Source organism: Pelophylax lessonae (assembly GCF_965119305.1).
Source record: "Pelophylax lessonae genome assembly, chromosome: 12".
NCBI lineage: Eukaryota > Metazoa > Chordata > Amphibia > Anura > Ranidae > Pelophylax > Pelophylax lessonae.
The window spans coordinates 192,753,340-192,897,518 of NC_138779.1; the positions used below are offsets into that span (position 1 = coordinate 192,753,340).

The following is a 144,179-nucleotide window of genomic DNA, read 5'->3' on the forward strand; positions in this document are numbered from 1 at the left end:
TAAATCGAATCCTGGTGACCTATCCTGATTCAGATTTCTATTTTTTTTTTTTTTTAAATCTAATAAATAATGGGGGATTCTTCTTTTTTTTTTTTTTAATAATTAAAAAATAATGGGGGATTTTATGTACTGCCTTTTAGGAGAGAAAAAAAAAAATATGTATGCATTATAATATACAGGTCTTTTCAACGGCTTCTTGTGCAGAATGTCGGCCATTTATGAATTGGGCCTCCAACAAAGTTTTAATCCAGTCCTCGCCTTGTTCCTTTTTTTTTTTTTAACCAAGCCTCACTTGTATATTGTCACCACCTCATACAATCTTTTATTTTTTCTCTGTCCTTCCTTTTTTTTTTTTCCACAGGGGGCTGCAGGTTTTTTTTTTTTTTTTTATTAAACTGAGGGGCTATCTTAGCTCTGTAGTGTTTGTACGCCTTGAAATTACAATCAGACTTACACAAATGTGCCTTATCAATATAACCTTTAGGCTGCATCACTAAAAGTCTTAAACACACGTTTGCCCCAAAACGACAGCCCTATGCAGTAGTAAGACTTTACCCCCCCCCCAAAAAAAAAAAAAAAAAATTAACCCTATGATAAATGGGAGTCCAAAGAATTGTTCCTTTTGAGTTATTAAAGTGGCACCACTTAAAAAGTCAGCCATTTTGTGCGGAAGGCTTACATTCCGCCGGCTGTTCTGTGAGAGTGTGACACCCTCTGAAGCACGAACCTGTAAGTTGAATATGGCTTTACTGCACAAAATAGCTGCTTTTGTTGCTGGTGACCGGGTTTGAGGATGTCGGACGCTCCTGGCAGTAAATGGTTTAACCAGTGTCCTATTTGCTGCTGCTCTTTGGCCTAGTTTTATATATCCCCCCCCCCAAGGTATTGCATAATGCTTTTATTTTAAAATTTGGCCTAATATTGGGGTAAAGAATGGGAAGTGGGCGCACCTGTGTAATCTATAGCAACCAATTAGCGCTGTTATTTAAATTTTTTTTCAAAATTCCTTGGAGAAAAAAAGAATTGAAAGCTTACTGGTTGTTTTGGACAAAATGTGAGCTTGCGCTGGAATTTGGTTCCAGATATTCGGAACCTGCACACAATTGTGTCCCCCTTCTTGAAGTTCAGGCAAGCTTATGGAGGCAGTGGAGCATTTTACAGCACTGCTGCCAAAGTAAGATGAATTTAGGAGGTGTCAGACTCCGAGGGCTTGATGTCCAGTTACACCGATCAATATATCAAAGTCAAAAGCCGAGGAAAATATATGAAAAGTATGCTTTTCTCCAATGCAGAGACTGTATATATTAGAAATAATATAAAAATATTCACACCTTAACCAATTGCACACCTTTTAGGTTGCAAGGAGTATGTACCCCAATTGCTTGTTATAAAGGGGTAAAGAATAAAATATGTTCTATTTTTAAAAATAACAATTTGTTAAACATTCCGTTTATGTTAACGTTTAAGAATTCACGTTTTCAATCATTTTTTTTTTTTTTTTTTGGGTTAAAAGGCTTGATTAACTCCTTTCCTGCCAAGTGCCTCCTACACTATTTCCTCTAATCCTCAGGTCTTTGGTCCACTCCTTGTAGGTTTTAACCTTTTTGCTGCCAGTGGAGTGTTTGGGAAGCTCCCGGGGTTATTTTGCAGTAAAAGAGCGTGCAGTGCTTTGTAACAAACCAGCAACCTGGGTGGGCACAAGGGCAGGTGGGTGGTCTTGCTCTGGGACGGGTAGAATTGTCAGGTTTAACCTCAGTATGTATATTGAAAATACAAAAAATGTTCCCCTGTATACACACAGATTGTAAATATATTTAGCAAAAGTCTGTTCACATTTAAGAATGTATATCTTAAAACAATAAAAAAAAAATAAAAAAAAAAGTTGAAGTTTAATTTTTGTTTTCGGTTTTCTTTTAGAGTAATGACTCGCAAACAACCACTTGATACATAGTTGCAAAGTTTGGATATTGTCACATATATTTGTGCTCATAAGTTTACATACCCTGGCAGAATTTGATTTCTTGGCCGTTTTTTTCGAGAATATGAATGATAACAAAAACTTCTCTTTCACTCATTGTAAGTCCCCGTTCACATTAGGTCGGATCCGACTTAGGGGGCGACCTGTGAAGTCGCGTGCACCGCGACTTCGGCGCGACTTGCATGTACTTCATCTAATGAATGTCTATGCAAGTCGCCTCCAGGTCGCCCCGAAGTAGTACAGGACCCTTTTTCTAAGTCGGAGCGACTTGAGTCGCTCCTATTAGAACCGGTCCTGTACTACTCAATGGACCCGACGGTGCGTGACTTGCCAGGCTGACCAAGTCATCTGGCAAGTCGTAATAGTGTGAACCGGCTCTTAGTGTTTGGCTGAAGCCATTTATTATCAATCAATGGTTTACTCTTTTTAAATCCTAATGACAACAGAAATTACCTAAATTAACCTGATCAAAAGTTTACATACCCTGGTGATTTTGGCCTGATAACATGCACACAAGTTGACACAAAGGGGTATGATTGGCTATTAAAGGTAACCATCCTCACCTGTGATCTGTTTGCTTGTAATTAGTGTGTGTGTGTATAAAAGGTCAATGAGTTTCTGGACTCCTCACAGACCCTTGCATCTTTCATCCAGTGCTGCACTGACGTTTCTGGATTATGGGGAAAGCAAAAGAATTGTCAAAGGATCTGCGGGAAAAGGCAGTTGACCTGTATAAAACAGGAAAGGGATATAAAAAGATATCCAAGGAATTGAGAATGGCAATCAGCGGTGTTCAAACTCTAATCAAGAAGTGGAAAATGAGGGGTTCTGTTGAAACCAAACCACGGTCAGGTAGACCAACTAAGATTTCAGCCACAACTGCCAGGAAAATTGGTCGGGATGCAAATAAAAACCCACAAATAACTTCAGGTGAATTACAGGACTCTCTGAAAACACGTGGTGTGGCTGTTTCAAGATGCACAATAAGGAGGCACTTGAAGAAAGATGGGCTGCATGGTCGAGTTGCCAGAAGAAAGCCTTTACTGCGCACGTGCCACAAAGTGTCCAGCTTACAATATGCCAAACAGCATAGAGACAAGCCTTAAACCTTCTGGCACAAAGTCATTTGGAGTAATGAGACCAAAATTGAGCTTTTTGGCCACAACCATAAAGGCTACATTTGGAGAGGAGTCAACAAGGCCTATGATGAAAGGTACACCACTCCTACTGTGAAACACGGAGGTGGATTGCTGATGTTTCGGGGATGTGTGAGCTACAAAGGCACAGGAAATTTGGTCAGAATTGATGGCAAGATGAATGCAGGATGTTATCAAAAAATACTGGAGGAAAATTAGCATTCATCAGCCCGGAAGCTGCTCATGGGACGTACTTGGACATTCCAACATGACAATGATCCTTAAAACAAGGCCAGGTCGACCTGTCATTGGCTACAGCAGAATAAAGTGAAGGTTCTGGAGTTGCCATCTCCTGACCTCAATATCATTAAGCCACTCTGGGGAGATCTCAAATATGCAGTTCATGCAAGACAGCCCAAGAATTTCCAGGAACTGGAGGCTTTTTGCCAGGAAGAATGGGCAGCTTTACCATCTGAGAAGATAAAGAGCCTCATCCACAAATACCACAAAAGACTTCAAGCTGTCATTGATGTTAAAGGGGGCAATACACGGTATTAAGAACTGGGGTATGTAAACTTTTGATCAGGGTCATTTAGGTCGTTTTAGTTTCTGTTTTTGGTAATATTTAAAAAGAGTAAACACAGTTTATTGATAATAAATGGCTTCAGCCAAACACTAACCATGAGTGAAAACAGTTTGTGTTAGTCATATTTTCGGAAAAATGGCCAAGAAATCATAAATTATTTTTTTTTTATCAATCTTGAGAAATTGGTATGTCCAGCAGCACATACCTCTCCTTTGCTCCCCTGCAGTTTCATTCAGGAGCAGCAGAAACTCCCTGGTGTAAACTGTGACTCAAGTGACTCCTAGTATACGCACGGATATAGATCCTGATACTTGGAGATTGGCCCAGCCCTGTCACATGGAGTGAGTCGCATATTTTTTTTTTTATACGCAGATGTACCCTGTATTTCCTGAAATGTTGAGTGGAGCAGTTGGGAATTGAAGGAAAAGGGATTGTGCTGCTGGAAAGGGTCGTTTCATTTGTCCTACAGAAGCAAAGCAGAGGTTTTCTTTAAAATAAACTAGGCCAATTTATTGTTCCGCATCAGTCCTTTGCATGCATTTAACAGGCCCTCGGGGGTTCCTATTCTCTCCATTGAAAATTATGGGGCACATATTCTCCTGCTGACACCATTTATGGGACATATAATTCCTCCCTCTGGCACCATCGATGGGTCACTATTCCTCCCTCTGGCACCATCGATGGGTCACTATTCCTCCCTCTGGCACCATCGATGGGTCACTATTCCTCCCTCTGGCACCATCGATGGGTCACTATTCCTCCCTCTGGCACCATCGATGGGTCACTATTCCTCCCTCTGGCACCATCGATGGGTCACTATTCCTCCCTCTGGCACCATCGATGGGTCACTATTCATCCCTCTGGCAGCATTGATGGGTCACTATTCCTCCCTCTGGCACCATTGATGGGTCACTATTCCTCCCTCTGGCACCATCGATGGGTCACTATTCCTCCCTATGGCACCATCGATGGGTCACTATTCCTCCCTCTGGCACCATCGATGGGTCACTATTCCTCCCTCTGGCACCATTGATGGGTCACTATTCCTCCCTCTGGCACCATCGATGGGTCACTATTCCTCCCTCTGGCACCATCGATGGGTCACTATTCCTCCCTATGGCACCATCGATGGGTCACTATTCCTCCCTCTGGCACCATCGATGGGTCACTATTCCTCCCACATTGGCTACAGGCACTAGGTAATTTTTACTCCCACTGGCAACCAAGCCTGGATGTTGCTGCATTTTGTTCTTCCACTATACACAGTCTGGCCTCCCTAAAAGTCTTAAAGGAGAAGTACTGCCAAAGCTTGTTTGGCTGTACTTCTGTAGATCACAGGATCCACTCTGGTTCTGCACTCCTGTGACCCAGTTTTAGCTGACAGCAGGCTGTGACGTCACAGAGGCAGTCCAGGCTGGGGCAAGATCGCAACAAAGTCTGCATTTGCCCACAACCCTGGATAGGCAAGCTGGCTCAGTCTCTGAGAGCCTGAGCAAGCTGCTCCCGCCCCTCCACAGCCCAGTTCTTCAGTGGGCCTGGGGGGTACAGAGCAGAGAGACGGTGAATGACAGTCACCAGCTCACTGAGCTCTCAGAACCCAGCGATGAGCGGTCTTTGATCGCTGGGTTCTCAGTCTTAGAGCCAGCGGAGGACAGATGCAGCATCGGACTTGGGCAAGTAAGAAAAAAAAAAAAAAACTTGGGACAGTGAACTGGCCCTTTTTTGTGTACACGGTTTGGGGACCTCTGGCCTATAGAAAAAAGCCTCTCTGACAATCCCTGTATACAGTAAAATAAACAAACTATTCTTCCTGTAGATTGTTGAGGACTTTAAATGTCTGTCATTGGTCTAGAGCAGGTTATAAAATTAGGAATCTACTGCAATGAGTAGCCCACAAGTTTCTTTGTATGTATTGATATATGTGCACAGTTCTGATTCTCCTAATTAACAGGCACATTATCATGCTTGGGGGGGTGGTGGTTGTATAATGTACATTAAGTAGTAAATATAACCAATACCTCTGCTTTCAAGTCTTCTTTTTTCACACATTGTGATAAACTGTAAACCAGTACTTCTCAAATATTGTACATTGGAATAAGTCCTCCTATTAAAAATAGATGTATTATTTCCTGAATCAATCCGTTCATAAAATCACACATTTGGTTTTGTTATAAGGAAGTTGCAACCTAATGTGAAAATGCAAATAGTACGCCATACAAGGGATTTGGTAATATGGCAGCTCTGTCATGTGATAAGGAGGTGCCCAGCTGGAGAAGACTCCCTATGTACAATAAACCAAGTTTTAAGGCAATATCACCTATAAGCTGCATCACTGCAACACTGTCGTGTGATGCAGCACTCTCTGCTAGTGAAATGTTCTTTCTCAATAAGCTTTTGGTAATATACAGTATATACTCGAGTATAAGCCGACCCGAATATAAGCCGAGGCCCCTTATTTTACCACATAAAAGTGGGAAAAATTATTGACTCGAATATAAGCCTAGGGTGGGAAATGCAGCAGCTACTGGACCACCATGAGACCCAAAACAGGGTCTGCGGGCATGGTACAGGAGATGATACAGGCATGGCCCAGGTCATGGTGCAGGCATGGCACAGGTCATGGTACGGAGATGGTACAGGCATGGCACAGGAGATGCAGTGCTGCAGGCATGGTACAGGAGAATGTCCTGTACCATGCCCGCAGCACTGCATGAGGAAATGCAGGGGGCTGCGGAGGAGTCTCGCTTAGCTGTCGGTGAGGCGCCTTCGATTTAAAAATGGTGCCAACACGTCACTGCGCATGCGCCATCAATGCTCGGGAAAGCCCGTACACGTTCGGCTATTCCCGGGCAGACGGCGCATGCGCGGTGACATGTTGGCGCCAGGCGGCACCATTTTTGGAAAGTAAGTGAGCCAGTGATTCGAGTATAAGCTGAGGGGGGCTTTTTCAGCATAAAAAAACATGCTGAAAAATGTGGCTTATACTCGATATACGGTACATGACTAAATATCAAGCTACACTATCTTGTTTAAAGCCATACTCCATGGGAAAAGGGCTGATCACTACAAATGCAGTTCATGCCTTGTTAAAAGTTTTACATTTACATATTCATTAATTGATAGGGGGCTAATTCACACTTGTGTGCCTGATAATGCATGCATTAATTCACTTTTTTTTTTTTTCTTTTTTTTTTTTTTTTAATTCATTTTGGTGTCCACACACAATATTGTCAAAAGTATTGGGACACCTTCCCTTATACACACATGAACTTGATTGGCATCCCAGTCTTATGCTGGCCATACACGCACAGAATTTTGGCCGAAAATGGTCGTTTTAGGAAAGATCGTTCGACAAAAAGTTTACCAACGATTTCAATCGTGTGCCCGGCTAATGTCGATGGATCCATAGCGAAAGCTTTTATCGTTTCTACAAAAGTTGTTACGTGTATGGTAAAATTGAAACGAAAATAATAATCTGACTCGTATTGTGCATGTTATGGAACGATCATTAAAACAATTATGTAAAGAGTTTATTCTGTAAGTTAGTGGCCAATTCGCTTTCGACTGACGAATAATCGTTCAGTCTGCAAACGGCCGAAATTCTGTGTGTGCATGGCCAGCATAAATCTGTAGGGTTCAATATTGAGTTGGCCCACCCTTTGCAGCTTTAACAGCTTCAACTCTTCTGGGAAGGCTGTCCTCAAGGTTTAGGAGTGTGTCTATGGGAATGTTTGACCATTCTTCTAGAAGCACAATTGTGAGGTCAGGCACTGATGGATGAGAGAGCCTGGCTCGCCGTCTGCGCTCTAAGGGTGCGCCAACTCAATATTGAACCCTACGGACTAAGACTGGGATGCCAATAAAGTTCATGTGCGTGTAAAGGCAGGTCTCCCAATACTTTTGGTAATATAGTATAAACATATGTCTATCTCATCCAAAATGCATCACTATCTAAACTCCATTTCTAGACATTTTATTATCTTAAAGCAGGAGTAAAATTACAGGGGAAAAAAAAAAAAAAGTTTCCCATGCCAGTACTGTTTGTTGCTGACAGATGTCCTCAGTCTGATGAACAGCATTATTCAACCTACTTCCTCTGAGCCTAGGCTGTCCTGGACCCCTTGCCAGCCTGTGACTGAACTATGATGATGACATTTCCCTGTCACTCTGCTCTCTCCTCCTATCAGCATTTTTCTTTCTAGCACATGAACGGATTGGCTGCTTCTTCCCTTGACATTCCATCCCTGCTGTACAGGAACTGCAATAGGTTGACGTCAGGTCACATTCAGGAACATTGCTTGCATTTAAAACTACATTTAATTATGCATTACAGCATTCTTTTAAATCTATCTTAAGTTCAGTGTTAACTACACTTTTCATCTATATTAATATATTTATTTGTTGCATATACTTGTATAGCGCTGTCAATTTACTCAGCACTTTACATATATATTGTACATTTACATTACTCCCTGCCCTCAAGAATCTTATAATCTAAGGTATACAGTATATATTTTTTAATCTATTAAAATGTAATTTCTCTTTCGTTCATTGACAGACACAGCTCCTGATATTCTTATCCATTGGATTATACTGCCCCCTACAGGAGTAGGACACTAGGCAGAAAAAAAGGTCTGGCTACGCCTATGGGCAGGCCCAGGGGGTATACTTCTCTCTGCTATAGGTACTCAGTTTTTTTTTTTTTTCTGCCTAGTCAGGAGTAAGGACCACCTAGTTCCTTGCTGGGATCTCTGATCCTGGCACTTTTTTTCCTTTTTAGATGGGTATTTTTTCTCCTGTTATTTTCCTGTGAGATCTAGAGTTAACTACCGGAGTGGGTGACGGGCTGGATAATCTAGATCCAGTGGTCACCCCAGTCTGGCCAGTGAGTGCACGCAGACCTCAGCTCTAAGGTAGGTCAACCACGACATAGCCCCACCGGACGGGGGGTTTCCTGCGAGTTAAACGCCTCTTGAGGTTGCAATTGACCGCGTCTCGGCCTGAGTCACAACGTTCCTCCTGGCCGACAGCCCCCTATCTTCGATGGAGAGGGGTTCTGTCTGCAGCGGTGCCTGCCTGGTTCCTGGTATGGTGAGTAGCTGTCCCCCCCTCTCCCTCTGGAGGGTTTTGGGGTGGACGTGGGCTCCTCCTTGGGGCGATCGGACCCCCTCCCTTCATCTGTCTCCCTATCCTACCTCTCCCCTCTACTTGTGCTGGGGCTGTGTGTGTGTGTGTGTGTGGTCTGGTCCACCTCCTGGGGTGGGGGTAGGGTGCTATAGGGGCAGGGGGATGCGCCGCCGGTGCCCGAACGATCGGTTGTGCGGGGGGTGATGTACCTGGTGGAGAGCTCCTATCAGGGTCCCCAGTCCTACCTGGGCCTGTCCTTGAGGCCTGGGAGCCTCGTGGTGCCGCAATTTTCTTGTAGCCTGTGTGCTCAATGCATGGCTGCCATGTTTGTGTAGTCCAGTGTCCATTTTGCGGTTATTTGCCATTGAAAATAGCGGCAGACATGACAAAAAAGCCCAATGGGCAGCGATTTGAGCCCCACCTCATCCCCTGGTGCTGACCCCTGGATCCTTTCATTTCCTGATCGCCGCTTGTACAGTGCATATTCTCCCGCTGGCATGCGGGGTGGTATTTTCACTCCAGAAATAAAGAGATTATTCTCCCACTCTACAAGACTCTGGTCCGACCACATCTGGAGTATGCTGTCCAGTTCTGGGCACCGGTCCTCAGGAAGGATGTGCTGGAATTGGAGAAAGTCCAGAGAAGGGCAACAAAAATAATTAGGGGAATGGAGGACATCAGCTATGAGGAAAGACTACAAGCACTGAACCTATTCTCTCTGGAGAAAAGACGATTGAGGGGGGATATGATATCAATGTACAAATACTGTACTGGTGACCCGAGCATAAGGAACAAACTATTCAGAGAAAGGGAATACAATAAGACACGTGGCCACTCACTAAAACTAGAGGAAAGGCGGTTTAACCTTAAAGTGCGTAAGGGGTTCTTCACTGTAAGAGCAGTAAGGATGTGGAATTCTCTTCCACAAGCAGTCGTATCAGCAGGGAGCATCGATAATTTCAAAAAACTATTAGATGGACACCTTAAAGACCACAACATACAGGGGTATACAATGTACGGTTAAAAGCAAACACACACACACACACACATCATAGGTTGAACTGGATGGACTGATGTCTTTTTTCAACCTTACTAACTATGTAACTATGTAAGTCTGGTGGGGTCCTCTCTCTCTCTGCTGATTTGACTTGGTGCTCTGTGACTGGCAATTGGGTGGTGCTGCCAGAGCGGTGGGGGGTTGTCCCTTAGCAGTGTGTTACCGTTTTTTAATGGGGTCATCCTGGTGACTCATGGGAGTCTTTGGAGTACATCTCCCCACCTGACCCCTCTGTATATATCACCCCCCCATATCTTATAGAACCTAATATTTAAAAAAAAAAAAAAAGCAAAACTTTATAGCCCATGTAGATGGATGTTCTTGAAAAACAGCCTTCTTAATTTCGAACTCACAGCTGCTCACTTGCATGCATTTATAATGCAAAATTCAGTGTTTCACAAGAAACGTGTATTTGACCTTTGTCGTTCATTAAAACGCATACCTATAGGTTATGCTGCATCAAAAGAAACTGACAGTGGTGGCATGCTGGGATTTGTAGTTCATCTGCTGTCACAGCTTGCCTTTGGTTTACAGAGTCCTGATGGAGTGCAGCAAGGACAGTTTGATCTCAGTGTCTGAGCCTGTCTGGATTTGTGTCACCCCGTATTAAGTAAAGGTCACCTAGCCTATAAAAAAAATATATATCATGGCTGTCCTTAAGAATTACCTCTGGCCCCTCTGAGTCCCAAGCAGTCTGTGTCTACGGTCCTGATCCATGCTGACCTCTCATAACCCAGGCCTCTCCCCGCAGACCAGGCTGCAAATCCCACGACTGCCTGACACAGGAGACATCAGGCTTATGCAACAATTACAGCATGAGCTGCTTTTTCCGGGGATCACAGGGGACTCTGTTCTACTATCACAACAATCCGGTGCCATGCCGGCATATGGTAACGTTTAGCAGTTCAGCTTATAGTTTGCATGGGTAATGCACATAATTCTGCTGGAGTTTTTGCTTGAAATCATCAATTTTCTAGAGCTGACATGAGCTAGGCTCTATTCACACCAATACGTAAACGCAGGACATTATTTTTAACCACTTAAGCCCCGGAAGATTTTACCCCCTTCCTGACCATGGCCTATTTTGCGATTCGGCACTGCGTGATTTTAACGGACAATTGCGCGGTCGTGCGACGCTGTACCTAAACGAATTTGACGTCCTTTTTTTCCCACAAACAGAGCTTTCTTTTGGTGCAATTTTTTGATGATGCGCTATAAACAAAAAAAGAGCCTCAATTTTGTAAAAATAACAATATTTTTCACATTTTTTTTTATATGAAATTTCCCAAAAAAATGTAAAAATCTAAATTTTTTAACATTTTAGGCCAATTTGTTTGATGCTAGATATGTTTGGTAAAAAAAAATTGCAAAAAGCGTATTTTGATTGGTTTGCGCAAAAGTTATTGCGTTTACTAAGTAAGGGAAAGATTTTTGTTTTTTTTGTTTTTTACGAGTAATGGCGGCGATATGCGATTTTTTTATTTATTTTTTTTTTTTTTGCAGGACTGCGACATTGCGGCGGACAGATCGGACCCTTGACTGACATTTTTGACACTTTTGGGGTTACCAGTGATATTACTACAGTAATCAGTGCTATACATATACACTGTTACTGTAAAAATGACACTGGCAGTGAAGGGGTTAACTTTTTTTTGAGAGGGAGGGGTTAAGGGTGTCCATAGGGGTGTGATTCTAACTGTGATTGGATGTGGCTACTGGTGTAAGAACAGAGATCAACGGTCCTACATAGCAGAACCGTATGATCTCCATTCTTACACAGGGAAGAATGACAGGCGGCTTTGTTTACATTAGCCGCCTGCCTTTCTCCTGGTGTAACGGACAATCGCGAGTGCCCGGCGGGGTCCGTGACCGAGCGGGAGCGCGCTCGCTCCCTAGAGCCTCATAGGCTAGCGACGTAGTCCTACGTCGCTTTGCCTGTGAGGGGCTGACCACCGCAGTAAATAGTCGTGCGGTGGTCGGCAAGTGGTTAACATGGGTTCCTATGGACACAAATTCACATCAATGCATTTTTGTGCCTCTTTTGTGGGCTGGACTCTTATGCTGGCCATACACTACACAAAAAATCATTCAAACTTATTTTAGAAAAACAAACACTCGGCCGTGAGAGAAGACGATCGTGTCATGTAATGAGCGAATTTTGATTGATAAATCGTTCAATGGACATAAATGAATCTGTTTTTAGTTCATTTTGTCACATATGCCGAGTGCAAACAGTTCGGGTGAGAAACCCATTAACCTTTCAATTTATCGTTCATTCGGCAGAATTTTCCAAACTGTTCCTTCGATTTTTTTCAGCTCTGAAAAGTTAAAACCGGTTTCTATTTGTGCCCATTAACTGGACGAAAAACGAATGGACCAAATTATATATTTTTTGAACTATTTTTTGGCTAGTGTATGGCCAGCATTAACTATTTTAGCCCTGGAAGGTTTAACCCCCCCCCTTCAAGACCAGGCTATATTTTTGCTTGTGAAATGACCATAGAGACATGTGATCCTATATAGAAGGATCACAAGAGCTCTGTGATCATTCCAGGGAGAAAAACTGTTGGCTGTGTTTAAAACAGCCGACTGCCCTTCTCTTTCAGCGGGGAACGATCGCGGGTGTCAGACAGCGTGCATCGGAGTCCCCGCTAATGAGCAGGGGTGGGAGCGTGCCACATGCGGCCGACTTATATCTACGCCGGTTTGGTCAGGAGCGGCTGCCTGCCGCAGTATAACTGCGACGGGCGGTCGGCAACCGGTTAAAGTGATTGTAAAGTCTTTTTTTTCTTTTAAAAATTAACAAACATGTTATACTTACCTCTGAGCAGTTGATTTTGCACAGAGCAGTCTGGATCCTCCTCTTCTCAGGTCCCTCTTTGGCTCTCCTGGCCCCTCCCTCTTGTTGAGTGCCTCCACAGCAAGCAGCTTGCTATGGGGACACCCAAGCCATTCAGGACACCGAGCCATGGCATGAGCCCTGCCCCACCCCCCCTTTCTCTCCTCATTGGCTGACTGACTTAGATTGACAGCAGTGGGAGCCAATGCTGGTCATACACTAGTCGAAAACTCATTCAAAAATCTGTCATTTGGTCCATCCGTTTGTTTTTCATCCAGTAAATAGGTGCAAATAGAAAATCGGTTTAAAGTTTTTAACCTTGAAAATGCGCGGGGCTGCTATTTATTCTGAATGGTACGCCCATGCAACTAAAAATGCAGCACTTTGCAGGTGCGGGAATTGTAGAGAAATCGCATGGTGCAAAGGCACCATGCAACTTCCCTGTGGCCGCATTATAAAGAGGCATGCACCTTTTTTTTACATAGGTTGAAAAAGACACAAGTCTATCCACTTCAACCTATAAAAAAGAAAAAGAATGAATGAGTGGCCGTGCCCATGCAAAAGCGCATGGATGTGAACTGAACCTTAACCTTTCGCCGACCACACGCCGTGTATTTAATGCGGCAGTGTGGCTCCCTCAGGCAAACCCACATATGGCTACGTCGGTCGCGAGCAGGGTGCTAGGGAGCGAGCATGCGCTCCTGCCCCCAGTCGGCAGCGGGGAAGCCAATGCGTTAGTCAGGCGGCTCTCATTGCTGCCTAACACCCGTAATCGCTCCCTGCTGAGAGAGAACGGTCAGCTGATGTAAACCCTGGAATGATCATAGAGCCCCTGTGATCCTTCTATATAGGATCACAGATCTCTATGATTATTTCAGAAGCCACACCCCCCACAGTTAGAATCACTCCCTTAGGCTCACATTTATCCCCTTGATCAGTCAGTGTTAAACCCTTCCCTGCCAGTGTCATTATTACAGTAACAGTGCATATTTTTTAGCACTGATTACTGTAGTAATGTCACTGGTCCCCCCCCCAAAAGTGTCAAAAATGTCAGTCAGGGGTCTGATCTGTCCACCGCAATGTCGCAGTCCCGCTAAAAATCACAGATCGCCGCCATTACTACTAAAAAAAAAAAAAAAACGATAAAATTGACATAAATCCTTCCCGTAGTTAGTAGACGCGATAACTTTTGCGCAAACCAATCAAAATTCGCTTATTGAGTTTTTGTTTTTTTTTTTACCAAAAATATGTAGCAGAAAACAAATTGTCCTACAATGTTAAATTTAGATTTTTAGTTTTTTTTTTTTTTTTTCTTGAGAACGTCATATAGCAGAATGTGAAAAAAATATATATTTTTTTTTTTTTCAGAATTTCCGCTCTTTTTTTGTTCATAGTGCAAAAAATAAAAATTGCAGAGGGGATCAAATACCACCAAAAGAAAGCTCTATTAGTGGGGAAAAAAGGACATAAATTTTACTTAAGTACAGCATCGCACGACCGAGCAATTGTCCATTAAAGTAACGCAGTGACAAATCGCAAAATATGGCCTGGTCAATAAAGAGGAAAATCTTCTGGTCCAGAAGTGGTTAAAGTATACCTCCATTTTCTTTTTGGTCTCAGATAATGACTGTTGCCAGCAGGTAAAAGATGATGGGAAATATATATTTTTTGTGTATACATAGGCTTTTATAAAAAAAATATAACATTTTTTAGATCTTGTTGCTATTTTAATGCAATTGCATAGATTTCACTTCCTATCCGGCAGACACAACAGGAAGTGAGAGAAAATCTCTCCAGTTGAGGGGAATCCCCTTCTGGGACAGCTGTCACTAGAACAAGTGTCCCCGTTGCAAGATTTCCCCTCAACTCCCATTCTGATGACGTCTGTAAAATGTTATATTCCTAAGGCCCTGCTCATCCTGAGCGTATTTTAGCTCGTAAAACGCTCATCTCTGAAGTCTCAAAACGCCCAACAAGCAAAATCCCATTAATTTCAAAGGCCCCTGTTCACATATGAGTGTTTTTTTTTTCACCTGAAGCAAAATGCATGAAGCTCAAAGAAGTATACAAGCTTTTTTTTTTGGTAGATTATAAGCGTTTTTGTTTGGAGGCAGGCATTGACATCTAACGCCTAAAAAAAAAAAAGAAAGAAAAAAAGTCTAAAAAACAAAAAAACGCCTGAAAACTATATGCTCAGGTGTGAATGGAGCCTAAAATGCGAAGAGGAAGAAGTTTTACCTTTCCAGCAGGTGCAAGGGAAATTGGGGGCGCCACTGCCATCCGTCATATCCCATTGTGTTGGCAAGTGTCTCTTCTAATGGGTGCTGTGATTCCTTCTGCCAACCCCTACATCACTACCTTCAAAAAATGCAAGTGACAGTACACAAGAAAAAGGAAAGAGACACAAGCACAAAGTACATTTGGGGGTCTATCTTCAAAACATTCTTTGAATGAATATCAGAAGAATTCAAATAAGATGTCACTGTAATTTTTCTAAGAGATGAATGCCTGTACTGTCAGCTCCATCTAGTGGCCATAACGCAAAGTAATTTTCTCATTGATGTATTACAAAAAAAAAACGATACCGCATTTGGACCATTAGATGGCGCTGATAATACAGGTGTTAATCTCTGAGAAACATTCCGGTGACATTTCGTTCAGCTTGCACTGAATGCTTCTGGCTTTCAAACAGCAAGTGTTTAATAAACAGACCCCTAATGTATAGGCAGCATATTGGCTTAGTGAATAGCACTTCGGCAGCACTTGGGTCTTTGGTTCAAATCCCAGTGAGGACACTATCTGCATGGAGTTTGCGTATTCTCCCTGTGCTTGTGTGAACCCAGGAGGTCGCTTGGTTGGCATAGGAACCATTCAGAGATCTTCCATGTATGACCTGTCTTAGCTGAAGACTCTCCTGGCTCTCGAACCTGCATTTACAGACAACCCTGCATCAGCAGACGACCCGCTTCTGGACTCGACCCTGGCTTGGACAACTACCCGCTGCTAGACTTGATCCCGGCTTGTTCCTGCTCTTACTTCCTCAATCTTGCTGTGCATTATTGTTTGCTCCAATACACTGCTTTATTTTACCTGCATCCCTGTATGGTCTGGTTTCCTGGTACCCTGACAGTGTCAAGCCAAGGTGACACCACCCAACCTCCTAACTGGCATTGGGGGCTTTTCAGCTATTATGACCTGAATAAGTATAATAAGATGTCTCTTTTATTTTTAATATAATTAAAATCATATTTAAAAGGCTTTTCTGAGGGTCCATATCAATACATAGAGTAACTGTATATATAAACTGCACAAATAACCCCATACACCCCTACAGAGACCTCCAACCACCCAATGATCAGAAAACCTTTATATCGTTACAATCTTCAACAACAGGATTTAATAAATTTAGCTGAATACAAGGTTACAGGACAATTGTCAGTTATGGGAAAATTGAGGGTTCCGATTCCATTGGAGTTTATAGTACAATAGGCTATTAAGGGATCATTGCAGGTTATAGGACAATAGGAAGCTATAGAACCATTGGACGTTATAGGACAATAGTAGATAATTGGACCATTGCAGGTTTGGGGACAGTCACATTTGCAGATTATGGAACATATAGGGGTTATGGAATAATTCGGTTATGGGGTCATTGTAGGTAATAGGACAATAGGGGGTTCTGGGACCATTGGAAGTTATGAGACATGTGCAGGTTATGGAAGCACTGAGGTTATGGGGCCATTGAAGGTTAAAGAACAATTGGAGGTTATGGGACAGTGGGTGTTTTGGGACATTTACAGACTATTAAACATACAGTAGGGAGATTATGGGATAGTCGGAGGTTATGGAAAATATGGAGGTTATGGGACAATAGGAAGCTATGGAGCCATTGGAGATTATAGGACATTAGAAGGTTATGGGACAATAAAAGGCTGTAGAGCCATTGGAGGTTATGGGACAATAGGAGGTTATTGGACCATTGGAGGTTATGGGACAATGGGTACTATGGGACATTTCCAGACTATTGGACATATTAGGATTATGGGACAATAGGAGGATATTGGGAACATTAGTGCGTATAGAAAATCTGGAGGTTATGGAACAATAAAAGGCTATAGAGCCATTGGAGGTTATGGGACAATAGGAGGTTATTGGACCATTGGAGGTTATGGGACAATGGGTGCTATGGGACATTTGCAGACTATTGAACATATTAGGATTATGGGACAATAGGAGGTTATTGGGAACATTAGTGCGTATAGAAAATATGGGGGTTATGGGACAATAGGAGGCTTTAGAGCCATTGGAGGTTATAGGACAATAGGAAGCTATAGAACCATTGGGCTTTATGGGACAATAGTAGATTATTGGACCATTGCAGGTTTGGGACATATAGGGGTTATGGAACAATTTGGTTATGGGGTCATTGTAGGTATTAGGACAATAGGGGGTTCTGGGACCATTTGAAATTATGGGACATATGCAGGTTATGGAAACATTGAGGTTATGGGGGCTATTGAAGATTAAGGGACAACTGGAAGCTATGGGACCATTAGAAGGTATGGGACAGTGGGTGTTTTGGGACATTTACAGACTACTGAACGTAGGGAGATTATGAGACAATAGAGGATTAGGGAACAGTTGGAAGTTATGTGGCAATAGGAGGTTAGGGGACAGTTGGAAGTTGTGGGACAATAGGAGGTTATGAAAAATATGGAGGTAATGGGACAATATGAAGCTATAGAGCCATTGGAGGTTATAGGACTTTAGTAGGTTATGGGATCATTGGAGGTTATGGGACAATAGGAGACTATAGCGCCATTGGAGGCTATAGGACAGTAGGAGGCTATTGGACCATTAGAGGGAATGGGATAATAGGTGTTATGGGACATTTTCAGAGTATTGAACATATGACAGTTATGGGACCATTAGTGGGGTTGGGACAATAGGAGGTTATGGGACCATTAGTGGGGTTGGGACAATAGGAGGTTATGGAACCATTAGTGGGGTTGGTACAATAGAAGGTTATGGGAGAAAGAGAGGTTTTGTAAAATTTGGAGTTAATGGAACAATAGGAGGCTTTAGAACAATTGGAGGTTATAAGACAATAGGAGGTTATTGGACCTTTGGCCATTGGGGGTTATGGAACCACTGCATTTTATAGGACAAGTGGCGGTTTTGGATCATTAAAGATTAGGCTATTTATTTCTACAGCCATGGCCAAAAGTTTTAAGAAAGTCACAAATTTTAATTTGCACAAAGTCTGCTGCCTCAGTTTTTATGATGGCAATTTGCATATACTTCAGAATGTTATGAAGAGTGATCACATTAATTGCAATTAATTGCAAAGTCCCTCTTTGCCATGAAAATTAACTTTATCCCAAAAAACAAAATATTTCCACTGCATTTGTGAAGAAGGCTTCAGGGCACCAATGAACGTCCAGCAAGTGCCAGTGGGATCACCAGTGGAGAGCTTGCTCAGGAATGGCAGCAAGCAGGTGTGAGTGCATCGGCACGCAGAGTGAGGCGAAGACTTTTGGAGGTTGGCCTGGTGTCAAGAAGGGCAGCAAAGAAACCAATTCTCTGCAGGAAAAACATAAGTCACAGACCGATATTTTGCAAAAGGTACAGGGATTGGACTGCCGAGGACTGGGGTAAAGTCATTTTCTCTGATGAATCCCCTTTCCAATTTTTTTGGGGCATCAGAAAAAACTTTGTCCGGAGAAGAAAAGGTGAGCGCTACCATCAGTCCTGTGTCATGCCAACAGTAAAGCATCCTGAGACCATTCATGAGCGGGGTTGCTTCTCAGCCAAGGGACTGGGCTCACTCACAATTTTGAACACAGTCAAGAATAAAGAATGGTACAAAATCTTCTTCCCCACCATCCAAGAACAGTTTGGTGAGGAACAATGCTATTTCCAGCATGATGGAGAACCTTGCCTTAAGAAAAAAAAGTGATAACTAAGTGGCTTGGGGGAACAAAACATCAAAATTTTGGATCCATGGCCAGGAAACCCCCCAGACCTTAATCCCATTGAGAACTTGTGGTCAATCCTCAAGAGGCGGGTGAACAAACCCCCCCCCCACAAATCCTGACAAACTCCACGCATTGATTATGCAAGAATGGGCTGCCATCAGTTGGGATGTTCCAAAATAGGTGATGCCACCCTTCTCCTGCGCTTAGAATCCAAGCTCCCCAACCACACTCCCCACGGGACTTACAGCTGGCGTCTTGGATAGCTAGGTCTTGCAGCCCAAAAAGGACTGGGGTAGTCCAACGGTACTAAAAGCAAAAAGAAACAAAGAAAGGGCGCACCGACCTAGCGCATTATCCTCAATAATAGGCTTTATTTATACAACATATAAAAAATGGCTACTCACAAACACAGGTGTAAAAATGATCATAGCAAGCTCAGTAGCTCCGGTGTCAGGAATAGTCCATATGAAAGTCCATAATCCAGGTGGCTCTGAGGAAGAGTCTGAGCCTCGAAACGCGTCAGCCGTCATCTCATTGGATTATGGACTTTCATATGGACTATTCCTGACACTGGAGCTACTGAGCTTGCTATGATCATTTTTACACCTGTGTTTGTGAGTAGCCATTTTTTATATGTTGCATAAATAAAGCCTATTATTGAGGATAATGCGCTAGGTCGGTGCGCCCTTTCTTTGTTTCTTTTTTGCCATCAGTTGGGATGTGGCCCAGAAGTTGATTGACAGCATGCCAGGGCGAATTGCAGAGGTCTTCAAAAAGAAGAGTCAACACTGCAAATATTGACTCTTTGCATAAACTTAAAGCGGTGTTCCAGCTTCAGCCCCTCCCCCTCGAAAAATTAAGTCTGCAGCTACACACACAGTAGCTGCTGACTTTTAATATTAGGACACTTACCTGTCCTGAAGTCCAGTGATGCCGGCACCGCAGCGGATGTTTCCATCAGCTGTCCGGTGCTGCCGCCGCCATTGCCGGTGAGGGACCCCGGCAGTGAAGCCTTGCGGCTTCACGGGCGGGTCCCTAATACGTATGCGCGAAGCGCACTACGCATTTGGATTGGCTCGGCGGCGGGAGGAGGAGTAGGGGGCCAAACTTCAGAGGGTCTCCCGGAAGTGGAGGAAGGGTACCCGTTCCCCCCTCCGCCCTGAAAGGTGCCAAATGTGGGTGGCACAGTGGTGTAGTGGTTAGCACTTTCACCTTAGCAGCAAGAGGGTCGCTGGTTCAAATCCCAACCACGACACTACCTGCCTGGAGTTTGCATGTTCTCCCTGGGCTTGAGGAAACCGGGTTTCCTCCGGGTACTCCGGTTTCCTCCCACACTCCAAAGACATGCTGGTAGGTTAATTGGATCCTGTATAAAATTGGCCCTACTATGTATGTATGTATGTGGGTTAGGGACCTTAGATTGGAAGCTCCTTGAAGGCAGGGACTGATGTGAATGTACAATGTATATGTAAAGCGCTGCGTAAATTGACAGCGATAAGTACCTGAAATAAATAAAAAAAATAATAAATGTGGCACCGGAGGCGGGGAGGAAGCAAATGAGCGGAAGTTCCACTTTTGGGTGGAACTCGGCTTTAATGTAATTGTCAATAAGGCCCCGTTCACACTGGGGTGACGCTACTTTGCTGGGCGACCTCGGAGCGGCCGGCATAGACTTCATATCATTGAAGTCTATGCAGGTCGCTCCGAGTCGCCCCAAAGAAGCTCCGGACACTTTTTCTAAGTCGGAGCGACTTGTGTCGCTCCTATTAGAACGGGTCTGCAGCTTCTCTATGGAAGGCGACCTATGGCGACGTGTCAGGCGACCAGGTCGCCTGACAGGTCGCCCAAGTGTGAACGGGGGCTAAAAGCCTTTGACATTTATGACATTAATATATATTATATAAATATTTATTTAATTATACTTCAGTATACCATAGTAACATCTGACAAAAAGATCTAAAAACACTGAAGCAGCAGACTTTGTGAAAATTAATATTTGTGTCATTCTCAAAACTTTTGGCCACAGCCGTACAATATGTAAAAACCACAAATAAGTGTGTAATGACACGCACCTTTACAAATTATAATTTTTATGAACAATTATTGTGAACGGAAATAAAATTCTGGTCTTTTTTAAAAAAAACATAGGTATTTTGGTGCCTTTAAGTGCCCATGTTTTGTACATTATGGTTATTCTAGATTATAATTAGGAATGTGATTCCAGGATTCCTGGGCAAAGCCTCAGCATGACAGCCAGGCAGCTAGCATTTCCAGCAGCAGATGGCAGCAGTATCAGCTTATAGGTGACATTCAATATCATCCTCTACACAAATCCTCAACAAAATGTCTCCTAGTACTGAAGACACAATATTACCCATTACCTGACCTCTAGTGACAGACAACGACGTGACGCCTGTGCGCTCAGCGGTCCTGTTTAGAAGCAGAGGCTGTCGGGAAATGTAGTCGTGACACTCTATATAAAACCCTGCCCAGTGCTCCCGGAAAGAGGAACAGCGACCATGTATATGCCGCAGAAGTACCGGGGAAAGCGGACGCTCCGTAAGTGGTTTCAGTGTCCCGTCCCCATCCTGGTGCAGTGTCCGTGTATGTGTGTCAGTCCGCCGTTCCCGCTCCTAGTATTGCCCGGTCAGCGTACCTGTTCGCTCTGCTCTGTGAGTGTAGTAAGATGGCGGCTGCTAGCTTCCGGGAGCACCCTGACACGTGTAACTTTGGGTGTAGCAACATGGCCGAGTTAATCCTTTTGTTTGGCTCCATCTACTAACAATCACCATTAAAATAATATGGATGGGAGTATATATGTGGGGTGAACTATGGCTGGTCAGGGTGATTGTGTGTCCATTTTATTTATATTTTACATCATAAACTTACATTTTCTAAATGTTTTTTTTTTTGTGTGTGTCTTAATGGCATGTGTGTCTCCCTCATTATATTCCTATATTGACTTAGTAATATTTGTTCTTGGGGTTTCCAACAGGACTGTCCTGCTGGGCTTTAAAGTAATAAACCTTTACTTTTTTTATTATTTTTTTCCTTTTTTTTTTATAAAGTAGGAATTACTTTTTTTTGGGGGGGCGCGTTAAGTAAGGGAGGGTTGTAACCCCTGTCATTGTTTTGCATCTGTCCCCATTGGAGGGGGGATTATCCGTCTCTTCCTTCCGCCCTTTCCGCCTCTTCCTTCCGCCCTTTCCGCCTCTCTTCCTTCCGCCCTTTCCGCCTCTCTTCCTTCCGCCCTTTCCGCCTCTCTTCCTTCCGCCCTTTCCGCCTCTCTTCCTTCCGCCCTTTCCGCCTCTCTTCCTTCCGCCCTTTCCGCCTCTCTTCCTTCCGCCCTTTCCGCCTCTCTTCCTTCCGCCCTTTCCGCCTCTCTTCCTTGCCTTTCTGTCCCATAGTCAAACCAGGAAGTGAGGGAATCCCTGGTTGTCACCAGAACGAGTGTCCCCATTGGAAGATTTCTTCTGTTTTGGGAATAGCCAAAATTTGGGATTTGCTTTTGATTTTCATTTTTCAGTGATCTTGGTAACAAGTGGAGAGGCCACCATTACTCCCAGTGAATGCCAGTGACCATGGGGTTTTTGTCTGTGGCTTAGGGTGCAATGCTGAGTCCCATCAATCCAGTGAAAATCTCCCATACCAAAATCAGTTGTCAGCCCTGTTCAATGGCTGAGCTGGAGTTTGGCAAGAAATTGGTTTGGAACGGCCTTCACCAGGGGCTTTCTCCCCACTCCCCTTTGCCTGTTTAAAAAGTTTTTTTTTTTTTTTTTTCTCTTTGATTTTAGAATCCTACTTCCCAAGGTGAATGCAGGAGTGGTCGCCCACTGCCTCCAAGGGTGAGAAACCCTACCCGGTAAACTGGAGCACTGGGCTGTGGAGTGGGTGGGGGCTGCTGGCTCAGGCTCCTAGTCCACTCCTGTCCGGCTGCGCTTTGCAGTCCGGAGCATTTCTGCTCACTAGTTTAGGTGTGAATTTTTGCCTGAATTGCGCCTGAACCGAACCCAAAAATGCACAGGACCCTTTTTAAAATGCCCCAGACATGTGAACGGGCTCAATTGAGAGCCGAACGCCATGACCTGTTATGCATTAATGGCATCCAATTCGCAAATATTAGAACCCAGCCTTAGCAGCTCGCTGAGAGGCTGAGCCAGGTGCCGATCCTGGTTCAGCCTCTCAGTGAGATAACTGCCATAACCCCGGTATTTTTTTAAACTGCCGGCGGTCCTCTTTAACATAAGGGTGGTCGGTCCCAGTGGCGGCGTCGGCAACCCCCCCGGCCGCTTCCCGGTCGTTTTCCCCGCTTACCAGACCCATTGGTAGCGGGGAAAACAATCCGGTTCGCACTCCTCACAGGCAGGAAGTTGAGTGAGGGCAAGATGGCCCCCACTCGACTCTATGGCCTTGGAGGACCGGAGTGACGTCAGTCGTCTCCTAGCCCATTTTTTCATCACAAAAAAAAAGTTTTTTTAAGTGTAGACGTGAGATGTGAGGTCTTTTTGACCCCAGATCTCACATTAAAGAGATCATGTCATGCATATTTCTATTACAGGGGATGTTTAAATTCCTTGTAATGGCAATAAAAATAATCAAAGCCCTTTTTTTTTTTTAACTGTAAAAATAAAAAATTATAGATAAAATAAATCAGAAAAACAATTAAAGTGCCCTGTCCGCGTTAGCTTGCGCGCAGAAGCAAACGCATATGCAAGTCCCGCCCACATATGTAAACGGTGTTCAAATCACACATGAGGTATCGCCGCGATCGTTGGAACAAGAGCAATAATAGGAGCCCTAGACCTTCTCTGTAACTCTAAGCTGGTAACCTTTAGAAATTTTTAAAATGTCACCTATGGGGTTTAAGTACCAATGTTTGTTGCCATTCCACTAGCGTGCGCAATTTTGAAGCATGACATGTTGGGTATCTATTTACTCGGCGAAACATTATCTTTCACATTATAGAAAAAAATTGGGCTAACTTTACTGTTTTTCTTAGTTTTTTTTTTTAATTATAAAAAGTGAATTTTTTCCAAAAATATTCTTTGAAAGACTGCTGCGCAAATACGGTGTGAGAAAAAATATTGCAACGGTCTCCATTTTATTATTTAAGGTCTCTGCTAAAAAAAAAAATCTGGGGGTTCGAAGTAATTTTTCTAGCAAAAAAACAGATTTTAACTTCTAAACAAGTGTCAGAAATAGGCCCGGTCCATAAGTGGTTAATGTATTCCTTGCATAAAGCAGAGTTTCGGGTAAAACATTTTTGGGGATAAAAATACCCCTAGGACAGACGGTGCTAGTGCATTTAGGCAAAGATAGACTCTGAACTGTCCCCTGCTTAGTGAACCTGTAAGAAGAAAAACTTGCATTTCTTGTCCAGCGCTGCCATCTGCGGTGTGGGCAGCTGAAGCCAGAGAGCCCCTCCTCATTGCATCCCTCTTCCTGGATGTCGTAGTCCCAGAATGCCCTGCTCATCACTTCCGGGGCAGGCACATCATCCCGCAGCTGATTCTGCGCATGCCCAGAAGCTGTTCTAATGCGTTCAGCAGGGAATGACGCGCCTGAACCGGAAGTGACGAGGGACACCGGTGCAGGCGCGTTGACTCCTGGGATTGACGCTCGTCTCCCAGGAGTCACTGCAAAGGAGGAAGTGATGTCGGGGGCCGCAGGAGGAGGAAATGGAAGGACTGTGGGGCATGATGTCCCCCTGTCAGAAGACGAGCACCAGTGTGTGTACGATTTAGTTTACAGTAGAGCATGGAAGAGCCAACACGTTTTGGGAGCAAAACTCTCCTCCAAGGCTTGGGCACTTTAAAGCGGTAGTATACTCAGTTTTTTAACTTTCACCTACAGGTAAGCCTATAATAAGGATTACCTGTAGATAAAATAATTTTCTCCTAAACCAGCACAGTTTAGAAGATATTCACCCTGCATGCAGCCGCTGACACCAGCGGCGCATGCGCTCTGAAGGTCCAGCGTATCTTGCCGGATCTTCACAGTGGCTTGCTGAAAAGTGAATTCCCATGCGCGTGGGCGGGAGTGACTTTATCGTGGCTCCGACTACTCACAGCGCCGGAGCCACTGAACCCGGAAGAGACACAGAGGGAGCATGTTGGCTGCCTCAGCGGTGTCCGGCGACCGTGTCAGGGCTTCGTTCTAAGGAAAGTATTAAATTATGTGCTAGTATGCGATACAAATGGCCATTTAAAAACACATTTAGGAAGGTTAGACTGTCAGCTGGTGACAGAAAGAAAAGGAGTACATTCAACGTTTTTGAGTGTCCCTAGAACAAGAAGTGAGGGGAAATCCTCTGTCTTAAATCTCATATAAACTACTAGTTTTTTAACTGACCGCTCAGATTGAAGCCGCTGTACTAACAATCTGATGTTAGTACAGAAAACTCCCCTGCCGAGACAAGCCAGAACACTTCAGTCAGCCATTGAGCAGACATTGAGTCAGCACTGATTGGGAGCCGGTCGGCAGACTTGTTTGTTTTTTTTTTCGGTCAGGAGCCTTTGACAGAAGATAGACCAGCTGCCATACACACAGGCTGAATGTCGACTGGTTTCTATTGAACCTGCCAATGCCGCCTGGCATTTGGCCCGTGTGTACTAGGCTTAAAGTTGGGCATGTAGTTTAAATCTCCTGCGCTCTAGTGCAATAATGGGAAGGAAGAGGTAAGTTTCCAACAAATATGAATGGGTAGGACTGAAGGTCTTGCTGCCACCTCAGGACCAAGGGTAGCCAATACTAACGGAAGAAAAAGATGGAAAAAAAAAAGAGGGGCGCATTGACCTAGTGCATTACCACTAAAAACATTTATTAAAATGGAAAAAAGCTTAAAATATACTCAGTGTGATAATATACACATCAACAATTCAATGTATAAATTAAAACGTCTCCAAGGAGGCCAGGCACTGAGTGGTGCTGGACGGCGTGCGGCAGAGCCGCACAGAGCTGCTGTAGCTTAGGCTGGCTTAGTCTTAAAGTTGGGCATGGACAGATTAAACAAGCAAAAAATTGGGGGAGCAAACCCTGAACATGTATATCTAAAGCCGGTGCAGCTATGGACCAAGCAACATGTATATTAAAAAAGAATAGCGCAACCATGCAAAAGAAATGACTATTAAATATGGAGACAATCCATAAATAAAGATGGGGATTTTGTTCCTCCATATGGCCATATCGTGCTCAAGCCCACCACTGCGTCAAAGTACCGAATACATAATAAACAAGCAAAAAATTGGGGGAGCAAACCCTGAACATGTATATCTTGGTCCATAGCTGCACCGGCTTTAGATATATATGTTCAGGGTTTGCTCCCCCAATTTTTTGCTTGTTTATTATGTATTCGGTCTGACCAGACTTCTGAGGTTGAGCATCCCCCCACACACACCTGTACTCTATCAGAGTCCACCATCAAGTAGAGATAGGAGGAGTCTTTTGTAGTGCATTAGCACATACATCCCAGCAAGGGGTGTTGTCTCCAAGGGTTAGAGAGGTTGGATTCACCCCTTTTCTATGGATAGTGTAGGACCCACTGATAAAGGGGTACTTTGACGCAGTGGTGGGCTTGAGCACGATATGGCCATATGGTGGGACTAAATCCCCATCTTTATTTATGGACAGATTAGTCCAAAAAAAAATTAAGATTCTTCCATCCACCCAATCGAGGATGGAGAAATCCTTTTCCTGCTGAGATATTGTATTCCAACAGCGGCTCCCACTGCTTTCAGATTACACTAATCAGTGGCTGCAGCCAAAAGTTTTCCATTATGTCTGACTGTCAAACAGGGAGGACCTCAGGATCAAAAATTCATCCAGTCCCTGCTAAACCAGACAAATTTCGAATCCATCTATGCCCAGCCTAAGAGGGGAATTCTCCTGACCATAAGAGTTCATTTAAAGCGTTTAACCCAAAAAAACTAAGATCCTGTTCCTTTACAACATGAATAACTGTACAGTGCTTGAGCTGTGCAATTCTTCTCTTCTAAATGGTAATAAACCTGGTGGATCCTATCAGTTCTTGTGTCCCTCTGCTGACCATGATAATCAGGGCTGCGGAGCCCTGATTACTGTGGTCAGAATACGTGCCTCGTCATAAGCAACGCTCGTCTGTCCCCTCTTCCTCCCTGTCGGCATGAGAGCATTTTCTCTCCGCCACTATTCAGCTACACATATATTATTGTACCCTATTAATGTATCCTATGTAGATGTGCTGCCATTACGAAAGTGTTTTTTAGAAATTAAAAGGCTAAAAACTGTTTCTGACACCGCAGCTGTTCGGTCCCATGATCCACCCGCTCCATGCTGGCCGACCCCAATCTTTGGAGAGAAGCGGGAGGGGCGGAGATTCCCTCTGCTGGCCAACTGACGTCACTGAAATCTTGGCCCCTCCCGCTTCTCTATAGATCGAGGCCGACCAGCACAGGGGGATCACATGACCGCCCAGCTGCGGTGTATTTAGCCTTTTAATTTCTAACAAACACACTTTCTTTAATGACAGCAAATCTGCTTGGAATACATGTTAAGTCACATAGTGAGTTTACCAACACTTTAACTTCTGTTCAGTGTTACAGGAAGTGTAGGGAAATTTACTCAATATTAGATGACCAAAATAACCTGCCATGGGTTTTAATCCTTAGTCTAGGCCAGTGATGGCGAACCTTGGCACCCCAGATGTTTTGGAACTACATTTCCCATGATGCTCAACTACACTGCAGAATGCATGAGCATCATGGGAAATGTAGTTCCAAAACATCTGGGGTACCAAGGTTCCCCATCACTGCTCTAGGCGATGCTAAAAACAAGTTGTCTAATCACATTCACCTTCCTCTTTCTTAGCCTTTCTCAACCTACTCGACACAGAGGAACCGTTGAGATTACTTTCTGGTCTCAGGGAACCCCTACCAAAAATGACTATAAAGTATCTAAAACTCATGATATATTAGTGTGGTGGTCAGTTGGAAGAATGTTTCTTATACTTGTGTCATTGGGAAGAATTACCCTCGTACAGATAGTCAAATCAATGGTGTCATTGGGAGCTTATCCGAGAGTCAGAAATTGCTCATTGCTCAAAGAACCCCTAACAACCTCTGGAGGAACCCTGAGATTCCTTGGAATCCTGGCTGAGAAACCCCCCAATAAAAAGTTTAGTGTACCCTGCGGCCCTCCAGATGTTAGAGGACTACATCTCCCATACTCCCTTGCCAGCCTCTTAGCTAACAGAGTAGTATGGGAGATGTAGTCCTGCAACATCTGGAGGGCTGCAGGTTGGACACCTATGGTGTAGACCAGGGGTATTGAATTAAAATTTTACAAAGGTCCAGTCAGTAAAATATTCTTCCAGCAGAGGTCCGAATCGCATGTTTGTGCAATGACCTCCCTGCATCCTTGCAACCAATCACCTGCTTGTTAACTTGAGTATCCCCCGCCCTCTGTCTATATCTGTCCTGCCTCCAGCTGTTGGCTCTGTGAGAATGGCTGTGGGGTGGGACCGCAGGGGTCCGAATGAGACATTAACTGGGTCCGGATCCGGACCACGGTCCGCCCTTTAGTGATGCCTGGTGTAGACCATGTGTAGTTAATTGCAGTGGATAGCTCTGCTGAAAGTTGATAAGATTCTATATAATCAGCTGTCCTATTTACTGTTCTGTCCATTGGCCTGAATTGAATACCATTACTTTTGTCATAGTGGACATTGGAATGGGTGGATTCTATTGACAAAGGCTGGGCACTATTTTATCTTTCCTCCAAGGTGTTTTTCTATCTGACACTTCCTTGAAGCTGCGATAATCGCACTAATGACTCAGTCCCAGCTGGCTGTATTTTTCAGTCACCTAAGAAGACTTCTAGACCAGGCGTCTGTAAGAGCAAAAACCTTGTCCTGTTACCAAGGCTGTATACTAGTTTCGGAGCCGTAAAACTGGCCTAACACATGGGTAGTCTTTAAAGCGGAGTTCCACCCAAAAGTGGAAGCTCTGCTTATCTGGCTCCCCTAAACCCCCCCCCCCCCCCCCCCGTGCCACATTTGTCATCTTTTAGGGGACTGGGTATTCTAACAGGTACCTGTCCCAACTTCCAAGAGATCACTCGGAAGTTCGGCCTCCTTCCTCTGCCGCTGGGCCACTCAAAGAGCTTCACACATGCGCAGTAGGGAACCAGCTGCCAGCCTACCTTACAGGCAATGGGGGTGGCAGCACCCGAGAGTGGAAACATAGGCTGGGTTGGCGACATCGCTGGATTCCAGGACAGGTAAATGTCCTAATATTAAAAGTCAGCAGCTACAGTATGATGTGCCCCCGTAGGAGTCTCCAAAACTGTTGTCGATTTGTCAGGCCATTTGGATTTTGCATCATTAATTTGCAAGCTGTGATGAGCTTTTTTTTTTTTTTTTCTGAAATTGAAAGTACCTGATCTAACATGCTGGATTTTTTTTTTTTTTTTTTTTTTTAAAAAGGAAACCAATGATGGCACGATTGTGAGCCCAATTTTTTTTTTTTTTGACGGACAGAACGTTTATGGCTGGCCTTAGGGCTCTTTCACACACTGTCCATCAAACGGACTCTGCTTTTCTCAGCGGGGGATCGATACGCCCAGGGGAGGACTGGGCCAGGGGGCGATTGCCCCCTGGGCTGCTCTGATGCCCTCTAAAAAAGACTGCACCGCTTCTGCCACAGACATGCATAAAGGATTCCCGGTGAAGAGAAGTAAAACATTCCTGACGCTGACCTACTGGGTGTGGGTTGAAGACAAGGACAGAGAGCAGCCTTGACTGCCCCCCCCCCCCCCCCCCCGCTTGAATGGTGTAAACTGTGTCTGAGCAGAGGCTGGTTCCATGCCTCACTGGAGACTTTCCACCCCCGACCAGCCCCGATCGAGCTCTCCCAGCTCCCTCAAACCAATCCCTGGCCAGATTCAGCCAGTGAGTAGAGAGTATCTGGGATTCAGCCTATAATGAGGGTCAAGGGGAGGACAGGAAGAGGTAGAGTGAGAGGGGGGCCAAGTCGCTGCACCATGGGCCTGTGGTTTGTACTTGCCCCCTGGGCCAAGAGTCGCCAGTCTGCCCCTGGATCCGCCGATTCCCCTGCTGAGCAGAAGGATGACTGCTGTCTCCGCGCTGTGTGCGGAGACACAGCTGTCAGTTCCCCATGCATCTCTATGGGGGAATCGGATGGGAACGGACCATTCTCATCCAATCAGCTGGACAGATGGAAAATAGGGTGTCCGTCCGTCCAGATTTGACGGATCAGATGTCAGCGGACATGTTTCCGCTGACATCCGATGCCCCATAGGAATGCATGGGGGGACCGTTGGTCCGCCTGTGTGAAAGGGGCCTTTAGGCTGCTTTCACACGGATGAGTTTTTTTTTTTTTCCATTTTTGCGTTAAAATAAAAAAAAAAGAAAGCAGAAGAAAAACGCATGACCAATAAATTCAATCAAACTGCTAACCCTGGTCAGTTGTGAGTCTGTTGCATTTTTCAAAGTCCGGCTTGCTTTGCTGCATTTTTGGTGTGGTTTAAAAAAAAAAAAAAAAAAAACACACCTCCCTATTAAAATTAATGAAAACCTGCAGTTTTTTTAGTGTTTTTTTTGCACAGGTACAAAATGCACTTAAAACACAGGAAAAATTCATATGTTTTTGCAATTGAGCATTGTGAAAGTGGTGTTAGGGGCCACACTTTTGCAAGGCTGCATTGGTGTGGTAGTGGGGTTTGCAAAAAAAACTGTTAATTCTCATTTTGGGAGAAGTTTGACTTTTTCCTGTATAGGATAGCTAGCTTTGAGTGTGGGTGAGATTCGGAATTTCCCCCCTTGCATCCTCTCACTTGAGAGAGAGATAGATATATAGATATACTGTATTTTCTGGCATATAAGACTACTTTTGAACCTCAAAAAAATCCCCCAAAAATGGGGGGTCATCTTATACGCCGAGTATAATATCTCCAAGGTAACCGAAGTATAAGTATTACCGGTAGATGAAAATTAGGGGGGTCGTCTTGTACGCCCAGTCATCTTATACTCCGGAAGATACCATATATATACATATATATATATATATATATATATATATATATATATATATATATATATATATATATATTTTTTTTTTTTTTTATTTTTTTTTGGAGCTTCTAGTAAACGTGGCGTGGAGGTAGTATTGACTCACTTTTGAATTCTGCATGACACGCCAGGAACGTACTTTGTAATTTTATAATGGTATCTCTGTCCCATGTCCTTATGCTTGTATGGTCTTGAAATGAACTGGCTGAAAATTGCACTGCAGGGGAACACGCAGGAATCGGACAGGAGCACGCTCCGCGTTCCTGTGCCACTCTGGTTTAAATCAGCCTTGAAGCTATAGAACACTGATCTTGCGTGTGATGGATACAGGCACACTAAACTATCTGAGCACCACAAACTGAAAACACAATTTGCTTTCAATATTAAAAATGAAATAAACTCCCCCATCCATCCATGTCTCCATGCTTTTTTTGTTGAGAAATCCTTTTGAAAACACCCCTTATTTTCTAGCTGCGCCAATCTTGAGTAAAGGCAGATGATTCGTGTAGCATTTACTTCCTGGAATCTGTCTGCCCTTAGCTCAGGCATGCAGGCAGGGGAGAGGGCTTGGCTAAGAGCCCTTTCTGAAGACTCCTGGGATGTATGATACCAATTTGCCTAGTCCAGAAACATGGAAGCAACTAAAGAAATGTTTAAGACCCGGTCCACACTAGCGCGACTTGTCAGGCGACTTGTCAGCCTGACAAGTCTTGCTCCCTCGTGGTTTATTGACCGCTACAGGACCCGTTCTAATAGGAGTGACATAAGTCGCTCTGACTTAGAAAGAGTCCTGTACTACTTTGGGGCGACCTCTGAGCGACTTGCATAGACTTCCATTATGTGAAGTCCATGCAAGTCGCTCCGAAGTCGTGGTGCATGGCAATGCACAAGCCGCCCCCGAAGTAGTACAGAGTCGTGTCGCCTCAGTGTGAACCGACTCTTAAATGTGTTTTTTTTTTTTTTTACAAGTAAATATAATACACCTTCCTATCTATTTACCAATGCTAGCTGCATAAGGATCTAAAATAGTTAATGGCGGCTAAACGTGGGACATGTTTGATGCAGTTACTACTTAATTGCACTCCAATTGCGGTGCGATCTTGTCGCAGCAAAATCGCACCGCATGAAGCTGGTCACTCAAAGAGGAGCAGGAGCTTCTTTGGGTAACATTGTTGCCATTTGCCGTGATTGCGTCAGAATTTTGCAGCAACAATCATGACAAAATCGCACGCGATTGAAGTGCCATTAAGAAGTAATGGCATTTTCAATCCGAATCGTGGTGACTCCGATCACGATTCCTATTTCCTAGGTGTGAATGGAGCCTTAAGGTTTTTTCACCTTAATGCATTAAAGCGGTAGTATCCCGCTTTTTTCACTTTTACCTACAGATAAGCCTATAATAAGGCTTACCTGTAGGTACAAATAATATCTCCTAAACCGGCACGGTTTAGGAGATATTAACAGTGCATGCAGCCGCTCACGCGAGCGGCGCATGCGCTCTGAAGGTCTGGGGGGACCTTCAATTAACTTGCCGGGAGCTTGCCGGAAAAATCGGCATGCGCGGGAGTGACGTCATCGCGGCTCCGGCCAATCAGCGCGCCGGAGCCGTCTCTTCCGGCCAATCAGCGCGCCGGAGCCGCCGAACCCGGAAGAGACGACGAGGGATCATGGCAGCGCCCGCATCGATGTCCGGGGGTCCGTGTCGGGGCTTCGTTTTAAGGTAAGTTACACATAATGGGCTAGTATGCGATGCATACTAGCTCATTTTGCCTTTGTCTTGCAGGATTTTTTTTTTATTTTTTTTTTTATAGGGTTTACAACCGCTTTAAGGCGAAAAACCTTCTGTGCTGCAGCCCCCCCCCCCCCCCCAGACCTCCCAGTGTAGCTGCATATTGACACCCTAAATATAATATTTTTTTTTTTTTTTTTTATTTCTGTGCAGTGTTTTTATATCCATTACTAAACTGAAATAACTTTTTTCTTTTTGTGGTTTTGACATTTATCAGCCTCTTGGAACAAGTCTGGATGTAACACAGTGAAGCACGGCCCAGTTTAATGATGGGGTTAAAGCTCCACCTTTTGGCAAATCTAGGTTAATACAAATGAAATGGCTGTCTACCTGGAACTGATTGTGGTTGGTAGGTGATTTTATAGTTGGTTATTGGGATGTAATAAGAAAATGGAAAAAACTGTGATTTTTGGCTCTTTGGGAGCTTTAGAGGGAAGATCTGGTAGGTTTGGGTTCCTAAGCCTTTTGCAACTTTAATGAGGGAGTTCGCTACCTTTACAGCATTTGGTTTGTATGGTGCATGTATGCAACAGGTAGTGTAGGGACATTCAGAGCCGGGCAAGTAACTTACCATTTACTGGCCCCAAGATGATGCCAGGTGGGAACTCAAGCCACCTGGTTCCCATCTATAATAGAAATGACCCTTTAGGACATGGGTGTCCAACCTTTCGGCTTCTCTGGGCCACATTGAGTGTAGAGAAATCTTCTCGGGCCGCATATAAAATATATACTATAGTTAAGGTATATAAGTAATAAAATGCCACCGCGCCCTTCCCGCGCCCCCCCCCCCCCCCCACTAATTTAACACAACTAGAGGATGACCAATGAAATGGAATCAGTATACAGAGGTTTACTTCTTCTGAGAGATATTAAAGGAACACTCTAACCACCATGACCACTTCATTGATTTGAAGTCATGGTGGTAGGAGTCAGGAACATTGCAAATGCTGAGATATTTACAGTTATGTGCTGGGGGATAGGTGCACCCCTAGCACATATGACTTAGGCAGCCAGAAAATGTACATGTATGAACAAGGACATGACTTATTATTTACAAAACACAACTAGTTATTAAAAAAAATATTGCAACAATTTACACACGCTAATGCACATACCTTTTCTGCTTATTTTGCAGACTGCTGGTGGTTACTGCTGGTGGGTAATGCTGGTCATGCAGGTACTGCTGGAGGTAGCAGCGGCTGCAGTAGAGAGCAGAGCCGCTGCTTCCTGTATGGCTCCTGTCACAGGCGGAGTGCATTTCATGTCACTCCGCCTGTGAAAGAGCCGGAACTATACAGGAAACAGCGGCTCTCACTGACTGCAGACATCTGAAGTCTCCCGCAGCAGCCGGGCGATTGCACGGCGCTTGCAGCCTAGTGCGTGCCCATCCAATGCAGCCTAAACAGTGCCCATTCTATGCAGCCTGATCAGTGCCCCTCCAATGCAGCCTCACCAGTGCATTCCCATCCAATGCAGCCTGATCAGTGCCCTTCTAATGCAGCCTCGCTAGTGCGTGCCCATCCAATGCAGTTGCAGCCTCTGCCTACAGTTGGTTGGAAGCCACTGTGGCCTTGCCCCTGACTTGACTTCCTTCCTCCCCAGAAAAAAAAATTGTCAGGGGGCAGTGGGCCGCATTGGCTGCAGTTCCGGTCCACATGCGGCCCTTGGGACGCAGGTTAGACATGCCTGCTTTAGGAGGAAATCCTGTGGAAAGCTGTCACAAAAACAAGTGTCACTATGGAGGATTCCGCCTCCTATTCCTGTTCTGTAGGTCCATATGCCAGATCCGTACAACATACGGACCTACAGCACTGCTTCCAGCTTCTGTACGGACCGAACGCTCCGCCTTCTGCTATAATCTCATGGTCCCTTTAGTGAAAATAGCTTTGATCAGAGGTGTTCCCCCAAAAAGATAGCAAGCACCCCCCACCCTCCCAAACCAACAATGTTTAAAAAAAAAATTACAAAAAATCACAGGGTAGATTTAGATATGCGTCTAAATCTCCCTTGCCTCTGAAGCCCAAGGCTACGCTCCAGAGGCTGATAGGTGGTGAGGAAGCGATGTGATGCCTCCTCACTGCCTGTTTTAACCCAAATTTTGCAGTGCTTCCCCATTCATCTCAGTGGGGGATCGATCCACCAATCCCCCACTGTGGAGGAGGATGGCAGCTGTGTGGGGAGACAGAGCTGTCAGGTCCCGCTGTTATCTATGGGGGAATCGGATGAGAACGGACCGTCTGTCCGTTCTAATGCAATCCGATCTGCTAGAAGGATCAAATGTCAGCAGACATGTCTCTGCTGACATCCGATGCCCCATTGAGATGGGGCATCCGTTCAGATCTGCCAAAAAAACGGACAGTCGGATCTGAACGGTCCGCCTGTGTGAAAGAGGCGAGCCGCAGAAATGCAGGTCAACCGTGCAAACACAGCCCCCCATAGGGGGGTATGCTTTAGCACACCCCACTGAAAGAGGCCTTAGTAAGAATTGAGCAGTAAATATGTAAGTTATGGTGGTTGTATGTATGATTTTTTTTTTTTTAAGTTAATGGTTTGGGGGTCTTACAAACTCTGAAAACTGTAAGGAAAAAATTGCAAAAATGGTCCAGCCAGCTGAGTTTAAAGGTAGAGAGAGAGTTAATCTTGTACTATTCGTCTATTTAGTGATCATCTATTTAGTGATCAGCCATTTCCAGTGATTTTTTTTTTTTTTTTTGATCATTTTTTTTTTTGACCATGGCTATGGCAGCCCATAGATAATGCAATTTTATTTCCTTCAATGACTGGTGGTAAACTGCTCAGTTGCACTCAGTTGCACTCCCACAGCTCTATTGTGTTTTGCTGATGGGAAGAACATAATGGTCACTGCTGGCTGCTACAGCCCCTGGCAGTGATCGCATGAAAGAAATCTGACAGGCTTGTTGTACTGCAGTTGTTCGATGGATTGACTTTAGTACAACCAGCTTGTTCATAGATGGATCAAATCTTGGTCGGTACCAGCTAAGAGATGATCCCTCTATGGCCGCCTTAAAGCTGATCTTCACTGCATCTGAGCACCACAAATCAAAATTTACTTTTTAATTATTTTTTAATGTTCAAGCCAAACTCCCTCCATCCATCTATGTCTCCATGCTTATTTTGTTAAGAAATCACTTAGACAACCCCCTAGCATTTCCGGCCATGGCCATCTTCAGTAAGGGCAAATGGTTCAACTTCCTGAAATCTCTGCCCTTAGCTCATGCATGCAGTAGAGCGTGCTTAGAAAAAAACACCTGAAGACTCCTGGGATGTATGACATCACTTGCCTAGGCCAAAAACCAGGAAGTAAATGAAGACATTTAACAATACAATTTTAAAACCAATGATATACTTTTGTAGCTATTTACTACAGCTAGCAGCTTGAGGGTTAAAAATAATCAATGTTAATTGGGAGAGTGAAGTTCCACTTTAAGCTTTAAAAGAAAATCACCCATGTATCTGTAGCCTAGACTGGCCCTGTTGCTGCATGGATTGAGAAGTTTGGTATGCTTGTTTTGGGGGTGGGAGAGGCTGTCTGACAATAATTGAAGATTGGATTATAGATATTAGAAGGGTGGCGCTGATGTTTGGAGTACATGATTGGAATCCTATCACCGCGGCTATTGAATAGCCTGAGATTTCACTTCAGATGCCTGAGAGCTCTATTGTTTCCTTACTAGGAGGAGAGATTGGGTTGGATTAGAAGAACAATGACAAGTTAACTGGTTTTAGTAAATGCAAAGTCCAGAATAGAAGTCAATCAGCCTTTGCTACAGGGGAGTCTTGGTAAATTATCTTTTCTAAATACCGGTCTTCTTTTTTTGCCTAAATGGGGTTCTCCTTTAAGATTACGCTTTTACTGAAAACGGGTTGTTTTCTCAAAGTGGAAATGGCCATGAGAACTGTGCTTGATTTTGATAATAAAAGGAAGTTGCAGAGGAAACAAAGAAAGGAAGGTGTTTGTGTGAAGTTGATGACATCTGGTCGGAAAAAACCACACTGTGCACCTTCAGAAGTCGCTCTTTAATTGTTTAACCATGTTTGGTGCACCACATCCTTGGGGCTGCCAAGCCTCTCGCACGACCTTATTGCAGATGCATGCATATGGAAACTATTCTCTTTGCATTATCTGTCAGTAACTGGAAATGTCTGCTGTGATGTATCAAACTTAAAGAAGATTCCAGTTGGTCATGTTCTCAACAATGTAAAACTGAAGCTTTAAAGAGGAACTGTTCACTACTACTTTTGCCTAGCTCCTGAGGATGAGTTGAGGCGATCTGCTTCTCTTTTGCTCTCCTGGCATCCTGCACTCTCTCCTCCTTTCTCTGACCCCCCCCTGGAATGTGGAGGGGCCTTTAACCTGGCCAATGATGGATCGAAATTTCAGCTCATCTATGAGCGGGCAGGCTATCGTTCGACTTCCTGACAACGAGCCTGTCGGGTGTTTACAATCCGTGCCAATGGAAATAGCTGCCAGCAGTGATCTTTGTATTCTGATGGCGAGGAAACCTCCTGCTGTCAGAACACAATAGTGCAACAGGGCATCTATGAGCGGGCAGGCTGGCTATCGTTCGACTTCCAGCCTGTCGGGTGTTTACAATCCCTGCCAATGGATATAGCTGCCAGCAGTGATCGTTATATTCTGATGGCGAGGAAACCTCCTGCTGTCAGAACACAATAGTGCAACGGGAGGCATTCCCCCTATCAACACTATGCTGATGGGGGATTCAAGCAGTTTGCTTTTCTTCCACCTGTAGTTAAAAGAGAACTGCATAATCTATGGCCAACCTTGGTGTCCTCACATACAATACAGGACTGCTAGTCCTGCATTGTACAGACAAATGGCCACTGCTCTCCCTTGCTGCCTGGCCTTTGCAGCAAGGAGCACATGGAAGGGGAACGCAAGCAAAGCAAAACCAAAGAAATTCCTAGCTCCGCTTACTGACATATTGGTGAGGGGACACACTGGGCACCTTTGCTGCTATGTGCTGGTTGTCCGGCAAAGTTAATTTCGTCAACAAAATTAAAACTGGTGTCCAGTGCGCCCCTGTGACCTTTTTGAGGGGTGGGCTTCCTCCAGGCTTACCTGCCCTCTGCCTATCCATTATAATGCATGTGCTTCCACTATGGAGGCTCTGAAATTTGCAGTTAGGACTACAGAAAAAAGCGGGGTGCCTTTATTTACATGGTTCTGTACCTTACGCATGTATTTGCACACATTTGCAAATACATGCGTAAGGTACAAGAACGTAATTTTTTGTCCTATTTGTCAGCTAAAGCCAAGTGGGGAAAGCCTCATGCAAGTGCCAGGTTGGTCATTGCACATGACCTCATCCAGGTACAGTGATTGGCTACATTGTGGGAGGTACGTTCTCGCCCCGTTTTGTCAGTACCAGGTTCATTTGCTTCTGGCAGGTTGTGGTGGAGATTGAGGAAGCTAGTGAACATACTACCTTTCCCACCACCCCAGTTCCCACTGTACTTACGTGGGTGAGGAGTTGTCGTGCCCATGCAGCTGGTGTGTATAGGTCTGGGGATTTGAAATCTCGCTCCTCTCTCTCTTTCTGTAGGACTTTGTGCTGGCTCTGACTAATTGGAAGCACTCTGTCCCAAAATTCCTACAGAAAGATTTTAAACCCCCAGACTGCTACACTGGATGCAAGGACATGATCTAGTGCATCACCCACAGAGGTAAGTACAGGGGGGATAGGGTGGGCGCACCTTTTCATAAAAAATGAACTTGCACGTACAGTGATTCTAAAAGGCAGGTTTTTCTATTTTTTTTTTTTAAAGATATTTTTATTGAGAATTTTGCAATACAAGAACGACAAGAAAAATAAAATAAAATAACCTAGCAACATACAATCAATATTGGTTACAGCTGCAAGCAAACTGTACCTTCCTTATGAGTAATAAACATGCCGTGAAGGAGCATACAGGTGCGTCGGTCTATTCGGACAATACATGAATGGCAATAGCCGATATATCCACACGTGCAAACAGATCGCCTACCACATAATTTAGTCATTTGGGTCTGGTGACCCTAAAATGAAAGGGCTGGACCCCCAGCTGCCCCACAGCTTATCGAAAAGGTGAGGTCGTTGTCGTATTTCAAAAGTGAGTTTATACAGAGGCAAAGTATTGTTAACCAACTGTAGCCAAGTGTCTATAGCGGGTCAGGAAGACACGTTCCATCTCGGGTGAAAAGCTTTTTTGGTGTAAAAATACAGTAAGAGTAGAGATTGCTAGCTCTCCAGAAATGCCCAGTAAACCGTTTTTAGGGTGGAGGATATTGGGCACACCCAAAACGGTGGATAAGAATCCTCCGATCTCTGACCAAATTGCAGAAACAACTGTGCACGACCAATAACAGTGTGAAATTGGCATCATTCCCGCAACCTCTAAAACATTCAGGAGATTTGCGTAATTTCATCCTGTGCAATCGCGCTTGGGTGAGATGACTCTGATGAAATATTTTAATTTGTATAAGTCTGTCTCTCGCTGCTCTAACAGTGTTAGAAGTATCTGTAAATTCATCCCAATCTTCATCAGAGAGTTGCCGATCTAATCTGGACCAGCAGGTTTTTGCTGCCATGAATTTCGGGTTAGTCGGCCATCAAAGCAAAGTAATAACCAGATATCAGTTTAGCAGTCTCTGAGGACTTCAGCAGTTTTTCCAAAGGGGCCATTCGTAGTTGAAGTGAGAGGGAGCCAAACTGAGCTTGTAGGGCATGCCGAAGCAGGACACAGTGCAAAATCCTCTCAATGGGCAAAGGATTTGAAGCTGGTTTCAGTACATAAGTGACAGATATTCAACACCCCTAGCAATCCAATATTGTGAATTGGGGACCTTAAGGAGTTGATGTAACATAGGGTTATATCAAAGTGGGTTATTAGACGAGGCGTCCCAGGGATCCTTAGAAAGGCGGGATACTATGGTAACAAAAATGGAGTGTAGTGTGTATCATTGTTGTTCCCGGGCAATTAGGCACTCTTCTCCGATATATGTAAAGTTTCCAAAGAGCAGACTATAGCAGCCTCAGTATTAGTGCAAGCATTATGAGGAGAGGGATGTAATCAATCATGTACAACCACAAGTTGAGAGGTTAGGTAATAAAAATTTGGAAAGGCCAAGCCAGCCGTACTAGATGGCAATTTTAGTGTTTCTCGGGCTATCCTGGGGGCCCAACGGTTCCAAAGGAAACCCGAGCATAGGGAATCAATTTGTTGGAAATGGACTTGGGGATTCTACTGGGGGCATTGGCCAGGACATACAGGAGTTTTGGAAGGAATATAATTTTTAAAAGGTTGGCTCTACCCATAAGGTCTAGCGGAAGGTTCATCCACTGGTCTATGCCTTGTTTAAGCTGGCTAATCGGGCAAACGTTACTCGCCATGTAGGAGTGTAAAGGCAGCTGCACTACCACTCCCAGATAACGAAGGGAACACACCACCTTAAGCTGCGTACTTGGATGTATCGCCTGCTCTGCTCCTGGATACAGTGGAAAGGTTAGACTTGGACCAGTTGATCGGAAAACCTGAAGTTGCCAAACTCCTCCTCTTCCTGTAACTGGGAACTTGGATGAAGAGGGGTCCGCTAAATATACTAGTGTATCATCCGCATATAAGGATATGCGCTCCACTATGGTCCCTATGCTAAGACCCTGAATAGAGGAAGAGGAGTGTATACGGATGGCCAGTGGTTCAATAGCCAGTGCAAAGAGGAGTGGAGACAACGGGCAGCCTGTCGTGTTCCCCTGGAGATCAAAAATCCGTGAGAGACAATATTCTTGATTCGTATCTTAGTAACTTGGTCAGTGTACAAGAGCCGAATCCAAGCAATCACCCGAGGGCCCAGTCCATAAAGCTGTAGAACTTTGAATAAATAAGGCCACTCTACACTATCAAATGCCTTCCGCATGTCCAGAGATAACAACTTGGGTGGAGGAGTGGTCATGTAGATACTGTAGGTTCTGGAAGTCTAGGAATATTCATCCTAATGGATCGACCAGGGACAAACCCCCCCCCCCCCCGATCATTCCGCACTAATGAACAAACTATTTCATTTAAGCGATTGGCTATTACTTTCGCTAAGATTTTCGTGTCTACATTAAGCAGTGAAATAGGTCTGTAAGTCACAATCCAATGGGTCCTTGTGTGGTTTAGTTATAATTGGGGCCTCGCGCATGGATGGGGGAAGAATTCCTGCATCCAATGCTGCATTGAAAGTACGTAAAAGATGGGGACTCAACAGAAATGTATTTTTTCTCATACCACTCAGTAGGGTATCCATATGGTCCCGGGGTCTTATTTGTTGGTGGTATATCCATTTCTTCCTTTAGTGAGCTGGGCGTCCAGCATATCTCTAAGTTTTTTAGTTAGTATGGGGAGAGCTATAAAAATACATGAAAGCATCCAGAATTTCACCAAGGGAATCAACTAAAATGTCTAGCGATGTACAAATACATGGAGATGGGGTAGGAACATGGTCTGGACGTGCTAGATAAGCCAGCAAATGCCCAGCCTTAAAACCTTTTTTTTAGAGTTGTATAGCATGTTATTCCACATGAGGTCCAATAAACGAAGTTCATAAATTCTGCGTGAATGTAGGCATAGGGCATGAGTGTGTGGAATGGGTTCATCAGTATATTCCGCCTCTGCTTCCAGCATATCTGCCTCTACTTCACAGTACGGAGCTGATTATTTTTCCTAAGGAGTCCCGTAATGGACATAAAGCTATCCCGAAGTGTGGTTTTAAAGCCTTCTCATTCTATAGCTGGAGTAACAGTGTCAGAATTAATTTTCCACTATTCCGCCACTCCCTGTAAGCAGGCAATGTAAACCATTTGGTCCTCCAGCCAATGTGCATTTAGACGCCATAAAGGTAGAGTATGGGAGGGAAGGCTATCCAATTCCAACAGTAATGGTACATGGCCAGATATGCCACGGGGCAATATAGAAACCCTAGAAATGAGGGGGTTAGGAGTGGCGAATGCATAATGTAGATGCTTCCACCTCCCACACATCTGAGATCATACACCTGTATCCAATTTAAAAACCCCTGAAAGGATTTTCCCTCACCCCACAAACGGTCCCGGGTAGGATCCACCACTGCGTTAAAATCGCCAGTGTATAACATGGGTCCCTTAGGAAGATCTAGAGTGAGTGAGGTAAGTTTTGTCAATAGTTCAGTAGAGAAAGGGGGGAGGCATATATAGATTTACTAAATTTTTAAAATGCTGCATCCAATCTGAATAGATAGGAGGACAAAACGGCCTTCTGGGTCTGTTCGGACAAGGATCATTTTAGCATATCTAGACTTGACCAGAAGTATGGAGACTCCTCTGGAGTAGAAGGTATGTGAGGCATGGAAAGATTGGCTATCAAAGCCGCCTGAGTGCCAGAGTTTTAGGGGGCACTAAATGTTTCCTGTAAACGGATTATATGCAGTTTGTATTTTTTAAGGAAGGAGAACACAAGGGACCATTTTATTGGCAAGTTCAAACCCTGGACATTCCTCGAAAGAATCTGAACAGCCATTACAGTATGGAAAAAAAAGTCAAACATTTGTAGGATCAGACATCTTACACCGAACAACTTCTCCCAGCAGGTGGTACTACAGGCAGACCAAATCAGTATGAGGAAGGCACAGACACACCTAAAGAAAAACCAAATATGAACTGGTTCAAAAAGAGAAAAAGTACTTGTAGCTGAACTGTAATCCCAACCCACCCACCTTGCTCTTCCATCCCAATCATAGAGGGCTAAAGTCCCGAAAAAAAACAAAACCAGAAAAACCCGTGATGCTAGCATCATATCTCAGTGGGGAGCAGTTATGGAGTAGAAAGCGGAACTTCCAGAGCAATCCTTGGAGAAGGAAGAGAGAAATTATTTCCTTTTGATGCGCAAACCAGAGTGAATATCCACTGCAGGAGAGACATCCAGTTACATACGTGTTGGCAGGTATCCTATATGGTGTGAGTCGCAACAAATGATCCATCATGATAGAGTATCTGTTCCCCTAGACTTGTAGGGAGTAAAGCAATTGACTATAAAACGCACATGGTGTCCGCGTGCCTTCTTCTAGTAGAGGAGTAGGTGACACTGGGAGATTTCCCAAGAAACTGATAATGATGGAAGTAAGGTAAATTGTAGCTTATTTTAGTCAACGCCTATGGCTTCTCTGTGGGCGGCCAATGGTCTCCTCTATCCAGGATGAAGCCTCAATTGGTAAGGTGAAGAAATAAGTTTTCCCTGCAGAGATGATTTTAAGTTTAGCTGGGAATAGCATGGAGTATTGATCAGAATGTTCTCTTAACCTGGCTTTGACAGTATTAAAGGAAGCACGTTGGCATTGTCACCTCTGCTGAGAAGTCAGGAAAGATGTGTATTACTTTACCATTAAAATGAAGTCTCAGCATGCAGAATAGCCACCTTGTCCAGGATATTGAGACTTCGGCAATGATAGGCCGCTTCGAGGCCCCCGCCAGGGGAGGTCGAGGTGGGGTGCAATGTGCCCGTTCAATGGCAAAGGAAATGGGTAATATCACAGCCCAGGGTCTCTCTCAGCCAAGCGATAAGAAATTGTTCTGGACTGGCCCCTTCTGTCTTTTCCAGAAATCCCACAAAGCGCAGATTACGGCGGATTGATTTTCAAGGTCTTCTATCTTGGCCCTAAAGGCCCGTACACACGTGCAGATTGTCGGCCGAAAAGATTCGGCCGACGACCGATCGGCCGATTGTAGGCTTGTTAGTATGATGCTTCCGACAGCCGACAGCGCACTTTCGGCCGAACAGAATCTGTCGTGCAAGCATTAAAATTTTTGTTGGCCAACACCAGAACGGCCGATTGTTCGCCAGTCAGTACAGATTTCGGCCGACAGACAGCAGATTTGCAAGACTGGGCATGCTCAGAAAAGAAAAAACACACGGAAAGTTAACCATCACATGACATCACTTCTGCAGTCGGCTGTTGTTGGCCAACAAAATTCGTGTGCAGTCTTTTGCACTTTTCAACAGACACGACAGCCCTGGACAAAAGACGGCCGATCGTTCGGCCGACGATCAGTACGTGTGTACGGGGCTTAAGTGCCTGAAGCTCGCTGAAAGATTCAGAGGAGCCACGGTGTCCTCCATGGTGCTAATACGTGCCTCCGCAGCTCCTTTACAGTCCTGCAGATTCTGTACATCTTGCTTCAGCCGTGAAAAGTGTATATGAATGGTCTCTATTTGAGTAATTATGGTGGTCTTGCAGTCTTGAATGGCTGACATTATTTGGTCCTGTGTAGGTTCCGCAGGAGATAGGTCTGACTCACCTGATTCAGCTGGTTTCAGAGCATTATCAGCAAACCATGCAGCAGTGTAGGATAGGTCGGGCATGTCCGGAGAGGAATGAGCTGAGTCTTCCTGTGTGCGTAATGGAGGAGGTGAGGTGCTGGCAGGCGCAGAGGAGGGAAGGCCACTGGCGCCATCTTGCCTGAGAAATCTGTCCATCTTCCCGGTCATAGGCGGCGCTTTACTCTACCCTATTTTCACAATTTTTCCAGCCGAGGAGAAGCATGAGGTCACAAGGATGGCAGCGGTGACATTTAACTGTGTATCGGTGCAGGATGGATGGCAGGATGTGCGAGGGGTCTCGGAGCTCCGGATCTAGTGAACCGCTTACTCCAAGCCACGCCCCCAGGTTTTTCATCTTGTGTATTCTATGTGTTAAGATAAACCTTTGTGCAGCAGCCCCCCTAATACTTACCTGAGCCCCCATCTGGATCCAGCGATGTTGCGTGAGGGTCTTGGCTGTCCCGGGACTTTCCCTCATTGGCTGAGACAGCAGCTGGCGCCATTGGCTCCTGCTGCTGTCAATCCAAGTCAGGGAGCCAATGAAGAATGGGTGGGCAAAGCCGCGGCTCCGTGTCTGAATGGACACAGAGCAGCAACTTGGCTTTGGTGCCCCCTTAGTAAACTCGGCAGTGGGTGGGGCGAGGCGTGCTGGCGGGGAACCGGAGAAGGAGGATCTGGGCTGCTCTGTGCTAAACCATTCCACAGAGCAGGCAAGTATAACGATTTGTTATTTTAACCACTTCAACTTGAAAATTTAAGTCACCCCCCCTCCCCCCCCCCACAAATAGAGCTTTCTTTTGATGGTATTTGATCACTTCTGCAGTTTTGTGCTATAAACAAAAAAACACAATTTTGAAAAGGAATATTTTTTACTTTCTGCTATAAAACATTCCCAATCAACTTGGGTACAAACCAACCTGCTGGATCTTACATGTGATTATTTCTAGCGGTTGCTATATAATCCAAGCAAAACTCCTATCTTCTCCCGGCAGGGAGGTCCCCCCGCCCCCCCATGGTTGGAGAATACAATGACTTGACGGGGGATTCCCCTGTCAACACTGTCTGTCTGTGTTGATGGGGAAATAACACTTATGATCTTGTTTGTTAATAGTTCCCCATTATTCCAGCTTTGTATTTCATGTATATTCTATTTTCTTATGGTTGTTCATCTTATTTATTCATTTACTGGTCTTAAAATATCCACTCATGCTATATTGATTACTCCATTTCATCATTTCATTTATGGTTCTTAAATAACCATTATATACTAAAATATTACAATTTAAAAAAATGTGAATCTAAACATAAACGATTCTGTCTAATGTGTATTATCAATAGTGAGGACTCCCCTACGTTATATTTTGGGTTTATACTTCTAATGCCTATAACACTTTATATTGAGGGTTGCAGGAAATGGTGCTATAGGCATTAGAAGTATAAACCCAAAATATAACGTAGGGGAGTCCTCACTATTGATAATACACATTAGGGCTCTTTCACACAGGCGTTCAGTTTTTTTTTTGCCCGATCGGGTCCTTTTTTTTTTTTAAACGAACACGGATGACACTTGTGTCATCCGGTCCGTCTGTCCGGTTTTCATCCCATCCGTTTGCGGATGAAAAACGGACATAATGTATCTCTATGTAAATACGGATGTCAGCAGATGACACCACTGACATCCGTTTTCGCGTCCGTTCCGTTTTTTGAACGGAAGAAAAAATAGGGTTCTCTTCCGTTCAAAAGAACTGAACGGACGAAAAATGGATGTCAGCGGATGGTCATCCGCTGACATCCGTATTTACATAGAGATACATTATGTCCGTTTTTCATCCGCAAACGGATGGGATGAAAAACGGACAGACGGGCCGGATGACAAGTGTCATCCGTGTCCGTTTAAAAAAAAAAAGGACCTGATCGGGCAAAAAAAACTGAACACCCGTGTGAAAGAGCCCTTAGACAGAATCGTTTGTTTAGATTCACATTTTTTTAAATTGTAATCTTTTAGTATATTGTTATTGAGGAACCATAAGAGCTGGTTCACACTACCACTACCAGAAAGTCGCCCGTGACTTGTTTAGAGACTTGTTTAGAGACTTGTTTAGAGACTTGTTTAGAGACTTGTTTAGAGACTTGTTTAGAGACTTGTTTAGAGACTTGTTTAGAGACTTGTTTAGAGACTTGTTTAGAGACTTGTTTAGAGACTTGTTTAGAGACTTGTTTAGAGACTTGTTTAGAGACTTGTTTAGAGACTTGTTTAGAGACTTGTTTAGAGACTTGTTTAGAGACTTGTTTAGAGACTTGTTTAGAGACTTGTTTAGAGACTTGTTTAGAGACTTGGGAAGAGACTTGTTTAGAGACTTGTTTAGAGACTTGGGAAGAGACTTGTTTAGAGACTTGGGAAGAGACTTGTTTAGAGACTTGTTTAGAGACTTGGGAAGAGACTTGGGAAGAGACTTGGGAAGAGACTTGGGAAGAGACTTGGGAAGAGACTTGGGAAGAGACTTGGGAACTACTTTGAAGAGACAGGCGACTTTGTCTGTGGGGAATGCCTGGCTAATCTTTCTTCTTCCTGGAAAGTCTAATAACAAGTCGTGTCAATTAAGATAAGGAGGCGAAGTATATGGGACAGTCGGATCACGGGTCGCCTCAGTAGTACAGGACCCTTTTCTGAAGTCGGAGCGACTTCAGTAGTGCCAATTAAGACGGCACTGATTGATTAACATTGCTTTTGTTATGTCAAGCTACCTGGGGCAACACAAGTTGCCTCACAAGTCGCGCTAGTGTGAATGGGCTCTAAATGAAATGGGGTAATCCATTATAGCATGATTGGATATGTTAAGACCAGTAAATAAGATGAATAACCATAAGAAAATGGAATATACATTAAATACAAAGCAAGAATGGGAAACTACTAAAATAAAAAGATCATGAATCCGGGAGGAGACCTAAATAGTGATAAAATCTATTTTTAGTTTAATAATATGTAATATTTTTTTTCATGATTTTGATTGCTTTTATATAGGTTTTAATCTGGTTATGATTAAATTATGCATTTTTAAATATATTGATCTACAGTAAAACCTTGGTTTGAGAGTAACTTGGTTTAAGAGCGCTTTGCAAGACAAGCAAAATTTTCAAATAAATTTTGACTTGGTTTACAAGCGATGTCTTGATATACAAGTAGCCTCAAGTCACAGCTGAGTATAAAAGAGAAGAGAGGCGCCTCTAAGTGTAACAATATGGTTACATTTAATGAAGGTACAACATTTAGCAACTCACATGGTTGATGATTGGAACAGGCACATCTAAGGATTCAGGCATCCGGGGTAAAGCTGTCCACATAGACCATCCTCCGCACCACCATCTACGTCATCCCTTCCATGCTGCCCCTCGCTTTCAGATCCCTTTACTGCAGGGTGGTCTTCCCGGTCAGGATTACAGACTGGCAGCCGGTGGTGCAGAAGATAGTCTATGTGGACAGCTTTACCCCGAATGCCTGCATACTTAGATGTGCCTGTTTTATTCATTAACCATGTGAGTTGCTAAATGTTGTACCTTCATTAAATGGAACCATATTGCTACACTTAGAGGCGCCTCTCTTCTCTTTGATACTCTGTAGCTCCTGCTGGATTTTGCTTCTAATCCCCTTGTGGAAGCGGCTATTTGTGGATGGACATTTTATGGTTATATAACCTATTGCAATGCTATAATCTTTTTATATGGACTATAAACTGAAGGACTTATGAATAAATGGTTGTGGAACGAATCATCTGAGTTTCCATTATTTCTTATGGGGAAATTTGCTTTGATATAAGAGTGCTTTGGATTACAAGCATGCTTCCGGAACGAATTATGCTCGCAATCCAAGGTTTTACTGTATTCGTATCTAGGATTTAAATGTAAAAGGTATTGAAAGAGAAGATCGTTTGGATATTATAAGAGCATTGAATGAATTATCAACGATCACCATTATTACTCCTTTATCATTCCATGGTTTGTGAAATAAAATAAGAAATTACTTTATTTACTTTCTATATTTAATAATTAGTTAATTGGTGTAATGTGTATTGCTACTATCATGGTGTCTCCTCTCATATGTCTATAGTTGCTATTTTGCTAGCATTTAGTTATATTTGCTTTTATAAGATGCATACATTCATAATCATATATTTTTATATTCTATTGTAGTTACTCCATTTTTCACTCCTCCATGTAAGTTTTTTTTATATATATATATATATATATATATATATATATATATATATATATATATATATATATATATATATATATATATATATATATATATATATATATATATATATATATATATATATATATATATATATATATATATATATATATATATTCGGACCTAAAATTAAAAATTAGGATAAACATCTACTAAAAAGTTTGTGTGTAATATGTATATATGATTAGTTAAAAAAAAAAAAAAAAAAAGTTTAAAAAAATGTAAGTAATGAAAGTAAATACATTAAAATGAAAAGAATGAACGTTTTAATATAATAAAATCTATCATAATATATATCACAGGAGAGGGACAGGAACAAACTAAAACTAATAATGCACATTCCACATCAGATAAAATGGAGAAATGGCAACTAGAAAAACAAAATATAATATAAAAAATATATATATATTATATTTTGTTTTTCTAGTTGCCATTTCTCCATGTTATCTGATGTGGAATATGCATTATTAGTTTTAGTTTGTTCCTGTCCCTCTCCTGTGACTTTGGATAGGAAGAATAAATCGTCTTTCACTTTGTGGTGTTATACACTCTGGACAGCAGAGGGCGCACTCTGTCGCCGCCCTCCTGTCCAGTGGCACCCTGGGAAATGTAGTCTCTCGTCGTCACCTCTCTGGTAGTTCACGCACTCGGTCGCCCATAATTCCCCGCTCCCCGTTCCTGTGTGGTGTCGCGGGGCAGGCTGGGAGTTGTAGTTAGGAGGTCGTCTAGCGCTGATTGGCGGATCGGAGGAGAGGACTCAGGTTCCCAGGAAGCTGCGCGGCCCGGGAGTGTGTGTGTGTGTGTGTGTGGCGGCACCATTCAGCGTCTGCTCTCCTCGCTCCTCAGTATGAGCGGCGCCAACCGGGCCCGGCCCGAGGCCTTCGGTGACCCGGCCCAGGGTGGAGCTGCCAAGGGCCCCCCCGGAGGAGCAGCGGGAGGAGCCGCCTCTGTGCCTGCCGGCTTCAGCGCCATCAAGCTGGGCAGTGAGTACCTGAGGGAGGGGAGGGGGGCTGTGCCAATATGGCGGCGGGGGGGTGGAGAGGGAGGGGGGGTCGGCGACCTTATTTATATATGTGTTGTGGGCCCAGGAGAGGTCCCTGTGCTGGGACTGGTGTCTCTGGAATGCAATGTCCTTGTTATAGAAATCTTCCAGGTTAGAGGACTTCTCCTCACTCTATGGTTCTGGGAGGACTATACTCATACTTACCACCAGGAGGAGGTGCTGAGTGATCCTGGAAATCGCCCCAGGGATTTTAGGTCACCAGGAGGGTGCCCCCCCCTCAGAGCTGGGGATTGGGGTCACCAGAAGGGGGCCCCCCTTAGAGCTGGGGATTGGGGTCACCAAGAGGGTTCCCCCCCCCCCAGAGCTGGGGATTGGGGTCACCAGGAGGGTGCCCCCCCCCCAGAGCTAGGGATTGGGGTCACCAGGAGGGTGTGCCCCCCCAGAGCTGGGGATTGGGGTCACCAGGAGGGTTCTCTCCCCCCCCCCAGAGCTGGGGATTGGGGTCACCAGGAGGGTGTGCCCCCCCCCCAGAGCTGGGGATTGGGGTCACCAGGAGGGTGTGCCCCCCCCAGAGCTGGGGATTGGGGTCACCAGGAGGGTTCTCTCCCCCCCCCCAGAGCTGGGGATTGGGGTCACCAGGAGGGTGTGCCCCCCCCCAGAGCTGGGGATTGGGGTCACCAGGAGGGTGTGCCCCCCCAGAGCTGGGGATTGGGGTCACCAGGAGGGTTCTCTCCCCCCCCCAGAGCTGGGGATTGGGGTCACCAGTAGGGTGCGCCCCCCCCCAGAGCTGGGGATTGGGGTTACCAGGAGGGTTCTCCCCCCCCCCCCCCCAGAGCTGGGGATTGGGGTTACCAGGAGGGTGCGCCCCCCCAGAGCTGGGGATTGTGGTCACCAGGAGGGTCCCCCCCCACTGCAGAGCTGGGGATTGGGGTTACCAGGAGGGTGCGCCCCCACAAAGCTGGGGATTGGGGTTACCAGGAGGGTGCGCCCCCCCTGTAGAGCTGGGGATTGGTGTCACCAGGAGGGTGCCCCCCCCAGAGAATTTGGAGGCCCCGGGAAATAGCCCCATACCTTGCACATCCGGCAACTCTGGAAAATTCTCCTGGCGCTGAGAGACCAGCCCCCAGGAAGGTGGCCCCCCCCCCCCAAAGCCAGGGATTGGGGTCACCAAGGAGGATGGGCTGGGGGATCAGCCACTGAGAAAGGGGGGGCCCCAGGAATATGTCACCATCGTTGGAGATCTGGCCCGAAGGTGGCCCCTGGAACGCATATATAATTTATTTATTTTTTCTCTGGTGATCACTCAGGGTGTGGTCTGAAGATGGGCCTGGGTTTTAAATATGCCCTTGTTGCAATGTAAAACTGACCGCAAATGTGGGGGTTCATTTTTTTCCTGTTGTGAATAGTCAGTATGGAAGGGTCTCGGTGTCTGTGGAGTAAACATGTTCTGGTCATTCCATCCAGGTATCATTGGTGGGGGGGGGGGGGGTCAGTGATAAAACATAATAGACTCCTGATCAGAAGAGAAGTCCGGATGCGGCGCTAAAACACTGAGATCCACTTTACGCACGCTTCTCGCTCTAAACTCATAACTGGTTATGGTTAAGCATGGAGGTTATCATGAAACGCTTGAACCCCCCCAGTGTGGTTTTGTTTGGTGTTTTTTTTTTTTTTTTCTGCTAGTCCATTAAAGATTAATAAAGTGCGTCTCGATGTTTCAGTGCTGCCATCAGGACTTTTCTTCTGATCACAGCACAGGTGTGAGGACTGGGCTGGCTCACACTGGAGGTGTACGGGGTGTTGGACTCAGTGGACCTTACCTGGAGTAGTACTGCCTCTTCACCAGCACCTTGTGCGAGTTATTGTCACCTGATCAGACATTTCATTATAAAATGCCTCCATTGTTCTGCACCCTGGAATCATCCGCTAACAAGTTCTCTTAAATCCAAACTGTAGCTATTGCTTCCTGAATTGTTTAGGACAGAGACAGGAAGTGTCACATCCTCCATCAGGTTCTAGCCCTCTATGTCCCCAGAGGGGAGATTGGCCTTCCTTTCCTGGCAGGAAGTGATGGGAAATGTCTCCAATGGGGGATGCACTCCCCTTTAGTGTGATAGTAGGAAGTCTGACCATATTGCTGTTTGGTGACAACCATATCATCATTGCATGTGCATTGTGGTTACAAGAACTGAGAAAATTTACCCAATGTGGTCAGACCAAAATCTAACCAATTTCAAGAGCCTGCGTGCTTGGGTGCTCTCAAACATTGCTTCTAGCAGTCCCAGGTTCATGTGTGGGTATCTCGGTAAGTATAGGAGACCCTATCCTGTTTGGTGACAACCATATCCCCATTTTTTTTGTATGAAAATCAGTGACAGGAAGTGAGACTTTTCTAATATCTGCCCAATTTCATGTAGGAATATCTTAGTGACTGGAAGTGAGACTCCTGTGTGTGACAGCTGTGCCCCCCCCCCCCCCAGTTCATGTATGGACATTGCGCTGACAGGGAGTGAGACTTTTCTAATATCAGCCCCGATTTTCATGTAGGAATATCTTAGTGACCGGAAGTGACTGTGTGACAGCTGTGCCCCCCCATTTCATGTATGGACGTCAGTGACCAGAAGTGAGACTCCTCTGTGTGACGGCCGTGCCCCCCCATTTCATGTATGGACATCACAGTGACAATAAGTGAGACTCCTCTGTGTGACAGCCGTGCCCCCCCCATTTCATGTATGGATGTCACAGTGACAGGAAGTGAGACTCCTCTGTGCGACAGCAGCCGTGCCCCCCCATTTCATGTATGGACGTAAGTGAGACTCCTCTGTGTGACAGCCGTGCCCCCCCCCCCCCCATTTCATGTATGGACATCACAGTGACAATAAGTGAGACTCCTCTGTGTGATAGCCGTGCCCCCCCATTTCATGTATGGACGTCAGTGACAGAAAGTGAGACTCCTCTGTGTGACAGCCGTGCCCCCCCATTTCATGTATGGATGTCACAGTGACAGGAAGTGAGACTCCTCTGTGCGACAGCAGCCGTGCCCCCCCATTTCATGTATGGACGTAAGTGAGACTCCTCTGTGTGACAGCCGTGCCCCCCCCCCCCATTTCTTGTATGGACATCAGTGACAGGAAGTGAGACTCCTCTGTGTGACAGCCGTGCCCCCCCATTTCATGTATGGACGTCAGTGACAAAGTGAGACTCCTCTGTGTGACAGCCGTGCCCCCCCCCATTTTATGTATGGACGTCACAGTGACCAGAAGTGAGACTGTGTGACAGCCGTGCCCCCCCAATTCATGTATGGACGTCAGTGACCAGAAGTGAGACTCCTCTGTGTGACAGCCGTGCCCCCCCATTTCATGTATGGACGTCAGTGACCAGAAGTGAGACTCCTCTGTGTGACAGCCGTGCCCCCCCATTTCATGTATGGACATCAGTGACAGGAAGTGAGACTCCTCTGTGCGACAGCCGTGCCCCCCCCATTTCATGTATGGACGTCAGTGACCAGAAGTGAGATTACTCTGTGTGACAGCCGTGCCCCCCCCCCCCATTTCATGTATGGACGTCAGTGACCAGAAGTGAGACTCCTCTGTGTGACAGCCGTGCCCCCCCCATTTCATGTATGGACATCAGTGACAGGAAGTGAGACTCCTCTGTGTGACAGCCGTGCCCACCCCATTTTATGTATGGACATCACAGTGACCGGAAGTGAGACTCCTGTGTGACAGCCGTTCATATTGCAGTGGCACAAAAGTTCTCCATGCTGTATTTTGGGTGCGTTGTCACCTTCCAGGTCCTCTGAAAGATATGCTGAAAGTCGACCTTCCTCCTGTTACTGCTGCTCAGTCATCAACCCAACACCAATAACTGCCCACACTGCAAACATGGCAAAGGCTGAGGTTTACGGCAGTATTTTTTTTTTATGATTGAACATTTAATAACTCTTTAAGCCGGATTCACATTTGTGCATTCTGTTAAAATGCAAAGTAATGCACAAAACTGACTCCGGTGCCATTTATTGGAAATGGCACCCAGAGCAACGAAGCAGCGCAATGCACAGCTGTGAACCATCTGTGTGTACTGCATTGATGAAAAATGCTGTAAGTGTGTAAAGCACGTGAGGGTGTCTAGCTGCTTTGCCCCCCAGGGGAAACGGGTACAGCATCTATCCCTGCAGCCTGTCCAAGTCGATTACCACTCAGAACAGTCTTCAGCCCTCGTTTAAGGCCCTCGGAGTTCAATTCACTAAAGGATTCCATATGTGATATGCAGTGGTGTATTTTAATATTGCGCTGCCCTAGGCAAGTCTAAAATCGGGGTACCTCCCCAAATATCTAAATCTGTAGCACCCTAGCGGCGGTAAAATTATGCACACCAGTGCAATGGGGATAAACTAAGTACATTTTAATATCTATAGGTGATGCTTTAAAACAGGGCTTGACAAATTTGCCTGAAATCTAGGAGCCAGCTAAAAAAGTTAGGAGCCAGTTTTTTTTTTTTTTTTAAACTAACAACCTAAGCTTTATTTAATAAAACTGATACTAAATTTACACATAAATACTACTAGAACCCCACTCTCCTATATAGCGCAATTGGATGGAAACAGACTGTCTGTCTCTTTCCATCCGATGCCATCTGATCGGATCCACGGGATGGATAGAAAATAGAACCACCATCCGTCTGTTTTTGGCGGGCAGGGTCAGATGGCGGCAGATTACTGCTCCATAGAGGAGACTGAACGGTCCGATCAGGTCTGCCTGAAAAACTGACAGGCGGACCTGATCAGATAGCCCGTGTGAAAGGGGCCTTCGGCTGTGGCACGGCGATGAGGAAAAAAAAATAAAAAAGAGATATATATATATATATATATATATATATATATATATATATATATATATATATATATATATATATATATATATATAGTTTTTTTTTTTTTTTTCTTCAATTCTTATTAAAAAAAAAAAAAAACATTTTTTTATTTTTTTTACATTTAAAAAATAAATTAATAATAACCACACTCCCTGTCCACTTACCTTTTAAGCAAAGGTAACTGGACAGAGAGATGAAGCCTTAAAAAACTTCCCTCTCTTCTCCTCTTTGGAAGGAGAAGAAAAGGCATTGAGAACATGCATTACTCCCGGCCACCACAAGAGGGCGCCAGTTCCCCTAGCTTCTCATCTCACAGAAGGCCGAAAAGCCGGGGACTAAATTTCTGGACGGCGCGGAAGTCCGTGAACTCGAAGAGGAGGTGGGGGGCGCAAAAGGGACAGGACAGCTCAAGCAGGGCACCCCAGGCGCCAGGTCGCTAATTCTAGTCGCAAATGCGACCTGGCGCCCGGGATTTGTCGAGTCCTGCTTTAAAAGCCTTTACAGGTTACCACTTTATATTTACACAGGGGGTCTAGTCCTAGAATTACTTTCCACATTTGCAGTGTTACCTCATGTGTGGGACGATCGCTGTTTGCATGCGTGCGGGACTGATGCACAGTGGCTTTTGCACGAAAGGGTGGAGGCGCTTTTTTTTTTTTGTTCATTGACTGACACAGCTCCTGATCTTCAGAACCATTGGTTATACTGCCTCCTACAGGAGTAGGGCACTAGGCAGAAAAAAAATCTGGCTACGCCTATGGGCAGTCCCAGGGGTTATACTTTCCCTGCTATAGGTACTTTTTTTTTTTTTTTTTTTTCCTCTGCCTATTGAGGAGTAAGGACCTAGTTTCTTGCTGGGATCTCTGGTCCTGAAAATTTTTCTTTAGAAAGAAATTTTTTTTTCTCCTGGATTTTTCCTGTGAAATCTACAATCCACTGCCGGACTGGGCAACTATCTGGATAATCTAAATCCAGTGGTCACCCCAGTCTGGACAGCGAGCACGCGCAGACCTCAGCGCCACTGGACGGGGGCTCGCCTGTGAGTTAAACTCCTCCTCCATAAGGTTGCATACGACCGGTCTCTAGTCGCAGCGTTCCTCCTGGCTGACCGCCGCCCCCCCCCCCATATTTCCCCCTGGAGGGTTTTGGGGTGGATGTGGGCCCCTCTTTGGGACAGTTGGACCTTTGCATTCCCCACCTTCCCGTAAGGCTGTTTGGGTGGTCTGGTCCATCTCCTGAGGTGGGGGCAGGGCGCTATACTGGCAATAGGGGGGGTGCGCCGCCAGGGACTGGATGATCGGCTGTGCAGGGGGGAGGGGGTGAATCTGGTGAAGGCTTCTGCCAGGGCCCCCTAACCTACCTGGGTCTGTCCTTGAGGCCTAGGAGTCTCTCTTAGTACCCTGGAAGGCTCGTGGTGCTGCCATTTTGTTGTAACTTGTGTGTTTCTATTAGCGGAAGCCATGTTTGTGTAGTCCGGCAATCACTTCGCAGTGGTTTGCTATTGAAAATGTCGGCCGTGACAGTTGAGCCATGTGGGTGGCAATTTTGACGGTGGGATCCTCTCCTCATCCCCTGGTGCTGACTTTGGATCCTTTCACTTCTGGGTCGCCACAAGTATAGTGCAGATTATCATGGTGGCTGCAGGTGCCGGTTTCTACTGGGTAGAGAGTCCGTGGTTCTCTCCCTCTCTGCTGAGGATTGCTTTGTGCCTGGCGACCGGGTGGTGCTGTCAGCACGGTGGGGGTTATCACTTGCAGTGTTGTACACCTTTTTTGTGAGATACCCCTTGTGACTCATGGAGTTTATGGAGCACATCTCCCCACCTGATCCTCCTCTGAGGCTGCTTCCCAACCATCCATCGATGCACTGATGGCAGTCCTGGATTCCTTTGTGTCCTGGGTGGAGGTGACTTTCAGGCGACGGGCTAGCAAAAAGCCCCCTCCTCTGCCTTATCTGTCTTATCAGATCCTGAATCTGATTTGGCTGCCGCGGACATGGGTCAACCTGCTGGGTCTGCAACCACGCCCCCGGAATCATCTGACCGTGAGGATGATGCCGCCACATCTGCAACCGTGCATGAAAAGTCACTGGTGGACTCACTGATTGTATCTGTGCGCGAGACCCTGAAGATGGAGGACACAGCTGCGACGGAGGCGCAGGTTACCTTTGGCACTCACAAGCCATCCAGAACTGCAAAGGTTTACTTTCTCTGCCTATTTTGACAAAATTGTCGCTAAAAAGTGGGGACGCCCAAAGGGTCCCTAAGCTATTTTCTAGGCCTTACCCGTATGAGGAGTCCCTTATTAAGAAGTGGACTGTTCACCAGTAGTGGACCCTCCAGTTTCCAGATTTAACCAGGCAACCATAAATTTTGGTTGAATAGTCCCTGGCATTTAAGGATCTGGCTGACAAGAAGGCAGAGGCTGTGGCCTGCAATATTTACACTCTGACTGGTTCGGCACTGAGACTGGTATTCACCATTGCCCTGGTGTCGCAAACTCTGACCGAGTGGGCTAAGCTTTTACGCTGTGACCTGGAGGGAGAACATCTGCCCCCTGCGTTTGCTGAGCTGGCGGACCAGCTGGTCTAGGGGCTGCAGTTTATCTGTGATGCTTCCTTTGGCTGCAGCTCCCCTAGTGGCTCGACTATCCATTTTGGCAGTGGTCCTTCGGCATGTCTTTTAGCTCAAATGCTGGTCTGCAGACCAGACTTCTAAAAAGGCCTTCACTTATCTACCCTATCAAGGAGATGGCCTGTTTGGGGCTGCCCTGGATGACATTAAAGGTCTCGCAGGGGAGGAAGAGTATCTTTCTTCCGCAGTCTACTAAGAGCAAGGGTCTTCCTTCCCTCAGGGTCAACTGACAAGGGCTCAAATCCTTACAACTGAACCTGGTCTGCTAGTTTAGAGCAGGCTTCTTTAGACCCGCAGACAAGGCTCCTTCAGCATGAAGGTGCGCTATTACCTGTAACGAGGGTGGGGGGGGATGTCTTCACTGGTTTCAGTACCCAGAGACTCCCCTGGTACAAGACAAGTGGGTCCATATGGCGCTTTTCCACTGCATGGAACCGAAAGGTTCGGCTCGCTTTTGTGCTTTTCCACTGCTGGTACCGCATGGTATAGTGTAGGAACGGTTCGGTACGGTACGGCGGCGCTTTTCCATTGCATGGAACCAAACGGTACGGCTCTCAAAAACAGTACCACCTTGATTGTGGTTCCAAGAGGTACCATATCCCACAATCCTTTGCATGCAGTCACTACTAGCCACTGATTGGTCAGAGAATCGTTGTTATCCCACCCACTTAACTTTAGTACTACTTTAGTGGAAAAGCAAACCATACCGTACCGAACCGTTCCAACACCGTACCATGCGGTACCAGCAGTGGAAAAGCAAACCGGGCCGAGTAGAGCCGAGCCGGTACTTGCAGTGGAAAAGTGCCATAAGTTATTTGGTCCGGCTACAAGATCGAGTTTCGCTCTTGTCCCCTGGCAAGGTTCTTTCCTTCCAACTTGCATCTGTCCCCGGACCGCTTAAAGGGTCTGTTTGGGGTGGTACAGGACCCATTACTTCAAGGGGTGATTGTCTAGGTTCCGATTTTGGAATGTTTTTTCAGGGTTTTTACTCAAACCTGTTTACAGCTCCCAGGAAGGAAGGCAAGGTGCGTCCAATCCTGGACCTCAAGGCACTGAACTGCTTTGTGCGGGGTGCAGAAGTTAGAATGGAGTCCATTCGCACGGTGGTGGCATCCCTGCATCAGGGGGATTTTCTTGCCCCTATCGACATCAAAGATGCTTACCTTCACATTCCAATATTTGTCGGTCTCCAGCGCTTTCTCTGCTTTGGCGTGGGAGAGAAGCATTATCCCTTTGTGGCGTTACCTTTTGATCTTGCCTCTGGTCTTCAAGAAAGTGTTGGCCCTGGTGCCAGCATTATGCCAATGGGGGATTGCGGTACTGGGCCTACTTGGATGTCGTCCTTCCGCGAGCGGAGTCTCCTACTGCTCTGGTGGAAAACCTGGAAATCCCCCTACGTGCATGAGGGAGTTTGGCTGAATTCTGATATTTCAGAAGTCTGCTCTGGTTTCCGTCCACAAGCTGGACTATATGGCTCTGACTCTGGACTTGGCCTTAGCCATTGCGATATGTGCCTGTCACCAGCACTTCCTCCGCTTTGCTGTGGGAGAGGAGCATTATCATATTGTGGCGTTACCCTTTTGGTCTCGCCTCTGCTCCTCGGGTCTTCACAAAAGTGCTTAGCACCAATGCTAGCTTTGTTCCGTTAACTGGGGATCACGGTACTGGACTACTTGGACAATGACCTTCTGCGTGCAGAGTATCCTACTGTTCTGGTGGAAAACCTGGAGATCACCATACAAACTGTGAGTTCGGCTGGATTCTGAATTTTCAGAAGTCTGCTCTGGTTCCTTCCACAAAACTGGATTATCTTGAGTCTGACTCTGGACTCAGCCTTAACCAGAGTGCTCCTTCCTCTGGACAAACTCCAGAAATTGCTGGCTGCAATTCATCTCCTGCTGTTCAGCAGATTGGTCATTCCTCCGGGCTTGCATGTGGGTGCTGGGCCTGATGGTGTACTTTTTTTTTTTTTTTTTTTTTTTAAGGCGGTTTGCAGGGACCTTGAATAGAACTGTGCAAACCAAAGGAAGATTCTGGCCAAATGGTACAAGACTGCAGTTTCTGGACAATCAGATCCGGCTGAGTCGGGAAACAGGTGTTCCTGATATGGTGGCTTCGTCTGGGCCATTCCTTCCTCCCCTTGTATTGGACAGTGGTCACCGCTGATGCCAGCCTGTCTGGCTGGGGAGCCGTCCTTGACAAACTTTCTGCTCAGGGGTATGTGGACCCTGGACGAGTCCAGACTACCGATCAATGTCTTGGAACTCCAAGCTATCAGACTGTCTGGACCATTGGGCAGATTATCTTTAGGAATGCCCAGTGCACATTCAATTGAACAATGCCATGGCCAAGTGCACATTCAATTGAACAATGCCATGGCTGTGGCTTATGTCACTCACCAGGGGGGCACGAGAAGTGTCCTGGCAGCTCTGGAGGTAGCCAGTTAGTTCCAGCCCTCTCTGCCATACTCATTCCCGGGGTGGAAAACTGGCAGGTGGATTTCCATGGGGAGTGGTCCCTTCAGCCACAAGAGTTTCATCAGTTGTCTTCGGTGGGGCATCCCCAAGGTAGATCTCAGCTGAACAAAGGTTTAGAGGTTTGTGGCTCAGTCACGGGATCCTCTGGCGGACGCAACAGATGCGCTGGTGGCCCTGTGAGGTCAGTGTCTGATTTAAGCCTTCCCTCTGCTCAGGCTTCTGCCAAGACTTCTATGCAGGATTGAGGCAGAAGTGATTCCGGTCATCTTAGTGTTTCCGGACTGGCCTCGCCAGGCTTTGTAGGCTGATCTTGTGCAGCTGGTCGCTGACATTCCTTGGAAGCTTCCTCTCAGGTAGGATCTGCTGTCCCAAGGACCAATCTTCCATCCTGCTTTAGTCGCTGGTTTTAACAGCTTGGCTGTTGAACGCCAGGTGCTGAAGGATAGAGGTTTATCTGAGTTAGTGATTTTACCCTGTTAAAAGCTAGGAAAACTACTTCTAGGAAGATCTACCATCGTACGTGGAAGACGTACGTTGCATGGTGTGAGTCTCTTGAGGTCCCTCCTTGCTCCTTCTTGTGGCTCAGGTTTTGACCTTCCTTCAAAGGGGGGTTGAACAGAAATTGGCCTTAAGTACCATCAAGGGACAGGTGTCTCCTTTGGTGGTCGTAGTCCAATGATCTTTGGCCACACACTCCCTGTGGTGTACCTTTCTTCAGGGTGTCTTGACATTTGGTTCCTCCAGTGCGCTCTCCGTTGCCACCTTGGGACCTAAATTTGGTGCTTTTGGTTATCCAGAAACCGCCTTATTAAGAAAGCTTCTGTAGATTCCCTTGCTTACACTGTCTCAGAAGGTGGTTGTTTTTTTTTTTTTTTTTGGTGGCTATTACCTCTGCACGCAGGGTGTCGGAACTGGTGGCTTTATCCTGTCCACTTTATCTGGTGTTTCAGAGATAAGGTGGTTCTTCCAAAGGTTGGTTTTCTCTGATTTTTCATTTGTATGAACACATTTTGTTGCCTTCCCTGTGTCCCAGGCCTAAACATCCGAAGGAAATTGCCTTGCATGCCTTGGATGTGGTCTGAGAAATCGGGGTGTACCTGGCAGCTACAGAGTCTTTCAGGAAGTCAGACTCTCTATTTGTGCTCACGGATGGGCCTCGGAAAGGGTTGTCCGCTTCCTCTGCGACCATTTCCAGATGGATCAGACAGACGATGATTCAGGCCTATTCCATCAAAGGTCAGGTTCCTCCTTTCCCTGTTAAGGCACACTCTGCTCGGGCACTTAGTGCCTCCTGGGCCTTCCCTCATCAGGCGTCAGTGGCGCAGGTTTGCAAGGTGGCCACCTGGTCGTCGGTGCACACTTTCACAAAATTTTATATAGTGAATGTGTTGGTATCTGCGGATGTTTCTTTTGGCCGCAAGGTTTTGCAGGCTGCTGTTTAGAGGACCTGATCGTCTTCGAGGGTGTTTTTTTGTTTTGTGGGCTCCAGTTTTGGCTGAGCTCCTGTTGCCCAGTTGGCTACTGTTTAGCCTTGGGAATTTTTTTTTTTTTTTGCTTTTCCCACCTCATGTTTGGCACTGCTTTGCGATGTCCTAATGGTTATGAAGATCAGGAGCTGTGTCCATCAGTGAACGAAAGAGAATGGGAGTTTTGACTTACCGTAAAAATCTATTTCTCTGATGTTCATTGATGGACACAGCTCCCACCCTTCTGTGGAGTTGTAATTCTTCTGACACTGCTTGTAACTAAACGGAGTACCTATAGGAGGTAGTATACCCCCCCCCCCCCTGGGACTGCCTATAGGCGTAGCTTGATTTTTTTTTTTTTTTCTGCCTAGTGTCCTACTCCTGTAGGGGGCAATAGACATGTGACAAGTACTCTTTATGGAGAGATCTGAGCTCTAGAAGACCCCAAATTCCTCCTATGCACTTAAAAGCATTCAAAACATCAAGATGTTTTTTTTTTTTTTTTTTTTTGAATGGTTTAGATTTTTAAAAATTGCACTGATGGTTCCTGAGTAAACCGAACGTGATGTCATCGCTTCTGATTTGCAGTTATCAACACCCAGTCAAAGCTGATCCTGGCTTTGCTTGGCTGTCCAGCCATCCGGTCGGATGTGCAGGCTGGTCGCTCGGCGCGAGATGGCAGAGACCGAGGGAGATCTGCCGGAGGAGTATGGTGGTGGGGGGGGGGACCCATCCCCTTCTGCTACTTCTAATAGCAGTCGGGTTGCTAGTAAGGAATTTATCCTGGTACAGACGTCGCCCCCTCAAAATATGAAGGTCATGCGACTAATTTTTCTGAGATTGCATGTGATTCATCAAAGTAAAATATCAAATGCTAGGTAAATGCTGCATGTTTTGTTAAAAATGTGAGGTAAATACCCCAACTAAAGAGAAAAATTAATCCACTAAAAACACACTTGTTTATCACCTGGTGTAGGCAGCTGGTATTTTAGTTTAATGTACAAAGTAACCATGAGGGGAACCTTGTACTGGCCAGTTTGTTAAAAGATACAATGTATCTGTGTGAAAATGTTCTACCGTAAACTCTGGCATAAAAGTAAATCGTAACATTTTACCAGAGGGAGATTGTTAAGTCATTGAAATAACCCTGAAAAGTTTTCAGTTTCACAATATTTGTGTGCTTACATTGAGGCTGAGTTCACACTGGTGTGATGTGGAATACCCTGCGAATCCCGTGTGGGTTCCCTCATCGCACATGGATCGCAGACTGTTCACACTGACATATGCGCAGCGATGCAGAATTCAATGTAAAGTTAATGACCCCCCCCCCCCCCCCCCAAATTGGTTTGCGGATCGCAGTGCTAACTGTAAAATGGTACAAGAATCAAACACCCATACTATCTGATTCCAGTGCGGACCCAAAAAAGGGTCCTGTACCTTTTTTGGCTGGGTCTACACTGGTGCGAACAGATTGCATGTGATTTGCATTGTTGTGCAGAGTCTGTCAGTTTGGCTGAATTCACATCGCATTAGGACAAATGGTACAGGACCCTTTTTTGGGTCTGCACTGGAATCAGATCGCATAGGTCAGGGCTCGACAAACTCCGGGTGCCAGGTCACATTGGCGACTAGAATTAGTGGCCTGACGCCTGGGTTAGACTGCTGGAGGGGCCTTGTGACCTGACATCCCGAGTCTCCCGTATACGGGCTGCGGCTCCCTGTCACCTGCAAGTGCCAGACCCGCATGCAGGAGTCTCCCGCACCTCGCAGGAGATCTGTGATGTCAGGAGAAAGAACTGTCTGTCAGCTGTGACAGAACGGAGCCGATGCTTCTTGTGCATTTCCGGCTCTGTCCTTTCACAGGCGGAGTGATATCAATTGCACTCCACCTGTGAGAGGAGAGACACAGGAAGCATCGGCTCTGTATGTTTCCTTCAGTGCTGCTCAGTGATATCTGCCAGCAGTACCCACCAGCAGTCAGTCACATGTGCCTAGGGGTGCTACTAGCCCTCAGCACATAATTGAATTTATCCCAGCATTTGCAGTTTTACTCCTACCACCATGACCATTTCAAATCACTGAAGTGGTCATGTCGGTTGGGGTGTTCCTTTAATATCTCTCAGAAGAAGTAAACAAAGCACACACAGGTCGAAAGCCGGGGAAGATCAGCTGGTTCAATAAAAATTGTCTGCCATTGGGCCTATGTGTATGGCAGCCGGTTCAACAGACGCCGGCCGTTCGGCATGCGCGAAAAAAAAACAAAAAACTGGCTCCTAACTTTTTTAGCTGGCACCTAGATTTCAAACAAATTAGTAAAGCCCTGGCTTGATTTCTGTACCATTTCGCAGTTCCCCCTGCGAACCAATCTGGGGGTGTCGCTAACTTTGCATTGACATCTGCAGTGTTTTGCAGATGTTAATATGAACCGTCCGGTGATTCAGGTGCGATGCGGGATTTGTAGTGTTTCCTGCATCGCACCAGTGTGAACCCAGCCCTTAGGTCTGAATGTTATGCAATTTCAACCATGAAAAGTGTTGCTGAATTTGCATTGCACAGACATTGCATGTGATCTGCACAGCAATGCGAATCGCATACGGTGTCTGTGTTCGCACCAGTGTGGACCCAGCCTTAACCCCCCCTAGCAGTATTCCCATGTGTGGCTCGGGGTTAAGTTTCAGTACCAAAAGCGGTAACCCCGAGCCACACTTGGGATTACCCCGCAATGTTACTCGCCTTCCCTGTGATCCCCCGCCGTCCTCCCCAGCATCCTGGCAGTCTCCCTGCTCTGTGCATGGCCGATTGCTGGCACTTGACTTCCGGTTCCCTTCTGCGAGCCTTGCGATGCAGGGTGTGAAACAGGCGGCAAATTCAAGTAAAAGCACCAAATGACATGATACAACGATGGCGATCCTAACAGATTACACTGTATCATGCCAATTCACCTGGTGACTTTTCCAGTGCCCTGCCTGTGCTTTTCCAGTTCTTTGTGCCTGGAAAATTGAGAATGACCATGGCGTCCAAAAAGTTTTTTTTTTTGTTCTCGCCAAAAACACTTTCAGACCAACTGGAAAACGGGGACAGCGAAACGGAGTTACTTGAAGAACTGAGCGATTCATGGGAAAATTTGTCATCTGGTACAGAAAGTGACGACGGCGACGATTCTGATGTCTTTCTAGCATATTGCTTGTGGAATTTGGAAAGTATATCAAATGATTTTTCAGAATTTCCAACAGAGCGATGTGCCAGAAAGACATCAGAATCGTCGCTGTCACTTTCCGTACCTGGTAACAAATTTTCCCACCTATCGCTCAGTTCTTCAAGTAACTCCGTTTCGCTGTTGCTGTTTTCCAGTTCGTCTAAAAGCGCTTTTACGCAAAAAACGCTTTTCGAACGCCATGGTGATTCTCTATTTTCCAGGCACAAAGAACTGGAAAAGTCACCAGGTGCAATCCTGTGCTGAAATGGCATAATACAGTGTAATCCGTTAGGATCACAACTTTGTATCATGTCATTTGGTGTATTTACATTTTTTAAATTGCCGCCGGTTCCACCCCCGTGCATCGCAACGCTCGCAGGGAAGGCAAGCGGAAGACAGGTGCCGGCATCGGCCGAGCGCACAGCCGGAGGACGGCGGGGGATCGCAGGGGAAGGGGAGTTTTAAAATATAAAACCGATTTCCCTGCAAAACAATGTACCGCTTTTAGCACAGAAATCTGTACATAATCAGCCCACCAGGGAGGGTAAAGGACTATCTTCCCCCTGAAGAAAAAATGCAAAAAAAAACCCCTCAAAAATAACGCTTAATTTAAGTGTGAATTATTGTAACAAATATTTAATACATTTTTTAAAATAAGATATGTTTAACTACTTTTGGGATAAATCCTACATGAGTTATTTGAACTCAAAAATTCATACAGTATTTGTCTTGGTGTATTGACCCCTAGGTGTTTAGAGATGAATGCCTAGACAGCAAGTCTTGTGCAATCAAGGCATTTGTCCCTGAACGTGTGGGATTGTAAACACAAGTGTCACTTTGTACCGCATTCAATAACTTCAGCCACAGCCTTCAATAGATTGGTTGCAGGTAGCGCGACTGGATGTTGCACCTGTGCCCCCTGGGGTGCACTAAAATGTCGGACGGCTAGTTGCCTCGGGTGAAATGGACCAAAAATACAGTAAGGGCTCTTTCACACAGGCGATCCGATCAGATCTGCCTGTCAGTTTTTTTTAGGCGGATCTGATCGGATCCTCCATGCAGCTCTATGGGACAGTGGATGTCAGCGGAGACACCTCCGCTGACATCCGCATCCGATCCTGTGCTTGAAATCTGGACGGATGGAAACCCTATTTTTCCATCCGTTCAGTAATCGGAGCGGATCGGATCTGATGAGAGCAGACAAGCGGACCGCTCTCATCCGATCCCCCATAGAGGGCAGCGGGGGCTGAGACACCTACCTCTCTGCTCTGCAAGCGGAGACGGAGCTGTCATCCGCCCGGCTCAGCGGGGATCGCGGATCGATCCCCGCTGAGCAACACGGATCCGTCTACGGAGCGGACCGTGTGAAAGAGCCCTTTGGCAGTTAATACAGCCCACAACACAGGTTTTAACATGCAAATTAATGTGTCGTAATGCCCCACAAAATGGGGATTTATCCCTTTAAAGTAGACCTTTCACCAAAAATTGATTTAACTTGAAATATTGCTAGGTAAAAAGTGCCCCCCCCCCCCCCCTCCTGGGATGCTTGCTTCAAAAGTCCCAGTAGGCTGTTGGACCATACACAGTGAGGAGCTGCCTTCCTACAGTCAGCATGGCAGCATTGACCTGAAGCACTGGCCCAGGAAAAGACAGTGCTGAATTCCTGGAATGGAAGGTTTATTTTTAGTATAGTATTTGTAGATGTTGACTTTTTTTTAATTTTTATTGCAAACCCTACTGAAGTTCCTCATTCGGGTTTATTTTTGATTTATTTTCTACCAAACGGGGGTGGAGCAATACATAGAACTGAAGTCAGTGTTTATTAGGAGGTCCCCTTTATGATGAGGAACTATAAATCGAATACAGTCTGCAGCGTCAGATTTTTAAAGATCCCTTGGCATCTGTTATATGCAGTTCCTGCAGTGCAGTTCTGTAGCCCTGGTTGTGGGACAGTTAAGTGTTTGACATTTTTGTTTACAGGGAGCACCCTCGCTTAATTTTTTTTTATGTTGGCATTCGTCATTTTTAAGTTATACTTAAGGCTATTTTTTTTTATTTTTTTTTTTGCTTTAAAATGGATATTATACTTACCTGCTCTGTGCAGTGAAGCACAAAACAGTCTCAAACCTCTTGAGTCCCCCAGCAGCGCTGTCAGCTTGCTAAGGAGGCACCCTGGGTTAAGAAGATGCAGTGTGCTAAGGGGACACCCTTGCAGGTGTTCACTCAAGCTGGGCTGTGTACCCATAGACACACACAGTGATGGTAAGCCACACTCTTGCTCCTTCTCACAGGCATTTGATGGGCAGAGCCTATGGCTCCCGCTGCTGGCCATGTCTCCTGTGAGACAAGGAAGTGCAGGAGCAGTGCTGCACCCGGGACAGTGCTGGAGTGGCGTGAGGAGCCAGGTAAGTGTATAGGGCGAGGGGAGCTAGGACGGGTAGTGAAGCACTTTTACCTTAGAAAGCATTGAGTTCAAACATTTTGATTTTAGAACCACTTTAATGCAATGAACAATAGGGGCTCGTTCACACGTGGTGACCTGTGTTTTTCTGCACTGGATCAATGCAGGTCACTGCTAGCAAACAATTGTTCACACTGCAATGCAGCCTGGAGGTCTTCTAAGCAGCTGAAAACTGCAGACATGTAACATCTTGGAAGGCATTACAGTTCACTATGCTGCTGTGCAGAGACATGACCCTTCCAATAAAGTTTGAAAAAAAATAATAATAATCATGCACTGCAGCCTTACTGCCCCTGAACTGACAGTCGGAGACCGACTTCACCATTCTTTGCAAAAGACTATGGAATTTGCAAAAGACTATGGAACTCAAAATATAGGGGATTTGGAGTTTGGCTAGTTTTTGGGATGCCTTGAAGTTCCTTTTTCTTGATTTCTGTTGAATTGTCTGTACTTGGCACAGGTGATCTGGCAGCACAACATCCATACTGTCCAGTTGCTTTTACAGCCATGAAGCCATATAATGTAATCGCTGGTACCAATGTAATCCACTGATGGCAGATGGGGCCAGGATGAAGTCTAAACATGCCATGTTTCTGCAGCCCACCACTTACAAAAAGGGACATTAGTCGCTAGCTGAAGTGCCAAGTACGGAGGACCCCTGTGGAAGTTGCACTTAGTGACTAATGTCTAATTTTGCTATATATATATATATATATATATATATATATATATATATGAGAGAGAAATTTCCGCGCTAGATGTGACCGAAAACCAAATGATTGAGAACAATAGTGAGCAGCTGGCACAAAATCAACTAACAGTGATTCAAAAAATACAATAAAAACCAAAAAGTGCAGCGCTGAAATCAGTATACAATTATATAGCTGAAAAGCTCATATAAAGAAAACAAAAAAGGAGAGGGGCTAGTGTCCAAATGAATAGTCCCAATATTAAGTGCAGAGATGTGAATCCACATGCAAAATAACTTTCTTCCAGTGACACCAGGGAAAAGTGTAGGAAGGGGACACCCTTGTGCTCAGGTATAACAAGCAGCTTACCGAAATTCCGTGGCTGCTCAATTTAATGAGACAGCCTCTCCCAGCTAGTAGTAAACCAGTAGGTCAACCGATATCAAGCTCAGGTGCTTCCAAAGACTCCAAAAGCCGAAAAGCCGTTTCCGGTGTGTTGTTAAACCGATCACATTAATATGTGGCACACTTGGAACTTCTCATATACTCCATTGAACGTAAAGCCATATGTAGAAAGAAACAGAGGCCCATAGCGTAATCCCGTAAACCAATAGGTAAATTTATTAAAAAAGCTACTTACAATTTAAAAGACAAAAACAGGCATGTAGTATGTGCCGGTCATGGATCTAACCGCGGCGTCCCGCAAGTCTCCAGATCAGCATATGGATAAACAGCCGGCTTCGTTGGGGGGCGTGTGGAAACTTTTATAACCAGTCCAATTTTGAGACAGTTCCTGTCAGTGTATCTCAATCTTTTTTTTTTTTTTTTTTTTTTTTTTTTTCAGTCAGAGCACCCTTTAAAAAATTATGGACAGTCTCGAGGCGCCCCATTCGAAAATGTAAAAACTATTCGAATAGTCTTACATAATGCAGCAACATCCACAAGTTCAAGTAGGACACCCCACATTAGAGGTGATTTTATTCTTCCAAAACAAATACACTTTTGCAAAGTGGTACTGACTAGTATTCTAGTGTTTCTCGTCCCCCTCAGTCAGCTAATGTGGGGGGCAGGTGAGGGTCAAACAAGGATGTTATGCAGACTGTCATCCTCAACTGATAATGCTAATGGTTGGTAGGACGCTGGCAGTTAGAAGGTTGTAATTGTGCACAATGAAAACTTTTTTTGAAAACTTTTGGGAATTTTTAGCCATTTTGCCAAGGCACCCCGGGGTGCCTGGGCACAATGGTTGAAAATGGCTGCCTTAAAGCGAAGTTCCGGCCACGAAAAAGTTTTTTTCAATAAAAATACCCCTGGAACAGTCAGGGCTAGTACATTCCACAAGGGATAGCCTCTGTACTGTCCTGGGTTGAACTTAACCTTTTGGAAGAAATACTTACCTTGTAAATTTCTTCTCCAGTGCTGCCATCTCGGATGTGGGCAGCTGAAGCCAGCGCGTCGTCCTCTTCGGCGTCCTCTTCTCCTAGAATGCCCTGCACCGGCCCCGATCGTCACTTCTGGTGCGGGCACGTCATCCCTCCACAGCTTCTGGGCATACCCAGAAGCTGTTTAGCAGGGAATGATGCGCCCGCACCGGAAGTGACGTCTGGGCCGGTGCAGGCGCATTGATTCCTGGGAGCGATGACCTTCAGCTCCCAGGAATTAATGCAAAGAGGAAGTGACGGCGCGGGCCTCGGCCGCAGAGGGAGGAAGTGGAAGAAAGGGGAGTATATTTTTCTTAAATAAGGTAAGTAAACAAAAAAAAATCGTAACTATCCATTTATTTTTCAGGTGCAAAGCAAGCGGATGGCCCAAAATCGACTGTCGATTTTGTGTCCGGAAATCCGCTTTAAGTAATGCGTTTAGTTTTTCATGGCAGACCTATTGGTTACATGACGGTAATAGAAGTGGTAAAAAAATATCATAATTCCTATAAAATGTTCAGTTTTGCTTCCATTTGTTGCCTGGTCACTTAACCACTGCCTTGGCTTTGGTCATGCAGTCTCTACCAGTGCAAAGGACTAGTGTTAGACTGCCGCTACAGCTGCACACTAGTGAGCTCTACTTGAAGTTTAGACATCCTAAAATATATCAAAGCTTTTATTCAACTGGACAGTGAGCTTGCCTCTGACACATTTCCTTTCTTTAGTTGCCGTTCTACACTTGTATAATAGGATCTTGTGCGTTCTATTTAAAATGTTGTTGGGGTTTGATTGTAGTTTGGACTAGTGGTCTCATTCTTGATTGCAGGTATGAGTTGTTACTCTGCTCATCTTTTATGGTGGTCAATACCCATAGAATGACTCTTCCTGGGAATAGAGTTGTATTATCTAGGCGTGTATTAGGGATCACTGCTATCTAATTTTAGGCTTTAGTAATCTCCTGTGAGCTAGTTTGTTGTGTAACTCTGTAATTATCGTGCCTATTCACTGGCAGGTATATAACTCATAGTGGTGTGGTGCCGGAGGCTAAACATGGAACAGCAGTAAAGTCTTTGCTTGAAGTTGCCATGACACATGTGGGTAAGGCTGTATTTCAGCAATATTCTACTCCTTTCATCCAAAAAACATGGAACCAGTGCCTGTGATTATCCATTTGTTCTTGGATATTGAACAGCCAGGATGATTGGAGAATACTCAAGGCAAGGCTGGTCTGCAGGGCTGAAAAAAAAAGTTGAAGACCCAGGTAGCCAGTTTTTTTTTTTTTTTCTCCTTCTCTCATTTGTTGAACTCCAGCAAAAATGTTTGCATAGAGTGGAAGAGAAATGCAATTTGTCAGGTTTGGAAATCTGTCTTAACAAATTTGAAGAAATTGGTGGATTGGTTGTCACCAGCACAAAGACTGTAAATTTCCCATCACCTCCTGTCCTGACTTTATTTTTATTTTTTTTGCGGGATTGCGGCGGACAGATCGGACCCATGACTGACATTTTTGACACTTTTGGGGGGACCAGTGACATTACTACAGTAATCAGTGCTAAAAATATGCACTGTTACTGTAATGACATTGGCAGGGAAGGGGTTAACAGTATAGGTGATCAAGGGGTTAAATCGATAAAGCACAAGACACTCTATTCTCATTAAGGTGTTAACATTTTTTTTCCTGGTGCGTCCTCTGCCTTTTGGGGTACCACATACTCATTTCTAGTCAGGGAGCGTGCACTTTGTAACCTTCATCCCAGTCACCTGATCAAATACTTTATTCATTGCTTATGCATGCATAACCTGGCATTTCTGAAATAGAACAGTTATGAAGATATTGCCTGTGCTGACATGTACAGGCTGCTTCAGAAGACACCACAAAGACACGCCTCTGCTCCTCTTCTAAGGGAAATGACTGACAGCAGACTTCCCTTGGAGAAGGAGCAGAGGTGGGTCTTCTCTGCAGTCTTTGTGACTTCCTTTGGTGGAGGAGCAGAGAAGTTTTATGTAGTAGTCTTGCAGTTTGGAGGAGCAGAGGCTTTTCTTGTGTGGTGTCCCCAGGACTTATTTTGGAGGAGGAGCCAGAGGCATGTCTTCTATGAGCTCTCCTCAAGGAACTTCCCTTGGAGGATCAGGGACTTACATTGGCTTGAAAAAGTATTCATACCCCTTAATTTTCCACATTTTGTCACATTACAACCAAAAAAGTAAATCTATTTTATTGGGATTTTGTTATAGACCAACACAAGGGGGTGTGTAGACTTTTTAGGGGGTGTGTAGACTTTTTAGGGGGTGTGTAGACTTTTTAGGGGGTGTGTAGACTTTTTTTAGGGGGTGTGTAGACTTTTTTTAGGGGGTGTGTAGACTTTTTTTAGGGGGTGTGTAGACTTTTTTTAGGGGGTGTGTAGACTTTTTTTAGGGGGTGTGTAGACTTTTTTTAGGGGGTGTGTAGACTTTTTTTAGGGGGTGTGTAGACTTTTTTTAGGGGGTGTGTAGACTTTTTTTAGGGGGTGTGTAGACTTTTTTTAGGGGGTGTGTAGACTTTTTAGGGGGTGTGTAGACTTTTTAGGGGGTGTGTAGACTTTTTAGGGGGTGTGTAGACTTTTTAGGGGGTGTGTAGACTTTTTAGGGGGTGTGTAGACTTTTTAGGGGGTGTGTAGACTTTTTAGGGGGTGTGTAGACTTTTTAGGGGGTGTGTAGACTTTTTAGGGGGTGTGTAGACTTTTTAGGGGGTGTGTAGACTTTGCAACTGTAAGTAGTAACAAGCTGCATCTGGGTGTCAGACAGTGATGTGTAGAAAATCGGCACACGTTATCGGCCTAAAAGGCAGCCAAAAAAAAAAGGTATCCGCCCTGAAAAAAAATCAGTCGACCCCTAATTGGAGTCATGCCCAATAAGTGTTTTGTGGCCTAAGAGAGGGTGGAGATCTAGAAGGACAGTAGGTGGCAGACCCAGCATAGCATCTTGCCAGTGTCCAATCACCTGAAGGTAGCGCCATAACCCAATCTGATAGGACTTGACAAATTTTCTTTGACTCTAGGAGCCAGTTTTTTGTTTTGTTTTTTGTTTTTTTTTTAACCACTTGCATACCAGGCACCTTCACCACCTTCCTGCACAGGGCAATTTGCAGCTTTGAGCACGGTCACACTTTGAATGATAGACAGCTGCGTGGTCATGATGCACTGTACCCATATGAAATCTATCAATTTTTTTTTCATACAGTTTTTTTCTTTTGGCGGTAATCGGCACTGTGGTTTTTATTTTTTGCTAAACCAAAAAAAGACCAGACATTTTGAAAAAAAACATTTTATAAAAATTATGCAAATACATTTTCTTCAGACGTTCGGTGAGGTTGCACAGCATGTCCGAAGGACACAGTGATCACACAGCACACCCCCCGAAGCAGGGGGTTTGCAAGGACGTCAATGGAGGTCTTCCCAGAACAGGATGACCATGCTGTAGACATCTTTCGGCTATAGCAGTCGGCAAGTGGGAGGACATCTGACAAAAGCCCAGGCACCAAGGTGATCTGTCACCTGGGATTTGTCAAGCCCTTGTCTATGAATTTATCAGTGTCCTTCACAATTAAAGAAATAACACCCCACATGTTTTCTAGTTGAAGTACAGTAAAACCTTGGCTTGCGAGCATAATTTGTTCCAGAAACATGCTTGTAATCCAAAGCATTCATATCAAAGTGAATTTCCCCATAAGAAATGATGGTAACTCAGATGATTAGTTCCACAACCATTTATTCATAAGTCTTTCAGTCTATAGTGCATATAAAAAGATTATAGCAATATGATAGGTTGTGTAAACATAAAAATGTCCATCTGCAAATGGCGCCTCCACAAGGGGTTTAGAAGCAAAATCCAGCAAGAACTACAGTGTATAAAAGGATGAAGGTTCAACATTTAGCAACCCACATGGCTGATGGTTAAAAGAGGAACATCGAAGAATGCAGGCATCTGGGGCAGAGCTGACAACATAGACCGTTCTCCTCACCGCTGGCTGTCACCACAGTCAGTCTGCAGCCCTGTAGTAGAGTGATCTGAAAGCGAGGCTTGAAGCACTTGTGGAGCGCAGTGTGGAAAGGATGGCGTCGATGGCAGTGCGGAGAATGGTCCATGTGGACAGCTTTACCCCGGATGCCTGCATGCTTCGATGTGCCTCTTAATCCTCAACCATGAGAGTTGCTAAGGCCCCATTCACACTAGTGCGATGCAATTTTGCCGCGATTTCGCGTCACGATTTTGAAAGCAATGGCAAGGCTATATGCCTCAAAACGCATTAAAATCGTGGCAAAGTAGTGCAGGAACTACTTTTGAAGTCGGTGCGACTTCAAAACGCACTGATATGAATGGGGCTCATTGAAAATAATGGAAAACGACTTGTCATGCGATTTTGCGGTCCAAAATCGCGGGACAAGTCGCACTAGTGTGAATGGGGCCTAAATGTTGTACCTTCTTTAAATGTAACCATATTGCTACAGAGCCTCTCTCCTCGCATACTCAGTTTTAATGTGACACTACTTGCATATCAAGACATCGCTTGTTTATCAAGTCAAAATTTATATAAAAAAGAAAAGTTGCTTGTCTTGCAAAAAACGCTCTGTTACTCTTAGCCCAAGTTTTTACTGTACACTAATTACACAATATTGGGGAACTCTAGGAAGTCAAAGGCATAGAAAGTTGCAATTTGTTGTATGCATCTAAATCCAAATGACAGAAGTACTGCAGCTTTTCTGTCCTTCGATGTAGTGGTTGCATTTGTTTCCTTTCAGCGCCCCCCCCCCCCCCCCCCCTTATTTTTAACTAGAGATCCTGCCAAACACCCTTCCATGTTGTAAAAATGCCTACTCGCTGTACCTTTTTAGGGAAGCAGCATTGTCACCCTACAGGAAATGTGTTGGGACTACAGAACCCCCCCTCATCTCCATAACATACTGTGGGGGGGGTGGGTTGTCATCCACAAAGGCAAACTGGACAGGAGAGGGCTAAATGGCAGAACTTCAGATTTCAGAGCAACTTATGAGCGTATTGCTGTTCTCATACAGGAGTGTCAACAGCCTAGAACTCGAGTGTTAGGCTCCGTTAACGCTATTGGTGCATCAAAATGAAAATTCCGGTGCCAAAACCAAAAATTTAGGAGCCACTTGGCTGAAAACTGAAATGGACAGTTTTTAAAAGATATACATTTTATTTAAAGTTTTATTATATTCAACTTAATATAAATTTAAAGGAATATGAATTTTCTTCTACATCAAAACACCAGTTTTTTTTTTGATTAGCAGAAACCCCTAGAGGATAAAATGTAACTTATTGCAATTTTTTATGTCACATTGTATTTGTACAGCGTTTTTTTAATGCAAGTTTTTTTAAAAATAATTTAATTTTAATGAAAAATACATAATCCAATTATTTTGTAAAATCTAAAAGCTGTCAACCGAGTAAATGCATACCCAAAATGTCACTTAACATTGCACATGCTCATGGAATGGCGAAGTACGTCAATGGTTCATCTCCATAGGAAACTCTTAAACATTTTTTTCAGGTTACTTGTTGAGAGTTAGAGAGGAGGTGGTCTACAGCTGGAATTATTGCTCTTGCGCTAAAGTTCACGGCGGTTACACATGTGTTCGCTTCTCCACGCATGCATGGAGGGATTGGGGTGCCTTAACTTTTTTTCTTTTCCTTGCACTGACCTTTTTTTTTTTTTTTAACTGACCAAAAATGCAGCAAGCAAGTTTTTACCACCCCATAGAAGGGCAACAGACCAATGTGAAGACATACATTTTTCTTGAGCCAATAATGGCCAGCAAATTCATGTTCACTTAAATTCATGATATTCATGAAAGAGGCAAATGCAATACAATTAAATATTAAAAAAAAAAACTGTTGGGTTTTCAGCCAAATGTATCCTGCATTTTCGTTGCCAAAATCTCTATTCAGTGCATCTGACAGTTCCTCTTAATGGAGACACACCAAATCTCTCCTCTACCCTTAAAAAGCACCTTTAGCACAAGAAAAATGCATCACTTTAAATTCTATGTATGTATTCACACTGGTCCGTTGCACTCTTTGTGGTACTAAATCTTGCTTCTTGCATTTTTTGTCAGGAAAAAAAAAATCCACACCCCAAAAATACACCTTCCTGTTGAAATGCATTGAAAAAGAACAACCATAAGCACAGTAAAATTTAATGTTTTCGGCGCCAATATCGGCAAAAATGCTGAAAAGCCTATTTTCGGCCAAAATGTTGGTTCATCTCTACTGTAAACCACAATGTATTGCGGTCAGCAAGAGACTATTTCCCCGACCATTATCGGCATAATGCTGATAACCCCATTTTCAGTGTATCTCTAGTTTATAGAGGAAAAGGCCGTGCCGCCGCTAGAGGCCCACCGCCGAGCACCGCTCCTGTGGCTACAAGAAAAATGCCACCCATAGACTAATGGGAAACTATGAAAAAAATGGCCGCCGGGCTACACAAACATGGGCTCCGAGTTCCCATACAGTCAGCTATGGGAAAATAGCAGCCTACGCAGTGGGTGCCTGGCTCACTGGACCCCAGGACCATTTCAGGTATTTCAGCCAGCAAAGTGGGCCTAGCTAGGAACCCCACCCACCCCCCCCCCCCCCCCCAACTAGGGCATATACTCACACACCGTACCACAAAAAGGAGCCTCCGCAGCGTGCTTCCCCACTATCAGCATAGACACCTCAGCCATGGGGGCCAATGGAATGGGGGGGATGAGTAATCGCAGGTGACCCTCTGAGGATGGGGTGCAAGAGTCAGGACACAGGAGGGACCCGACCAACCCAGGAAATGGGCCCGTGTCCACCTTGAATTTCCCAGAGGAGAAAGGGGGGGGGGGGCACTACTCGCCAAACCTTCGGAAACAGGTGGGCACCACTCCAGGCAGATGACCTCCCCATCTTGGAATGGGGGGTGCTGCAGGCCAAGGAGTGTGCGATTCAGGTCCTCGCGAGGTATTTCACTCGCCGGCCACCCCCCTTTTGTGTTAAAACCCAAACCTAAATCCAATTGAGAATCTGTGTCAAGACTTGAAAACTGCTGTTCAGACGCTCTCCATCCAATCTGACAGAGCTTGAGCTATTTTGCTACAAAGAATGGGCAAACCTTTCACTCCAGATGTTCAAAGCTGGTAGGGACACCCCCCCCCCCCCCCAAAAAAAAAATACTTGCAGCTTTAATTGCAGGGAAAGGTGGTTGTACAAAATATTGATTTGAGGGGGATGGGAAAAAAAAGCACTTTTCAGATATTTGCAAAACAAATGTGGAAAATGATCGATCACGCGTATTTACACATCCCTGTAACAAGTCCAGGTTTTTGATATAAAAAAATTAAACAAATCATTTCAGAACCTTTTTTTTTTTTTTTTTTGTGACCTATAAACTGTACAACTCAATTGAACACCAAACTGAAATCTTTTAGGTGGAGAGAAGTAAAAAGGAAACAATAGTATGGTTGCATAAGTGTGCACACCCTTAAAGGAATACTTTGTTGAAGTATCTTTTGATTTTTAATGCAGCACTGTCTTTTTGGGTATGAGCCATCAACATGGCACATCTTGACTTGGCAAATGTTTACCCACTCAATTTGGGTTGCAAAAACACCCCAAATCTGTCCGATTGTGAGGGCATCTCCTCTTCAGATCACCCCCACAGATTTTCAATCGGATTCAGGTCTGGGCTCTGATTGGGCAAATCCAAAACTTTAATCTTCTTGTGAAGCCATTCCTATGCTTTGGGTCGTTGTCATGCTGAAAGATGAAGTTCCTCTTCATGTTCAGCTTTCTAGCAGAAGCCTGAAGGTTTTGTGCCAATATGGACTGGTATTTGGAACTGTTCATAATTCCCTCTACCTTGACTAAGGCCCTTGTTCCAGCTGAAGAAAAACAGCCCCAAAGCATAATGCTGCCACCACCATGCTTCACTGTGGGTATGGTGTTCTTTTTGGTGATGTGCAGTGTTTTTGCGTTAAACAGATCTTTTGGAAATATGCTCAAAAAGTTCAGCCTTGGTTTCATCAGACCAGAATACATTTTCCCCACATGCTTTTGGGAGAGTTTTTTTTTTTTTTTTTTTTTTGTAAAATTTAACCGGGCTTAGATCTTTGTAAGAAAAGGCTTCCTTCTTGCCACTCTACCACATAGCCCTGACACATGAAGGATACGGGAGATTGTTGTCACATATACCACACAGCCAGTACTTGCCAGATATTTCTGCAGCTCCTTTTTTGTTGCTGTAGGCCTCTCGGCATCCTCCCTGACCAGTTTTCTTCTTGTCTTTTCATCAATTTTGGGGTGACGTCCAGTTCTTGGTAATGTCACTGTGCCATATTTTCTCCATTTGACTGTCTTCACTGTGTTCCATGGTATTATCTAATGCCTTGGAAGTTCTTTTGTACCCTTCTCCTGATACCTTATCAATGAGATCCCTCTGATGCTTTCGAAGCTCTCTGCGGACCATGGCTTTTGCTGTAGGATGCAACTGAGAAAATATCAGGAAAAGACCTACTAGAACAGCTGAACTTTATTTGAGGTTAATCAGACACTTTAAATGGCAGGTGTGTATTGACTCCTATTAAGACACCATTCACACTAGCGCGACTTGTCAGGCGACTTGGTCGCCTGACAAGTCACGGTCGGTCGCCTGCCATTGATTAGCACAGGACCCGTTCTAATAGGAGCGACACAAGTCGCTCCGACTTAGAAAAAGGGTCCTGTACTACTTTGGGGCAACCTGGAGGCGACTTGCATTGACTTCAATGATATGAAGTCTGTGCAAGTCGCGCCGAGGTCGCCCCAGCAAGTCGTGTCGCGCCAGTGTGAATGGGCGCTTAACATGAGTTTGAAGCTGATTGCTTTAATCTAAAGACAACTACATCCCCAGTTTTAAGAGGATGTGCACACTTATGCAACCACATTATTTTATTTATTTATTTTTTTACCCCCCCCCCCAAAAAAAAATATTGCAGTTTTTTATATTGCAGTTTTTTAATTGAGTTTTACCGTTTTTATAGGTCCCATTTTTAAAGTTTGAAAAAGTTCTAAAATGTTTTAGCTTTGACTTAATTTTTTTACATCACAGAAACCTGACCTTTTTAACAGGGCTTGTGTGGACTTTTGATATCCTCTGTACAATACCTTTTTGGCAGCCTCTCCCCAGAAGCGTCCCGAGCGGCTAAACTTCCACATGCAGGGAATGAGAGATGACGGCATTATCTCTGCCCGTGGCAGCAGCTCTTTCAAGAGCAGCCTTCATGGCCCTGCTGTAGGGGCGGAACAGCAGTGATGTGAGGCAGGCAGTTAGGGATGTCCTCTCTGCTGTCCACCGCACTGCTGACCTATTGTGACAGTAAGCTCCGTGTGGAGACGAGGTCTGACCAATAGCTGTAACATTGGTACGTTTCTGACCGATAACTGTTATTTGAATATTGGTTGACCCCCTAACTCCAACAGGGGTGTTTCAGCAGGAGGGCCCCATATTTTGCAACGTGATTTTTTTTTTTTCTTTCTACAGTTCAGTGTGTGTGTTTGCTTATATCACAGTGAAGTGTCCTTGATACTGTACAATGATTTTGAATAGTTTGGCTTTATGCTTAGCTGTAACTGTCTCTTCACAGGAGACAATGGAAAAGTAACCACAGTAGTGGCCACGCCAGGTCAGGGACCAGACCGTCCACAGGAGGTGTCCTATACGGACATCAAAGTCATCGGCAATGGTTCATTTGGCGTGGTTTATCAAGCAAGACTTGTGGATTGTGGAGAGATGGTGGCAATTAAGAAAGTTCTGCAAGACAAGAGGTTTAAGGTAGGGATCTAATTGGTAACTTTAAAAATGGTTAATCCGTATTGACAGAGACTGAGTTTTATATCTGTGAATGCTTGGGTTTTTATGACTTGCATTAATTTTTTTCTTTTTTTGTTTTGTACAGAATCGTGAACTGCAGATCATGCGTAGATTGGATCACTGTAACATTGTGCGTCTGAGATATTTCTTCTACTCCAGCGGAGAGAAGGTCAGGCCGGCTTCCACCCACCTTAATTCCTCTCCATACTTGCACTTTACCAGATTCACTCAAATGCTTTCTGTTGTATCAAAACGGTCTGTCTGATCGGTCTCCTCCTTTTTTTTTTTTCTGTTTAAATTCTTTCTGTCTTGTCATTCTGTCTAGTCTTTCAAGCTTCTGAACCATTATAAAAAGAAAAGACAATGTTTAGATTACTGTAATCCGTAGAAGCTCTTGTGATTTACCGAACTCCAATGGTTGCTTTAGGTTAACGATCCCTATTTTGTCTTGTCAACTTGTTTTGTCCTTTATGAAATATTCTGTAGTATTACTGAATGAATGCGATTTCATGTGTTCTTTTAGAAGGATGAAGTTTATCTGAACTTAGTCCTGGACTTTGTCCCAGAAACAGTCTATCGTGTTGCTCGGCACTTTGCAAAAGCCAAATCCACGCTGCCGTCCCTATATGTGAAGGTGAGCCAGGGTAGGAACATGCTTGTGATGGAAGTTTGGTGATTGTGGTCTTTCAGATGGTGATTGTTTGTCTTTTCACCTCCCAGGTCTACATGTACCAGCTATTCCGTAGTCTGGCCTATATCCATTCTCAAGGTGTCTGCCATAGAGATATCAAACCACAGAACTTACTGGTTGATCCGGATACAGCAGTGCTGAAACTCTGTGACTTTGGCAGGTAAGCCTAAATTGCGTCTCCTGTTTGTAAGCCACTTACATGTAGTAAGGGTTGGCCTTCTGTGTTACCATCGTGGTGGAACTGTAACACGCCATTTGAAACTCTGCAATGGCAAACAAGTTCACTAATAAAACCGAGCATAGCTGACCCCTTAGCTTATTTCCTTAATGTTGTTCGAACCTTTGAGTAGTTTTAGTACCTATAGTTATCTAGTTTGACCCTGCTACCTGACACATTGATGGAACTGCAAGCCACGCGATTGGTTTGGCAGTCCTGTTTATATTGGTACTATTTCTGCTCTCTACCATTGGTAATGAATACATTAAGCATGCTACAAGTCAACCAGTAGAAAAGCAATGGCAGTCTCCATGTTGCTGGTTAATAAGTTACCCTAAAAATATTTTCTATTTATAAAGAAAAGTGGAAACCGAGGTAACCACATCAATACTGGCTGGCCACTTCCCCCCCCTTCCTTCCCAGACTCATTTTCAGCTTTCAGTGCTCTTGCACTTTGAATGACAATTACTCAGTCATGCTACACTGTACCCAAATTAAGTTTTAATCATTTTGTTCACACATAGAGCTTTATTTTGGTTTTTATTCACCACTGGTTTTTTTTTTTTTTTTTAAAGCCAAAAAAGAGCAGCAATTTTGAAGAAAAAAAAATTCTACTTTGTTTTTAAAGAAATCCAATATCTACTTTCGTCAGAAATTTAGGCCAGAAAGTATTCTGCTACACGTCTTAGGTAATATAAATCCTGATAAGTGTATAATAGGTGTGTGTGTTATAGAGCCTATAATCTAAGCTAGGCTACGTATCACTGAAAATTGATCATTCCTGATGTACTGACTACCTATCATTTCCTGAGGCCCTTTAAATGTAAGGACAGAAATGTTTAACAGCAATTTTTACACTTTTTGCTGGTGGTCCCCAGGTTAAACAATGGAGTCCCTGGAGCACGTCACCACCTGACCCCCCCCCCCCCCCCCTCTGAGGCTACCGGGGTCACAGTCCGCCTTGTCTGCTACGACAGGCGTCCTCCGGTCACTGGTGTCCAAAGTAGATATGGCCCTCCAAAATAGGACGAGCAAAAAGCATCCTTGACCTGCATCCTGTCTCCTCAGATTCGGATGTTGATTTGGCCGCCGCAAACGCAAATCACCCTACTGGGTTTGCGTCCACTCACCCGGAGTGCTCTGATAGTGAGGATGATTCCTCTTCCACTACAGCCGCACATGAAAAAGCGCTAGTGGATGCACTGTTTGCATCAGTGCGGGAAATCTTGAAATTGGGGGATACAGCTGCGTCGGCACAATTTGGTACATGCAGAGCCTCCAAAACGGCAAAGGAGTTTCCCTTTCCCGCCTATTTCGACAACATTGTCGCGAGTCAGTGGGGTTCCCCCTAACACATTATCTGGTCCCTAAATGTTTCGCTAGAAGGCATCCTTTTTAAAGAGTCCCTGTTAAAGAAAGTGACAGTACTTCCTGTGGTGGACTCGCAGGTTTCCAGGTTGAATAAAGCCACCCTTCTCCCGGTGGAGGACTCTCCGTCCTTTAAGGACCCTTTTAAATAGAGAGCTGAATCTCTGGTCCGATACCTTTTTTACCATGGCCGGTTCCATTCTGCAGCTGGTTTTTGCCATAACCTTGGTTTCCCAGACCTTAGCGGAATGGGCTAAGCTCCTGCGCCAGGTTTTGGAAGGGGGACAGTCCCCTCCTGACCTGGCGGACCAGTTGGTCCAGGGGTTGCAGTATATCTGTGAATCCTCCTATGGATGTGGCCTCCTTAGCCTGTAGGGTGTCCGTGACAGCGGTGACTCTTCGCCGCATGATATGGCTGAAATACTGGTCTGCGGACCAGGCTTTCAAGAAAGTATTGACTGATCTCCCCTTTTGTAGACCACTTGTTCGGAGCTTCCATGGAAGAGATCATTAAGGGACTTACTGGATGTAAGAGTACTCTGCTTCCAAAGACTGCCAGGAGTAAAGAGCCTTGTCGCAAAAGTGGCCCTTTCTTCTCTGCCCATAAGCTGTCCTTTTGTCCCTTGGCATCGAAGGACCAGGGATCAAAATCCACCTGTAACACCGCAGGGGGTTCCAAGAGGCCCTGGCCTGGTAAGTCGAGAGTGGGTTCCTCCGGGACCGTAGACAAGGCGCTTCTCCCTGAAGGGGGCACCCTTACCCATATCTGGGGTGGGGGGGGGGGACATCTTCACTTGTTTCTGGATCCGTGGACCTCCTTGATTCAAGACAAATGGGTCCACGAGTTGATTCGGTCTGGTTACAAGATAGATTTCTGGTCCTTGCCTCCGGCAAGGTTCTTCCCTTCCAACCAGCGTTTGGCCCCGTATTGCTTATGAGTTCTTGGGGTGGTACAGGATCTGCTTTCACAGGGGTCATTGTACCGGTTCTGCAATCGGAATGCTTTCAGGAGTCCAGCCCTGCCAATCAACATCCTGGAAATTCAGACGATCAGGCTTTGCCTGACCCAATGGACAGTTCATTTGCAGGGGCGCCTGGTAAGGATTCAATCGGACAATGCCACAGCTCTGTGGCATATGTCAATCAAGGGGGTACCAAATGTGTCCTTTCGGCCCGGGAAGTAGCCGGCATTCTAAGGTGGGCAGAACTGTTCGTTTCAGCAATCTCTGCTGTACATATTCCAGTGGTAGAAAATTGGCAGGCAGATTACCTCAGTTGGCAGACGTTGAATCAGGGAGTATGGTCTCTACCAGGAGGTGTTTCATCGACTGTGTCTCCGGTGGGGGACTCCCGATGTGGACTTGTTGGCCTCTCGTCTCAACAGGAAGGAGCAGAGGTTCATATCAAGGCCTGGGGATCCTCTGGCCGACGCCACAGGGGCCAGTATCGTCTGATGTACGCTTTTCCCCTGATAACTCTTCTGCCAAGACTCCTGCAAAGAATCAAGGCAGAAGAGATTACGGTCATCCTAGTGGCTCCAGACTAGCCTCGCAGGTCCTGGTATGCACACCTAGTGCAGCTGGTCGCTGATATCCTTTGGAGACCTTCTCTCAGAAGATCTGTTTTAAGGACCGATCTTCCATCCTGTTTTACAGTCGCTGGCTTTAATGGCTTGGCTGTTGAAAGCCAGGTGCTGAAGGATAGGTGGTGTCTGAATCTGATTACTACGCTGTTAAAAGCTGGAAGATTTATCGAGTCTGGAGAGCGTACATTGCTTGGTGTGAGTCTCGGTGGGGGTCTCCCCCCATTGCTTTTCGGTCTCTTGTGTTTTGGAGTTTCTCCAAAGAGATGAAGATCAGCGTTTTGGCCTTGGGTACCATCAAAGGCCAGATTTCGGCCCTGGCGATTTTGTTTAGCGCCTGTTGGCCACAAATTCCTTGGTTCACATCTTTGTTCAGGGGGTCCAACACCTGGCTCCCTCCGGTGAGATCTCCGTTGCCTCCTTGGGACCTTAATTTTGGTGCGGTCAGTTCTTCAGAAACCGCCTTTAAAAAATATATTCGTGATGATTCTCTGCTTACTGTCACAGAAGGTAGCCTTCTTGATGGCTATTAATTCTGCGTGCAGGGTTTTGGAGTTTGCTGTGTTGTCTTGTCTTTTTCAAACTATCTGGTGGTTCGGAGACAAGTGGTGCTTCATCCCTACCAGTCGTTCCTTGCTGAAGTCGTCTCTGGTTTCCATTTAAATGAAGACCGGTTTCCTTCCTTGTGTCCTAAGCATTCTAAAGAGATTGCCTTGCATTCTTTGGATGTGGTTCTGGCAATCAGGGTGTACCTGGTGGTGACTGAATCGTTTTGAAAATCCGATTGCCTTTTAGTTATAATGAATTGACCCTCAAGGGGCTGGCAGTGTCTGCTGCAGCTATTTATTTCTATATGGATCAGGTAGACGGTGGTGCAGGCCTATTCCATTAAGTGTCAGGATCCTCCTTTCCCCGTTAAGGCACATTCTATGAGGGCCTCTTGGACCTTCCGTCATCAGGCATCGGTATTGCAGGTTTGCAAAGCGGCCACCTGGTCGTCCGTGCACACTTTCACATTTTTATAATATGGATATGTTGGCATCTGCGGATGCTTCTTTTGGGCACAAGGTTTTGCAGGCTGTTGGAGAGGATTAGTCCTGTTTGAAGGTGTTTTTTTTTTTTTTTGTCAGATGAGCTCCAGTTGTTCCTGGTTGAGCTCCTGTTTTACCTGGTTGGCGATGTTTAGCCTTTGGGGGAGTGTTTTTGCTTTCTTGCTGTGTTCTTCCCACCCCTCATGTTAAAACTTCTTTGGGACATCCTAAGGGTCAAGAAGATCTGGAGTTTTGTCCGTCAATGAACGAAAGAACTGGATTTTTGTCTTGCCGTAAAATCCCTTTCTCTGTCGCTCATTGACAGACGCAGGACTGATATCTTGAATATCCGTCCTGCGTCTGTCAATGAGCTTAAGAGAAGAGAAAAGGATTTTACAGTAAGTCAAAAATCCAGTTTTCTCTGACGTTTATTGATGGACAAAGCACCTGTCCCTCTATTGAGTTGGGTTCTTCGGACATTGCTTCTTACCAAACTGAAGACCTATAGCAGGGAGTGGGAGTATACCCCCTGGGACTGCCCTATAGGCATAGTCAAATTATTTTTTTTCCCCCCTAGTGTCCTCCTGTAGTGGACAGAATAAACCCAAGAGTCAAGATGATCTGGAGCTGTGTCCGTCAACGAACATCAGAGTAAAGGATTTTACGATCAGACAAAAATCCAGTTTTTGCTACTCCAGAGTATGGCAATACCGCGTGTCGAGACCTTCACAGCATGGTCACATACAGGCCCAACGTGCAAGTAGCACTGTCAGGTGTTCTAAGGCCTAAATTGCACATTACATTTCCTGAATACCTATTAAATTTTGAATGCCCTGGAACACTAGGACAAGGAAATTACCCACTAAATGACCCCATTTTGGAAAGAAAAGACTCGTACCTCGAATATTTAATTTTTCCCTAATTGTCTTTAACAGCCATCTCCTGAGAACTTGGCTCCTCCCTTCACAGCAAACACCGCCTTAGCTTCAAGATTTAAGTTCCTCCTGCCCCATTGGACCCTCATTTTTGGTGTTTCCTCCAGTGGGGAGACATCGCTGGGAACCACGGCTGATCAGCTGGGGAGGTTAAAGCTGGTTTTCACTGTGGGGAGAAGCTGAGGTCTCTCCTCATTTCTCTATTTTTTGGTGGAACCCTGGGCTTTTGGTAAGGTCCCCTGCTTAGCAACCCCAGCTTCTCCTGAGAGTGGGGAAGAAGCTTCAGGGGCTCGCTCTCATTCTGTCCAGGGGAGAGTCGCAGGAGGCGCACCGTTCCTCCTGCGTTGTGTGGCCAGTGATTGAGCTTAAGGCTGGGCTGGAGTGCGTGGTGGCGTCATGTCCGGTGGAGGTGTGCAAATCCGACGGGGCCACTGTCTATGGGAGAGGTCCAGGCACTGGCTGGTGTGAGCCTGTAACACTGGAGGGTTCAGCGAGCGGCTCAGGAAGGTGGGACCACCGCGATCCTCAGGGGGAGCTGTCCGAACAGAGGTGGCGGACTGCTTCTGGCAATGGCAGCACCAGCCACTCAAGGTAAGAGGTACACTGGGGTGGGGGTTCCCTTTTTGTATTACCCGATAGCTTCACGGGTGTGGACCCCTCTTGGTGGTCGTAGGGTTAGGAGGTGGTACTGGGAATCTGGGTTAGTTGGTCCTAGGGGCACTCCCGGTGACTCTGCACTCATTACCCTCTCGAGAGAACAATCCTCTGTGCAGTAACCTGGTGGCATCAGTTAAGCCTGGCCACTGTGGGGTGGGTGTGTCTAATCCGAACTCTTTGGGAAGCTAAGGCTGTCGGATCACTTGAGGTTGGGAGTTGTGGTCTGCACCGAGCCATGTTGCCTATACTAAATTTGGCATCAATATGATGCCTCTTGGGGAGCTTGGGGGCCCCAGGTTGTCCTAAGGGGGGATGAACCACCCCAGGTTGGAAACGGTGTCGGTCAGAACCCCATACTGATCAGTAGTAGGCTTGCACCTGTGATTGCCTAGTCTAGAGCAGCCTGGACCGTCTAGTGAGACAAAGGTTTTAAAAAGTTTTCTAGCACCTTTTAGTCATTTTAAAATGCTGTTTTCTGATTTTCAGATCCTGCAGCCCCAGGCTAGCCCTCTGCCAGCGCAGCAGGGTGTGGCACCAGCCCTGCCGGCCTTAACCTACACTAGTGGAGGGGCAACAGGGGGCACTAGCGAGGAAGCTAAGGGAGGGGCCAGTTAGCGCTTTCTCCGACCCCAGGTGGGGTTAGAGGGAAAGGGGTTGGACGGTAAGTCCTCTAGACCCTCACTACAAGCTTTCCCTGGAGGAGGTGTAGGATCTCTGTGGAGCCATCTACACCACCCTGGGAATCCAGGAGGAGTAGAAGCTGCTACCCTTTTATGACCGGATGTATCTGGGCCTGGGGCAACAGAAGATAAGGGTGTTCCCGGTCCATGTAGTTCTGGTAGAAACCATCAAGAGAGAATGGCCAGACCCGGAGAAGAAACCCTTCCTCCTTTTCAAGGGCCCTGAAATGCAAGCTTTCTTTCACGGAGGTTGGTGCGTTGGTCTGTAATAAGATCCCCAGTCTGGACGCAGCCTTCTCTGGTTGCCAGGCATACAGAGGTTATTGGGGCGCTCCCAGATCCATGGACAAGAGGCTTAATTTGCTCTTGTAGAAAACCTGAGACTCTACCCTGGGGTGCGCATAGAGGCAGGGACCGTGACTAAGACAATCTTGTGGGGGATGGCGTGTATTGCGGAATCAGTGCGCAGGTCCACCAGAGCCCCCCCCCTTTCCTGCTGCTCATTATCAATTTGCCAAGGTACACAGCAAAAGCTGCAGCCTTACTATCCTCCCTGAGAGATCTGGAGGAACAGAGGACCGTAGTACAACTGTGCCGGCAGAAGTTTCTACCCCCCCCCCCCCCCTTGCTTTTTTTTTTTTAGCAATGTCATGGCGTTGCTGCTCAGGGGCATTTCAATAATCTGCTTGGCGTGGACGGTAATGGACAGTAAGAGCACTTTACCTCAGCGCAGTACCCCATACGAGCAATGCCTGACCAGGGAAAGCCTTCGGCAGCTATACCAACTACCTGCATTTTCCATCGATGCCTACGTCGTCCATTGTGATGGAGTGGTGAGAGCCTTCGGGCACGCTTAAAACTCCACCCCCCTATACATTACATACTCTAATTTCCGGGAGGCAGTCTTTAAACGGCCTCCCAGTAACAGGCTCCCCGCGCGCTCATCGGGGAAAATCTGCCACAGATCGTGGTGAATGGCCAATCACAGCGACCATTTGCCACGCGATCAGAACATCCAATGAGAGATGATCTCAAATGTAAACATATGAGATGAGATCATCTCATTGCCAGCTCTCCTTCCTCACACACACTGCGTGTGAGCAAGAGGAGAGCGGATCAGCAACACAGAGAAATGTTATCAGGGCACTGATCACCAGTGCCCTGATTACACAAGAGGAAATACAATGCCATCAGTGCCCACAGTGTCCCCCATCAGTGCCCACAATCAGTGCCCATAGTGTTGCCAGTCAGTGCCCATCAGTGCATGCTCATCTAGGCACTGACTAGCAGCACTATGGGCACTGAGTGTGGGCACTGATGGTGCTGCCCATCAGTGTTAATCAGTGCCACCCATCAGTGCTTATCAGTGCGGCATATTAGTACCTCCTCATCAGTGCCACCTCATCAGTGCCCATAAGTGCCGCCTCATCAGCGCACATCAGTGAAGGAGAAAAATGTATTTATTTTCAAAATTTACTCACAGAAAATAAGAAACTTTTTTTTTTTTCACAATTTTCTGACTTTTTTTCTTTTTTTTTAAGAAATAAAAAACCCAGAGGTGATTAAATACCACCAAAAGAAAGGTCTATTTGTGTGAAAAAAATGATAAAAATGTCATATGGGTGCAGTGTAGCATGACCGTGCAATTGTCATTCAAAGCGTGAGAACGCTGAAAGCTGAAAATTGGCCTGGATGGGAAGGGGGTGAAAGTGCCCTGTAGGCAAGTGGTTAAGGCGGTTGTAAAATAAAATCTTAATTCTATTTCTGTTAATTGCTGATGAGTAAAATAGATGGATTTATTTTTTCCTGCCCCCAATCCTTCCTTTGCTCATTGCCTGGACCACCTCCCCTTATCACTGTGCTATGTTTTCTGCTAGCATGGTTATATCCTCTGTCCTCTGCATACATTTAGAAGAATTTGTGAATAAGAATTATGGGCAACACTTCTTTTTTTTTTTTTTTTTTTTTTTTGGGATATAGTAAGGGAGAGTTATGGGGTCCTGTCAGTTTGTTTTGCCATATCTGTCTTATTGTGGAGATTTCTTCTCACTTCCTGTTTGGCTATGGGGCAGGACGTGAAGGGAAATCTCTCTGCAATTTAAGGGAATCCATTGCCACAGACAATATCCTGAGTTGCTCGAAGCCTTAGGTATAGCCGTTAACTTTCTCTGCAGCCATTAAAGTGGAAAATCATGCCAGATCTAAAAATGGGTCAACAGGCAGGATTTTTAATGCAGAAGAAGCATGCTATGTCTCCTTTGCATTAGTTACCTGCCTGTCTGCCTCGTACAGTGAGCTTATTGTACAAATTGAGCAATTCTGAGCTGACTGAATGCCCGCAGATGCATGGGAGTGATGCCAGCTCGGCCGAGCCAATGAAAGCGGGCGGCAATCAATACCCGGAAGCCATCCACCTGTAGATGCCTGCAGGGAGCTCCAGGATGCTGCATCACTGAACTGAAGCGAAGTATAGTTCTGTTTTAAACAGTTACTAATTGCAATGTGATATGATTATGAAACAAATTGGTGAAACATTTTAAAGTGATTAAGCCCAAAGGGAGTGTGTGTGTATATATGTATGTATATATATGTATGTATGTATGTATGTATGTATATATATATATATATATATATATATATATATATTTATATTATATATGAGATAGTGTGTGTGTGTGTGTACATACATTTGCCTGCTCTGCATTGGAATTTCCAGTCCTTCTCAGGTCCCCCACTTGTACTCCGTTTCTTCCGCCCCTTGCTCCCTCATCGCGTGATTTGACTGACAGCAGGAGCCAATGGCTCCTGCTGCCTCGCAAAGCCTGTGAGAGTGGAGAGAGCTGCTACAAACCAGGCACAGTGCTGGATCGAGTGAGTACTCAGGTTAAGTATAAGGGAGGTGAGATGGGTGATACCGTTGCCTAAACATTTTTTTTACCTTTTAATGCAGGGAATGTATTCAGGTATAAATGTTTTTGAACCACTACAAAATCTTTCTAGCTTCATACACAAAATTACTGAATAAAGCATGGTCGTTTTTTTTTTGGTTAATATTTCCTTTGCATTCAGGAATACCATTTTTTTATTTATTTTTCTATTTCACAGTGCAAAACAGCTGGTGAGGGGGGAGCCGAATGTGTCGTATATCTGCTCCCGCTACTATAGAGCACCGGAACTTATATTCGGAGCCACAGACTACACTGCAAACATTGGTAAGTTGATGCAGTGTGAAGCCTGATCTAGGTGCTCAGTAGTAATGCCTACCTGATCTTCTTTGACACACCTGTGACTATTTATACTGACATTACTTTTTCCCGTTCAGATATATGGTCAGCAGGTTGTGTTCTGGCAGAGCTGCTCTTGGGTCAGCCCATTTTCCCTGGAGACAGCGGTGTGGACCAGTTGGTAGAGATCATAAAGGTCAGTTACCAGAACATAGCTGTGGTGTTTTTTTAATTTTGTAACATGTTGTAATATCTATACCTTTTTTACTGAGGAAGTATTAGATGAGGTTATTTATTGATGCCCTGGGCTTACAGGAAGTGGGTTGAATGACATTAGGCATCATTCAGCCAGGAGTAGGAGCCGCAGCTGAATTGGTTAGTCTGCAGGGGAGCAACACCAAAGACCAGGTGAGTATAGCAGCCAAAGCTTTTTTTTTTTTTTTTTTTTTTTTTTTTTTTTTTTTTTAGATTTGAAACTAGACATCTTGCCTGGTCACTTTTTGGATGGGAGGGGTGTAAGGAATGGTTTGGTTGGGTTAGCTTGCTTTTGTCTAAAAAGAGTAAACCTTACGGGGTTTCCTGTCCCGGACATAAAACATGGATGAATGGTACAATGTGTAGATTTATGTAATGGTTTTGCTATATTATGCCAGTAAGTCAGATATTTGTAATCTGCATGGTGTCTGGGTACTTTAGGAATATATTTCAAGCTATGTGTTTGTCTAAGAGCATCTCGCCTAATCCAGGAACAGGGCTTATTAGAAAGTGTCAAGTTCACTCCTAATAAGACCTTCTAAAGGTGGTTTTCAGTTGTGGAGCTGTTGATTTTTCGTCCAATCTTAATGCAGCTAAGAGCAAGCTGTGATCAGTGCGCTGCAGATATTTTCTGGCTGTATTGTGGACCGAGGTGGCAAGTAGGAAGTTGGCTGTTTTTTTTACAGATGCTTGTAAAGTGCAATTGATTATGCAGTGCTTAACGTATATTGTAAATTCTCATAAGTCCCTGCCCTCAAGGAGTTTATCTAAGGTCTCAAATTCATTCTTGCATACAGTGGGTATAAAGAATTTGCAGCCTGAAATGAGACGGGCAGTTTGTTTTATCCAGGTTTATTTACTGGACCCTATAACCAAGTGAAAGATAGAACACCAACATGTCAGGAAAAAAACAAAAACCGAATCCCTGAGTTGAAAAAGATCACCACTCTTAAAAATGACGTTTTAAAAAACTTGTAGCTAATCACCTCAATGTCACATAAAGCTTTTTTTAACTGATTTTGACTAGCTCTGCATGAAAAGAGCTTTTCTGAAGCATTTCAGTCCCTGGTAGTACAACTGAAGCAAACAATCAACTATGGGATAAAGTTGGGGACAGGCACAAGTCAGGAGATATAAAAAAAATATCAAAGGCTTTATCGATGCCTAGAAGCACAAAGGTCCATCAAGACTTGGAAGATATTTGGTACAACACAACCTCTCCCTGGATCAGGACATTGCTCCAAACTGGGTGCAAGAGCCAGGAGGAAGCTGGTCAGAGGCTACCAAGAGGACTACAGCAACTCTGAAGCAGTTGCAGGAAATTATGACCAAGTGGTCATTGTGTGCATGTGTCAACAATATCTACAATATCTCAAATTCTCCCCAAATATGGCTTGTATGGGGGGAAAAAAGCCACTCGAAGGCCACGTGCCGTCACAACTAAGCTTGCCAAAACGCACCTTGAAGATTGAGGTAAGTTCACATGGAAAATGTTGTTCTGGTCAGATGAGACTACAATTGAACTATTTTACCACAACACCATTCATACAGTGAAGCATGGAGGTGGTAATATCCTGTTATGGGGGTGTTTCTTTGCAGCAGGGACTGGGAACATTTGTCAAGATGGATGGGGCAAAATACTGTCAAATTCTTGAAGAAAATCTGCCCTCTGCCAGAAAGTTGTCAATGGGAAGGTGGTTTACCTTCCAAATAAACCCAAAACACACAGCGAAAATTAACACAGTGGTTGAAGGAGAAAAGGGTTAATGTCCTTGCAAGGCCTAGTCAGAGCCCAGACTTAAACTCCATTGAAAATCTGTGGAATGACTTGAAGATTGCAGTCCACAAATGGTCATTGTCAAATTTAACTGAACTTGAGCAGTTCTGCAAAGAGTGGGCAAATATTGTGAAGTCTAGACGTGCAAAGTTAGTAGAGACCAATCCCAACAGACTAAAGGCTGGAATTAAAGCAAAAGGTGATTCAACAAAATCCTGACACAAGGTGATCCTTTTATGAGATTTTTTTTTTACATGTTGGTTTGGCTCTTTCACTTAGATGCTCTAAAGGTGCACGGAGTGAATACAGCTGGATAAAACAAAAACTGTCTAAGGCTCCAAAGCAACAAAATGTGATTAAGTGGGGTGATTTGTTTCTATACCCACTGTGCTAGTGCCAATTAACCTAACAAACATGTCTTTGGAGTGTGGGGGAGAAAATCGGAGTACCCGGAGGAAACCCACATAAGAAGAACATGTAAACTCCAGGCAGGTAGTGCCGTGGTTGAGATTCAATCAGACAACCCTAGTGCTTTCGGGCACAACTGCTAATGACTTGGCCACTGTACTATTCTTACACGCAAGGCTATTGGAAGGTTCAGGTTCATGGCAAGTTAAGTTTTTTTTAAAGCGAATCTGTAGAGCCTGGTTCTTCAGCATATGGAAAAGCATGCAATATGGCACTTGGGACTCAGTTTACGTAATAAAAGAATCAAGGCAGGGAAAGTGGTGATCAGTGTTTTGTAGGTTTTTTTCAACCGGTGGGACAAACTTCTGGAGGAACCTTGCCTTGGTGAGGGCCCTAGGAATTGGACGGGTACCTGTCCAAAACATGTACCTGTGAACTTTGAATTGGTGGACGGTGGCCATATATAGGCAGATAGGTTGTAAGCCGTCCTCGCAGAAGTTCTGAACTAATGGAACCTGCTTAAAGCGGAGTTCTGATTTTTTTCTCTAGATAAAATTACCCCCGTTCTAGTCACCGCTCATTATTTCACAATTGGCTATCTTCAAAATTGTCCCTTTTTCAGTAGTTGTGCAGCATGGATTACTTTGTTGTTCTGCACAGCTCAGGCATCCTGACTGTGGGCATGTGAAGCCCGCTGGGTCTCTTTCGGGATTGGGTGCATTCTGGCTACCCATCACGTACCTATCAGTCATGTGCGGTGTGAAGAAAGGGCACCTCACTGCATGCACATGTACTACATTCCCCATTTAAAAATGGCGCAGATCTCCACCTAGCGTTGCGTCCTTTCCAGTTGTGAAAAAACGGGATGCTGGCAGCGGGAGGTACCAAATGAACCCTGGGATTGATGACACAGCAATCCATGGAGCTGGTGCACAGGCGGAATTGACGTACATCACCGCAGCAAGGTTAGTATGGAAGTACACCTTCAAAAGACTAGAAAAGGCACAAAACAAAAAGGGGGAAACTATTGTATTAAACAAGGGGTTGGTCTATTCAGGACTTAGTTGTATTTTTGTCTGGAACTCTGCTTTTAAGTATGTGAATGAGACTTTTATTTATTTATTTTTCTTCCCCCCCCCCCCCCCCCCCCCGATTCTGTTCTCCAGGTTTTAGGAACTCCCACAAGGGAACAAATAAGAGAGATGAATCCAAACTATACAGAATTCAAGTTTCCACAAATAAAAGCACATCCCTGGACAAAGGCAAGTTGCAAAAATAAAAATTGAATTTCATCCCAGGCAAAATGGTAGCTGTAGTGTATAACATAACACATAACCTTTCATAAGGGATTGCAGGGTAAGTTATTCACCTCTACCATTGTATACGCAATAGAAACATTTGCTTTCATAGGAAGAATTCCAGGTTTAGTTTTACTTTTTCCGATTTCAATTACAGAACAATGTAGCAGCTATGTGTGAAGTGATGGACTGTAGTAGCATAAGGGGCTCTGTCTTCTGGCAGCTGTAAGTGCAGAATAAGTTAGGCTGAGTGTTTCTTGGCCAATCAGAGGAAGCCTCGAATTTATTGATAAAAATATAAGGCTACTCCTGAATGGCAAAGGTGGAAAATGTGATGTTAACCACCTGCCTCTCAATCTCTGCGAAATATAGGAAGCCTTGCATTACACTAATTCCAGGCATACTTGTTAAAATGTACTACATTTGTTTAATCCTTTCATGCATTATCTTTTTTTTTTTCTCAGGTTTTTAAGCCCCGTACCTCTCCTGAAGCCATCACGTTGTGCAGCCGGCTTTTGGAGTACACCCCAGACACCCGCCTTTCCCCACTACAGGCCTGTGCACACTCCTTCTTTGATGAGCTTCGTGACCCTAATACACGCCTACCCAGTGGCAGGGAATTGCCACCCATGTTCAATTTCAGTTCTGTAGGTAAGATTGGCAGGAGTTAAGCTATCTTTTGAATTTGTGTTAATAATTCTCTAGGCTCCAAGAGCACGCTGTGCAATTCAGTCCGCCACCAGTAATGCAACAGCGCAGGTAAATTAAAGTGTATGCTGCAAGTCAACCTAAATGCACTTAGGGCTACATGCACAGATTGGTTGAACTTGTATGCCTTGTGAAGGCAGCATAGGGGGAAAAGGGCTATCATTATTGGCTGATTTGACTAACCTCTTAACGACTGGCTGCTGCAGTTTTACTTTGGCAGGTTGGCTCTGTTCTGCGAATCATGTTAACTGTACCTCTCTTCGCAGGACCGCTAGCGGGGTGCAGGCGTGCCCATTCGCCGCAAAGGAAGCTGATGGCCACAATTGCAAGACAGAACGGTGGTCTGCCGCTGTAAACAAGGCAGACCGCTGTTCTGTCAGTTATGAACACAAGGCTCCTGTGTTCCTCTTATTTAGGATGCAGAAAGCACCCCCTAGGGACACATTTAACCCTTTGCTTGCCCATGATGTTAACCCCTTCCTTGCCAGTGTCATTAGTACAGTAACAGTGCATATTTCTCTTACGTCCTCCGACAGTCGCCGCCACCTCTAAGTCATCACTGTTGGGTATTGACTTCCGCTCCGTAGGAGTAGCTAGGCATATAGACTTAGTCAAAAGACAAAAGGCATTAGCATATACACACCCATGGGGGCTGTCCCATCTGGTCAATACCCCCCTGCATGACCACTCCCAACTCAGTTTTAATCTGCCTAGCGTCAGGAGATTTAACGGTGATTGGGGAATGCAACTGTCACATTTGCTTGTGTCTTCAACCAAACTGTCAAACCATCTAATGGCTGGTGTCATAACTGATCACATGTGCAGCATCATGGCAGTTGCAGATCAAAGCAACTTCCTTGGCTGTAAAAGAGTTTAATTCCGCTTTAGGCTCGGTTCACACTTGTGCGATGCGGGAACGCGGCGAATATGCAGCTTGTTCCTGCATCGCATCTGCACCTCTGGCAGTTCACACTGCCATATGCGATACGCAGGAGGTGTCAATTAAAAGTTAGACACCCCCAGTTAGATTGCATATTGCAGTGCGATCTGCAAGTACGCACTGAATCGGATCGCACAAGTGTGAACCACTGTGCGATCCGATTTTGATGCGGCTCAAAAAATGCCTCCTGTGCGTCTTTGGTGCGGATGCAGTGCAAATTCAGCCATACAAAGTGTATGGCTGAAATTCGCACCGCACATGAGATCGCATGTAATGAAGGAGCAGTGCGCTCCGAATTACATGCGATCTCCGCAGCCGCACAAGTGTGAACCGGCACTAAAGGTTGTCAGCAGATTGGCCTCTACAAACTCGGCAGTGCCTAAAAAGAGCAGGGGTAGACAGTGTATTATTGGATTTTTAAACAGTATAGGCGCTTATTTTTAATGTTTTACATAGCTATACCTTCAAAAGGGGTCAGCCTGAAGTTATCTAGCAGGATTTAATTTTCTGACTAAAGTTCCACTTTAAAAGTATTAACCACTTCTGTAAAAAGTGATGTACCCATACGTCACTGGACTGTCAGTGGTTATATCCCACAATGCCTGACTGCCACCGGCTGGTCCGACAGCTGAACAAAGCTAGGATCAGTTCTCTGCTATGGTAACCCGGAAGCAATGACATGACCTCACTTCCGGTTGTCAATGGCGCCATTTTAAAAAAAATCAAAGCATTAAATGCCGATCTTGGTGTTTTGAAGGCTGTTAAGGACAGAGGTATTTTGGGTTCTTATAGACCCCATATCTCTCCATAAAAATGCCAGTCACAGCCTATTGTCACAGGGATGTTTACAATAAATACAATAATATTTACATTTTATAATTACAATAAAAGTGATAAATTTGTTCTCTTGTTCATTGACGCACAGCTCCTGGTATTCATAACCATTGGATTATACTGCCCCCTACAGGAGTAGGACACTAGGCAGTAAAGATTTCTGGCTATACCCATGGGCAGCCCCAAGGGGTATACTCCCGCTCTGCTATAGCCTAGTCAGGACCAAGTTCCTTGCTGGGATCTTTGGTCCTGGCAATTCTTTTTCAATAGAATTTTTTTTTCTCCTGGATTTTTCCTGTGAGATCTACAATCAACTGCTGGACTGGACTATCTAGATCCAGTGGTCACTCCAGTCTGGGGCGCACATGCAGACTTCGGCTCCGTGCTAGGTTGGCAGCGACATAGCCCCACTAGACAGGGGTTGGCCTGCGAGTTAAACACCTTGCGAGGTTGCATACGACTGGGTCTCGGCCTGAGTCGCAGCTCTCCTCCTGACTGACACCCCCCCCCCCCCCCCCATTTCGGTAGAGAGCAGTGCCCTCCTGGTTCCTGGTAGGGTGAGTAGCAGTCTCCACCTGGAGGGTTTTGGAGTGGCCCCTCCTTGGGACCTCGGGTTCCCTTCCTTCCCGCAGGCACCTCCCCTTTGCTGAGTCCCTCACCTACCCCCCTCCATATACACTGGGGCTGTTTGGGTGGTCTGGCCATTGTTCCTGGGGATGGGGCAGGGCGCTTACTAGGGGTGGGGGACCCGCCGCCAGCAGCCGGACGATTGCAAGTGGGGGCTCCTGTCAGGGGCCCCCCATCCTGAGGCCTGGGTCTCTGTATGCCCTATGTGGCCACCATTTTGTTGTAGTCTGTGTATTCCTATACCTGGTGGCCATATTGTTGTGGTTTGCCATTGAAAATGGCGGCGGCCATGACCTCTCGGCCCCTCTTTATCACCTGGTGCTGACTCCTCGATTTTACTTCCTGATGGCCGCATGTGTAATGCATTAGATGCATCAGCCTGGTGGCTGCAGGCGCTTGTTTCTGCAGCCTGTTGGTACTGCCAGTGCGGTGGGGGGGGGTTGTCCCTTTACACAGATGGACCTCGAAAAGGGTTGTCCGCTTCCTTTGCGACCATTTCCAGATGGGTCAGACAGTGGTTCAGACCTATTCCATCAGGGGTCAGGTTCCTCCTTTCACTCTCTCCTCTCTCTTGGTCACAAGGTTTTGCAGGCTGCTGTTTAAGAGGACCTGATCCTCGAGGGTGTTTTTTTTTTTTTTTTTTTGTTTTTTTTTTGGTGGGCTTCTTTTTTGGCTCGGTAAGGTTTAACTTTGGAAGTTTTTTTTGGTTTTTCCCACCCCTCATGTTTAACAAAGCTTTGGGATGCCCCAATGGTTATGAATACCAAGAGCTGTGTCCGGCAACTGAAAGAAAATGGGATTTTTGACTTGCTGTAAAATCCATTTCTCTGATGATCATTGATGGACACAGCACCCACCCCTCTGTGGAGTTAAAATTCTCCCGACACTGCTCGTAACAAAACTGAGTGGCTATATCAGAGGGAGTATACCCCCTGGGACTGCCCATGGATGTAGCCTAGTGTCCTACTCTTGTAGGGGGCAGAATAACCCAATAGTTATGAATACAAGGAGCTGTGTCCGTCAATGAGCATCAGAGAAATGGATTTTACGGTAAGGCAGCAATCTCATTTTTAAAGCAACAGTGTAAAAATAAAAAATGAAATTTAATTTCTCCCTGCGGAAAGACGGCCGTGCGTGTTGGTCACGCACACACAGTTGTCCCACACATGAGGTATCATGGGCAGTAAATCTGGTGCCCGACCACCTCTGAACAGCTAAAGTGGTGACCTGTAAAGGCTTCTAAAGCATCTCCTATGGATAGTAAAACGTAGGTTTTGTTGCATGAGCGTGCGCAATTTTGAAGTGTGACATGGATGGTATCTGTCAGCTTGCCGTAATATCGTTTATAGTTTACCAAAAAAAAAAAAATTGGTTATGTGGGGGTTTTTTTTTTTTTTTTTTTTTTTGGCATTTAAAATTCAAATGTTTTTCTTGGGATTTGAAAAAACCGCTACACAAATACCATGTGTCAAAAAATTGCAAGACCACTATTTTGTTTTTAGGACCTCTGCTTTTAAAGTTCCAAGTACATTTTTAGCAAAAAAGAATGTGTTGCATGTAAAAGTACTGGGCCTGGTCTAGAAGTTAAATGTGAGGATGGTGCAAAGCTCTAACTCATTACATTTTTCTTTTCCTTTGCAGAACTCTCCATTCAGCCCACACTGAACTCCAGCCTCATACCCCCTCATGCACAATCACAGTTACATCATGGTAAGTGGTTCTGCCGTGACATTTGGCTGACTTAAGCTGTATGAGTTTCACAAACACTCCAGAAAAAAGTATTAGACCAACACCCTTAGTCTTTGTTTCATATTTACCACTTGCATACAGCAGGTTGTCATTGAGAACCAACAAAACCACTCAGCCAATGTTGTACAATGTTGAAAATGGCATGGGATTTGTCCTGTGTAGAAATAGATTTGATTACACACAGAGCTAAACCATTAAGTATTCTACACCCCTCATGAACTGCTAGCAGAGATCAGGTCTACATTTTCCATCTGTGGAAGTCAACATGCACAGATATAGTGGTTAGTTTTTTTATTAGAAACTTCACTGCTTCTGTTTAATCCAAAAAGGGTAAAACATTTTCTTTCGTTCATTGACGGACACAGCTCCTGATTCTTCACTATTGGGTTATACTGCCCCCTACAGGAGTGGGACACTAGGCAGGAAAAAGCTTGACTCTTCCTATGGGCAGTCCCAGGGGGTATACACCTACACTCAGCTATTGGTACTTGGTACTTTTTTTTTTTTTTTTTTTTCTCTGCCTTGTCAGGAGTAAGGACCTAGTTCCTTGCTGGGATCTCTGGTCTTTTTAAATGGAATTTTATTCCTTTATTTTTCCTGTCTGATTTTACTATCAAATGTCTTGACTGGGCGACAAACTGGATAATTTAAATCCTTGGTCCCACCAGCGAGCGCGTGTAGACTGCAGCTCCTTCCACTGAACAGGGGCTGGTCTGCGAGTTAAATGTATCGTGAGGGCGCATACAAACTGGCTTCGGCCTGAGTCGCAGCGTTTCCTCCTGGCCTTGAGCGGTGCCCACCCTGTTCCTGGGTATTGTAAGTAGCTGTCACGCCTTTACACCTGGAGAGTTTCAGGGTGAACTTGGGTCCCTCCCTGGGACGGTAGGACTCCCTGGTTGGAGTCCCTGGCCTTTAAATATCCAGCTGATAGGTGGGCGTAGACTCTGGCCTGCCATATGCTTGCTGTGGCTGGTTCGGCCCTTAAGCCGGTTTTTACTATTGCCCTGGGGTCGCAAGCTGACCGAGTGGGCTAAACTTTTATGCTGGGACCTGGAGGGGAAACTGCTTCCCCCTGTCTTTGCAGAGCTGGCGGATCAGTTGGTCCAGGGGCTACATTTTATCTGTGAAGCCTCTTTGGATGCAGCTCCTTTGATTTTCTAGGCTGTCTGTATCAGCATTGGTCCTTCAGCATATTATCTTGCTGAAATACTGGTCTGCGGACCAGATTTCTAAGGCCTTATCTGATCCCCCCCTTTCTTGGATGACATCATTAACCACTTCTGGACTGGAAGGTTTTACCCCGTTAATGACTAGGCCATTTTTTGGGATTCAGCACTGCGTTACTTTAACAGACAATTGCGTGGTCGTGCGATGCTGTACCCAAATAGAATTGATGTCCTTTTTTTTTCCCCACAAATAGAGCTTTTTTTCGGTGGTGGTTGATCACGTGCGATTTTATTTATTTTTTTACACCATAGAGCGTCATTTCTGAAAAAAACAAACAAAAATTTCACATTCTGCTATTTAACAGTCCCAATAAAAAAAAATGTAAAAATCAAAATTCATCATTTTAGGCCAATTTTGTATTCTGCTATATAATTTTGGTAAAAAAATCCCAATAAGCGTATTTTTGATTGGTTTGCGCAAAAGTTATCAAGTCTACAAACTAGGGGACAGATTTGTCATTTTTTTTTTTTTTTTTTTTTTTTTACTAGTAATGGCGGCAATCAGCAATTTTTTGCGGGACTGCGGCGGACAGATCTGACCCCCTAACTAAAACTGATTTTTTTATGGGCACCGGTGCCCTTACAGTAACGGTGCACTTACTGTAATGACCCTGGCAGGTAAGGGTTAACTCAGGGGCAATCAAAGGGTTAAGTATATAGTATATCTGCGGCGGGCGGTTCGCAAGTGGTAAAGGGTCTCACTGGGGGGAAGAGTCCTGTGGTGTTCGAACTTGTGGCGTTATTCTGTAGTTCACCTTTTTATATAGTCATTCACAAGGATAAGGTGGTGCTTTGCCCTTGTCCGTCATTCCTTCCGAAGGTGGTCTCTGACTGTCATTTGAATGAAGACATTGTGTTGCCTTCCTTGTGTGCCAGGCTAAACATCCAAAGGAAATTACCTTGCATACCTTGGATGTGGTTCGGGCAATTAGGGTTTACCTGGCAGCTTCGGAGTCTTAGGCGGTCACTCTCTATTTGTGCTCTCGGACGGACTTTACAAAGAGTTGTCCACTTCTTCTTCTGCAACCATTTCCAGATGGATCAGACAGATGGTGGTTCAGGCCTATTGCATCAGGGGTCAGGTTCCTCCTTTCCCTGTCAAGACTCCCTTTACTAGGGCACTTAGTGTCTCCTTGGCTTTCCACCATCAAGCGTCAGTGACGCAGGTTTTCAAGGCAGCCACATGATCTTTTGTACACATTTACAAAACGTTTATAAAGCGGATGTGTTTGCATCTGCGGATGCTTCTTTTGGCTGCAAGGTTTTGCTGACTGATATTTGGAGGACCTGGTCCTCTTTGAGAGTGTATTGGTTTTTTTCAGGTGAGCTCCAGTTTATGGTTGAGCTCCAGGTTATCTGGTTGGCTATGGTTTAGCTTTGGAATTTTTTTTTTTTGTGCTTTTTTTCCCCACCCCTCGTGTTTAACGCTGCTTTTGGACATCCTAATGGTTAAGAATCAGGAGCTGCGTCCACCAATGAACAAAAGAAAATGTTTTTTCTCTTACGTCCTCCGACAGTCGCCGCCCCTTCATATTCATCACCAATGGGTTATGTCCTCTTATCCGTAGGAGTAGCTAGGCAATAGAATATGTTAGTACAAAAGACTTTTAACATATCCCCACCCCCAGGGGGTGGTCCCCTCAGTACATAACCCTCCACTTCCTGTAACCAAACCAGTTTCATTTGTCTAGCTGTTAGGAGTGGCTGGATGTTTCTGTGCTGGGACACCTTGTCCCAGCTCTCTTTCCTTTCTTTGGATTTTATTTGAGTTTTTTCTCTCTCTTTCTTGTTAGCTGTTATTTTATCAGCATTAGTTAGTTCTTCGGAAGAAGAGGATCATGCGGGCTGCGTCTCGGGCTGACCTCCCTGGTCGCAGGTTGTGGGTCAGTGGTTTCTCAGCCCGCCATCGAGCGTTCAGTCAGGTATCGCTCCTGAGTTTTCTGAACGACCCATCCCTGTGTCGTGCAGGGATGCCAGGTGAGGTGGCTACCTCACTGGACGCTGTGCGGTTTCTCAACCCACCTCCTGATGCGTCCTGGATGCGACTCTCCCTGCCTTGTGTTCAGCGGTTTGTTCGCCTGTGCGGGTTCCCCACGCCATGTTAGAGGTAAGTGTATGTATGTGGGGACCTGTCTGTCTGGGGGGTGTCAGTCTGGGACTGTGTTACCTTACCCTGTGTTCACAATATTACTGTCTCCCTATCCCTCATGTTGCATGCTGTGGGCTGCAGGAGGGGGGGTTGTGCTGCACTCTGTGTCAGTTTGTATGTGAACGGCTGTGTGCTGTAGGGCTTGAGTTTTCTCATGCTTGGGGCACATTACAGCGCCGCTGCGGCAGTTTAACATGTTTCCTTTTGCTGGGCAATTAGGATGTTTCTTTTACTTCACCCTCATGGGGTGTGGGAGCGGCAGTTTCGGCGCCAAACGGCGCCATTTTGGCTGCGATCGCTCCGGCCGCATGTTTTACATGCATGGCGGCCATTTTCTTGTAGCCTCCATAGGCTTTAATGGAGCGCCCTGTATACCAGCATTCAGGAGCACCGCAGGCAGCAGCAGCAGCGATATCCAGGTTCATTTCCCTCTATTCCCTGTATCCTGCCTTGGTTTAATTGTCCCTGTGAGGGTCCCTTGTGTGGGGTGTTGGTGTGCAGTGGGCTACGATCGCAGCGCTCTCTTAAAGGGGCGGTCGCCCATTTATTTTACTGCTACAGGGGCATGGATTCTCAGGAAAACGAATTTCCTACAACTTTAGTGGGGAGCCAGGGGTCTGTACTCTCCCCCCATGGGGGGGATTTGGCTGCGATTGTGGCTAGCCTTGCGACTCAGGTGCAAATGCTGGTGGCTGCTCAATCCACAAAGGCCCATTGTTTCAATTTCCTCTGATTCAGAGGGTGATGGTACTGGGGCTGCTGTGGCTGGGGTCTCCTTTTCGGGGTCCCGTTCCTCCCTGGACCTTGTCGGGTCAGATATGGAGGCTGAGGTGGAGGGGGTTGATAATTCTCCCCCTGGCTCGTCTGAAGAGCTTGCACTCATGGATGAATTGGTTGCTTCTATCAAGCAAACACTGCGGTTAGAGGAGGAATCATGTCCTTCAGCTGCCTTGGCGGCTGATGGGACGCAGAAAAGGCGCAAAACGTCGCAGGTGTACCCCTGCACTGCTGATTCAAAACGCTGTAAAAGAACAGTGGCGTAATATACGCAAGCCATTTGCTGTACCTAGTAGTTTTAAGCTACGCTATCCCTTTACGCCTGCTACTGATGAGCGCTGGTGTATTCCACCGCCGGTGGATCATGCGATAGCTGTTTTATACAAATCCACTGCGATTCCGGCTGAAGACACCCCGGTGTTCCGGGATGCCACGGACAAGAGAATGGAATCTCTTGCCCGTCACACCTATTCTATTATGGGTTCTATGTTAAAAGCTTTCTTCGCTTCTCTTATGGCGACCCAGGCGGTCGCGAGCTGGACGCAGGTGCTTAGGCGGGTCCTGGTGGCTGATTCTGCCCCCCAGGCGACTTTGGATATGGTGGATAAAATCCACCAGGGTGTCATGTACTTGTGTGATGCGGACCTGGATATGGTTCCGTTGGCTGCACGTGTACACAGTGTGGCGGTGTTAAATCGCCGCCTGGTTTGGTTGAAGTGTTGGTCTGTGGATCAATCTTCCCGTAAGACCTTGGCCAATCTGCCTTATGATGGTTCTCGCCTTTTTGGCGAATCCTTAGATGCACTAATTAAGTGAGTCACGGGTGGTAAGAGCACGCTCTTGCCTCAATCCCACAAGTCCAAGGCGGCTCCTGGTAAGAAGGAGCCGTGGGCAGGTAAGCAAAAGTCCGGCCAATCCGGTTCTGCGGCCCACAACAGTGCGGCCTGAAGGGGCGCCCTCACCCGAGTCTGGGGTGGGGGGACGCTTGCTCGGTTTCTCTCGGCCATGGCTGTCCCGGGTTCGGGACAGGTGGGTTCAGGAACTCGTTCGATCTGGCTACAAGATCGAGTTTCTCTCTCGGCCGATGAGCAGATTTTTTCCCTCAAATCTTCTGTTATCCCCGGAGCGTTTGCGGGACCTGCGCCTAGCGGTGCAGGACCTGAGGGCTCAGGGTGTGGTGGTCCCGGTGCCTCATCGGGACAGATTTCGGGGGTTCTATTCCAATCTGTTCACCGTGCCCAGGAAAGAGGGCAAGGTACGTCCGATTCTGGACTTGAAGGCGCTGAACCGCTTTGTGCGGGTGCGCAAGTTCCGCATGGAATCCCTGCGGTCGGTGGTGGCTGCCCTGGTTCCGGGGGAATTCATGGCTTCCATCGACTTGAAGGATGCGTATCTTCACATCCCCATTTTCGAGGGTCACCAGAGGTACCTTCGATTCGCCATAGCGGAGGATCATTACCAATTTGTGGCTTTGCCTTTCGGTCTCGCCTCGGCTCCGAGGGTGTTCACCAAAGTGCTGGCACCGGTTCTGGCCTTGTTGAGAGCCCAGGGCATGTCGGTCCTGGGATGTCTGGACGATATTTTGGTTCGGTCTGCGACCAACCAAGGTCTGGTGAAGGATCTGTCCGTCACGTTGCAGACTCTGCAAGAGTTTGGTTGGACGATCAATTTCCCAAAATCAACATTGTGCCCGTCGGTCCGCCTCCCGTATCTGGGAATGATTCTGGACTCTGTCCAGGCGAAGGTCTTCCTACCGGACGACAAACTCAGGGCTCTTCGGGAGGGAGTCAGGTCCCTCAGGGACAATCAGTTCTCGTCCATTCGGACGTGCATGCGGTGTCTGGGATTGATGGTCTCGGTTTTCGAGGCGATTCCCTTCGCTCAGTTTCACACTCGGGGTCTCCAGGCGGAGATATTGTCCAAGTGGGACGGGCGACCGCACTCTCTGGATCTTCAGATATCCTTGCGTTCTCAGACCAGAAGGGATCTTCTGTGGTGGCTTCGGTCCCCCTCAGTGTCGGGGGGCAAGTCTTTTCGTCCCCTTTCGTGGACGGTGATCACCACGGACGCCAGCCTGTCGGGCTGGTGTTCTGGGCGTTCTGTCCGCCCAGGGTGTTTGGTCGCAGGAGGAATCCTCCCTTCCGATCAACGTTCTGGAACTGCGAGCGGTACTCCTCTGTCTTCGTCGTGGGACGGACAGTCTTCACGGCTGTCCGGTCAGGGTGCAGGCGGACAATGCCACGGCGGTGGCTTACATCAATCACAAAGGGGGCACCAGGAGTGCCCAGGCGGCTTGAGAAGTGGCCGCGATTCTGTCTTGGGCCGTGACGCATGTCCCGACAATATCAGCTGTTCACATTCCGGGAGTGGAATATTGGCAGGCGGATTATCTGAGCCGCCAGACCCTGGACCAGGGGGAATGGTCCCTTCACCCGGATGTCTTCCAGATGTGGTGCGCGAAGTGGGGTCTTCCGGAGGTAGACCTGTTCGCATCTCGTCTGCACAACAAAGTTCCACGGTTCGTGGCAAGGACGCGCGATCCTCGGGCAGACGCGTCGGACGCGTTGGTTGCCCCGTGGCATCAGTACCGACTGATGTATGCGTTTCCACCGGTTCAATTACTGTCCAGGTTCCTTCGCAGGTTGCACTCGGAACCAACTGCGGTGATTCTTGTGGCACCGGACTGGCCTTGCCGGTCCTTGTACGCAGACCTCGTAAATCTGGCAATCGACGGCCCGTGGCGTCTGCCTCTTCGAGAAGATCTTCTGTCGCAAGGACCGATCTTCCATCCTGCTTTGCAGTCGCTGGCTTTGACGGCCTGGCTGTTGAAACCGAGGTCCTGAAGACCAGGGGTCTTTCCCCTGAGGTCATTCACACCTTGATCACTGCGAGGAGGTCTTCCTCGGGGAAGGTTTACTACCGTACTTGGAAGGCATGTTTTGCCTGGTGCGAATCCAGGGGTTGCTCTCCTACCACTTACTCAGTGTCTAGGGTGTTGCCCTTCCTTCAGACGGGTGTTGAACAGCGTTTGACGCTGGCTACGATCAAGGGTCAGGTGTCCGCTTTGGCCGTTCTGTTTCAACGTCCTGTGGCATCTAACGCTTTGGTTAGCACTTTTGTGCAGGGGGTACGTCATCTGATCCCCCCTAGGAGGGACCCTCTGCCCCCTTGGGACTTGAATCTAGTCCTGTCTGTATTGCAGCGTGCTCCTTTTGAAAGGATCAGGGAAATCTCGCTGTCTTTGTTATCCAAGAAGGTCGCCTTTTTGGTGGCTATCACCTCGGCTCGTCGAGTGTCGGAGCTGGCAGCCTTGTCCTGCAAGTCTCCGTATCTGGTTGTGCATTTGGACAAGGTGGTCTTGCGACCTAACCCTTTTCTTCCAAAAAGGGTTTTGGACTTTCATCTCAATGAGGACATTGTCCTACCTTCGCTCTGCGCGAAGCCTAAGCATCCGACGGAGGTGCTGCTTCACTCCTTGGATGTTGTCCGGGCGATTAGAGTCTACTTGAATTCGACTGAGTCTTTTCGCAAGTCGGATGCCTTGTTTGTTCTTCCGGCAGGTCCTCGGAAAGGCATGGCGGCGTCGGCTTCTACCATCGCCAAATGGATCAGACAGGCCATTGATCAGGCCTATGCTTTGAAGGGGAAAGTTCCCCCTGTACCTGTGAAGGCGCACTCTACCAGATCTCTGAGTACGTCTTGGGCCTGTCGTCATGGGGCCTCTGTGGCCCAGGTGTGTAAGGCGGCGACTTAGTCGACCGTTCACACTTTCACAAAATTCTACAGTGTAGATGTTAAGGCATCGGCTGATGCTTCCTTTGGCCGCAAGGTTCTCGGTGCGGCAGTTCCCTAGAGCCCTTGTTACGGGTTCTTTGACTGTTTGGGACATTTGTTTTTTCCCTGGGTTTTCTTGCTCCTGTTGAGCAAGTGTTTTGTTCTTATGCCCAACTGGGTTCCTTCCTTTGGTAAGGTTCCTTTCTCTGATGGGGAGACGGCGTTGCCTTGGGCTCGGCTGCGTTCTTCCCACCCCTCATGTTTGCACTGCTTGGGGACATCCCATTGGTGATGAATATGAAGGGGCGGCGACTGTCGGAGGACGTAAGAGAAAACGGAATTTTTGTAAAATCTTACCTGTAAAATTCCTTTCTCTGAGTCCTCCGACAGTCGCCGCCCCCGCCCCTCTTTTGGGGTTTTTCTTGTACTCTCTACTGCTATTTCACTGAAACTGGTTTGGTTACAGGAAGTGGAGGGTTATGTACTGAGGGGACCACCCCCTGGGGGTGGGGATATGTTAAAAGTCTTTTGTACTAACATATTCTATTGCCTAGCTACTCCTACGGATAAGAGGACATAACCCATTGGTGATGAATATGAAGGGGCGGCGACTGTCGGAGGACTCAGAGAAAGGAATTTTACAGGTAAGATTTTACAAAATTCCGTTTTTTTACTTACCGTAAAATCCATTTCTCTGATGTTCATTGACGGAAACAGTACCCACCCCAATGGAGTTGGCTTCTGACACTGCTTGTAACAAAACGGAGTGCCTATAGCTGGGTGTGGGTGTTTACCCCCCTGGGATTGCCCATAGGCATAGTCCAGCTTTTTCCTGCCTAGTGTCCTTCTCCTAGAGGGGGCAGTATAACCCAATGGTTAGGAAGAATCAGGAGCTGTGTCCGTCAATGAACATCAGAGAAATAGATTTTATGGTAAGTCAAAAATCCCATTTTTATAAGTTACACTTTAGAGGAAATAAACTAAAACTAGTTTACACCATTAGTTTCTCTAAACCTTTCCACTTCCAAGAATGGAACAGTGGCCATCTTAGGACATGATGGTGGCTGAGAGGCTCCTAGGGGTTTCCATTGAAAATAAATAACTTTTTAAAAGCCCAGTCTGATCCAAAATACAGCCCAGGATTTCCCAACCCAGGATACAAAGCCGCTAAAATCTTGCAATGGGGTCCTCTCATGCACTGTAGTGCCTGTAGGAGTTGCTTGCTTGTTCAGTTGGGACTAAATTATTTTGAAAGGACACGCATTTTGGACAAAGAATGACATAGTAAGGTCCACAATGCAGGTGGAACATTATTATTATTCACGATTTATATAGCGCTAACAGTTTGAGCAGCGCTTTACAATATAAGGGAAGACCATACGGTTACAATACAATTCAATACAGGAGGAGTTGGAGGGCCCTGCTCGTTGGAGCTTACAATCTAGAACCTATCAAGAAAAAAATAAAAGGATCCAAATAGTATACCCCTGGTCATCTTCAAAAGACTTGCCATATAAAGTACAGGGTTCAACATAAAGCTAAATAACTCCTATAAAGGCATACAACAATCCTACTCCGAAAACCCCCCCAAGGGGAAATATTAGAATCTACACTTCTCCGACAGCCGCCATGGGTTGGGAGTATACAAAGTGCTATAAAAGGCAACTTAAGTTCAAAAAGAGGGAAAAAAAATGAGGGGGGCGGGGATTTAAGTAAAATGAGAGAGGAAAAATGGCAAAGGAAGTAACAAGGCAAAGGCCTTACGAATGCCCTCCTCCAAGGGCCTCAGTCAGCTGAATGCTGGGACTAAATTCTCTAGCTTTCTGCCTGATCTCTAAAAGCAGAGGGCAGTGTTCTCTAGACTATACCACCCCCCAGGGTTTGATATCAAAGGGGACTTGCTGTTAATCATCCTCATAGTGCAGGAAGGTGGGCAGGGTTTCTCAGTGGTCCTTCAGTCCTCTGCACTGCCTGGAAATGACATGACCACACGGGGGCATTGAGACTACATATGTGGTGCAGATTTAGTCACCTTTGGTATGGGTCTCCTGGTCCACAGATGCCATAGGCATGGAAAAGCAAACTAGGTTAGAAAAACGAGGAGAAAATTACTTTAAAGGTACGCTGGCCACAACTACAGGTGGTAAAGAATGGTTGTTGGAGTTTTACTTTAATCTTCTCCTGGATAAATTATTCAAAATGGAACTACAGCAAAACTTTTGATAGAAGCCAATCTTGACATCCCATGTGCCAGTAGGGGGAGGCTTGTCTTGTACACTGCAATACCATATTGACAAGTTTTATACTCCTACCCCACTCTGTCCCAAAGAAGTTAAGTTCTACTTGCGTGAAATTAACTTGAAACAAAGTGCACTTATTTTGCCCTGACCAAATCAAACCCAGCTTCCCCATCGGCAGATGAATGTCTACTTTGGTTCGTGGTTTCAGATGTGCAGTATCATTCTGGCTGTGCCAGCTTATTAGCCTGATTGCCTTCTGAGGCCATCTCCCTTCGTCTTTGGCCTTGGGACGGTGGCTTATAGAGGTCTATGCACAGGCACAGTCAGGACAGTGAGACTTGTGGAACTGGATGTAAACAGTCACCGAAGGCTGAAGCTGCCAGAATGTGCTAAGTTTGCATCTGTGGAGGGGAGAGGGTGGGTTTGGTTTGGTCAGAGCAAAAAAATAATTGCACTAAGTATTTTTATTTTATCTTTTTCATGAGCTCTAAATCTCAGTGTAACTGCTGGCATGCTGTTTCCACGTTAATGACAGCTGCATTAGTGTAGCTGCCTTACCAGTAAGCTGTCTTGGCTAAAAAATTAATTCCGCTGGTGTTTTGCAGAAAAGGCCTCATGCACAATGGGTGTTTAGCCCCCTGTGCTTGAGATCCTGGCATTTCGGTACAGGGGATGCGCACATGCGCACTGGCAGCACTATAAAAGCGGAGAGGCTGAAAGCTGCTGTGACATTTGTCCCTAGGCAAAATGTTGGTACTGCTCGGTGCACCATCAAACTATACCAGCTTTTAGCCTCAGCGTTTTACAGGCTGCTAGCAGCCGGCTGGAAGGGTGCGCCTGTGCTTTCTGCCCACATTAAAATACTGCACTCTCCTCCTGTGCGCATTGTTCATGAGGCCTAATATGGATAGAAAAAGATGGCCTATTGGGAAGGCAGCTGCTTCTTAACTAACCCAGTAAATTGTATTTGTAATATAATTGTGCGGCGATCTCTGTCAACAGGGAGGGATCCGACGCATGTACAGAAGGCAGCTGTTTCATAGCCAGGGTCGACTCAGGTAATTTAATTTTCTGGACTTTGTTGTAATGATGTGAAGAGGCTGGGAGAGAGAGCTCCTGGTTGACTAACAATGTTTTACAAAGTTACTTATTGTGCAGTTGGAAAGTTCACTGAATCTGGAAAGCTCTTCAATGGTGTTTCTTATAGACCAAAGGAGAGCAATCCAAAGGTTAGGTACAGAACTGGACAGATTTTACAGGCAGTGAGCAGGTGGAAAGCGAAACAAGCTTTAACAAGCAATGCATATTTTACAGCCATTAAAGTGTGTGTCTGGGCAAGAGAATTAAAACCTATGCGGTATGTACATGCCCTTTTATTTTATGCCTGTAAAAACACTAAAAGTACTGAAAATACCTGTAGATTCTGACCAAAACCAGTGTGATCCTGGTTATCAGAGCCGACCAATGCCTCTCACTCTGCAATCCCAAGTGGGTATGTCAACCCTGCCTGAGTTCTTCTATGCTGGACTACAGAACCACCCCCTCAATCTCCCTAACATGGGGCTGGGTCCAGGAGAGGGGAGCTCAGGCAGGGCTCACAACACTATGATTTCAGTTGCACTGAGGCAGAGTTGTAGGCTCACTAAAGGACGTTAAGAGCAGATTAAAGGCTCATTTACACTAGTGGTTGGGGGGTCAGTAAAACTAAGCTGTTAAGCTGCATTTTTACCACCTCTCAGCTGCTTCTTTCTTAGCTGGGAAGGCAGCTTTCGGGTGTGTACACATGCCACAAAGCATTGTGGACGGGGCAAGTGTACACCCCTGACCAGAATTATACCCTGTTCAAGTAAATGGGGCCATGCTGCAACGGTGTACAATGCACGCCATTGCACAACAGTAGTCTGGCAGTGAGGAAGTGATAAAATGCCTCCTGATGGCCAGTAAAATGCTCACTGAAGAGCGATCTAAACATGGGGGCAATGCTAGTGTAAACGAGCCCTAGCAGGTACGTTTCAGTATTTGCAGCTTTACTAGAGACCGAACAGATAAATAAGCACATACTGTACTTATTTTTTTACCAGACATGTACCTTCACAGCAGTGCATGTGACTGCTATATCCTAAACAAACTGACAATTCTGGAGAGAGGCTGATCTGCACTGTCCCAGTTTTCAGTTTGCTTATAAAGACTAACCAGCATAAAGATAAGCCAATAGGAAAATGAGGGAAGGGGAGGATCTGCCCCCAGAAATGTCAGTTTGCATAAAATCAATCAGAATTTTAAATGCCTAAAGTGTATTTTTTAATTTATTTTTGTTTTACTTTTCAATAGGGGAGGCAAAACCTGGATCAGACAGACTCAAAACCAGTGACGTAGCAGAGCTGAACAACTCATGAGGATTACTCTTCCACCTCCACCCCACCCCATCTCATCTGTGCTCTTCTCACTTCCTCATCCCAGCTGACGCTTGACACTACCTGTGTGCAAGAGGCATCTGGCATTATGGGGATATCCTGGTTTTATCTTCACCTTCAGCTCATCACTGACTTTTTGATGATCAGCCGCGGTTTGATCATCCACTACTGGGTTTTAACACCCCAATCAAATTTATCATTCGGAAGTCAGGGGTCCCTTTTTAACTGCACAGAAGCCGATGCCTGAAAAGCTGTAAAGCGCTGCTTTGGACACCTTCAAAACACGGGTGACCTTTTGGGCATCTCGTGAATGTCAGTCCTTTGGCTTGTCATGTGGTTGCTCCTGGCCAACTTTGATCATGTTAAGTGTTCAGTTTCGAAGTGGGCAAAGGAACAATACATTTATATTTTTGCTTTTTTTTTTTTTTTTCTCCTTTTATTACAATTGTCCTTTGTCCCTTTGGTGTATGTATATCCGTCTCCCAGGTTAATATAAACAGTACTTCTCGAATGTAGAGCTGTAGGCATCATAATATCTTCCAGTGGCTGTCTGAAGGTCCCTTGAAGGCTACCAAACATGGCAAATGCAGAACCTGGCTGCTGTTCAGTCAGTCAGTGTAGGCTAACTAGAGCACACGGTATAATGGATGATCTGATGATATGCGCTAGAATGTTTAGCCTCCCCGTACTAATGCAGCTACCTCTGTGGCAGTGGTTCTCGGTTTCTGCCACAGTGTCTGTTCCTTAACCGCTTATAGAACTTTTTTTTTTTTTTTTAAATTGTATAATGTATTTTGCATTTCCAAGGACTCTGGGTCTCGTGTATAAACCTATCCGATAGACAAATGGCAAGCCGCTGTCCCTTTTATTACCTGCGCAGTTTAGAATAATCTGGATACAATTGCTACGTTCCTTACTCTGTGGGCTTCATTTGTGAAGTGCCTGAGGAAAAATTGCATTTGCCACAGTGTTCCCCCAGAGAAATTGGTTAGCCTAGGTTCACACACGCTGTGCGGAGAAAACGGCAATTCCTGCACTGCATTGCAATCGCACTGTGTTTGCAATCCACTGTAGGTGTCAATGCAAAGTTAAAAATGCCCCAAATGCATCTCAAACGCTGTGGTTTTTGCCTGTACTGGTACGAAAGGACCATAGGATATGGTTGTGGTGCAGCTCCAGAATAGGTGCCTGCACTTTGCTGCGATTTGAGCCCATGCAAAATGGGCTCAAATCGTACTGCACTGAATTGCGTGTGATTCACATGCAGGTTGGTGTGAACTGGGGCTTAGTCTTGTGCTCCTTCTCTCATAAGGCGTATGGAGATTTGTCAGTGCGGATTAGCACAGACTGTGTAGACTGTTCTCGCAGACATTTACTATAAACAGGGGCCCCTATTTGCTCATTCTGCTTTTAGCATTTTGTAGTCTTAGCAATGTATGCCATGCCGTGTTCAGCAGGACATGGCCATGTGAATACAGCTCCTAATCTGTGTGGGGTTTGTGTATAATTCTGGTGGTTCAGGTTTTATTCGAACCTTTTATTCCTGTAAGTGCTACTCCACTCTACATAATCCTCCTGCCCCCCCCCCCCCTTTTCTCTACTAGTTTGGCAGTTCTTGCCAGGGTGATCTTGTCGGGCCCTTTGTTTGCTATAACGCAGTCTTACCCTACTGATAGGTGAGGCAGTCTGTCACCAAACTAGGAGTTGTATAACACGGTTTTACCATTGGAACCTTGAAGCTTTCCCTTCAGTCTCAAATTTGGGCATCGTACTTCTGTAGTGGATTTGAGCTGCTTTTGATGCAAGTCCCTGCAATGTGATCTTTTAATTTCTCACCCTCCATTATAGGAGTCAAATTGTGAAGCGGGTAGTACGGATAAGGATGTGAAAATGCTTATTACTGAGCCTGGCCCTCGATATATTGAGCCCTTGGGAAGGACTTCTACTAGAATAGGTTCCTTTTTTAAGCTTGTTTTTAGAATTGAATGGAAGCTGCCATTGCTGGATTTTTTCTCTGGGCTTTTTTTCTTTCCATGCCTTCAATCCAATATGGGACAAGTGTGTGTGCATTAGGCGTCAGGTCTTCTGGTATGCATATACTTGTTCCCGGTCAGTAGTTCATGCACATTAGGAAACATTTTGACTAAGACAGTTCCGTTTTTTTTAAATATTTTTCTTTGGTCATGCAGGGGAGCCACTTAACTCCCCCTCCACCCTAGCAGTGTGTGTGTATGTATGTATATATATATATATATATATATATATATATATATATATATATATATATATATATATATATATATATATATATATATATATATATATATATATATATATATATATATATTCCTTTCCTTCCTAAACTTTTTTTTTTTTTTCTCCTGGGACCAGAGAAAATTACCATGTAAGCTTCAAACAGACTTGCCAGAGCTCTGGACTCCTCCCATGTGAAGGCACTGTGCAGTCGTAAGGCACCAGCCCTATTCTAAAAACCGGGTATGGGCAAGCCTATGACTCCATACCCTTCTCTCATCTAAAATTTTCTCTTGGCTCCAAGCAGCTAAATGGAGGAAAGGAGAGTATATTCTGCTAGAGAAGGGAACAGTACACACAAGCCTCACTCCACTGTTTTGTGGGCACTTCTTTATGACCTAATCTAGTGTCAATCAAGCAATCAAAGCTTATTGTGGTTCGGCAAGGTCAGGTGTGGCTTATGAGTTTGTATGCATGGAAGAAAGAAGGTGGGTCTCAGAGCCTGTGCGCCCATGGTTGGTTTGTGCACAAGTTTGCCTGCAGCGGTGTCACTTGTACAAATTTGGATGAGTTAATGAATCTCTATTTTGCCCTGTGTAGCCAAAGCTGCATAAAGAACTCCTTTTGAAAACAATCTTTCTTTAACATTTCTTGTAGCTGTGGGTCTCCATTTGGCTTTCATTTGTAGATCAGTCCATAGCTCTCTACAGGGTCTAGCACAAGACCAAGAACACCCTATTGGAGGCTAGCTTGTAATAGTTGGTCACATTTGCATGGACTCCTTGTTAGACATTTTATTGCTTATCCTAGCAACCTAACCTTTTTCAGTTCTAATGAACCAAAGAAGCTGATTGGATAAGTAGCAAAATTCCAACATTCGACCCAGTCTGACAGATTGTGACTAACTACTACTAGCTTTACCATGACCTGGATAAATGAGAGCCTTAAAGGGATTGTAAAGGTACATTTTATTATTTTTTTTTTTTTAAACAACGTGCTACTTGCCTGCTCTGTGCAAGGGATTTGCACAGAGCAGCCCTGATCCTCCTTTTCTGGAGTGCCCTGGCATCGCTCCTGGCTCCTCTTCGAGTGCCCCCGCGGAGAGCCACTTTTCATGGGGGCACTCATGCGGTTGCTTTCACAAGTCCCACTACTGTATCCATTGACAGACAGCAGGACTCGGCCCCGCCCCCGTCTCCTGTGTCACTGGATTTGATTGGCAGCAGCGGGAGCCAATGGCTCCTGCTGCTATCAATATATCCAATGAGGACCCGAGACAGTGGCTGGATACGCTGTGATCTTCGCTGGAACGATCGGGTTCAGGTAAGAAAAACGGGGGCTATGGGGTCAGCTGAAGCAGAAAAAGGTTTTTTCCTTAATGCATAGGATGCATTAAGGTGAAAAACCATGAGACTTAACAGCTCCTTTTTAAATCAGACTTTGAGCAGTTCCTACATAATTGCATATTTCACAACCTAGTCGATGTTTGCATCAGCTTCTATCAGCATGGCTGCAGTCTTCACCTAGTAATCCCATGTTTCTCTTCACTTGACTCATTAATCTGCCAGTGGCTGTATGTATGCAAAAAGCTTGACTTGTTCAGTATGCGCTGCCAGCTTGGAATGGTTTTTGAACTCCGAATTGAGCAGATATACAAATTGCTGTTCTTGTATACAGGAAGGAACATCATGGTCTTTGTTCTGGCAGGATGGCTTTTTTAAGCATCTGCCTCAACTATGTGGTAGAAAGGACAGTCATTGTCTTAAAGCGGAGCTCCACCCAAAGGGGGAAGCTCCGCTTTCCTGCCTCCTGACCACATTTGGCATCTTTTGGGAGGGGGGCGCAGAAGGCTGCGGCCCATTCACAAAGTGCAGTGCACTTTGCAAATGCGCAATGGGAAACTGGCTGAGGGTCGTCTCGGGTAAAGACCCCACTGGATGCCTGGATAGGTAAGTGCCCTTCTATTAAAAGTCAGCAGCTACAGTATTTGTAGCTGCTGACTTTTAGTTTTCAGGGAGGGAGCCTGGAGCTCCTCTTTAGGCTTTCTGCATTGGGGCTGCCATTGGTGAAAACGTTATTCTGCTTAACAATGTTTTATATTTGTAATAGAAACCTGTAGCGGTCTTCCATTGTTGGCTTACTTCTAAAATACTAGTTACCTGGCATCAGTATGTCCTGTACTAATCTGCTTTCTTGCTGTGGGTCAGCTATGTATATAGCTATGTGTATAGAAGCCAGTCTTTTAGCCAGGCAGTCAGTATTTTTTTAAGGTATCAATGGAGGTCATTCTTATGTTCTCATCATGTTTTCCGGTTTATTGGCTCCTTATTGAAAAATGTAGTTAAAGCTGTAGCTCAAGTTGCAGAATTCATGCCCTCCCTCATAGACTTGAATTGGTGCATAAGAGAAATAAGCAATGCCACCCCCTAGCAACCTATCGGGTTCCAGGTTTAGGTTGGAAAATAAGTAGATGGGATGTTTATAGTAGCCTGGTAGTTTTTATTTAAATCAACTTTTACACAGAAGTGTAAAGCCTCCCCCTTCCTCCTCCTCCCCCTTCCTCTTCTTCCTTCCCCCTTCCTCTTCCTCCTTCCCCCTTCCTCTTATTCCTCCCCCTTCCTCTTATTCCTCCCCCTTCCTCTTCCTCCTCTCCCTTCCTCCTCTCCCTTCCTCCTCTCCCTTCCTCTTCCCCCTTCCTCTTCCCCCTTCCTCTTCCCCCTTCCTCTTCCCCCTTCCTCTTCCCCCTTCCTCTTCCCCCTTCCTCTTCCCCCTTCCTCTTCCCCCTTCCTCTTCCCCCTTCCTCTTCCCCCTTCCTCTTCCCCCTTCCTCCTTTTTCTTCTTTCCTCCTCTTCCTCTTCCCCCTTCCTCTTCCCCCTTCCTCCTTTTTCTTCTTTCCTCCTCTTCCTCCCCCCTTACTCCTTCCTTCTCTTCCTTATTATTTTTTTTTTATTAGGTTTTAGGTTACTTTTAATTTCTAGATAGAAGTGAAGCTGTGAGAAAAGCCCTTGTAATGTCTTAAGCTGTGGAGTGTCTGCAGTGCTTGTTTTTACTATATAGGCGACGTCTGTGCTGGTAATTGTTTTTAAGCGCTTTGTAGGAGGGCATTGTCCAGAAACCTTCTGTTGGCTAAGCTTTGTGACTGCATCTTTCATCTTGGTTTCAAGCGTGGATGTATTCGAGACCTGAAAAAGCCTTTGATAATAGAGGAATTTCAGCCTTTCTCTCTCTCTTCCCCCCCCCCCCCCCTCCCTGCTTACCTGATGCTGTGTTCTGTACAGCAAGGATATTCACCTAGCCAGCAGATTCAGCATTCTCCTGCTTGGATCCTCCTTTCTGCAAGTGCTGCTAGGCCTGCACCCTCCTCCTTTACTGAATAGAAATAGTATAGTGCCTCCTGGGATATGCATGTCGGGCACCCATTTCATTCGTCTAGGGCAGTGATGCAGTGATGGTGAACCTTGGCACCCCAGATGTTTTGGAACTACATTTTCCATGATGCTCAACTACACTGCAGAGTACATGAGCATCATGGGAAATGTAGTTCCAAAACATCTGGGGTGCTAAGGTTCGCCATCACTGGTCTAGGGGAATGTTGGAGGATGGAGGGCGGGCCGAGATCTTCTTCCTTTTTTTTTTTTTTTTTTTTTTTTTTAAAGTAAACCCAAAAAACCCAGACCGATATCTGTGCCGCGGAGGGGGAGAAATGGGATGGAGAGGAGGCGTGTGCTATGAAAGGCTGAAGATCTGCTTTAAGCGTTGGCATTCATTTATTAAGTATCTGAGGAAGAACGGTCTCGGCGTTGTCCATCACAGGCAATGGATTAAAGTCCTTGCTTAATCTATCCAAACTGTTAAGTGTACTTGGGAGTGTTTCAGATCTACACACCAGCAAAACAAGTGAATTTATGTTCTACATTCGTTATACTCCCAAGAAAGTGTCTCTTTATGAATACACAAAACTGCTTTTGCTTTTTCTTTCTTTTTTGTTCTCCCACACTGCAGTGGGTGAATGAAAGAGTTAATTTAGGAGCTAAGCTTTTTCTTCACTTTACGAAGGCCCCTCCCAGTAGCACACAGTACCTCTTCTACCCCATACTCTGCACCTGCCATGTTTTTATGTTGTTAGGGGTTTTGCCATTCTCCAGCTCACACAGGCTAATTCTAGAAAGCAGCTTGCTAGCGGAACTTGGCAACCAATTGGAATCCAGTTTGTAAGTCACTTGTGTAAAAGAGAAACTGTTTGTAACTTTTTTTTTCTATAGGTTGTTGGTCTTTGCACTGCCATACTGTATAAGCCTCAGAGTAGCTGTCCTGATCTATAGACGGTTTAGATAAGGGACCTTCTTGTGTTCCATTCATAGTGCAGCCAACCATGTGCTGGACAAAACTAATCAGTGTTGTGAACTAATGCTTGCATTAGGCACTGATAGCTCAGTGGTGTCCTAAAGCCTTGAGGCTGAGCTGCGAGTACATTCTAGAATTTCTCCACTTGCATGCAAGTTTGTTTTGCTTCTCAGCTAAGTTGTCTCTTGAAAATGGTTCTCTAGCAACTGTTTCACGGTGCTGTGGGCAGGTTGACACATTTTCCAGTGACGTTTTGGTTGCAAGCGAGGCATCTGCTTAAGCCCCCGTTCACACTAAGGCGACCTGGTTGCCTCACAGGTTGCCGTAGGTCGCCTTCCATAGGGAAGCTGCGGACCCGTTCTAATAGGAGCGACACAAGTCACTCCGACTTAGAAAAAGGGTCCGGAGCTTCTTTGGGGCGACCCGGAGGCGACCGCCATAGACTTCAATTTTATGAAGTCCGTGGCGGCCACTCCGAGGTCGCGGCGTGCTGCTAGCACCGCGACCTCAGAGGTCGCCCCCCGAAGTCGGATCGCCCCTGTGTGAACGGGGCCTGAAGGTGGAGAAAACCATGTTAATCAATATCGCCTTTTAGAATCAAGTCATTTGACACTTCTGTGTTTTTTTTATTTTTAAAGCCTTTCATTGGTGACCTGTAGCTGTTCTATAAAACTGGATATTACAGGTCTGTGTGTTCTCAGCTTATCTGCTTGTCCTGGCAGCCCAAAAAAAAATGATCCATTTTACCTGCCACCAACATCCCCATTTTCTTTTAAATCTAGTTTATTTGTGGGTCAAATTTGAAATAGTTTCCCTGCCTTTTTTTCTTTGTAAATATATATATTTTCCTCATACTACAAATTCTTGTATCTGAGAATATGTAGCGATTGATTTTTGTAAATATGTTCATTTTGTTTTATTTTTCTTAATGAAAATGTTGAGTCGACTTTGATTTCTACCCTTCTGATCTCCCACCTTACCCCATTTTAACCATTTTATTTTTTTTTCCCTCAGCCCCTTCCCTTTTTATTCCTGTTTTAGAATTGAGACGTGAATACTGTATTGTTGTAGAAGCAAAACAAAAAGCCAGAATATAGTTTGGTAGAAGCCCCGGCCTCCTGTCCTCTTGTGGGCTGCTGTGGCTTCTGGAAGTGTACAGCAATCTTCAATAAATTATTGGCATGAAGACATTCCCGTTCTTTTGTTATTCCTACATGTGTGTGCCAGGGATCATTATTATGCATGTATGGTATTGTGGACTTGGCAATTCTCTGAAATATCTGAACTTGGATTTGCAATGAGAAGAACTCCGCCAGACTGGTTCTTGAGACTATATGGCCAAAAAGATCTGGATGCTCCTCAATATTTTTGAGTTTGTGTGTTTCCATTGAACGGTATGGGTACTGTTTAGCATGCAAAAAGACCTTAGACAATTGTGAGCTTCCAACCTTGTGGCAACAGCTTGGGGAATGACACATTTCTGTTCCAAAATGACTATGCCTCGGTGCACAAAGCCAGCTCCATGAAGACCCCTTTCATATGAACCAGATCTGTTTTGCAGAACAGAGTAGGTGGATGACTGGTCTGTGCCTGCTCCACTTATGCAGAGCAGACATGGACACATCCCGCTCTGCTCCATGGGCATTTGGATGAAAATGGACTGGCTGTCCGATTACATTCAACTGCCCTGTTTCAGCCAGATGGAAGGGGGGAGAGGGATCCCCTTAAATTTTTTTGCCAGATCAGACACAAGTTAGTTTAAATCAACTGCTCCATAGAGGCAAATGGAGGGTCTGATCAGGTCCACCTAAAAAGACAGGTTGATCTAGTCAGACCACTCATGTGAAAGGGGCCAGAGAAATGGTTTGAGCTGGCTTGTGTGGAGGAACTAGTGGACTGCAGAGCCTTGACTTCAACTGTGTTGAACACTTTTGGGGATGATTGTGTGCCAGGTTTTCTTATCGAACATCGGTGACCTTGCAAGGGTTCGTTTGAAAGAATGGGTACAAATTCCCCCGGACACACTAAAGTGGTGTGCAAAATTTTTCCAAAAGAGTTGAAAAAAAAAGGGGGGGGGGGGTAATGTTAATTACTGCCTATTAACCTGGGTACACACAGGTCGAATGTCAGACAACAGCCAGTTTGAAAAAAAAAACAAAAGCCGACATTTGGTCGTGTCTGTCGGTCTGTGTGACTGAAGCCTGCCGTGCATGCATATAATTGACTCCCTAACAGCGCTCTCAGCCAATGGGGGGGTAGTGCACGCAAGCGCTGCATCCCCGCTGATCAGAGTGTTCGGGGGGGGCGCATGCACCATTGGCTGGTAGTTCAGGTTTTCCAGCATGCCTATTTAACAGAAGCCAGTTCCATCAGTTGAACAGGCTGCTGTACACACTGGCCAAATGTCGTCCAGTTTCTGGTAAACCGGGCTGATATTCAGCCAGTATACCAGACTTGACCCATTCACATCTATGCACATGTAGCACATATGTGCTATTGCATATGCATTTACATACACCAACATGCTTTCTAACATTGGTTTTCTTGCTCGTTGAGGGGCAAAGGAGTTCATATATTGAGTTATACTGCTGCTTACAGGAGGATTGTACACTTGCAAAAATGTAGGCCCGCTAAGGATAACCCCTTCTCTACCCAGCATGCCGCAATGTGTCCTTGGTGGATGATTATCTTTTTCAACCTCTTTTGGATTCTCCTAACCAATAACTTCATGCAAGGTCTTTAACTGTGTCGTGGCTTGATCTGGTCTCTACATAGCAGCTACCTGGACTGGCCTTTCCTCAAAGTGCTGTACTTAAAGGTGCAAGCTAGCTTAGAATGTGGCCTTTGGGCAGTGGGTTCTGCATTGGGCCCCTTTCCAGACCTGTATATTAAAATGTTAAACATGAAGTGCTTACTGTGCTCTTATACCCTTCGTTAGACTAAAAATAAATGGGCTTTTTCCCATCCATCAGCAGCAAGCCGTATTACGGCCATGAACCAGAACAAACTGAGATGTGCAGAGTAGAGGGGTTATCCTGGACTAGATTATGGTTTTTGTTTGCCAGTGTTCAATCCTTCTGTAGGTTACAGTATAGCCAGCAAGTGTCTGTACTTATGCTAAAATCCATTGAATTCCTGTTCCCCCCTTAACTGATTCCGAAGATCTTAATTTTTCTTTTTATTGTAATGCATCAGTGTAATTAGGCTGCAGGTAGCTCTAAACACCTTATCTATCCCTACAGTTGCCTAATATGTAACACACCTATCTGTTTAATAAAGGCCAGTCACATCTGTTTCTACATGCAAGTTTGGCTAATGCTTTTTACTCACCATTCTGAACTAAGCACATTCTATGATTTTGGATATCTGTCGTCAATATTGATTTGTTTAAGAATTTGTGAAACGCTTACATGTGAATCCACCCAGCTTGAAGATTCTGGCTTTGACTGAGCTTTAGCATTTGGCCCCTTTTTTGTTGTCCCAGTTACTTCTGAATGACTCCAGGTGCCAAAATAGCTGCATTTACTTTGCATAGTCAACAGGTACATTATGCAATTAATCATGTTTTATTCTTGCCACGTGCCAAGGCTCTGCATTTCTGTCCCACGCATTCCATTAAATGAGACTGTGCTGGAACACCGCCAGACACAAACCATCGTTGTTTATCCAGTTCATTAATTGCTAAGTTTATGCTCTGTGACCTTGAATTCTTTCTTTTTAGAAAGTCATTAGCGTGTTTCTACAAGACCATCTTGTTACACAATGCAGTTCCAATCCTAAGCAAGGTAACTGGGTTGCTGACTGCAAAATTATCTTTGTTTTCATTAAAATGAAACTCAAGCAACTAAGTGCTACTCAGTCCTAGCTGCAGCCTGAAATCAAAAGGGAACACATTCAGTAATCATTATCTACAGGTGAATTTTCAGGGGCTTGTGTTTTTAAATGGCAGTGCTTGATGCACCACCAGAGAATGTTTGGTGTCCCATTCACTTAAGGGCTCGTTTGCATATAGTGTGGTGACTTGGTTTTCCCAAATCCTCTTTCAGGACAGCACCTGGAGTTTCCCAGGAAACACTGCAGTCACCACTTTAAAGTCTGGACCCTTCCACCACGGCCTCAGTTGTAGTGTTTCCTCCGCCATGGTTGAAGCGCTGCAGGGGACCAAGGCTCTCTTCGGGTGGGGGGGAAGAGTGAAGGGCATACCTATATGCTTTAGTTTTTATTTTTTTTCTTTAGGGCCATCCCAGCACTCCCCCCCCCCCCCCCCCCCCCAGATGGGAGGTAGATGTTTCGGAGTCTTCTCTCCTTCGAGGGCAAAGGCCGCCGGAGGTTCCACTCAAAAAGACCGGAGGGTGCGGGGCGCAGGCTGCGGCAGGTGCAGTTCTCGTGTGGCGGGCTCTGCACTTGTTCTGGGTGGCAGGTGACCTTTCCCGCAGGGCACGACTTCTGGCGGTGCGCGGCGGCTTCTAGTTCCGCTTGAATGCAGGGGGAGGAGGCCCCTGCTGGTGTATTTTTGGTCCTTGCAGCGGCAAAAGGACTGGGAATTTTGAAAAAAAGCTGATGGATGCCTACTGAGCCCTCTGCAACCACCAGCTAGTCCGTGTCCCTCCACTTCTGCCCTTGGAGACAGTGATTTAGAAAAGGGGGAGGGGCGGGTGTTTGAAGTGTTTCCCCCAGGGTCAGAGGAAGGTGAGGAGAAAGGTGTCTTCCTTACGTTAGACTGTCCCTGGAAGAGGGGGAAGACCTTTTTTATGACCATACTACCCTAGACCTCAAAGAGGTTAAAGCACAGTTATCTCTGCATTGTGTATTCCAGTTCACAGGTACTGTCAGAAGCTGTAAAAGGAATAGAAGGATCCAGAGAGGCCCCCTTTTCTCTGTCGCTCATTGATAGACGTAGTCCTCGTTGATTAATAACAACTCGGGTTATGCTGCCCTCTACAGGAGTAGGACTAGACAGGAAAAACGTTCTGGCCACACCCTAGGGGCAGTCCCAGAGGGTATATCCTCTCACTTCCTGCTACAGCAAATCAGTTTTTTTTCTGTCTAGTTAGGAGTAAGGACCTAGATGCCTTGCTAGGATCTTCGGTCCTGGCAGGATTTTTTTCTTAGATTTTTTTTTTTTTAGACCGCTTTTTTTCTCCAGTGCTCCTGTGAGATCTTCAAGCAAGCAAGCTGTAACTGGGCGACGGGCTGGATGTTGAGATCCAGTGGTCACCCCAGTTCAGCCTACGAGCTCGTGCAGGCCATAGCTCCACGCTGGGTCGGCCGCGACATAGTCCCACTGGACGGGGACTGACCCTGCGAGTTAAACGTCTCGCTTGAACGCCAATGACCAAGAGTCACGGCGTCCGTACTGGTCGACAGCCCCCCCACCCCGGTGGAGAGGGGTTCTGTCAGGAGTGGCGCCCGCCTGGTTCCGGTATGGTGAGTAGTATGTTCCCCCTTTCCCCCTGACGGGTTTGTGGTGAACGCGGGCCCCTCTGGAATGGTAGGATGGGTCTCCTATCCTATAACAGGTAACAGATCCCCCAATTTGAGTGATTTTTGTGAACAGAAACCAGGAGGCTTGGTTTGGGAGCTGACTATCTAATGTCATTTTAAAACTGTAAAGGTGACTGAAGTCAGTGGCAGTACTAGAATGGGCATTACTAATGAAGCAAGAGGTATCTTACCTGTCAGAGGCGTTCACAGGGCGATGCCTATGCCTGAATCACTGTAGTCCAGATCGCCATTCCTCCAGCAAGGGCAGAGAGCTGCCTTCCGACGGCCCACGGACCGCATGCGGCCCGCCAGGGTCCGGTACCGCCGGCCAGGCTTATCACCATCAGGGTGAAGGTTGTGGGGCCAAGATACTCCCGCAGGCGAACATTGAATCCTGTACAGGCCGCCGCCATTGTCTGGCAGATCGCACGAGGCCGCCATATTGGCGTAGCCTCGTGTCTCCAGCATGGGGGCGGCCATGTTTGAGGTGACCAAACACCTCGTGGAGCCAGGGGGAGGCGCCGGAAGGCGTGTTAAGGGGCGGAGCCGCCTCCTTTAGCCAGGAAAAAGGGCCAAAGACTTCCTGTCTGTAACAGGACAGCACTGAGCAAGCTGATAGAAAACTTCTGTGCATCAGGGATGAGCCTTGGGGTCTCTCTCTCTCTCTGTGGGGTCCAAAAAGGCAGGTAACACTGAGGGGCGCTGTTACGCTGGGGGATTACAAAAAAAAAAAGTTTTTTACTTTGTCTTTTTTTTTTTTTTGGGTCGCTGGCAAATGTCTTGTATAATCATTGACTCTGCCGCATAGGTATCCCCATCTGATCCCCTCAAGGTGGCCGCAGGACCCTCCAGTACCCCACTTGTTTTTAATGCATTTTCAGCAGTTTTGGAGTCTTTGGTATCCCAGGTGGAGGTGGCCTGTCAGGGACGGGGGTCAAGAAGTGACCCCCGCCTACCCTCATTTTTTTATCTGATACTTCAGATACGGATTCGGAGCTGGTCAATGCAGCTGCAGGTCCCTCTTATGGGGCTGTTGTCTCAGGTAATGTCTCCTCAGCAGTGAAGAGAACGTTTCTGCCTCCGCCATAGCACAAGAGTGGTGGATGCACTAGTTGTGTCCGTCCAGGAAACCTTTAGTCTTGAGGTTACACTGGCAGAGGTAGCTGAGACTGAGATTCCTTTTTGGTACTTGGTAACCTACCAAAAGGGCGAAGGATTTTCCTTTACCCAAATGGGGTTGTTTTGAAACGAACCCCTGTTATTTCCAAACACATGGCTAGGCGCTATCCGTTTGAGGAATCCCTCTTTAAAGGAAGGTCATACGGTCAGGATACAGGATCGAGTCTCGATCACTTTCACCGGTGCGATTCTTCCCTTCTAACATTGAACGGTTTCAGGGGTTCTATTCGAACCTGTTCACAATGTCCAGGAAAGAGGGCAAGGTGCGTCCAATTTCTGGACTTGGGGAAAGATGGAGTCCATCCAAACAGTGGTGGCCTCCCTGCATCAGGGGGATTTCCTGGCGTCCATAGACATTTAGGATGCCTATCCTTGTATCCCCATCATCGCAGGACATCAGCGTTTTCTTCGCTTTCCCAAAGATCATCCCTGGTTCCCACCAGGAGACTGAACTATCTGGGCCTAATGTTGGATACATCCTGGGCAAGAAAGTTTCTCCTTGCGGAGAAACTCCAGAAGGTTCAGTCAACGATTCGGATGTTGCTGTCCGTCAATTGGCTGGGACTGATGGTGGCCTTCTTAGAGGCAGTACCGTATACCCAGTCTCATACCCGAATTCTCCTGAAGGAGATTTTTTTCTAATGGAATCAGAATTCCGATTTCCTGGACAATCGGATCCGGTTGAGTGAGCTGACCAGGGAGTCTCCGATGCTCAACCAGGGGAAGTCATTCCTTCCGATAGCATCCAGGTTACCAATAGGGTATCGGAACTAAGAGCGATCAGATTTTGTCTGATTTACTGGACCGAGCAACTCTAGAGCAGCCCGATTCGGATCCAATCGCACTATGCCATGGTCGTGACTTATGTCAAAAAGGGGCACTTAGAGTGTCCTGGTGGCCATCGAAACGACTAGCATCTTTAATTGGACGGAACGGGTTGTTCCGGATCTCCCCGCAGTGTTCACTCCGGGGGTGGGAAATCGGCAGGCAGATTATTTCAGCCATCAGATTCTGGATAAAGGGGTATGGCCTCTTCATCCAGAGGTTTTTTCACTAGCTGTCCCTTCATTGGGGCACCCCCGATGTGGATCTGTTGGCACCTTGGCTCAACAGGAAGGTGCAAAGGTTTGTAGCTCGCACCCGCCATCCTCTAGCGGACGCAGCAGAAACGCTGATCGCCCCGTGGGGGCAGTATCAGCTACGACATGCCTTCCATCCTCTCAAGTTACTGCGGGAACTTCTTCGCAGGATAGAGGTGGAGGGAATTCCAGTTATTCTGGAAATTCCGGACTGACTTCGTCGAGCCTGGTACGCCGACTTGGTGAGGCTAGTCGCGGACGCTCCTTGGAGACTTCCTCTCAGGGAGGATTTGCGGTCTCAGGGACCGATCTTCCATCTTGTTTTACGATCGCTGGCTTAATGGCCTGGCCATTGAGACCCAGGTACTGAAGGACAAGGGAGTGTCAGCTTGTTATTCCTACCTCTAGTTAAAGCAAGGAAAGCGACTTCCAGCACATGGAAGTCTTATATTGCGTGGTGTGAATCTCTTGGATTTCCCCCACATACCTATTCTGTGACCCGAATCTTGGTCTGTCTGCAACAAGGGGTTGAGCAGAAACTGTCCTTGAGCACATCAAGGGTCAGGTTTCAGCGTTGGCAATCTTCTTTCAGAAACTTTTGGCTAATCATTCCTTGGTGCGGAATTTCATCCAGGGGGTGCGGCACCTGGCTCCACCAGTGCGTGCACTCTTACCGTCTGGGATTTTAATTTAGTGTGGTCGGTTCTTCAGAAGCTTCTCTTTGAAGATATTAGGGAGATTCCCTTGCTTACATTATCCCAGAAGGTGGCCTTCTTGGTGGCCATTACTTCTGCACGCAGGGTGTCAGAACTGGCCGCATTATCTTGTCGTTCCCCATATCTGGTGGTTCATAGGGATAAGGTGGTTCTTCTTCCGAATCCATCCTTCCTTCCTAAAGTGGTTTTCAGAGTTTTCATCTGAATAAAGATATTGTTACCTTCCCCGTGTCCTAAGACTAGCCATCCTTGGGATTACACTCCTTGGATGGGGTTCAGACAATCAGGGTACACTTGACTACTACGAACTTGGTTCGTAAGATGAACTCACTTTTTGTGATCACGGATAGCCCTAGAAGGGGGTTGCCTGTGTCTGCCGCGACCATATCTAGATGGACCAGTCAGACGGTGGTACAGGCTTATTCTATTAAAGGTCGGAATCCTCCGTTCCCTGTTAAGGCTCACTCTACTCGGGCGCCTAGTGTTTCCTGGGTCTTCCGCCATCAGGCGTTGGCGATCCAGGTTTTCAAGGCGATGACTTGATCGTCGGTTCATACCTTTACATTTTTTTATAAAGTTGATGTGATGGCATCATCAGATGCCTCTTTTGGCCGCAAGGTTCTGCAGGCCGCAATCTGAGGAGACTGTTGGTCTATCTCAAGGGTTTGTTGGGTTTTTCACTTGGGTCTCCTCTTTTGCTCGATGAGTCCTGTTTGGCTCCGGTTGGGCCTTCTGGATTTTGATTTCTGTTAGCCCACCCCTCATTTGTGGTACTGCTTTGGGACGTCCCGAGTTATTAATCAACGAGGACTACGTCTGTCAATGAGCGACAGAGAAAAATGGATTTTTGTAAAATCTTACCGTAAAATCCTTTTCTCTTAAGCTCATTGACAGACGTAGTACCCGCCCCTCTGTTTTGGAGTTGGGTTGGGTTAAATTCTCTAAACACTGCTTTGTGACATAACTGATTTGCTGTAGCAGGAAGTGAGAGGATATACCCTCTGGGACTGCCCCTAGGGTGTGGCCAGAATGTTTTCTTTCCTGTCTAATCCTACTCCTGTAGAGGGCAGCATAACCCGAGTTGTTATTAATCGAGGACTACGTCTGTCAATGAGCTTAAGAGAAAAGGATTTTACGGTAAGATTTTACAAAAATCCATTTTTTTCCTCTCAATCACTAAAGAGGAGGTTCCCTTTTGATGAGGATAGTGCCCAGGTCTGAAACAAGCGGCCTAAACTCGATGCGGTTTTCTCCCTAGTGTTTCATAATACGGTTCTAGCGTTTGAGGACATGGGAGTCCTGAAGGACACCATTGATAAAAGAGCGGATTCCCTGTTAAAGGCCTGGGATTCAACGCACTTCCAGTTAAGAGCCCTTCCGTTTGGGCGGTCTTCTTCCCCCAAGGATCTTCATGGCAGAAGCTTTAGCTTTCGTGCTGTATCTGGACAAGCTCCTCTTATTTGCCAACACAAGAGCTTTTGTGGAGGGATCGAAGGGAGGACAGAACCACCTGGAAAGTCTAGGATGGCTCCTAAACAGAGAAGTCAAACCTGGTCCCTTTCCAGATAAGGTTTTTGGGTTACACCATCAACTCTGTTCAGGAGAATTTTTCTCCCAGTTGAGAAAATAAAGATCCAGAATACGGTGAAGGGCCAGACAAACTTGCCAATTTTGATTCGGGCAGCTATGTCAACCTTAGGCCTTCTTGCAGTCTCAATCCCTGCAGTCCAGTGGGCCGCCTCCATTCAAGGTGTCTCCAGCAGTCAATCTGCAGAGTTGGTACTATGGGGAGTCGCTAGAAAAGCAGATCCTAATCCCCTCCGGGGTCAAGAGAAAGTTTTGGTGGTGGCGAAACAAGCAGCAAATCTAAGCAGGGGCCCATTCTGAACTTTTCTGGCTGCGGAGATTGTCAACAGATATGAGCTCTTGGGGTTGGGGGTGCTCATTTTGAGGGCCAGTTTGCTCAGGGGTCATGGACAAGCAATGAAGCCAAAAGATGATCCAATTGGTGGGAGCTTAGGGCTATCCTCTTGGGGCTTTGGTCTTTCAGAAAGATGGTCCAGGAGCATCACTTTCAGATACTACCATTCCACAGGAGTAGTCTACATTTCTAAACGGCGGCACAAGGAGCAGGATTCTTCTGACCTTAGCACTACAGATCCTGACTTGGGCATAGGTTAATTTGGCTTCTTTGGCACATCTCAAGGGGAGTTTAAATAAAGTAGCATACTTCCTAAGCAGGAAGAGTGATAAAATCAGGGTGGTGCCTGAATGCGGAGATCTTCCAGATAGTGGCTAGATGGGGAAGGCTGCAGGTGGATCTGCTTTCTTCCTAAGCGAATGCAAAGGTACCAGTTTCTCTTGCGTCCTCTTGACAGTTGCCGCCCACTCATCCAGTCTTCACTTATGGGTATTGACCTCTTATCCACAGGAGCAAGCTAGGCTTAAGACTTGTTAAAACAAAACAATTTGCATAGACACACCTGTAGGGGGCTGTCCCACTGGTCCAATACCCCCCAGCATTCCCAACTCAGTTTGTCTTTTGCCTAGTTAGGAGTAAGATAGGCTTCCCTTGGCTGGGGCTACAGTCTCAGCCTTTTCTAAAATCTTATTTCTGCTAAGTGTTTTTTTTCTTTACACTGATAGCTTTTTATTTGATCCTGCACTTAGTTAGACTTTGGAAGACTACAACGTTTGCGGAGCTGGGAATCGGACTGGTTGTACTAGAGCCTTATGGAATCCCAGCCCGCCATGGAGCGTTTAGCAGGCTATGCGTACGCCCTGGCCTCGCAAATGACCTGTCCCTGTCTTTAGGGAGGAAGCCTGCGAAGTGGCCACTTCACAAGGATGTCTCAACTGCGGTACGCCGCGGGTTGCTAGAGTCCGGTTTGGCTGACGGCACCCCCACCGCCAGGGGTGGGAGGCTTCCCATCGCAGAAAGGCACCCACGCCTTCGCTGGATCGGTAAGTACCATGCTACCACCTCTGTCTGTGACATTGTATGTCGGGGGGTGTGTGTGGGGCCTCTGTCTAGGGGATGGCAGTCTGCTTGGAGTCTGTGTTATCCCCTTCATGTCTTCACACAGTCGGATCGAGCTGCAAGCGTGGTAATTGTACAGCTACACTTCTGGGGGGCTTTTCTGCTGTTTTTCAGGGGATATTCCTTTGCTGTCAGTTAATTTCCTCATTGTGTGGTATCTCAGGCTAGTCCTCATTGCGGTGGGATTCGCCGCTGTCGCGGATTTAAAGGGCCAGCGTCAAAAAATTTTTATGGCGTCCCTGGACAGCAAATTCCCCCCCAGCTCTGGTGGAGGGCTCAGGTACGCCTGAATCCTCTGCGATGGGCTCCCTTACTGCTGCACTTGCGACTTTAGCTTCCAAAGTGGATCTGTTGATGTCTGAGCGGGCATCTAAGAAATGGCCTAGGCTTTCTCATTCTTCTGATTCATAGCTAGATATGGTTGCCATGGACAGTGTACCCCCTGAAGGGTCTCAGTCGGAAGGGGAGGCGGAGGATGAGGGGGACGACTCCCCCCAGCCTAACCCCCCCCCCCCCCCCCAGGGACGGCCAGAGAACGCGTGGCTATGTCTGCGCTTATTAGTTCTGTTAAGGATACACTACATTTAGAGGACGAGCCCCACCCACCGGGTAAGCAGTCTTCTTTTGGGACCCGCAGAACCCAGAAAACGGCACAAGTGTTTCCTTGTCCCGCTGAGTTTCACGAAACGGTGAACAAATGGTGGCACAATTTGAAGCGCAATTTTGTGGTGCCAAAGCGGTTTCAGTACCGTTATCCCTTTGCGTCTCCAACGGATTCGCGCTGGACTGTGGCCCCTAAGGTGGATCACACTGTGTCCAGGTTGAACAAAGCCACTCTAATGCCCGCAGATGATTCTCCGGTGTTTAGGGACCCTATGGATAGGCGGGTGGAGTCTCTTACTCGTCACTCCTATATGGTGGCAGGTTCGTTGATGAAACCTATTTTCGCCTCTGTGATGGTCTCTCAGGCTGTGGTAGAGTGGGCTAAGGTGCTCAGACGCACCCTTGTGGCTGATTCTGCCCCTCCAGCTACTTTGGAGATGGTGGACCAAATTATTCAGGCTGTTCTATACCTGTGTGACGCGGCCTTGGATGAGGCCCCTTTAGTCTCATGACTATCTGCTGTCGCAGTGATAATCCGTCGTATGGTATGGCTGAAGAGCTGGTCGGCTGACCAGACATCCAGGAAGACTGTGTCTGACATCCCTTATGCAGGGAATCGCCTTTTTGGGGACTCCCTGGACGAGTTGGTTAAGGGGGTCACTGGGGGCAAAAGCACTCTGCTGCCTCAAGCACCCAAGTTTAAGTTCTTCCGCGGTAAACGGGGCCCTTCCTTTAAACCTAATCAGGGGTCCTTTCGTGCCTTCAAGGTGCTGGTGGCCAGAAGAAGCCTTGGGCGGGCAAGTCAAAAGCCACCCATGCTGGCACGGCAGCCCAGTCTGCCTCGACCTGAAGGGGCGCCCTCACACGTTTCAGCTGTGGGGGGACGTCTGCGTGGTTTTCCCGAACCTTTGATGTTCCGGATTCAGGACAGGTGGGTTCAGGAACTTATTCGATCGGGGTACAAGATCGAATTCCTATTGCGGACAGGTTCTTTCCCATAAATCTTCATTTGACCCCAGATCGTTTACAAGATCTTCAACGGGCGGTTCAGGATCTCACCGCCCAGGGGGTGATCGTCCCGGTGCCTCATCGGGACAGATTTTGGGGGTTTTACTCAAATCTGTAAAGTGCCCAGAAAGAAGGGCAAGGTACGTCTGATTCTGGACTTGAAATCTCTGAACCGCTTCGCGCGGGTTCAAAGATTCCGTATAGAATCCCTTCATTCAGTAATAGCCTCTCTGAGCCCGGGAGATTTCCTAGCGTCAATCGACCTCAAGGATGCGTATCTACACATCCCCATATTCGAGGGTCATCAGAGGTACCTCCGGTTCGCAATCACTGAGGAGCACTATCAGTTTGTGGCGTTGCCCTTCGGTCTCGCTTCGGCTCCAAGGGTGTTTACCAAAGTGTTGGCTCCTGTCCTGGCCCTGTTGTGGGCGCAGGGGATTGCGATCCTGGGTTATCTGGACGATCTCCTGTTCCAGTCCCATTCTGTTGCACGATCTGTCAACCACGGTTCAGACGCTCCAGGAGTTCGGGTGGACCATCAACTTTCAGATGTCGACATTGTCCCCTTCTGTTCGTCTCCCTTACTTGGGGATGGTCCTGGACTCCGCTCATGCAAAAGTTTTTCTGCCGGAGGACCAACTCCGGACTCTACAGAACGAGGTCCGGTCCCTCAGGGACAACGAATCCTCATCACTCAGGACCTGCATGCGATCCCTGGGATTGATGGGGTCAGCCTTCGAGGTGATACCGTTTGCACAGTTCCATACACGATCTCTCCAAGCGGAGATCCTGGCCAGGTGGGACCGGTATCCTCATTCCTTGGAACGGAGGATATCTTTTAAGTCCCCAAGTCAGAGAGGATGTTCTGTGGTGGCTCCAGTCTCTGGCTCTGACGGGGGGGAATTCCTTCTGGCCATCGTTGTGGACAGTGATCACCATGTACGCCAGCTTGTCGGGCTGGGGTGGCGTTCTGGGCACTCTGTCTGCCCAGGGCACTTGGTCGGTGGAGGAGTCCTCCCTGCCGATTAAATATCTTGGAACTGCGAGCGATAAGACTATGCTTGCTCCGTTGGTCGGATCATCTTCGGGGCTGCCCTGTGCGTGTGCAGACGGACAATGCGACTGCGGTGGCTTACATCAATCACCAAGGGGGCACCAGGAGTGCCCAGGCGGCCCAGGAAGTGACCAAAATTCTGTCTTGGGCCGAGACGCAGGTCCTGGCGATTACGGCAGTTCACATTCCAGGTGTGGAGAACTGGCAGGCAGATTATCTGAGCCGCCAGACCCTGGATCAGGGGGAATGGTCCTTACACCCAGAGGCGTTTTCAGATGTGTGCGTGTTGGGGGTCCCTGGATGTGGATCTGTTCGCGTCTCATCTAAACAACAAGGTGGGAAGGTTTGTGGCAAGAACGCGCGATCCTCCTGGCAGACTCCTCGGATGCGCTGGTGGTGCCTTGGAATCGGATCGACTGATTTATGCCTTCCCCCGATTCAGTTGTTGTCCAGGTTCCTTCGCAGATTGGTCTCGGAACCGAAGTTGGTGATTCTGGTGGCCCCGGACTGGCCGCGCCGGTCTTGGTATGCAGACGTCATGCAACTGGTCGTCGAGCCTCCCTGGCGGCTCCCGTTACAAGACGATCTGCTGTCTCAGGGGCCGATCTTCCATCCTGCTTTACAGTCGCTGACTTTAACGGCGTGGCTGTTGAAAGCCAGGTCCTGAGAGATCGGGGTCTCTCGTCAGTGGTCATTCCTACCCTCAAGGCTAGGAAGGCCTCGTCCAGTAAGATTTATTACCGTACTTGGAAGGCTTATTTTGCAATCCTTTTCCAGCGCTCTTTGGCGTCATTGATACGCACCTTTATTCAAGGGTGCATCATCTGGCTCCTCAGAGAGCGCCTTTGCCTCCTTGGGACCTGAATTTAGTCCTGTCCATTTTTGCAATAGATTTAGGTGTGTTTTTTTATGGCTTTAGAATTGGTCCGCAGACCAAGCCTCCTAAGAAAGCTCTCATTGATCTGCCCTTTCAAGGCGATCACTTGTTGGGGCTACACTGGATGATATCATTAAGAGTATCACTGGGGGAAGAGTACCTGCCTGCCACAGTCAAGGAAAGGGAAGGAGCCTCACCACAGATTGGGGCCCTCCGTCTCAGCCCATAGAAAATGATTTTGTGCTTCTTGGACAGAGAATAAGGGAAATGTATCTTTTTAAATCTTCCCTGGGAGGTTCCAAGCAACATTGGTCTGGTAAGCCTAGAGCTAGCTTCCCTGGGCCAGCAGACAAGACACCTTCAGCATGAAGATCTGCCCAAATCCATTATTGGGGTGGGGGGACATCTTCGCTGGTTTCTGTCCCCGTGAACTTCTTTGGTGACCATCGAGATCAGCAAAATCTTTTTTTCTCTTGCGTCCTCCGACAGTTGCCGCCCCCATCTAAGTCCTCACCAATGGGTATTGACCTTTGTTCCGTAGGAGTAGCTAGGCAACAAGAATTGTTAATACAAAAGCTTTTAGCATAGACACACCCCTAGGGGCTGTCCCCTCAGTCAATACCTCCCTGCACCAGCATTCCCAACTCAGTTTGATCTTGCCTAGCTTAGGAGTAGCTGGCTTTCCTGTGCTGGGGCTCAGTCTCAGCCTTCTACCCTTTATTTGATTTTATTTTCAAGTGTTTTTTCTCTTGTCTTTACTAGCTGTTATTTTGTCAGCCTTAGTTTAGGGATCTTCAAATGAAGAATCGTCATGCGGAGCTGGGTCTCGGACTGGCCGCCCTGGATCCCAGGGCTGAGAGCCAGATGGATCCCCAGCCTGCCATCGAGCGTTCAGCTTAGGTTTTACCCTGGCACATTGAACGACCCATCCCTGTTCGCTGCAGGGATACTGCCTGTGAGGTGGCCACCTCACTGGACGCCATGGCTGCGGTCCACAAGCGTCCTGGCTGCGGCACTCCCTGTCTGCCTTGATAGCGGTTTGCCGCTGGAGACGGCTCCCCACGCCATCTGGTATGGTAAGCACCTTCTGTGTGGGGACCTTCTGTATGGGTGTCAGTCTGTGTAGTACCCCCCATGTCTAACTGCGGGCTCCCTGTCAGATCCCTGTGCGGCTGCACTGCCTGTGGACTGCGAGGGGGGGCCATCCTGCTCTGCTGTGAAATATGCTCTGGGTGCAGTTTGTGTGCAGACGTGTGTGTGTGTGTGCGGCGGTCGCTGCAGCGATCCGCCATTTTCTTTGCCTGAATACTGTGACCGGCCCTGTCCCTGTGCAGTGCCATTCGCCGCCATTTTGGTGGGCGGTGCTCGTCCGAGCACATGTCGGCGCCATTTTACTGTAGCCTTCTCCCCCAGCCGAGCGGACATTTTGCCGGAGCCTTCATAGGCTATAGCAGTCAGCCAGCATTGCATCACTTCCTCTTTCTCTGGGAACAGCGATCGGTGGCAGCAGTCTGTTGTGCTCTCTCCAGGTTTTTGCCTTCTTGTCCTGTCATTCCTTGCTCAGTGTTTATCTATCCCTGTGGGGTCGGTGCATACAGCAGTGTGCGGTGGGCTGCGCTCGCCGTGGTATTAAAGGGCCAGTACCTTTTTATTACTTATCTGTGCTGGGGCATGGATTCTCAGGATAGCAAGTTTCCCCCCGCCCTGGTGGGGGACCAGGGGGCTGCTTCACCCCACGAGGGGGCCGATCTGACCGCTGTAGTGGCTTCCTTAGTGTCTCAGGTGCAGATGCTGATGGCTGAACGATCCGCAAAAAGGGCCAGGGTGTCCGTTTCCTCTGATTCAGAGGGCGATGTGGCTGGCGTACCCTTCTCGGGGTCCCGCTCATCTTTGGACCTTCTGGGGTCCGAGGGGGAGGCAGAGGTGGAGGGGGTTGATGTTTCTCCCCCTGGCTCGCCTGAAGAGCTTGCACTCATGAATGAGCTGATTGCTTCCATACAGGATACCTTGCACCTGGAGGATGAGCCTACTCCTCCTCCTGCTAGGGTGTCCTCTTTTGGAACGCAGAGGACTCGCAAGTCAGCGCAGGTTTTTCCCTGTCCTGCTGAATTTCACCATACGGTTAATGAACAGTGGCGCAATTTAAAGAAGCCCTTTACTGTGCCAAATAAGTTTAAACTGCTTTATCCGTTTGCGCCCTCCACCGATGAGCGTTGGTGTGTGGCGCCTCAGGTGGTTCACGCGGTGGCCATTTTGAACAAGGCTACTGCGGTGCCTTCTGAGGATACCCCGGTTTTCCGGGACCCTACGGACAGAATGGAGTCTCTTGCCCGTCATGCCTATATGGTGGCTGGTTCTATGCTGAAGCCTATTTTTGCTTCCATTATGGCGGCACAGGCTGTTGCAGATTGGACAAAGATGCTCAGGCGCACCTTGGTGGCTGATTCAGCTTCGCCTACCACGTTGGCTATGGTGGACTAGATCCATCAGGGTGTCATGTACTTGTGCGATGCGGACTTGAATTTAGCTCCCTTGGCTGCGCTCCTGTCCAGCGTGGCGATACTGAACCGTCGTCTGATTTGGCTGAAGAATTGGTCGGTTGGCCAATCTTCTCGCAAGACGCTGGCGGATTTTCCCTACGCGGGATCTCGCCTTTTTGGCGAGGCTTTGGATACTCTGATAAAAGGGGTTACGGGGGGCAAGAGTACTCTCCTGCCCCGGTCCCACAAGCATAAGTCTTTCCGTGGTAAACGGAATTCCTCGTCTAGGCCCTCTCAGGGGTCCTTTCGTGCCTTTCGGTCACAGTCCAAGGGCAAGCCTTTCAAAGGCCAAGGCTCCCAGAAGAAGCCGTGGGCGGGGAAGCAGAAGTCCGGCCAGTCCGGTTCAACTTCCCATACCACTTCCACCTGAAGGGGCGCCCTCACCAGTTGCTGGGGTGGGGGGACGTCTACGCGGTTTCCTACAACCTTGGCTGGCCCGCGTTCGGGACAGGTGCGTTCAGGAAATCGTTCGATCTGGTTACAAGATCGAATTTCTCTCTCGGCCGGCGGGCAGATTCTTTCCCTCAAATCTTCAGCTGTCTCCGGAGCGCTTGCAGGATCTGCACCTGGCGGTGCGGGACCTGCGGGCCCAGGGGGTGGTGGTCCCGGTGCCTCATCAGGACAGATTTCGGGGGTTTTACTCCAATCTGTTCACTGTGCCCAGAAAGGAGGGCAAGGTGCGTCCGATTCTGGACTTGAAAGCTCTGAACCGCTTTGTGCGGGTTCGCAAGTTCCGCATGGAATCCCTGCGCTCAGTGGTGGCTGCCCTGAGTCCGGGGGAATTCATGGCCTCCATCGATCTGAAGGATGCGTACCTTCACATCCCCATTTTCGAGGGTCACCAGAGGTACCTTCGATTCGCCATTGCGGAGGATCACTACCAATTTGTGGCGTTACCTTTCGGTCTCGCTTCGGCTCCACGGGTTTTTACCAAAGTGCTGGCGCCGGTTCTGGCCCTGTTGCGAGCACAGGGCATTGCTGTCTTGGGGTATCTGGACGATATCCTGATAAGGTCAAGCGCCAGTCAGAGCCTGGTGACCTACCTGTCCACCACGATGCGGACACTGCAGGAGTTCGGTTGGACTATAAACATTCCGAAGTCGACTCTGTGTCCTTCGGTTCGTCTTCCCTACCTGGGCATGATTCTGGACTCTGTCCAAGCGAAGGTCTTCCTGCCGGAAGACAAGCTTCGGACTCTTCAGGACGAGGTCGGGTCCCTCAGGGACAACCGGCACTCGTCTCTCCGGACATGCATGCGATGTCTGGGGTTGATGGTCTCGGCCTTCGAGGCGATCCCTTTTGCCCAGTTTCACACGCGGGGTCTCCAAGCGGAGATTCTTGCCGGGTGGGACGGGCGGCTGCAATCCCTGGATCTGCGGATCTCGTTGAGCCACAGCACCAGACGGGATCTTCTGTGGTGGCTCCAGTCCCTGGCGGTGTCGGGGGGCAAGTCTTTTCGTCCATTATCGTGGACGGTGCTCACCACGGATGCCAGTCTGTCGGGCTGGGGTGGTGTTCTGGGCGTTCTGTCCGCCCAGGGAACTTGGTCGGGGGAGGAGTCCTCCCTTCCGATCAACATTCTGGAATTGAGGGCGATAAAACTTAGCCTTCTGAGATGGACGGACCGGCTTCGGGGCCGTCCAGTTCGGGTTCAGACGGACAATGCCACCGTGGTGGCCTACATCAACCATCAAGGGGGCACCAGGAGTGCCCGAGCGGCTCGGGAAGTAGCCGACATTCTGTCTTGGGCCGAGACGCACGTCCCGGCGATAACGGCAGTTCACATTCCGGGGGTGGAGAACTGGCAGGCGGATTATCTGAGTCGCCAGACCCTGGACCAGGGAGAATGGTCCCTTCACCCGGATGTCTTCCAGATGTTGTGCGCGAAGTGGGGTTCCCCGGATGTGGACCTGTTCGCGTCTCGTCTGAACAACAAGGTGGAAAGGTTCGTGGCAAGGACGCGCAATCCTCGGGCAGACGCCTCAGACGCGTTAGTGGCGCCCTGGCATCAGTATTGTCTGATGTATGCCTTTCCACCGATTCAACTACTGTCCAGGCTTCTTCGCAGGTTAGCCTCGGAACCGCACACAGTGATTCTGGTGGCACCGGACTGGCCTCGCCGGTCTTGGTACGCAGACCTCGTGAATCTGGCAGTCGACGCTCCGTGGCGTCTGCCGCTTCGAGAAGACCTCCTGTCTCAAGGGCCGATATTCCATCCTGCTTTACAGTCGCTGGCTTTAATGGCCTGGCTGTTGAAAGCCAGGTCCTGAAGGATAGAGGTCTCTCCCCTGAGTTCATTCCCACTTTGATCAAGGCTAGGAAAGCCTCTTCGGGAAAGATTTACTACCGTACTTGGAAAGCGTATTTTGCTTGGTGTGAGTCCAGGGGGTATTCCCCTCGCTCATACTCGGTGTCGAGAGTGTTGGCTTTCCTTCAAACGGGAGTGGACCGGCGTTGGCCACGATTAAGGGTCAGATTTCTGCGCTGGCCGTTCTCTTTCAACGCCCTGTGGCGTCTAATTCATTGGTTAGCACCTTTGTTCAGGGGGTGCGACATTTGGCCCCTCCTAGGAGGGAACCTTTGCCTCCATGGGACTTGAACTTGGTTCTGTCCGTGTTACAGCAGGCTCCCTTTTGAGAAGATCAGAGATCTCGTTGTCTCTGTTGTCCAAGAAGGTTGCCTTCTTGGTGGCGATCACTTCGGCTCGCAGGGTGTCGGAGCTGGCGGCTTTGTCCTGCAACTCTCCCTACCTGGTGGTCCTGCGACCTAACCCATCTTTTCTTCCGAAAAGGATCTCGGAATTTCACCTAAATGAAGACATTGTCTTGCCTTCGCTCTGCGCGAAGCCTAAACATCCGAAGGAGGTTGCCTTGCATTCCTTGGATGTTGTCCGGGCGATCAGGGTTTACCTGTCGTCCACTGAATCTTTTCGCAAGTCTGATTCCCTCTTTGTCCTTCCTGAGGGACCTCGGAAGGGCATGGCGGCGTCGGCTGCGACCATCGCTAAATGGATCAGACAGATCATTGAACAAGCCTATGCCTTGAAGGGGAAGGTTCCCCCCTTCCCTGTGAAGGCGCACTCCACCAGATCTTTGAGTACGTCTTGGGCTTACCGTCATCAGGCTTCTGTGGCCCAGGTGTGTAAGGCGGTGACTTGGTCGTCCGTTCACACCTTCTCAAAATTCTATAAGGTGGATGTTCAGGCATCGGCTGATGCCTCCTTTGGCCGTAAGGTTCTCAGTGCGGCAGTTTTTTAGGGACCGTTGTTTTTGTGGGCCCTTGGTTATTGGGGTATTTTACCCCTGAGTTACTTGTTTTCCTGGGTTGTTGCTCCTGTTGGGCACGTTTTCCTGTTGCCCGGTTGGTTCTCTTACTGTGGTAAGGTTCCTTTCTCTGATGTGGGTACTGCGTTGCCTTTCTACGGTTGCGTCTCCCACCCCTCATGTCTACACTGCTTTGGGACGTCCCATTGGTGAGGACTTGGATGGGGGCGGCGACTGTCGGAGAACTTAAGAGAAAACTGAATTTTTGTAAAATCTTACCGTAAAATTCCTTTCTCTGAGTCCTCCGACAGTCGCCGCCCCCGCCCCTCCTTTTGGGGTTTTTGTGTACTCTTACTGCTATGCTACCAAACTGAGTTGGGAATGCTGGTGCAGGGAGGTATTGACTGAGGGGACAGCCCCTAGGGGTGTGTCTATGCTAAAAACTTTTGTATTAACAATTCTTGTTGCCTAGCTACTAGATTTACCTAGGTCTGGTTATTTTTATTACCAGGGTGGTGCTTCCTCTGCACAAACTTCAGGGACCACAGGCCGCGGTTCACCAGCTGCTGTCAGTTAGTTCTCTCCCATTTTGCATATAGGTTCTGAGTCTGGTGACATCCACCTTCAAGACAGTTCTGTTTACTCAGTCCTACATGCAGCTCCTTTAGCAGGCTTGGGTCCAGAGGAGGATACCGAAGTTCGTGACAAGGTCATGGGGTCCTTTTGACACACCGCAGGCGTCCCAAGGGCCACGATAAAGCCAGTATCTTCCTCTGATAAGGCTTCTTCCGCAGTTCCTGTGAGGAATCAAGAGCGAGGATCTTCCAATCATCCTGGTGGCTGTAAACGTCCCTTAGGGGCTTCCTCTCGGAGAAGACCAGTTGTCCCAAGGGCTGATCTACAATCCTGCTTTAGTCACTGGTTTTAAAGGCTGTGACGGCACTCAGTCACTGGGAGTGAAAGACAGATAATGGTTTGGATTGCTTCAAATGGTTCTGTGTTTACAATTATGATGTGTATTGAACTTCAATGTCAGACAGGCTCTCCCTATTGTCTATTGAGGTGTGATGTGGATTCTGTTAAGCCTGTCTGTCCCATTAAATGTTACTAAACTCATATTTCTGTCCAGATGGCTAGATAATTAGTTCAGGTTAATTCTATTTCTGTATACAATGTCATCTGCATATGATGTAATCAGGAAACCCCTGACCTAATGGGGTAATTTGATCAGGAGGGGGGATGAGCTTGTGTGTGTGTGTGTGTGTGTGTGTGTGTGTATAAATTAAGTGTGAAGCTGTTCAATAAAGAAGGTTCCAAAACTTATACAAGCTAAGTTGTCTCGGCTTGCTTTGTATGGGGGGCGGCTGGAAAATCTATCTATCTATGTTCACGACTGGGAGGAAGCCGTAGACTGACTGAAAGTACAGTGTGGGTTACATTACAATGGCTTAGCCATTGAAAGCCAGGTACTGAGGGATAGAGGTCTGTATGGATCAGCGATCCCTACTATGGTGAAGGTGAGGAAGTAGTCATCCAGCAAGCTATACCATCGTACGTAGAAAGTGTACATTTCTTGGTGTGAGTCAATTGGCGCTCATCCTCGATCCTTTTCTGTGGCTCGGATCTTAACCTTTCTTCAACAGGGCGTTTATCAGAAGTTGGAGTACCATCAAGGGCCAGGTGTCTGTCCTGGCAATTTTAGCGACCCCCCCTAGCCATGCACTCTTTAGCTCGTGCCCTCATTCAGGGTGTTCAACATGTGGCTCCACCTGTACGGTTTCTCTTGCCGCCATAGGATTTGAATTTAGTACTTTCGGTTCTCCAGATACCTCCATTTGATAATATTTGGGAGATTCCCTTGCTTACATTATCCCAGGTGCTGACATGCTATTACCTGGGCCCGCTGGGTATCTGAATTGGCAGAGTTATCCTGTCGCAGTCCCTATTTAGTGGTCCATATGGAGCAAGTGGTTCTTTGTCCCTGTCCATAATTCCTGCCCAAAGTGGTCTCTGACTTCCATTTGAATGAGGACATTGTGTTGCCTTCCTTGTTTTCCACGCCGGCTCATCCCAAGGAATTTGCTTTGCATACCTTGAATGTGGTTTTGTGTGATTTGGGTGTATCTGGCAGCTACTGGGTCCTTTTGGAGGTCAGACTCGCTTTTTGTGGTTACGGATGGACCAAGAAAGGGGCTGGCCGCTTCTTCGGCTACCATCTCCAGATGGATCAAACAGACGGTGACTCAGGCCTATTCCATTAAAGGTGAGGTTCCACCATTCCCTGTCACGGTGCATTCTACTCGGCCGCTGAGTGCTTCTTGGGCCTTCATCATCAGGCATCAATATCACAAGTTTGCAAGGCGGTCACATCGGTGCTTACCTTCACAAAATTCTATAAGGTAGATACTTTGGCATCTGGGGATGCTTCTTTTGGCCGCAACGTTTTGCCTGCTGCTGTTTGAGGGGCTGTTCCCTCTTGAGGGGTATTTTTCTTTAAACTTTAATGTTTCAGACAGGGCTCGGTCACTGCTTTTGGACATCCCAGTAGTTATGATTTATGGAGGGCTGTATTCGTCGAACAAAAGAAAATGGGATTTTTTGTACTTACCGTGAAATCCATTTGTGTTCGCACACCGTACTCACCCTTCTATGGGGTTCTGATACTTCTAATACTGCTTGCTACTAAACTGATTACCTAGCGTAGAGAAGGGGGGGGGGGTTGTATACCAAGCGGAGGACAGCCCATTGGCTTGGCCAGTCTTTTTTTTTTTTTTTTTTTTTTTCTTTCTTTCTTCTGCCTAGTCCTACTCCTGGAGGAGGCAACAAAACTCAGTTATGATTTTATGGAGCTCTGTCTGTTGCACTCTGAGAAATGGATTGTACAAATATCTCATTTTCTTTCGTTCATTGACGGACACATCTACTGATCATCTTGACCATTGGGTTATACTGCCCCCTACAGCAGTAGGACACTAGGCAGAAAATTTACTGAATAAGTCTATGGGCAGTCCCAGGTGGTATACTCTCCCTCTCTCTCCGCTATAGTTACTTTTCTGCCAAGTCAGGAGTAAGGACCAAATTCCTTGCTGGGATCTCTGGTCCTTGCAAATTTTTTTTTCTCTTTAGTTAGATTTTTTTTCTCCTGGATTTTTCATGTGAGATCTACAATCAACTGCCACACTGGGTGACGGGCTGGATAATCTAGATCCAGTAGTCACCCCAGTCTGGGCAGCAAGCGTGCACAGACCACAGCTCTGCACTAGGTCGGCCGCAACATAGCCCCACCGGACAGGGGGCTGGCCTGCGAGGTCACATAGGACTGGGTTTTGGCCCCCGTCGCAGTGTTCCTCCTGGCCAACAGCCCCCCTTTTTGATGGCGAGGGGTTCTGTCTGGAGCGGTTCCTGCCTGGTTCTTGGTATGGTGAGTAACTATCCCCCCCCCCTCTACCCCTGAGGGTTTTGGGGTGGATGTGGGCCCTTCCCTAGGATAGTTGGACTACCAAGTTACCTGCCTTTCCGTTGGGCACCCCCCTCCACCTGTACTTGGGGTTGTATGGTGGTTTGACCTACCTCCTGGGGCTGGGACAGGGTGTTGGAACTGGTGATTTTGTGGGGGATGCACTGTCGGTGATTGGCTTGTGGGGGGTGCTGTACCTTGTGGGGGCTCCTGCCACGGCCCCCTTCCTCATCTGTGCCGTGCCTGGGCTCCAGGGATCCCTCCTGGGTCCCTGGGAGCCTTGAGCCACTTATTTTGTTGTAGTCTGTATTCTGTATAAGCTGGTGGCTATGTTTGTATAGCCACAGCGGCCTTTTTGCATTAGTCCGGCAATTAAATCAATGGCGGCCTTTAGTGTGGAGGCGATTTTAGCTGTGGGAGCCCCTCAATATCCCCTGGTGCTGACTTCTGGACAATGCACATGGAGTGCTTTGATCCTGATGCTGCCAGTAACTGCCTGGTGGGGTGGTGAGTCTGGTGGGGTTCTCTCCCTCTCTGCTGCGGGATCGGGGGGTGCTCTGTGGCTGGTGACCAGGTGGCGTTACCAGCGCGGTGGGGGTGTCCTTTTAGCAGTGTGGGTTTTGCACTTTTGTGGGGTACCCTTCTTCCTCGTGGAGTCTTTGGAGCACATTTTCCCACCTGACCCCCTCTCAGTCTGCATGGCCCTCTGGGTCCCAACCATTCATTGATGCACTGACAAGAGGTCCTGGAGTCCTCGGTGTCCCAGGTGGAGGTGGCTTTTAGGTGTCAGGGTAGTAAAAAGCACCCCCGCCTTCCCCTGCTTAATCTGTCTCCTCAGATTCAGAATCTGATCTGGCTGCCGCAGACAGGGCCCGCCCTGAGTTCTCAGATAATGAGGATGATTCCTCCACTCCTGTAGTTGCGCACGAAAAGGCGCTGGTGCAAGCACTGATTCTGTCTGTGCGTGAGACTTTTAAAATGGAGGGCGGAGCTAAAGCTGCAGCGGTGGCATTGGTTCCCTTTGGCTCTCAAAAGCTGTCTAGAGTGGTGAAGGGGTTTCCCTTCCCCCCCCCTCCTATTCTGACAGATTTGTTGCAAGAGTGGGGAACGTCTAAAATGCCCCTTTGTTGTCCCTAAGCGATTTGCAAGCTTCCTTTGCTCACTGTCGCAGAAGGTAGCCTTTTTAGTTGCTATTACTTCTGCATGGAGGGTGTCTGAGTTGGCTGCGTTGTCCTGTCAGTCGCCTTACCTGGTGATTCATAGGGACAAAGTGGTGTTGCGACCCTGTCAGGTGTTCCTTCCGAAGGTTGTTTGGGGTTTCGTTTGAATGAAGATATTGTGTTGCCGTCCTTATGTCCTAAGCCTAAACATCCTAATGAAATTGCTTTGCATTCCTTGGATGTGGTCAGGACGATTCAGATTCCCCTGGCGGTGACTGGTGTTCTTATGGATGGACCTCGTAAGGGGCAGGCCGCATCTGCTGCGACAATTTCCAAGTGGATCAGGCACACTGTGGTACAGGCCTATTCCATCAAGGGTCAGGTTCCGCCTTTCGCTAGTAAAGCGCATTCTACGAGGGCGCTTAGTGCCTCCTGGGCCTTCCGTCATCCGGGGTCAGTGGTTCAGGTGTGCAAGGCGGCTACATGGTCGTCTGTACACACACACACATTCACAAAGTTTTATAAGGTGGATATACTTGCATCTTCAGATGTGGCAGTTGGCCGCAAAGTTTTGCTGGCTGCAGTTGCAGACTCCTGCCTCTTGAGGGTGTGTTTTTTTTTTTCCCTGGTGGCGAGCTCCAGTTCCTGGCTGGTTTTATCTGGTTGGCTATGTTTAACCTTGTTGGGAATTATATTACTTGCTGTGTTTTTCCCACCCCTCATGTTGCACTGCTTTGGGACATCCCAATGGTCTAGTACAGCGATTCCCAAACTACGGCCCTCCAGTTGTTCAGGAACTACAATTTCCATCATGCCTAGTCATAGATGTGAATGTTGGAGTTTTACAATGCCTCATGGATGTGTAATTCTGCAACAGCTGCAGGGCCGAAGGTTTACCTTTCAACAAGACAATGACCCTAAGCACACAGATAAAATAACGAAGGAGTGGCTTCACAACAACTCCGTGACTGTTTTTGAATGGCCCAGCCAGAGCCCTGACTTAAACCCAATTGAGCATCTCTGGAGAGACCTAAAAATGGCTGTCCACCAACGTTTACCATCCAACCTGACAGAACTGGAGAGGATCTGCAAGGAGGAATGGCAGAGGATCCCCAAATCCAGGTGTGAAAGACTTGTTGCATCTTTCCCAAAAAGACTCCTGGCTGTATTAGATCAAAAGGGGGCTTCTACTAAATACTGAGCAAAGGGTCTGAATACTTAGGACCATGTGATATTTCAGTTTTTCTTTTTTAATAAATCTGCAACAATGTCAACAATTCTGTGTTTTTCTGTCAGTATGGGGTGCTATGTGTACATTCATGAGGAAGAAGAATTAACTTAAATGATTTTAGCAAATGGCTGCAATATAACAAAGAGTGAAAAATTTAAGGGGGTCTGAATACTTTCCTTACCCACTGTATACCCTCTGGGACTGCCTCAGGGCCATAACCAAAAAGGTTTCCGCCTACTCCTAGAGAGAGCAGCGTAAAGTCCAATGGTCTAGAAGACATGGAGCTGTGTCTGTCAATTTAACTTTATAGAATTATTTTACGGCAAGACAAAAATCCAGTTTTTTGCAAAGTGAGGTTTTACCTAATTTGCTAATCTCTGGAGCAACTGCAGTCAATTTTCCTTTAGTAAATCAATCCCATGGTATCTTCCTCTTTCCTTGCATTGGGAAAAAAACGATAAGAAAAAAAAAATTTATTTTAAAAAGCATTTTTTTTTTTTTTTTTTTTTTTTTTAATTCGTATCAGTGTTAAACAAAATGTGCACTATTGTTTTGGGCTGTACTGCTGGGTACATACAACTAACATACACATCTGTGAAATCACTGCGATTTGTCCAGAGCAGGAGCATTTTATTTTGGGTTGTTCTTTAGTGGTAGTAACGAGAAATATACAGCTAAAAAAAATAATAAATAAAGGAGGAGCTATGTTACCATTTACCACCATATGAAAGCCCAATTTGTCCTGGAAAAAAACAAGGTATAATCCACCAATGAATTATGGTGATACGTACCGTTTTAATAACATGTCACAATTGCAAACTTGTGTTTAGGCATTAATGCTTTTTTCCCTTTTAGGTGTGAAGGGGTTAATAGTAAAGCTGGTCATGCTAGTTATCTATTGCAAGTCTTCCAGCAGTTCTCCCATAACTCTAGCATGAAAATGTGGCAAGAGCTTACTGGATGCATATTGGTTTGTTTAGGTAGGCCCTAAATCCAGGGGTACTCTGTCCTTTAGACATTTGGGGAGCCTAGACTGGCCATTGTAAGTAGAAATAGTCCTGCCATCAGTGGGAGTAAATGC

General features: G+C 46.3%; 1 protein-coding gene across 3 annotated transcripts; it reads left to right on the forward strand.

The window, feature by feature from the left end:
- Positions 1 to 21,221: 21,221 nt before the first annotated feature.
- GSK3A (glycogen synthase kinase 3 alpha) lies at positions 21,222 to 110,222 on the forward strand. 3 transcript variants are annotated; one of them, XM_082273083.1, is made up of 12 exons: positions 48,904 to 49,141; positions 78,023 to 78,210; positions 78,335 to 78,418; positions 78,773 to 78,883; positions 78,970 to 79,100; positions 88,516 to 88,622; positions 88,733 to 88,830; positions 92,241 to 92,336; positions 92,837 to 93,023; positions 97,123 to 97,191; positions 108,399 to 108,454; positions 109,728 to 110,222. In XM_082273083.1, exons 1-11 carry the CDS (start codon positions 49,006 to 49,008, stop codon positions 108,437 to 108,439), a joined length of 1,248 nt encoding a protein of 415 aa, XP_082129209.1. In that variant the 5' UTR covers positions 48,904 to 49,005; the 3' UTR covers positions 108,440 to 108,454; positions 109,728 to 110,222. The 3 variants fall into 3 exon arrangements, with proteins under 3 accessions (XP_082129210.1, XP_082129209.1, XP_082129208.1); XM_082273084.1 differs by lacking the exons at positions 48,904 to 49,141; positions 108,399 to 108,454 and adding an exon at positions 21,222 to 21,260; XM_082273082.1 differs by lacking the exon at positions 108,399 to 108,454.
- The last annotated feature ends 33,957 nt before the right edge of the window (positions 110,223 to 144,179 follow it).

Coding starts and splice junctions, on each gene's coding strand:
- GSK3A (XM_082273082.1), top strand. CDS start 49,006: ATGAGCGGCGCCAACCGGGCCCGGCCCGAGGCCTTCGGTGACCCGGCC. Junction 49,142..78,022: donor CAGCGCCATCAAGCTGGGCA/GTGAGTACCTGA, acceptor GTCTCTTCACAG/GAGACAATGGAAAAGTAACC. Junction 78,211..78,334: donor TGCAAGACAAGAGGTTTAAG/GTAGGGATCTAA, acceptor TGTTTTGTACAG/AATCGTGAACTGCAGATCAT.